This window comes from Salmo salar, chromosome 18 (assembly GCF_965601325.2).
Source record: "Salmo salar chromosome 18, fSalSal1, whole genome shotgun sequence".
NCBI lineage: Eukaryota > Metazoa > Chordata > Actinopteri > Salmoniformes > Salmonidae > Salmo > Salmo salar.
This window is the reverse complement of record NC_138308.1, coordinates 48,045,171-48,189,349: the sequence shown is the minus strand read 5'-3', so window position 1 is coordinate 48,189,349 and position 144,179 is coordinate 48,045,171. Positions and strand designations below refer to the sequence as shown.

Genomic DNA, 144,179 nt, shown 5'->3' with positions numbered 1-144,179 from the left:
CCTGGAGGCTGTTATCTACTCTATATGGGGAGACTGGAGGCTGTTAACTACTCTATATGGGGAGACTGGAGGCTAGAGGCTGTTATCTACTCCATATGAGGAGACTGGAGACTGGAGGCTGGAGGCAGTTATCTACTCTATATGGGGAGGCTGGAGGCTGTTATCTACTCTATATGGGGAGACTGGAGTCTTTTATCTACTCTATATGGGGAGGCTGGAGGCTGTTATCTACTCTATATGGGGAGACTGGAGGCTGTTATCTACTCTATATGGGGAGACTGGAGGCTGGAGGCTGTTATCTACTCCATATGGGGAGACTGGAGACTGGAGGCTGTTATCTACTCTATATGGGGAGACTAGACGGTGTTATCTACTCTATATGGGGAGACTGGAGGCTGTTATCTACTCTATATGGGGAGACTGGAGACTGTTGTCTACTCTATATGGGGAGAGTGGAGGCTGTTATCTACTCTATATGGGGAGCCTGGAGGCTGGAGGCTGTTATATACTCTATATGGGGAGACTGGAGGCTGTTATCTACTCTATATGGGGAGACTGGAGGCTGGAGGCTGTTATCTACTCCATATGGGGAGACTGGAGACTGGAGTCTGTTATCTACTCTATATGGGGAGACTAGAGACTGTTATCTACTCTATATGTGGAGACTGGAGCCTGGAGGATGTTTTATCTACTCTATATGGGGAGACTGGAGGCTGTTATCTACTCTATATGGGGAGGCTGGAGGCTGTTATCTACTCTATATGGGGAGACTGGAACCTGTTATCTACTCTATATGGGGAGACTGGAGGCTGTTAACTACTCTATATGGGGAGACTGGAGGCTGTTATCTACTCTATATGGGGAGACTGGAGGCTGGAGGCTGGAGGCCGTTATCTACTCTATATGGGGAGACTGGAGGCTGTTATCTACTCTATATGGGGAGACTGGAGGCTGGAGTCTGTTATCTACTCTATATGGGGAGACTGGAGGCTGGAGGCTGTTATCTACTCTATATGGGGAGCCTGGAGGCAGTTATCTACTCTATATGAGGAGACTGGAGGCTGGAGGCTGTTATCTACTCTATATAGGGAGACTGGAGGCTGGAGGCTGTTATCTACTCTATATGGGGAGGCTGGAGACTGGAGGCTGTTATCTACTCTATATGGTGAGACTGGAGGTTGTTATCTACTCTATATGGGGAGACTGGAGTCTGTTATCTACTCTATATGGGGAGACTGGAGGCTGTTATCTACTCTATATGGGGAGACTGGAGGCTGTTATCTACTCTATATGGGGAGGCTGGAGGCTGGAGGCTGTTATCTACTCTATATGGGGAGGCTGGAGACTGGAGGCTGGAGGCAGTTATCTACTCTATATGGGGAGACTGGGGGCAGTTATCTACTCTATATGGGGAGCATGGAGGCTGTTATCTACTCTATATGGGGAGACTGGAGGCTGGAGGCTGTTATCTACTCTATATGGTGAGACTGGAGGCTGTTATCTACTCTATATGGGGAGACTGGAGGCTGTTATCTACTCTATATGGGGAGACTGGAGGATGGACGCTGTTATGTACTGTATATGGGGAGACTGGAGGCTATTATCTACTCTATATGAGGAGACTGGAGGCTGTTAACTACTCTATATGGGGAGACTGGAGGCTGGAGGCTGTTATCTACTCCATATGGGGAGACTGGAGACTGGAGGCTGTTATCTACTCTATATGGGGAGACTGGAGGCTGGAGGCTGTTATCAACTCCATATGGGGAGACTGGAGACTGGAGGCTGTTATCTACTCTATATGGGGAGACTGGAGGCTGTTATCTACTCTATATGGGGAGGCTGGAGGCTGTTATCTACTCAATTTGGGGAGACTGGAGTCTTTTATCTACTCTATATGGGGAGGCTGGAGGCTGATATCTACTCTATATGGGGAGACTGGAGGCTGTTATCTACTCTATATGGGGAGACTGGAGGCTGTTAACTACTCTATGTGGGGAGACTGGAGGCTGGAGGCTGTTATCTACTCCATATGGGGAGACTGGAGGCTGTTATCTACTCTATATGGGGAGACTGGAGCCTGTTGTCTACTCTATATGGGGAGACTGGAGGCTGTTATCTACTCTATATGGGGAGCCTGGAGGCTGGAGGCTGATATCTACTCTATATGGGGAGACTGGAGGCTGTTATCTACTCAATATGGTGAGACTGTAGGCTGGAGGCTGTTATCTACTCCATATGGGGAGACTGGAGACTGGAGGCTGTTATCTACTCTATATGGGGAGACTGGAGACTGTTGTCTACTCTATATGGGGAGACTAGAGGCTGTTATCTACTCTATATGGGGAGACTGGAGCCTGGAGGCTGTTATCTACTCTATATGGGGAGACTGGAGGCTGTTATCTACTCTATATGGGGAGGCTGGAGGCTGTTATCTACTCTATATGCGGAGACTGGAGGCTGTTATCTACTCAATATGGGGAGACTGGAGGCTGTTAACTACTCTATATGGGGAGACTGGAGGCTGGAGGCTGTTATCTACTCTATATGGGGAGACTGGAGGCTGGAGGCTGGAGGCCGTTATCTACACTATATGGGGAGCCTGGAGGCTGTTATCTACTCTATATGGGGAGACTGGAGGCTGGAGGCTGTTATCTACTCTATATGGGGAGACTGGAGGCAGTTATCTACTCTATATGAGGAGACTGGAGGCTGGAGGCTGTTATCTACTCTATATAGGGAGACTGGAGGCTGGAGGCTGTTATCTACTCTATATGGGGAGGCTGGAGACTGGAGGCTGTTATCTACTCTATATGGTGAGACTGGAGGTTGTTATCTACTCTATATGGGGAGACTGGAGTCTGTTATTTACTCTATATGGGGAGACTGGAGGCTGTTATCTACTCTATATGGGGAGACTGGAGGCTGTTACCTACTCTATATGGGGAGGCTGGAGGCTGGAGGCTGTTATCTACTCTATATGGGGAGACTGGAGGCAGTTATCTACTCTATATGGGGAGCCTGGAGTCTGCTATCTACTTTATATGGGGAGACTGGAAGCTGGAGGCTGTTATCTACTCTATATGGGGAGACTGGAGACTGTTGTCTACTCTATATGGGGAGACTGGAAGCTGGAGGCTGTTATCTACTCTATATGGGGAGACTGGAGACTGTTGTCTACTCTATATGGGGAGACTGGAGGCTGTTATCTACTCTATATGGGGAGCCTGGAGGCTGGAGGCTGTTATCTACTCTATATGGGGAGACTGGAGGCTGGAGGCTGTTATCTACTCCATATGGGGAGACTGGAGCCTGGATGCTGTTATCTACTCTATATGGGGAGACCAGAGGCTGTTATCTACTCTATATGGGGAAACTGGAGCCTGGAGGCTGTTATCTACTCTATATGGGGAGACTGGAGGCTGTTATATACTCTATATGGGGAGGCTGGAGGCTGTTATCTACTCTATATGGGGAGACTGGAGTCTTTTATCTACTCTATATGGGGAGGCTGGAGGCTGTTATCTACTCTATATGGGGAGACTGGAGTCTGTTATCTACTCTATATGGGGAGACTGGAGGCTGTTAACTACTCTATATGGGGAGGCTGGAGGCTGGAGGCTGTTATCTACTCCATATGGGGAGACTGGAGACTGGAGGTTGTTATCTACTCTATATGGGGAGACTAGACGCTGTTATCTACTCTATATGGGGAGACTGGAGGCTGTTATCTACTCTATATGGGGAGACTGGAGACTGTTGTCTACTCTATATGGGGAGACTGGAGGCTGTTATCTACTCTATATGGGGAGCCTGGAGGCTGGAGGCTGTTATCTACTCTATATGGGGAGACTGGAGGCTGTTATCTACTCCATATGGGGAGACTTGGAGACTGGAGTCTGTTATCTACTCTATATGGGGAGACTAGAGGCTGTTATCTACTCTATATGGGGAGACTGGAGCCTGGAGGCTGTTATCTAGTCTATATGGGGAGACTGGAGGCTGTTATCTACTCTATATGGGGAGGCTGGAGGCTGTTATCTACTCTATATGGGGAGACTGGAGGCTGGAGGCTGTTATCTACTCTATATGGGGAGACTGGAGGCTGTTATGTACTCTATATGGGGAGACTGGAGGCTGTTATCTACTCTATATGGGGAGACTGGAGGCTGTTATCTACTCTATATGGGGAGTCTGGAGGCTGGAGGCTGTTATCTACTGTATATGTGGAGTCTGGAGGCTGGAGACTGTTATCTACTCTATATGGGGAGACTGGAGCTGTTATCTACTCTATGTGGGGAGACTGGAGGCTGGAGGCTGTTATCTACTCTATATGGGGAGACTGGAGACTGTTATGGTTAGACTGGAGGCTGGAGGCTGTTATCTAGTCTATATGGGGAGACTGGAGGCTGGAGGCTGTTATCTACTCTATATGGGGAGCCTGGAGGCAGTTATCTACTCTATATGAGGAGCCTGGAGGCTGGAGGCTGTTATCTACTCTATATGGTGAGACTGGAGGCTGTTATCTACTCTATATGGGGAGACTGGAGGCTGTTATCTACTCTATATGGAGAGTCTGGAGGCTGTTATCTACTGTATATGGGGAGACTGGAGGCTGTTATCTACTCTATATGTGGAGACTGGAGGCTGTTAACTACTCTATATGGGGAGACTGGAGGCTGGAGGCTGTTATCTACTCCATATGGGGAGACTGGAGACTGGAGGCTGTTATCTACTCTATATGGGGAGACTGGAGGCTGGAGGCTGTTATCTACTCCATATGGGGAGACTGGAGACTGGAGGCTGTTATCTACTCTATATGGGGAGACTAGAGGCTGTTATCTACTCTATATGGGGAGACTGGAGGCTGTTATCTACTCTATATGGGGAGGCTGGAGGCTGTTATATACGCTATATGGGGAGACTGGAGTCTTTCATCTACTCTATATGGGGAGGCTGGAGGCTGATATCTACTCTATATGGGGAGCCTGGAGGCTGTTATCTACTCTATATGGGGAGACTGGAGGCTGTTAACTACTCTATATGGGGAGACTGGAGGCTAGAGGCTGTTATCTACTCCATATGGGGAGACTGGAGACTGGAGGCTGTTATCTACTCTATATGGGGAGACTAGACGCTGTTATCTACTCTATATGGGGAGACTGGAGACTGTTGTCTAATCTATATGGGGAGACTGGAGGGTGTTATCTACTCTATATGGGGAGCCTGGAGGCTGGAGGCTGTTATCTACTCTATATGGGGAGACTGGAGGCTGTTATCTACTCTATATGGGGAGGCTGGAGGCTGGAGGCTGTTATCTACTGTATATGTGGAGTCTGGAGGCTGGAGACTGTTATCTACTCTATATGGGGAGACTGGAGCTGTTATCTACTCTATATGGGGAGACTGGAGGCTGGAGGCTGTTATCTACTCTATATGGGGAGACTGGAGACTGTTATGGGGAGACTGGAGACTGGAGGCTGTTATCTACTCTATATGGGGAGACTGGAGGCTGGAGGCTGTTATCTACTCTATATGGGGAGACTGGAGACTGGAGGCTGTTATCTACTCTATATGGGGAGACTGGAGGCTGGAGGCTGTTATCTACTCTATTTGGGGAGACTGGAGGCTGTTATCTACTCTATATGGGGAGACTCTAGGCTGGAGGCTGTTATCTACTCCATATGGGGAGACTGGAGACTGGAGTCTGTTATCTACTCTATATGGGGAGACTAGAGGCTGTTATCTACTCTATATGGGGAGACTGGAGCCTGGAGGCTGTTATCTACTCTATATGGGGAGACTGGAGGCTGTTATCTACTCTATATGGGGAGGCTGGAGGCTGTTATCTACTCTATATGCGGAGACTGGAGGCTGTTATCTACTCTATATGGGGAGACTGGAGGCTGTTAACTACTCTATATGGGGAGACTGGAGGCTGGAGTCTGTTATCTACTCTATTTGGGGAGACTGGAGGCTGGAGGCCGTTATCTACTCTATATGGGGAGACTGGAGGCTGTTATCTACTCTATATGTGGAGACTGGAGGCTGGAGTCTGTTATCTACTCTTTATGGGGAGACTGGAGGCTGGAGGCTGTTATCTACTCTATATGGGGAGACTGGAGGCAGTTATCTACTCTATATGAGGAGACTGGAGGCTGGAGGCTGTTATCTACTCTATATAGGGAGACTGGAGGCTGGAGGCTGTTATCTACTCTATATGGGGAGGCTGGAGACTGGAGGCTGTTATCTACTCTATATGGTGAGACTGGAGGCTGTTATCTACTCTATATGGGGAGACTGGAGTCTGATATCTACTCTATATGGGGAGACTGGAGGCTGTTATCTACTCTATATGGGGAGCTTGGAGGCTGTTACCTACTCTATATGGGGAGGCAGGAGGCTGGATGCTGTTATCTACTCTATATGGGGAGGCTGGAGACTGGAGGCTGTAGGCAGTTATCTACTCTATATGGGGAGACTGGAGGCAGTTATCTACTCTATATGGGGAGCCTGGAGGCTGTTATCTACTTTATATGGGGAGACTGGAGGCTGGAGGCTGTTATCTACTCTATATGGTGAGACTGGAGGCTGTTATCTACTCTATATGGGGAGACTGGAGGCTGGAGGCTGTTATCTACTGTATATGGGGAGCCTGGAGGCTGTTATCTACTCTATATGGGGAGACTGGAGGCTGTTATCTACTCTATATGGGGAGGCTGGAGGCTGTTATCTACTCTATATGCGGAGACTGGAGGCTGTTATCTACTCTATATGGGGAGACTGGAGGCTGTTAACTACTCTATATGGGGAGACTGGAGGCTGGAGTCTGTTATCTACTCTATTTGGGGAGACTGGAGGCTGGAGGCTGGAGGCCGTTATCTACTCTATATGGGGAGACTGGAGGCTGTTATCTACTCTATATGTGGAGACTGGAGGCTGGAGTCTGTTATCTACTCTATTTGGGGAGACTGGAGGCTGGAGGCTGGAGGCCGTTATCTACTCTATATGGGGAGACTGGAGGCTGTTATCTACTCTATATGTGGAGACTGGAGGCTGGAGTCTGTTATCTACTCTATATGGGGAGACTGGAGGATGGACGCTGTTATGTACTGTATATGGGGAGACTGGAGGCTATTATCTACTCTATATGAGGAGACTGGAGGCTGTTAACTACTCTATATGGGGAGACTGGAGGCTGGAGTCTGTTATCTACTCTATTTGGGGAGACTGGAGGCTGGAGGCCGTTATCTACTCTATATGGGGAGACTGGAGGCTGTTATCTACTCTATATGTGGAGACTGGAGGCTGGAGTCTGTTATCTACTCTTTATGGGGAGACTGGAGGCTGGAGGCTGTTATCTACTCTATATGGGGAGACTGGAGGCAGTTATCTACTCTATATGAGGAGACTGGAGGCTGGAGGCTGTTATCTACTCTATATAGGGAGACTGGAGGCTGGAGGCTGTTATCTACTCTATATGGGGAGGCTGGAGACTGGAGGCTGTTATCTACTCTATATGGTGAGACTGGAGGCTGTTATCTACTCTATATGGGGAGACTGGAGTCTGATATCTACTCTATATGGGGAGACTGGAGGCTGTTATCTACTCTATATGGGGAGCTTGGAGGCTGTTACCTACTCTATATGGGGAGGCAGGAGGCTGGATGCTGTTATCTACTCTATATGGGGAGGCTGGAGACTGGAGGCTGTAGGCAGTTATCTACTCTATATGGGGAGACTGGAGGCAGTTATCTACTCTATATGGGGAGCCTGGAGGCTGTTATCTACTTTATATGGGGAGACTGGAGGCTGGAGGCTGTTATCTACTCTATATGGTGAGACTGGAGGCTGTTATCTACTCTATATGGGGAGACTGGAGGCTGGAGGCTGTTATCTACTGTATATGGGGAGCCTGGAGGCTGTTATCTACTCTATATGGGGAGACTGGAGGCTGTTATCTACTCTATATGGGGAGGCTGGAGGCTGTTATCTACTCTATATGCGGAGACTGGAGGCTGTTATCTACTCTATATGGGGAGACTGGAGGCTGTTAACTACTCTATATGGGGAGACTGGAGGCTGGAGTCTGTTATCTACTCTATTTGGGGAGACTGGAGGCTGGAGGCTGGAGGCCGTTATCTACTCTATATGGGGAGACTGGAGGCTGTTATCTACTCTATATGTGGAGACTGGAGGCTGGAGTCTGTTATCTACTCTATTTGGGGAGACTGGAGGCTGGAGGCTGGAGGCCGTTATCTACTCTATATGGGGAGACTGGAGGCTGTTATCTACTCTATATGTGGAGACTGGAGGCTGGAGTCTGTTATCTACTCTATATGGGGAGACTGGAGGATGGACGCTGTTATGTACTGTATATGGGGAGACTGGAGGCTATTATCTACTCTATATGAGGAGACTGGAGGCTGTTAACTACTCTATATGGGGAGACTGGAGGCTGGAGGCTGTTATCTACTCCATATGGGGAGACTGGAGACTGGAGGCTGTTATCTACTCTATATGGGGAGACTGGAGGCTGGAGGCTGTTATCAACTCCATATGGGGAGACTGGAGACTGGAGGCTGTTATCTACTCTATATGGGGAGACTGGAGGCTGTTATCTACTCTATATGGGGAGGCTGGAGGCTGTTATCTACTCTATATGGGGAGACTGGAGTCTTTTATCTACTCTATATGGGGAGGCTGGAGGCTGATATCTACTCTATATGGGGAGACTGGAGGCTGTTATCTACTCTATATGGGGAGACTGGAGGCTGTTAACTACTCTATATGGGGAGACTGGAGGCTGGAGGCTGTTATCTACTCCATATGGGGAGACTGGAGGCTGTTATCTACTCTATATGGGGAGACTGGAGCCTGTTGTCTACTCTATATGGGGAGACTGGAGGCTGTTATCTACTCTATATGGGGAGCCTGGAGGCTGGAGGCTGATATCTACTCTATATGGGGAGACTGGAGGCTGTTATCTACTCAATATGGTGAGACTGTAGGCTGGAGGCTGTTATCTACTCCATATGGGGAGACTGGAGACTGGAGGCTGTTATCTACTCTATATGGGGAGACTGGAGACTGTTGTCTACTCTATATGGGGAGACTAGAGGCTGTTATCTACTCTATATGGGGAGACTGGAGCCTGGAGGCTGTTATCTACTCTATATGGGGAGACTGGAGGCTGTTATCTACTCTATATGGGGAGGCTGGAGGCTGTTATCTACTCTATATGCGGAGACTGGAGGCTGTTATCTACTCAATATGGGGAGACTGGAGGCTGTTAACTACTCTATATGGGGAGACTGGAGGCTGGAGGCTGTTATCTACTCTATATGGGGAGACTGGAGGCTGGAGGCTGGAGGCCGTTATCTACTCTATATGGGGAGCCTGGAGGCTGTTATCTACTCTATATGGGGAGACTGGAGGCTGGAGTCTGTTATCTACTCTATATGGGGAGACTGGAGGCTGGAGGCTGTTATCTACTCTATATGGGGAGACTGGAGGCAGTTATCTACTCTATATGAGGAGACTGGAGGCTGGAGGCTGTTATCTACTCTATATAGGGAGACTGGAGGCTGGAGGCTGTTATCTACTCTATATGGGGAGGCTGGAGACTGGAGGCTGTTATCTACTCTATATGGTGAGACTGGAGGTTGTTATCTACTCTATATGGGGAGACTGGAGTCTGTTATTTACTCTATATGGGGAGACTGGAGGCTGTTATCTACTCTATATGGGGAGACTGGAGGCTGTTACCTACTCTATATGGGGAGGCTGGAGGCTGGAGGCTGTTATCTACTCTATATGGGGAGACTGGAGGCAGTTATCTACTCTATATGGGGAGCCTGGAGTCTGCTATCTACTTTATATGGGGAGACTGGAAGCTGGAGGCTGTTATCTACTCTATATGGGGAGACTGGAGACTGTTGTCTACTCTATATGGGGAGACTGGAAGCTGGAGGCTGTTATCTACTCTATATGGGGAGACTGGAGACTGTTGTCTACTCTATATGGGGAGACTGGAGGCTGTTATCTACTCTATATGGGGAGCCTGGAGGCTGGAGGCTGTTATCTACTCTATATGGGGAGACTGGAGGCTGGAGGCTGTTATCTACTCCATATGGGGAGACTGGAGCCTGGAGGCTGTTATCTACTCTATATGGGGAGACTAGAGGCTGTTATCTACTCTATATGGGGAAACTGGAGCCTGGAGGCTGTTATCTACTCTATATGGGGAGACTGGAGGCTGTTATATACTCTATATGGGGAGGCTGGAGGCTGTTATCTACTCTATATGGGGAGACTGGAGTCTTTTATCTACTCTATATGGGGAGGCTGGAGGCTGTTATCTACTCTATATGGGGAGACTGGAGTCTGTTATCTACTCTATATGGGGAGACTGGAGGCTGTTAACTACTCTATATGGGGAGGCTGGAGGCTGGAGGCTGTTATCTACTCCATATGGGGAGACTGGAGACTGGAGGTTGTTATCTACTCTATATGGGGAGACTAGACGCTGTTATCTACTCTATATGGTGAGACTGGAGACTGTTGTCTACTCTATATGGGGAGACTGGAGGCTGTTATCTACTCTATATGGGGAGCCTGGAGGCTGTTATCTACTCTATATGGGGAGACTGGAGGCTGTTATCTACTCCATATGGGGAGACTTGGAGACTGGAGTCTGTTATCTACTCTATATGGGGAGACTAGAGGCTGTTATCTACTCTATATGGGGAGACTGGAGCCTGGAGTCTGTTATCTAGTCTATATGGGGAGACTGGAGGCTGTTATCTACTCTATATGGGGAGGCTGGAGGCTGTTATCTACTCTATATGGGGAGACTGGAGGCTGGAGGCTGTTATCTACTCTATATGGGGAGACTGGAGGCTGTTATGTACTCTATATGGGGAGACTGGAGGCTGTTATCTACTCTATATGGGGAGACTGGAGGCTGTTATCTACTCTATATGGGGAGTCTGGAGGCTGGAGGCTGTTATCTACTGTATATGTGGAGTCTGGAGGCTGGAGACTGTTATCTACTCTATATGGGGAGACTGGAGCTGTTATCTACTCTATGTGGGGAGACTGGAGGCTGGAGGCTGTTATCTACTCTATATGGGGAGACTGGAGACTGTTATGGGGAGACTGGAGGCTGGAGGCTGTTATCTAGTCTATATGGGGAGACTGGAGGCTGGAGGCTGTTATCTACTCTATACGGGGAGCCTGGAGGCAGTTATCTACTCTATATGAGGAGCCTGGAGGCTGGAGGCTGTTATCTACTCTATATGGTGAGACTGGAGGCTGTTATCTACTCTATATGGGGAGACTGGAGGCTGTTATCTACTCTATATGGGGAGTCTGGAGGCTGTTATCTACTGTATATGGGGAGACTGGAGGCTGTTATCTACTCTATATGGGGAGACTGGAGGCTGTTAACTACTCTATATGGGGAGACTGGAGGCTGGAGGCTGTTATCTACTCCATATGGGGAGACTGGAGACTGGAGGCTGTTATCTACTCTATATGGGGAGACTGGAGGCTGGAGGCTGTTATCTACTCCATATGGGGAGACTGGAGACTGGAGGCTGTTATCTACTCTATATGGGGAGACTAGAGGCTGTTATCTACTCTATATGGGGAGACTGGAGGCTGTTATCTACTCTATATGGGGAGGCTGGAGGCTGTTATATACGCTATATGGGGAGACTGGAGTCTTTCATCTACTCTATATGGGGAGGCTGGAGGCTGATATCTACTCTATATGGGGAGCCTGGAGGCTGTTATCTACTCTATATGGGGAGACTGGAGGCTGTTAACTACTCTATATGGGGAGACTGGAGGCTAGAGGCTGTTATCTACTCCATATGGGGAGACTGGAGACTGGAGGCTGTTATCTACTCTATATGGGGAGACTAGACGCTGTTATCTACTCTATATTGGGAGACTGGAGACTGTTGTCTAATCTATATGGGGAGACTGGAGGGTGTTATCTACTCTATATGGGGAGCCTGGAGGCTGGAGGCTGTTATCTACTCTATATGGGGAGACTGGAGGCTGTTATCTACTCTATATGGGGAGTCTCGAGGCTGGAGGCTGTTATCTACTGTATATGTGGAGTCTGGAGGCTGGAGACTGTTATCTACTCTATATGGGGAGACTGGAGCTGTTATCTACTCTATATGGGGAGACTGGAGGCTGGAGGCTGTTATCTACTCTATATGGGGAGACTGGAGACTGTTATGGGGAGACTGGAGACTGGAGGCTGTTATCTACTCTATATGGGGAGACTGGAGGCTGGAGGCTGTTATCTACTCTATATGGGGAGACTGGAGACTGGAGGCTGTTATCTACTCTATATGGGGAGACTGGAGGCTGGAGGCTGTTATCTACTCTATTTGGGGAGACTGGAGGCTGTTATCTACTCTATATGGGGAGACTCTAGGCTGGAGGCTGTTATCTACTCCATATGGGGAGACTGGAGTCTGTTATCTACTCTATATGGGGAGACTAGAGGCTGTTATCTACTCTATATGGGGAGACTGGAGCCTGGAGGCTGTTATCTACTCTATATGGGGAGACTGGAGGCTGTTATCTACTCTATATGGGGAGGCTGGAGGCTGTTATCTACTCTATATGCGGAGACTGGAGGCTGTTATCTACTCTATATGGGGAGACTGGAGGCTGTTAACTACTCTATATGGGGAGACTGGAGGCTGGAGTCTGTTATCTACTCTATTTGGGGAGACTGGAGGCTGGAGGCCGTTATCTACTCTATATGGGGAGACTGGAGGCTGTTATCTACTCTATATGTGGAGACTGGAGGCTGGAGTCTGTTATCTACTCTTTATGGGGAGACTGGAGGCTGGAGGCTGTTATCTACTCTATATGGGGAGACTGGAGGCAGTTATCTACTCTATATGAGGAGACTGGAGGCTGGAGGCTGTTATCTACTCTATATAGGGAGACTGGAGGCTGGAGGCTGTTATCTACTCTATATGGGGAGGCTGGAGACTGGAGGCTGTTATCTACTCTATATGGTGAGACTGGAGGCTGATATCTACTCTATATGGGGAGACTGGAGTCTGTTATCTACTCTATATGGGGAGACTGGAGGCTGTTATCTACTCTATATGGGGAGCTTGGAGGCTGTTACCTACTCTATATGGGGAGGCAGGAGGCTGGATGCTGTTATCTACTCTATATGGGGAGGCTGGAGACTGGAGGCTGTAGGCAGTTATCTACTCTATATGGGGAGACTGGAGGCAGTTATCTACTCTATATGGGGAGCCTGGAGGCTGTTATCTACTTTATATGGGGAGACTGGAGGCTGGAGGCTGTTATCTACTCTATATGGTGAGATTGGAGGCTGTTATCTACTTTATATGGGGAGACTGGAGGCTGGAGGCTGTTATCTACTCTATATGGGGAGACTGGAGACTGTTGTCTACTCTATATGGGGAGATTGGAGGCTGTTATCTACTCTATATGGGGAGCCTGGAGGCTGGAGGCTGTTATCTACTCTATATGGGGAGACTGGAGGCTGGAGGCTGTTATCTACTCCATATGGGGAGACTGGAGACTGGAGGCTGTTATCTACTCTATATGGGGAGACTAGAGGCTGTTATCTACTCTATATGGGGAGACTGGAGCCTGGAGGCTGTTATCTACTCTATATGGGGAGGCTGGAGGCTGTTATCTACTCTATATGGGGAGACTGGAGTCTTTTATCTACTCTATATGGGGAGGCTGGAGGCTGTTATCTACTCTAAATGGGGAGACTGGAGTCTGTTATCTACTGTATATGGGGAGACTGGAGGCTGTTATCTACTCTATATGGGGAGACTGGAGGCTGTTAACTACTCTATATGGGGAGACTGGAGGCTGGAGGCTGTTATCTACTCCATATGGGGAGACTGGAGACTGGAGGCTGTTATCTACTCTATATGGGGAGACTGGAGGCTGGAGGCTGTTATCTACTCCATATGGGGAGTCTGGAGACTGGAGGCTGTTATCTACTCTATATGGGGAGACTGGAGGCTAGAGGCTGTTATCTACTCCATATGGGGAGACTGGAGACTGGAGGCTGTTATCTACTCTATATGGGGAGACTAGACGCTGTTATCTACTCTATATGGGGAGACTGGAGGCTGTTATCTACTCTATATGGGGAGACTGGAGACTGTTGTCTACTCTATATGGGGAGACTGGAGGGTGTTATCTACTCTATATGGGGAGCCTGGAGGCTGGAGGCTGTTATCTACTCTATATGGGGAGACTGGAGGCTGTTATCGACTCTATATGGGGAGGCTGGAGGCTGGAGGCTGTTATCTACTGTATATGTGGAGTCTGGAGGCTGGAGACTGTTATCTACTCTATATGGGGAGACTGGAGCTGTTATCTACTCTATATGGGGAGCCTGGAGGCTGGAGGCTGTTATCTACTCTATATGGGGAGACTGGAGGCTGTTATCGACTCTATATGGGGAGGCTGGAGGCTGGAGGCTGTTATCTACTGTATATGTGGAGTCTGGAGGCTGGAGACTGTTATCTACTCTATATGGGGAGACTGGAGCTGTTATCTACTCTATATGGGGAGACTGGAGGCTGGAGGCTGTTATCTACTCTATATGGGGAGACTGGAGACTGTTATGGGGAGACTGGAGACTGGAGGCTGTTATCTACTCTATATGGGGAGACTGGAGGCTGGAGGCTGTTATCTACTCTATATGGGGAGCCTGGAGGCAGTTATCTACTCTATATGAGGAGACTGGAGGCTGGAGGCTGTTATCTACTCTATATGGTGAGACTGGAGGCTGTTATCTACTCTATATGGGGAGACTGGAGGCTGTTATCTACTCTATATGGGGAGACAGGAGGCTGTTATCTACTGTATATGGGGAGACTGGAGGCTGTTATCTACTCTATATGGGGAGACTGGAGGCTGTTAACTACTCTATATGGGGAGACTGGAGGCTGGAGGCTGTTATCTACTCCATATGGGGAGACTGGAGACTGGAGGCTGTTATCTACTCTATATGGGGAGACTGGAGGCTGGAGGCTGTTATCTACTCCATATGGGGAGACTGGAGACTGGAGGCTGTTATCTACTCTATATGGGGAGACTAGAGGCTGTTATCTACTCTATATGGGGAGAGTGGAGGCTGTTATCTACTCTATATGGGGAGGCTGGAGGCTGTTATCTACTCTATATGGGGAGACTGGAGTCTTTTATCTACTCTATATGGGGAGGCTGGAGGCTTATATCTACTCTATATGGGGAGCCTGGAGCGTGTTATCTACTCTATATGGGGAGACTGGAGGCTGTTAACTACTCTATATGGGGAGACTGGAGGCTAGAGGCTGTTATCTACTCCATATGGGGAGACTGGAGACTGGAGGCTGTTATCTACTCTATATGGGGAGACTGGAGGCTGTTATCTACTCTATATGGGGAGACTGGAGACTGTTGTCTACTCTATATGGGGAGACTGGAGGGTGTTATCTACTCTATATGGGGAGCCTGGAGGCTGGAGGCTGTTATCTACTCTATATGTGGAGACTGGAGGCTGTTATCTACTCTATATGGGGAGACTGTAGGCTGGAGGCTGTTATCTACTCCATATGGGGAGCCTGGAGACTGGAGTCTGTTATCTACTCTATATGGGGAGACTAGAGGCTGTTATCTACTCTATATGGGGAGACTGGAGCCTGGAGGCTGTTATCTACTCTATATGGGGAGACTGGAGGCTGTTATCTACTCTATATGGGGAGGCTGGAGGCTGTTATCTACTCTATATGCGGAGACTGGAGGCTGTTATCTACTCTATATGGGGAGACTGGAGGCTGTTAACTACTCTATATGGGGAGACTGGAGGCTGGAGGCTGTTATCTACTCTATATGGGGAGACTGGAGGCTGGAGGCTGGAGGCCGTTATCTACTCTATATGGGGAGTCTGGAGGCTGTTATCTACTCTATATGGGGAGACTGGAGGCTGGAGTCTGTTATCTACTCTTTATGGGGAGACTGGAGGCTGGAGGCTGTTATCTACTCTATATGGGGAGACTGGAGGCAGTTATCTACTCTATATGAGGAGACTGGAGGCTGGAGGCTGTTATCTACTCTATATAGGGAGACTGGAGGCTGGAGGCTGTTATCTACTCTATATGGGGAGGCTGGAGACTGGAGGCTGTTATCTACTCTATATGGTGAGACTGGAGGCTGTTATCTACTCTATATGGGGAGACTGGAGTCTGTTATCTACTCTATATGGGGAGACTGGAGGCTGTTACCTACTCTATATGGGGAGGCAGGAGGCTGGATGCTGTTATCTACTCTATATGGGGATTCTGGAGACTGGAGGCTGGAGGCAGTTATCTACTCTATATGGGGAGACTGGAGGCAGTTATCTACTCTATATGGGGAGCCTGGAGGCTGTTATCTACTTTATATGGGGAGACTGGAGGCTGGAGGCTGTTATCTACTCTATATGGTGAGACTGGAGGCTGTTATCTACTCTATATGGGGAGACTGGAGGCTGGAGGCTGTTATCTACTGTATATGGGGAGACTGGAGGCTGTTATCTACTCTATATGGGGAGACTGGAGGCTGTTAACTACTCTATATGGGGAGACTGGAGGCTGGAGGCTGTTATCTACTCCATATGGGGAGACTGGAGACTGGAGGCTGTTATCTACTCTATATGGGGAGACTAGAGGCTGTTATCTACTCTATATGGGGAGACTGGAAGCTGGAGGCTGTTATCTACTCTATATGGGGAGACTGGAGACTGTTGTCTACTCTATATGGGGAGACTGGAGGCTGTTATCTACTCTATATGGGGAGCCTGGAGGCTGGAGGCTGTTATCTACTCTATATGGGGAGACTGGAGGCTGGAGGCTGTTATCTACTCCATATGGGGAGACTGGAGACTGGAGGCTGTTATCTACTCTATATGGGGAGACTGGAGGCTGGAGGCTGTTATCTACTCCATATGGGGAGACTGGAGCCTGGAGGCTGTTATCTACTCTATATGGGGAGGCTGGAGGCTGTTATCTACTCTATATGGGGAGACTGGAGTCTTTTATCTACTCTATATGGGGAGGCTGGAGGCTGTTATCTACTCTAAATGGGGAGACTGGAGTCTGTTATCTACTCTATATGGGGAGACTGGAGGCTGTTAACTACTCTATATGGGGAGACTGGAGGCTGGAGGCTGTTATCTACTCCATATGGGGAGACTGGAGACTGGAGGTTGTTATCTACTCTATATGGGGAGACTAGACGCTGTTATCTACTCTATGTGGGGAGACTGGAGGCTGTTATCTACTCTATATGGGGAGACTGGAGACTGTTGTCTACTCTATATGGGGAGACTGGAGGCTGTTATCTACTCTATATGGGGAGCCTGGAGGCTGGAGGCTGTTATCTACTCTATATGGGGAGTCTGGAGGCTGTTATCTACTCTATATGGGGAGACTGGAGGCTGGAGGCTGTTATCTACTCCATATGGGGAGACTGGAGACTGGAGTCTGTTATCTACTCTATATGGGGAGACTAGAGGCTGTTATCTACTGTATATGGGGAGACTGGAGCCTGGAGGCTGTTATCTAGTCTATATGGGGAGACTGGAGGCTCTTATCTACTCTGTATGGGGAGGCTGGAGGCTGTTATCTACTCTATATGGGGAGACTGGAGGCTGGAGGCTGTTATCTACTCTATATGGGGAGACTGGAGGCTGTTATCTACTCTATATGGGGAGCCTGGAGGCTGTTATCTACTCTATATGGGGAGACTGGAGGCTGTTATCTACTCTATATGGGGAGTCTGGAGGCTGGAGGCTGTTATCTACTGTATATGGGGAGACTGGAGGCTGGAGACTGTTATCTACTCTATATGGGGAGACTGGAGCTGTTATCTACTCTATATGGGGAGACTGGAGGCTGGAGGCTGTTATCTACTCTATATGGGGAGACTGGAGACTGTTATGGGGAGACTGGAGGCTGTTATCTACTCTATATGGGGAGACTGGAGGCTGGAGACTGTTATCTACCCTATATGGGGAGACTGGAGGCTGGAGGCTGTTATCTACTCTATATGGAGAGACTGGAGGCTGGAGGCTGTTATCTACTCTATATGGGGAGACTGGAGACTGTTATGGGGAGACTGGAGACTGGAGGCTGTTATCTACTCTATATGGGGAGACTGGAGGCTGGAGGCTGTTATCTACCCTATATGGGGAGACTGGAGGCTGGAGGCTGTTATCTACTCTATATGGAGAGACTGGAGGCTGGAGGCCGTTATCTACTCTATATGGGGAGACTGGAGGCTGTTATCTACTCTATATGGGGAGACTGGAGGCTGGAGTCTGTTATCTACTCTATATTGGGAGACTGGAGGCTGTTATCTACTCTATATGGGGAGACTGGAGGCTGGAGTCTGTTATCTACTCTATATAGGGAGACTGGAGGCTGGACACTGTTATCTACTCTATATGGGGAGACTGGAGGCTGTTATCTACTCTATATGAGGAGACTGGAGGCTGTTATCTACTCTATATGGGGAGACTGGAGACTGGAGGCTGTTATCTACTCTATATGGTGAGACTGGAGGTTGTTATCTACTCTATATGGGGAGACTGGAGTCTGTTATCTACTCTATATGGGGAGACTGGAGTCTGTTATCTACTCTATATGGGGAGATTGGAGGCTGTTATCTACTCTATATGGGGAGACTGGAGGCTGTTATCTACTCTATATGGGGAGGCTGGAGGCTGTTATCTACTCTATATGGGGAGGCTGGAGACTGGAGGCTTGAGGCAGTTATCTACTCTATATGGCGAGACTGGAGGCAGTTATCTACTCTATATGGGGAGCCTGGAGGCTGTTATAAACTCTATATGGGGAGACTGGAGGCTGTTATCTACTCTATATGGGGAGACTGGAGGCTGGAGGCTGTTATCTATCAGAAGGTATCAATGTGTGTCTTATAGCCCTGGTGTCATAATAGTCGTATTATGAGTATTGTTTGGATCCATCAGACAAATGCCTCTTGAATGATTTCATCTGAGTTTCTCTCTCTATCTAATGTAGTTTTGTGTTGCATTATAAATTGGTTCCGATTCTGGTCTGGTGCATTGTGAACTCAGCCTCATAGGGTTTCATGAGACAGACGTAGGGGTTTGTGAAATCAGCCTCATAGGGCTTCATGAGACAGACGTAGGGGGTTGAGGAATCAGCCTCATACGGCTTCATAAGACAGGAGTAGGGGGTTGAGGAATCAGCCTCATAGGGCTTCATGAGACAGACGTAGGGGGTTGAGGAATCAGCCTCATAGGGCTTCATGAGACAGGAGTAGGGGGTTGAGGAATCAGCCTCATATGTCTTCATGAGACAGACGTAGGGGGTTGAGGAATCAGCCTCATATGTCTTCATGAGACAGGAGTAGGGGGTTGAGGAATCAGCCTCATAGGGCTTCATGAGACAGGAGTAGGGGGTTGTGGAATCAGCCTCATAGGGCTTCATGAGACAGACGTAGGGGGTTGAGGAATCAGCCTCATATGTCTTCATGAGACAGGAGTAGGGGGTTGAGGAATCAGCCTCATAGGGCTTCATGAGACAGGAGTAGGGGGTTGTGGAATCAGCCTCATAGGGCTTCATGAGACAGGAGTAGGGGGTGGAGGAATCAGCCTCATAGGGCTTCATAAGACAGGAGTAGGGGGTTGAGGAATCAGCCTCAAAGGGCTTCATGAGACAGGAGTAGGGGGTTGAGGAATCAGCCTCATAGGGCTTCATGAGACAGGAGTAGGGAGTAGAGGAATCAGCCTCATAGGGCTTCATGAGACAGAAGTAGGGGGTTGAGGAATCAGCCTCATAGGGCTTCATGAGACAGACGTAGGGCGGTGGAGGAATCAGCCTCATAGGGCTTCATAAGACAGGAGTAAGGGGTTGAGGAATCAGCCTCATAGGGCTTCATGAGACAGGAGTAGGTTGTTGAGGAATCAGCCTCATAGGTCTTCATGAGACAGGAGTAGGGGGGTGGAGGAATCAGCCTCATAGGGCTTCATAAGACAGGAGTAGGGGGATGAGGAATCAGCCTTATAGGGCTTCATGAGACAGGAGTAGGGGGTTGAGGAATCAGCCTCATAGGGCTTCATGAGACAGGAGTAGGGGGTTGAGGAATCAGCCTCATAGGGCTTCATAAGACAGGAGAAGGGGGTTGTGAAATCAGCCTCATAGGGCTTCATGACACAGGAGTAGGGGGTTGTGAAATCAGCCTCATAGGGCTTCATGAGACAGAAGTAGGGGGTTGAGGAGTCAGCCTCGTAGGGCTTCATGAGACAGAAGTAGGGGGTTGAGGAATCAGCCTCATAGGGCTTCATGAGACAGACGTAGGTGGTTGAGGAATCAGCCTCATCGTGCTTCATGAGACAGGAGTAGGGGGTTGAGGAATCAGCCTCATAGGGCTTCATGAGACAGGAGTAGGGGGCTGAGGAATCAGCCTCATAGGGCTTCATGAGACTGAAGTAGGGGTTTGAGGAATCAGCCTCATAGGGCTTCATGAGACAGGAGTAGGGGGCTGAGGAATCAACCTCATAGGGCTTCATGAGACAGACATAGGGGGTTGAGGAATCAGCCTCTTAGGGCTTCATGAGACAGGAGTAGGGGGTTGAGGAATCAGCCTCATAGGGCTTCATGAGACAGAAGTAGGGGGTGGAGGAATCAGCCTCATAGGGCTTCATGAGACAGGAGTAGGGGGTTGAGGAATCAGCCTTATAGGGCTTCATGAGACAGGAGTAGGGGGCTGAGGAATCAGCCTCATAGGGCTTCATGAGACAGGAGTAGGGGGTTGAGGAATCAGCCTCATAGGGCTTCATGAGACAGAAGTAGGGGGTTGAGGAATCAGCTTCATAGGGCTTCATAAGACAGGAGTAGGGGGTTGTGAAATCAGCCTCATAGGGCTTCATGAGACAGGAGTAGGGGGTTGAGGAATCAGCCTCATAGGGCTTCATGAGACAGGAGTAGGGGGCTGAGGAATCAGCCTCATAGGGCTTCATGAGACTGAAGTAGGGGGTTGAGGAATCAGCCTCATAGGGCTTCATGAGACAGGAGTAGGGGGCTGAGGAATCAGCCTCATAGGGCTTCATGAGACTGAAGTAGGGGGTTGAGGAATCAGCCTCTTAGGGCTTCATGAGACAGGAGTAGGGGGCTGAGGAATCGCTTACAGACTCCTTTTAATATGTTTCTTTCAATCTCTCGACGTCCGTTCATGTGGAACGATGACAGGTGTAAGGCTCACATTGGAAGGAACCAATGGTTGAGTGCTTCTTGTAATTGGTAGGTTGAGAGAGAGAGAGAGAGAGAGAGAGAGAGAGAGAGAGAGAGGAGAGAGAGAGAGAGAGAGCTTCCTTTCAGTCTAGGCAGCATGGCTAATTGGGTACATTGCTTCCAGACATGTCCCAGATATGAGCTTAGCTAACCAAAGAAGAAATGACGAGGTATTAAAAAACAGTTAAAGGGTACATTTACAATGAAATAGCTGATTAAATGGGACTCATGGAACGTGAATGGGATTAACCATCCTATTAAGGAACAATTAATTACATGGCGATGCTGTTTAAAGAACATGTCTGTGAAGCCAATTGCGCAATTGAAAGAATACTTTAAAATGGGGATTTATATTTCTAAACTGTAATGACTAACAGTGTCTAACGGTTAATACGGTTTCAGTGGAGTCATAGTTTCACAGCGAATACTGCAGCTTGAAGGGGGTATCCTTTCACACCAACCCCCAAGAGCTTTGCCACGGAAAGAAATAGAAAGGAAGTCGAAAAACTGTCTTGTAGTTACTAATTCACCTGGAACAACTGATGTCCTGCTGCAAAGCTATGGTAGATCTGTATCGGATGTTCTGTATTGGTAGATGTGTAACTGATGTTCTGTATTGGTAGATGTGTATCTGATGTTCTGTATTGGTAGATGTATAACTGATGTTCTGTATTGGTAGATGTGTATCTGATGTTCTGTATTGGTAGATGTGTATCTGATGTTCTGTATTGGTAGATGTGTATCTGATGTTCTGCTCTGGTAGATGTGTATCTGATGTTCTGTATTGGTAGATGTGTATCTGATGTTCTGTATTGGTAGATGTGTATCTGATGTTCTGTATTGGTAGATGTGTATCTGATGTTCTGTATTGGTAGATGTATAACTGATGTTCTGTATTGGTAGATGTGTATCTGATGTTCTGTATTGGTAGATGTGTATCTGATGTTCTGTATTGGTAGATGTGTATCTGATGTTCTGCTCTGGTAGATGTGTATCTGATGTTCTGCTCTGGTAGATGTATAACTGATGTTCTGTATTGGTAGATGTATAACTGATGTTCTGTATTGGTAGATGTGTATCTGATGTTCTGCTCTGGTAGATGTGTATCTGATGTTCTGCTCTGGTAGATGTATAACTGATGTTCTGTATTGGTAGATGTATAACTGATGTTCTGTATTGGTAGGTGTGTATCTGATGTTCTGCCCTGGTAGATGTGTATCGGATGTTCTGCTCTGGTAGATGTATAACTGATGTTCTGTATTGGTAGATGTGTATCTGATGTTCTGTATTGGTAGATGTGTATCTGATGTTCTGTATTGGTAGATGTGTAACTGATGTTGTGTATTGGTAGATGTGTATCTGATGTTCTGTATTGGTAGATGTGTATCTGATGTTCTGTATTGGTAGATGTGTAACTGATGTTCTGTATTGGTAGATGTGTATCTGATGTTCTGTATTGGTAGATGTGTATCTGATGTTCTGTATTGGTAGATGTGTATCTGATGTTGTGCTCTGGTAGATGTATAACTGATGTTCTGTATTGGTAGATGTGTATCTGATGTTCTGCTCTGGTAGATGTGTATCTGATGTTCTGTATTGGTAGATGTGTATCTGATGTTCTGCTCTGGTAGATGTGTATCTGATGTTCTGCTCTGGTAGATGTATAACTGATGTTCTGTATTGGTGGATGTGTATCTGATGCTCTGTATTGGTAGATGTGTATCTGATGTTCTGTATTGGTAGATGTGTATCTGATGTTCTGTATTGGTAGATGTGTATCTGATGTTCTGCTCTGGTAGATGTGTATCTGATGTTCTGCTCTGGTAGATGTGTATCTGATGTTCTGCTCTGGTAGATGTTTAACTGATGTTCTGCTCTGGTAGATGTGTATCTGATGTTCTGCTCTGGTAGATGTGTATCTGATGTTCTGTATTGGTAGATGTGTATCTGATGTTCTGTATTGGTAGATGTGTATCTGATGTTCTGTATTGGTAGATGTGCATCTGATGTTCTGTATTGGTAGATGTGTATCTGATGTTCTGCTCTGGTAGATGTGTAACTGATGTTCTGTATTGGTAGATGTGTATCTGATGTTCGGTATTGGTAGATGTGTATCTGATGTTCTGTATTGGTAGATGTGTATCTGATGTTCTGTATTGGTAGATGTGTATCTGATGTTCTGTATTGGTAGATGTGTATCTGATGTTCTGCTCTGGTAGATGTGTATCTGATGTTCTGCTCTGGTAGATGTGTATCTGATGTTCTGCTCTGGTAGATGTGTATCTGATATTCTGCTCTGGTAGATGTGTATCTGATGTTCTGTATTGGTAGATGTTTATCTGCAAAAAGTCATGTTCCATCCCCTGTGATTTAAAACCAACATGCTTTAAAGCAGGGTTGTCAAACTAATTACATGAGGGCCTAGTGTCTTGACCTAGACAACCAGCTGAGGGGAGTTCCTTACTGAGACCTGGACAACCAGGTGAGGGGAGTTCCTTACTGAGACCTAGACAACCAGGTGAGGGGAGTTCCTTACTGAGACCTAGACAACCAGGTGAGGAGAGTTCCTTACTGACACCTAGACAACCAGGTGAGGAGAGTTACTTACTTGAGACCTAGACAACCAGGTGAGGGGAGTTCCTTACTGAGACCTAGACAACCAGGTGATGGGAGTTCCTTACTGAGACCTAGACAACCAGGTGAGAGGAGTTCCTTACTGAGACCTAGACAACCAGGTGAGGGGAGTTCCTTACTGAGACCTAGACAACCAGGTGAGGGGAGTTCCTTATTGAGACCTAGACAACCAGGTGAGGAGAGTTCCTTACTGAGACCTAGACAACCAGGTGAGGGGAGTTCCTTACTGAGACCTAGACAACCAGGTGAGTGGAGTTCCTTACTGAGACCTAGACAACCAGGTGAGGGGAGTTCCTTACTGAGACCTAGACAACCAGGTGAGGGGAGTTCCTTACTGAGACCTAGACAACCAGGTTAGGGGAGTTCCTAACTGAGACCTAGACAACCAGGTGAGGGGAGTTCCTTACTGAGACCTAGACAACCAGGTGAGGGGAATTCCTTACTGAGACCTAGACAACCAGGTGAGGAGAGTTCCTTACTGAGACCTAGACAACCAGGTGAGGGGAGTTCCTTACTGAGACCTAGACAACCAGGTGAGGGGAGTTCCTTACTGAGACCTAGACAACCAGGTGAGGGGAGTTCCTTACTGAGACCTAGACAACCAGGTGAGGGGAGTTCCTTACTGAGACCTAGACAACCAGGTGAGGGGAGTTCCTTACTGAGACCTAGACAACCAGGTTAGGGGAGTTCCTAACTGAGATCTAGACCACCAGGTGAGGGGAGTTCCTTACTGAGACCTAGACAACCAGGTGAGGGGAGTTCCTTACTAATTAGTGACCTTAATTCATCAATCAAGTACAAGGGAGGAGTAAAACCCTGCAGACACTCTGCCCTCCATGCAATCAGTTTTCATATGTGCTTTATCAGGTTTCTTTACATATTAATACAAAAAAACACTGTTTTAAGTGAGAATTGTCATTGGTCTGAAAGAGAAAAAGAAAAGAAATTCACATGAGCACCACAATTCCTACTCCGCCCATGCTCTACCAAGGTTTTCCAGCACACAGCTTTGACCTACTAGAGCAGCTATGGGGTGTGGTCTTGCACATAAATGCCTATAAATCAAGTCACAGATATTCATATTGTAACAAAACTGTGTACTTCTTGAAAACCACTGCCAAGACTCAACATATGCACCTTCATATCAACCACACGGTGGCGCTATAACGGGCACATTTTTACATATCTTGAAAAAAGAACAGTCTTGGAAAATGTTCGAAGATGTCTATCCAAAGATGCTTTATACCAAATTTGGTGCCGATCGGTCCAGCGGTTCTGGAGAAGATGTTTAAAGAAGTCAACATCATTGAAAATGGTCCAAAATACATTCAAAAAAAGAATATTATATTGCATGATCAGTTTGATTTTGAGTTCTGATTTGGCAAACTGTACAGAAGTAGCTCGTCCTAGGGCGATGTGTCCTAATGGTGGCACAGTGGGCAGACAGCTGAACCCCGGCAACGCTGCTGGCAGCTTTAATATCAGAACTAAGTTGACTACAATACAAAGTTGCCGATGTCTTTTGTAATTGTTATAAACAAGCAAAGACACAAGGGCTTCAAATGAAAACCGAGATGACCCCATTAAAAGATAAAAAATAGTAGGCTAAATAGGCCTAATATATTTGAATCATATTGAAATCAATTTCATGTTCAATCAATTGACTTCTGTTTTGCTAATTGTAGGCTACTGTCTGTAATTCTTGCCTAACTTTCATGATGTGTAGGCCTAACAACATGTGAGCAAATGATGTGTGAAATATTACATTTAGACCATAGCCTAACCATTAGAATAAGCCGCCTCAATATTTGCAGCCATAGGTGATCATTTCTCTCTAGGAGCTGATCCGTGGTCTGTATTGTGGAATAATTCTAATGTTAATGGTAAGATTTGAGTGGACTAATGCTGATCTGAGAGCAGCGCTGCCTTTCTGAACGATTCTTTATCAGTATCGACACATGCTTTAACGACAAACGTATTGAAAGTTCTCCCTTTATGTGGGGTTTTGTGAAATGCATGTGAGTTCTTCATCCATTATAGATTCATTGTTAAAAAAAAACCCGGGAAGCTTAAGTTCCATCGCTATCAGGAAACCGGGCCCTAGTAATTACTACATAGACATGGCTATTTGCATTTATGCAAAACACATGGATTCTCCCTTTAAAGAGGGGAAGGGGGGTTGAATATCAACAGCTGCTTCACATTAGTCACATACCAGTTCCTGGAAATGACTCTCAACGTACTGAATTAGTTGGCTGAGTCAGCATTTGGAAAGAAATACAATTTTTAAAAAATTGGGGGGCCGTTCTCCCAGAGTCCCCCTCCAGTTTTTTACTTGTGATTGGCTACTTCCCACTAAAGGGATCTCTACCAACGTCTTTTTGATGTCTTTTTTTTGGGTCCTGTTCAGACCGGATGTCTTTTTTTTTGGTGCGGTCCGGACCAGCCTTGATTTCAAAGTCCACGGACGGGACTCCCTAAAAGCACACCACTTCGATACAAGTGACCCAATCATAGACCAATCATAGACATCCATGTTTCACAAGTTTGGACAGCACAGTACAGTACAATAGAGTAGTAGTTCTCAAACCTCTCCACGGGGGGCCCCAGATCAAATCTTCAAGCTTTCGAATCTCACCTAGCTATTTTAAGATTAATGCACTAACTATAAATCGCTCTGGATAAGTGTGTCTGCTAAATTACTAAAATGTATAAATGTAAATAAATCAAAAATTACTCAAATGTATAAATGTAAAACATTTTTTTATAGCCAGTTCAGAGCTACAGCAAAATGGTGAAACGTCTGGAGATCCCCAAGGAGAGGTTTGAGAAACACTGAAGTAGAGCACAACGGAGAGCAGTACATTACAGTAAGTAGATTGTCTTTTCAACATTCATTCAGACCTGAAAATGAACCTGATTTTTTACATCCATAAAATATGTATTTTCAACGTCTAGGAAAAAACTAATTTTAAACGTCCGGAAAATATGTTTTTTTAACGTCTAGGAAAAAACTCATTTTAAACGTCCGTAAAATATGTATTTACGACTTTCTCAAAATACGTCCTTTCACCTTTCATTCAGAACCTAAAATAAACCCAACTTAAACGTCTGGAAAATATGTATTTTAAATGTAATTATGCTTAGTGGGTACAAAATGTTGGAAACACACTGAAAAGTAATGAAGTCTGTTGATGAAAAATGCATTGACAGAGGAGGGAGTGTACTGAATCAACACATCATAAGGGCTGGAACTTGTTTTTGATGCTCAAACAGCAAAGTGTCTGCTTTGTGTGTTTATCTAGCTAATTAGCTAGCTAGAGCGCATGTGTACACTCACTGCAATGCACAGCCAATGCGTTACTTGCATGTGCTTTGGCAAGGTTTATATTCAACATATCTAACTGGTTTATTAGCAAGACATCAGCTAGTTTGAGGTGTGAGTGGCTGTTATTGGTTGAGGAAATGTAGGCTAGCTAGCAGTGTTTGTGATGAAACTGAAATCTGGCTGCACATGTAGCTATCTGGCCAGTTTGACTGTATCATGCCGGAGTAGCTAGATTAACAATGCCCTTTGAATGTATTATAAGTTAGCAGCATTTTCTCAAAGCTTGATGTTGATTATGAACTTTATTTAGCTAGCTAGCTATGCTTTATGGAAGACTATAGCTAGCTAGCTACGCTTTATGGAAGAATATAGCTAGCTAGCTAAACTTCATGGAAGAATATAGCTAGCTAGCTACACTTTATGGAAGAATATAGCTAGCTACACTTCATGGAAGAATATAGCTAGCTAGCTACACTTCATGGAAGAATATAGCTAGCTAGCTACACTTCATGGAAGAATATAGCTAGTTAGCTACACTTAATGGAAGAATATAGCTAGCTAGCTACGCTTTATGGAAGAATATAGCTAGCTAGGATATATTGTCAACATTGAGTTGTTACAGTCTTATTGACTTGAAGCTACTGGCTATAATAGCAGCCAAGGATGTTCACTAGCTTATTTGTCTGTGCTCTGATTTAGTTTATACAGATGACTTCAACCATATGAAAAACATTCCATAACAAATTTAACTAGCTAGCTATCTTCCTTTGCTTGTCGCTTGCTTCTCATCCGACTGGTGATAGCTAGCTAGGTAAATTCAATTGCTAACAACCCCGTTAAAAATCCGGTATGTGGTTCTCGGTAACGACCGGACGGCTCATGATGAGAGGCGGGGAGTGTGTTGTGTACCTCCAATCAAGTTGATTTTGCAAATCTTTTCGACATTGGTGACATATTGTCTTAGACATGATGGTAGGGAGATTTGAATGTAACATTGAGCTTCATCCTACTGTCATAGTGGCGCCAACCATCTATCACCCTGTTTAGTTGTTTTTCTTTGACCTTTTTGTGTCGGAACCTACAAAACCCTTTCAGAACATCTTCAAATAACATGGTAGGATTTCAGAGAGACTACAGTGTTCAAAGCTCTTCAAATATAAATATATATATATATATAAATATTTTATTAAAGATATCCTCCAGCGATTCCTGAACTTTTACTGTTGAAAAGCGACGTCTATAAATACAGTCAAGTACACACACACACACTAAAGGGTAAAATAAATACGTTTTGAGCAAAATATATTTATTTAGCTAGCTAGCTATGCTTTATGGAAGAATATAGCTAGCTAGCTACGCTTAATGAATGTAAACGGTTGGTTTGATGGGGAATTCGTGATGTCATTGGCCTTCTCCCTTTTCATGAGGACCAATAGAGGAGCAGTAGAGAACAAAAGAGGAAAGCCTCCCCCACCCCCCCACCCTTAATAACTTGTGATGTCATGAGGATACCTGGACCAGCTATTGAGACGTGTGTTTTGTTTAAGTAAATCAGGGGATAAATGATCTGAAAAGCAGCCTGGAAGTAGGACTTTAAATCCTTTCTGAACGTAGAAAAATAACATGATGTGTGCATTATATAAAAAAAAATATATATAGAGCTTTTTCTACATTCAAAATATATGCATCATTTTATTTATTTCAAAAGGATATTACTTTCAAGGATGAAGCTTGTAAACGTGTCGATAAGATAGTTATTACTGCTTTTTGTGCTGGTACTGTACTGCATGAGATAGAAGAGACACACATGGTAATATCCATGGTCAAAATTCATCATTTGAAATACAGACTGACAGTTTCATTACCAAAAATAATGGCACAAAGTAAAACAGACATTTAGGGTTAACCATGTATGCTGTAATAACACTTTGGTAGAGAAAGCCATTGCAACTTTTAAGATGGTCCCAAAAAAAAGGCTCTTATTTAACAGTAAGACCAGCACCAGAGAGCTTAATTCATGGTTGAAAAAAACAGCACCTTGTTTTAATACAGAAAACGCCATTATCACTCCAAATATCCCATCTTTACCATCAATCTCCAATCTGCACTTCCACCAACACTCTGAATGGATGCGGTTATTAAAACAGAGTTCCAAAACAGAGAAAAAAGTCCCGATCAAAGCAAATGTTTGGATCAGAACTAGAGAACAGTTTGATCAGAACAGAGAACAGTTTGATCAGAACTAGAGAGAGATGGTAGAGTCTGTCTCTCATTGCTCTCTTCAACCCCTTAGCCTTGTCCGAGATCTGTTTGTGTTGCAAAGCCCTATGGTCATTGTCAGATTGGCAGAACAATGACCACGTGTGTTGGCAAGACAGCACATTCAGGTGTGGGACCAGGCTACTCGTTCTCTCTAACACTCCCTGGTGGTCCCTATGATGTCCTCACGCGCCTGTGTCTGGGGCCGGGCCTGCGTGCTTGCAGCTGCCTGACGGGTAGCCTAAGAGGCTGTCTGATGGGCTGCTTGTTGTATCTCTCCATGATCTCTTTGATGCGTGACAGGTTGGTGCGGCTGACGGTGAAGTCACAGCGGGTTGCTCCGATGTCATAGCCCACCTCACACACTTTACTACTGGCACTGTAGCCCTCAGCCCTCACCGTGATGCTGTACTCTCCTGGGTTTAACAGCCTCCAGTAGTCCCCGTCCACCGCTAAGGAGAGAAAGAGAGGAGTGTGAGTGAGTGAGTGAGTGAGTGAGTGAGTGAGTGAGTGAGTGAGTGAGTGAGTGAGTGAGTGAGTGAGTGAGTGAGTGAGTGAGTGAGTGAGTGAGTGAGTGAGTGAGTGAGTGAGTGAGTGAGTGAGTGAGTGAGTGAGTGAGTGAGTGAGTGAGTGAGTGAGTGAGTGAGTGAGTGAGTGAGTGAGTGAGTGAGTGAGTGAGTGAGTGAGTGAGTGAGTGACAGATAGAGAGATGTACCAGACCTGGGCCCTGACAGTATATCTCAGTAAGACAAAAATAATGGTATTCCAAAAAAGGTCCAGTTGGCAGGACCACAAATACAAATTCCATCTAGACAGCGTTGTCCTAGTGCACACAGAAAACTATACTGTACATACCTCGGCCTAAACATCAGCGCCACAGATAACTTCCACAAAGCTGTGAATGAGCTGAGAGACAAGGCAAGAAGGGTCTTCTATGCCATCAAAAGGAACATAACATTTGACATACCAATTAGGATCTGGCTGAAAATACTTGAATCAGTTATAGAATTCATTGCTCTTTATGGTTGTGAGGTCTGCGGTCCGCTCACCAACCAAGAATTCACAAAATGGGACAAACAACAAATTGAGACTCTGCATGCAGAATTCTGCAAAAAATATCCTCTGTGTACAACGTAAAACACCAAATAATGCATGCAGAGCAGAATTAGGCCGATACCCGCTAATGATCAAAATCCAGAAAAAGAGACCACCTAAAAGGAAGCGATTCCCAAACTTTCCATAACAAAGCCATCACCTACAGAGAGATGAACCAACATGGTCCAAGCACACCAAGACATTCGTGGAGAGGGCACGACAAAACCTATTCCCCCTCTGGAGACTGAAAAGATTTGGCTTGGGTCCTCAGATTCTCAAAATGTTCTACAGCTGCATCATCGAGAGCATCTTGACTGGTTGCATCACTGCCTGGTACGGCAACTGCTCGGCCTCTGACCGCAAGGCACTACAGAGTACATCACTGGGGCCAAGCTTCCTGCCATCCAATTGTCAGACTCCAGCCACCCAAGTCATAGAGTGTTCTCTCTGCTACCGCACGGCAAGCGGTACCGGAGCGCCAAGTCTAGGACCAAGAGGCTTCTAAACGGCATCTACCCCCAAGCCATAAGACTCCTGAACAGCTAATCAAATGGCTACCCAGACTATTTGTATTGCCCCCCACCTCTTTTACACCACTGCTACTCTCTGTTGTTATCATCTATGCATAGTCACTTTAATAACTCTACCTACATGTACATACTACCACAATTACCTCGACTAACCGGTGCCCCTGCACATTGACTCTATATCGGTACCTCCTGTATGCAGTCTCGCTATTGTTATTTTACTGCTGCTCTTTAATTACTTGTTACTTTTATTACTTATTCTTATTCGTATTTAAAAGAAAAAGTATATACACTGCTCAAAAAAATAAAGGGAACACTTAAACAACACAATGTAACTCCAAGTCAATCACACTTCTGTGAAATCAAACTGTCCACTTAGGAAGCAACACTGATTGACAATAAATTTCACATGCTGTTGTGCAAATGGAATAGACAACAGGTGGAAATTATAGGCAATTAGCAAGACACCCCCAATAAAGGAGTGGTTCTGCAGGTGGTAACCACAGACCACTTCTCAGTTCCTATGCTTCCTGGCTGATGTTTTGGTCACTTTTGAATGCTGGCGGTGCTTTCACTCTAGTGGTAGTATGAGACGGAGTCTACAACCCACACAAGTGGCTCAGGTAGTGCAGCTCATCCGGATTGGCACATCAATGCGAGCTGTGGCATGAAGTTTGCTGTGTCTGTCAGCGTAGTGTCCAAAGCATGGAGGCGCTACCAGGAGACAGGCCAGTACATCAGGAGACGTGGAGGAGGCCGTAGGAGGGCAACAACCCAGCAGCAGGACCGCTACCTCCGCCTTTGTGCAAGGAGGAGCAGGAGGAGCACTGCCAGAGCCCTGCAAAATGACCTCCAGCAGGCCACAAATGTGCATGTGTCTGCTCCAACGGTCAGAAACAGACTCCATGAGGGTGGTATGAGGGCCCGACGTCCACAGGTGGGGGTTGTGCTTACAGCCCAACACCGTGCAGGACGTTTGGCATTTGCCAGAGAACACCAAGATTGGCAAATTCGCCACTGGCGCCCTGTGCTCTTCACAGATGAAAGCAGGTTCACACTGAGCACATGTGACAGACGTGACAGTCTGGAGACGCCGTGGAGAACATTCTGCTGCCTGCAACATCCTCCAGCATGACCGGTTTGGCGGTGGGTCAGTCATGGTGTGGGGTGGCATTTCTTTGGGGGGCCACACAGCCCTCCATGTGCTCGCCAGAGGTAGCCTGACTGCCATTAGGTACCGAGATGAGATCCTCAGACCCCTTGTGAGACCATATGCTGGTGCGGTTGGCCCTGGGTTCCTCCTAATGCAAGACAATGCTAGACCTCATGTGGCTGGAGTGTGTCAGCAGTTCCTGCAAGAGGAAGGCATTGATGCTATGGACTGGCCCACCCGTTCCCCAGACCTGAATCCAATTGAGCACATCTGGGACATCATGTCTCGCTCCATCCACCAACGCCACATTGCACCACAGACTGTCCAGGAGTTGGCGGATGCTTTAGTCCAGGTCTGGGAGGAGATCCCTCAGGAGACCATCCACCAACCTCATCAGGAGCATGCCCAGGCATTGTAGGGAGGTCATACAGGCACGTGGAGGCCACACACACTACTGAGTCTCATTTTGACTTGTTTTAAGGACATTACATCAAAGTTGGATCAGACTGTAGTGTGGTTTTCCACTTTAATTTTGAGTGTGACTCCAAATCCAGACCTCCATGGGTTGATAAATTAGATTTCCATTGATTATTTTTGTGTGATTTTGTTGTCAGCACATTCAACTATGTAAAGAAAAAAGTATTTAATAAGATTATTTCATTAATTCAGATCTAGGATGTGTTATTTTAGTGTTCCCTTTATTTTTTTGAGCAGTGTATATTTTTTAACTGCACTGATGGTTAGGGGCTTGTAAGCAAGCATTTCACTGTGAGGTCTACACCTGTTGTATTCAGCATTTCACTGTGAGGTCTACACCTGTTGTATTTGGCGCATGTGACTAACACAATGTGATTTGATTTGAACATGGAGAAGAGTCCCCTAAGCAAGCTGGTTCCTGGGGCTCTGTTCACAGACACAAACACACCCCACAGAGCCTCAGGACAATTAGACCCAACCAAATCATGAAAAAACAAAAGATAATTACCTGATACATTGGAAAGAATGTTCTGTTTATTTATTTTCCCTTTTGTACTTTAACTATTTGCACATAATATGACATTTGAAATGTATTTATTCTTTTAGAACACTAGAGTGTAATGTTTACTGTTAATTTCTTATTTCACTTTTATGTTTATTATCTACATCACTTAGTTTGGCAATGTTAACATATGTTTCCACATGCCGAGGAGAGAGAGAGAGAGGAGAGAGAGAGAGAGAGAGAGAGAGAGAGAGAGAGAGAGAGAGAGAGAGAGAGAGAGAGAGAGAGAGAGAGAGAGAGTGCTGCTGCATATGTATTTTAGGTTACGTGTCAGAAGAAGTGTGAGAAAGACAGTTCACAGCTTGTGTCAGCATTCTGATCCACACTGCATTCCACCATACAGGTCATGGACTGTGAATCATCAAAAATATGAGATTTTTGTAAAGCCAGTCGAAGTTAACTTTCCTGTATGCAAATATAGTTCTGGAAGAATGCAGCACATCTTGATACTTGGCAAGAGCGAAACGCAAAAGCTTCAAAGCGATCCTCTAGGAATTCACTGACTGAACTGAAAAAGAAAGGAGGGAGGGCAGAAAATAGAGAAGGGGGAAAAAAGGGAAGAAGAGGGTGTTCTAACCTACTTCATGAAAAGAGGAACTCTCCTTTAATTCTCATCTGTTTAGAAGTTTAAAAATAGCACCGCGTTGTCATCTTGGATTTACGTCCCTGCTATCTCCTGTCTCCTGTCTCCTGTCTCCACTAGTTATGACATTGTATTTTACCTCCCTGCTGTCTCCTGTCTCCTGTCTCCACTAGTTATGACATTGTATTTTACCTCCCTGCTGTCTCCTGTCTCCTGTCTCCACTAGTTATGACATTGTGGTTTACCTCCCTGCTGTCTCCTGTCTCCTCCCTCCTGTCTCCTGTCTCCACTAGTTATGACATTGTGGTTTACCTCCCTGCTGTCTCCTGTCTCCTCCCTCCTGTCTCCTGTCTCCACTAGTTATGTCATTGTGGTTTACCTCCCTGCTGTCTCCTGTCTCTGCTAGTTATGACATTGTGGTTTACCTCCCTGCTGTCTCCTGTCTCCTGTCTCCTCCCTCCTGTCTCCTGTCTCCTGTCTCTGCTAGTTATGACATTGTGATTTACCTCCCTGTTGTCTCCCGTCTCCTCCCTCCTGTCTCCTGTCTCCTGTCTCCACTAGTTATGACATTGTGGTTTACCTCCCTGCTGTCTCCTGTCTCCTGTCTCCACTAGTTATGACATTGTGGTTTACCTCCCTGCTGTCTCCCATCTCCTCCCTCCTGTCTCCTGTCTCCTGTCTCTGCTAGTTATGACATTGTGGTTTACCTCCCTGCTGTCTCCTGTCTCCTGTGTCCTGTCTCCTGTCTCTGCTAGTTATGACATTGTGGTTTACCTCTCTGCTGTCTCCTGTCTCCTGTCTCCACTAGTTATGACATTGTGTTTTACCTCCCAGCTGTCTCCTGTCTCCAATAGTTATGACATTGTGGTTTACCTCTCTGCTGTCTCCTGTCTCCACTAGTTATGACATTGTGGTTTACCTCCCTGCTGTCTCCTGTCTCCTGTCTCCACTAGTTATGACATTGTGGTTTACCTCCCTGCTGTCTCCTGTCTCCACTAGTTATGACATTGTGGTTTACCTCCCTGCTGTCTCCTGTCTCCTGTCTCCACTAGTTATGACATTGTGTTTTATGTGTTTGTTGATCCAGCCACAGAAACGACAGTTTGATGTCCAACCCATCATGCTGTTCACCCACCCACCCATCTCAGCTCAACCACTGATCTGTGTGTGCAATATGGTGCCGGTTATGAAACTGTTGATCCTCTGTACCAGTTACACGAAGAGCAATACATTGGTACCAGTAGAAAGTCTGCTTTAACCAGTGACTCACTGAGGTTACAAATCTACAAGTGAAGCTTGGTGTTGCTTTATCCTTTACCCAAAATAGTGACATGCTATAGAATGCTAATAACTTATCATATTGATACGTTCCTAAAACAAACCAGGAACGTCTTCATTATTAATGTGTGTCTATCCTTCTGTGTGTGTGTGTGTGGTGTGTGTGTGTGTGTGTGTGTGTGTGTGTGTGTGTGTGTGTATCTACCGTCTGTCTATCCTGGGTTTACAGTGAAGACATGATGATGATTCACTCTCTGATAACTGGGGAATAGCAAGTACCTTTTCTATTATTAGGTTGTTCACAACAGGGACTTGGTGTTCCCCTCTTTCCACATGTGGAGCCTCCTTTTTGAGAGAGAGAGAGAGAGAAGAGAAGAGAAGAGAAGAGAAGAGAAGAGAAGAGAAGAGAAGAGAAGAGAAGAGAAGAGGAGAGGAGAGAAGAGAAGAGAAGAGAAGAGAAGAGAAGAGAGAGAGAGAGAGAGAGAGAGAGAGAGAGAGAGAGCTGTCTGTCAATCCTTCTCTGTGAGTGTGTGTGTTGTGATTGTAATGTTTGTGTGTGTATCTACTGTCTGTCTATCCTTCTGTGTGTGGCAGTCGAAAATAAGACCATTTTAAGAAGAGCAGCTTGACATGTTTCCTCCCTGCTCTCTGGGACTGCAGCAGAGCGAACTGGATTCTCTTGATGGAACGTGACTTGCAGACAGTACAGTTGGTCCCAGGAATACTAACAACACCTACAGATATAGTCCTAAATTAATCGTGAATAACGATGAGTGAGAAAGTTACAGACGCACAAATATCATACCCCCGAGACATGCTAACCTCTCACCATTACAATAACAGGGGAGGTTAGCATACCTCCAAGACATGCTAACCTCTCACCAATACAATAACAGGGGAGGTTAGCATACCTCCGAGACATGCTAACCTCTCACCATTACAATAACAGGGGAGGTTAGCATACCTCCAAGACATGCTAACCTAACACCATTACAATAACAGGGGAGGTTAGCATACCCCCAAGACATGCTAACCTAACACCATTACAATAACAGGGGAGGTTAGCATACCCCCAAGACATGCTAACCTAACACCATTACAATGACAGGGGACATACCGCCCTATCCACATCGACGGGACCGCAGTGGAGAAGTTGGAAAGCTTCAAGTTCCTCGGCGTACACATCACTGACAAACTGAAATGGTCCACCCACACAGACAGTGTGGTGAAGAAGGCGCAACAGCGCCTCTTCAACCTCAGGAGGCTGAAGAAATTTGGCTTGGCCCCTGAAACCCTCACAAACTTTTACAGATGTACAATTGAGAGCCTCTTGTCGGACTGTATCACCGCCTGGTACAGCAACTGCTCCGCCCACAACCACAAGGCTCTACAGAGGGTAGTGAGGTCTGCACAATGCATCACCGGGGGCAAACTACCTGCCCTCCATGACACCTACAGCACCCGATGTCACAGGAAGGCCAAAAAGATCATCAAGGACAACAACCACCCGAGCCACTGCCTGTTCACCATGTTCACCATGCTATCATCCAGAAGGCGAGGTCAGTACAGGTGCATCAAAGCTGGTACAGAGAGACTGAAAAACAGCTTCTATGTCAAGGCCATCAGACTGTTAAATAGCCATCACTAGCTGGCTTCCACCCGGTTACTCAACCATGCACCTTAGAGGCTGCTGCCCTGTATACATACGGAATCACTGGTCACTTTAATAATGGAACACTGGTCACTTTAATAATGTTTACATACTGTTTTACTCATCTCATATGTATATACTGTTATCTATTCTACTGTATTATAGTCAATGCCACTCCAACATTACTCGTCTTAATATTTATATATTTCTTAATTCCATTCTTTTACTTTTAGATGTGTGTGTATTGTTGTGAATTGTTAGATACTAATGCACTATTGGAGCTAGGAACACAAGCATTTAGTTAGACCCGCAATAACATCTGCTCAATATGTGTATGTGACCAAAAAATATTTGATTTTATTAGATTTTATAGCATTTTTGGGGGTATGATATGAATGCCTCTCCCGCTCTCCCCTGTCCAGACGCTGTTCGTGTCCTAGAGGGGGGATACTGTCATGCCTGCTCCCGCTCTCCCCTGTCCAGACGCTGTTCCTGTCCTAGAGGGGGAATACTGTCACACCTGCTCCCGCTCTCCCCTGTCCAGACGTTGTTCGCATCCTGTTTCATGTCCGTTGTTCATTAAATGTTCTCCCTGTAACTGCTTCTTGTCTACAGTACCAGCGTCGATCCTTACAGAATGCTGACACCACTAAAAGAAGCATCAGGGAGTTTTTGGTTGGTGACGTCGGGTCCGGGTGCCGTTGCCGAGGGAAACGTGTGGTGCCTCAGGTAGCTCGTTGGGCTTCCACGCCTTAGCTGGCTCAAGAGGTCGTCTTGGCTCGGTGGGCTTGGCAGGCACCCACCGCACGTCATGCTTCAGCCGGCCCATCAGGCTCCCACGCCTCAGCCGGCCCGTCGGGCTCCCACGCCTCAGCCGGTTCGTCGGGCTCCAACGCCTCAACCGGCCCGTTGGGCTCCCACGCCTCAGCCGGCCCGTTGGGCTCCCACACCTCATCCGGCCCGTCGGGCTCCCACGCCTCAGCCGTTTCGTCGGGCTCCCACACCTCAGCCGGTTCGTCGGGCTTCTACGCCCCAGCGGGATTGTCTGGCTCCCACGCCTCAGCTGACTCGCTAGGCTCCCATGCCTCTGCCAGTTCGTCGGGCTTCTACGCCCCAGCCGGCTTGTCCATCGCCCATGCATCGGCCGGCTCATCAGGCTCGCCCAGGTGGGACGCCAGGCTGCCCTTCATTACGCACACCTGTCACCATCATTACGCGCAGCAGCGCTCATTGGACTCACCTGGACTCCAGGTATTTTGTTGACTGCCCCGTCTGTAACTGTCTTCTCCCCCGGTTGTTCCATGTGTCTGCGTCCCCTGTCCAGACACTGTTCCTGTCTTTTTTCATGTCCTTTGTTCATTAAATGTTTTCCCTGCACCTGCTTCTCGTCTACAGTACCAGCGCCGATGCTTACAATTCACAATTTCATTCAGGATTATCCGTAATCATGGTAGCATCCATATGAATGTAGAAGTGTTTAGAAACATATTCTTAGTTACAATTGAAGTGACTCCAAAATGACACAATACATTATTTACCGTTCATTTTCTATTGGGCACAAAATAATCTGAAACACAACCAAAACAAACAGCCAATGCATCCAACAAGTTTGTAGAGTCTCTAGCTTGATGTAATCATTACGTGCTAGGAATATTTGTGTGTGTGTGTGTGTGTGTGTGTGTGTGTGTGTGTGTGTGTGTGTCTCATACTGTAGAATTAAGCTGAAAGGATGAGTCATGGGACTTTCATTAATCCCTGAAGCAACACTTCTGCCCCGTGCTTTAACTGCACAATATAAGCTTACCCACACATATGAATTATAAGATACAAGGCAAATAGGGACAGGTACTTGTGTCATCAATCCTGCAGGCAGAATCCACTGTATAGTAATATATTCATGTCTTTCTATAAAATGGTAGCTATTTCCTGTTGCGGATTTACTTTGTCAAGCATGAAATACCAGCATGATCAGTATCTGTGAGAGTTTAATGATCCAACGTTATTGTCTTTGGCTCTGGAAGAAGTTCTTATTTTTGCAGCGTTAATTATATTGATTAATTATATGCTATAAATGTTGCTTATCTATTTATCACGTACAATTTGTCTATTTGGTTCCCTGTCCGAATGGATATATGCTATTGTCCATAATACATTCTCTGCTAATGAAGTGTTCTATAGAATGCTAATGATGTTTTCTATAGAATGCTAATGATGTGTTCTATAGAATGCTACTGATGTGTTCTATAGAATGCTACTGATGTGTTCTATAGAATGCTACTGATGTGTTCTATAGAATGCTACTGATGTGTTCTATAGAATGCTACTGATGTGTTCTATAGAATGCTAATGATGTTTTCTAGAGAATGCGAATGATGTTTTCTAGAGAATGTTACTGATGTGTTCTATAGAATGCTAATGATGTTTTCTAGAGAATGCGAATGATGTTTTCTAGAGAATGCGAATTATGTGTTCTATAGAATGCTAATGATGTTTTCTATAGAATGCTAATGATGCGTTCTATAGAATGCTACTGATGCGTTCTATAGAATGCTAATGATGTGGTCTATAGAATGCTACTGATGCTTTCTATAGAATGCTAATGATACTTTCTATGGAATGCTAATGATGTTTTCTATAGAATGCTAATGATGTTTTCTATAGAATGCTAATGATGTGTTCTATAGAATGCGAATGATGTGTTCTATAGAATGCTAATGATGTGTTCTATAGAATGCTAATGATGCTTTCTATAGAATGCTAATGATGTGTTCTATAGAATGCTACTGATGCGTTCTATAGAATGCTACTGATGCTTTCTATAGAATGCTAATGATGTTTTCTATAGAATGCTAATGCTGTGTTCTATAGAATGCTAATGATGTTTTCTATAGAATGCTACTGATGTGTTCTATAGAATGCTAATGATATTTTCTATAGAATGCTAATGATGGAATTTTATGAAGATAAAACAATATCCTATGTACTATTATGTCATTGATTGTATTATTATTGGTTGATACACACGTGGTAATACACACTGGACATGTCACCTACTGGAGTGGCGTTTTGGACTCTGATACTTGGGCTTGGTGGAGTAATGTCAGATCCATGGACACAGAATGAAAACACAGAGTATACTATAATACATCTCTCTATAGTATGTATGGACACAGAATGAAAACACAGGGTATACTATAATACATCTCTCTATAGTATCCATGGACACAGAATGAGAACACAGAGTATACTATAATACATCTCTCTATAGTATGTATGGACACAGAATGAGAACACAGAGTATACTATAATAGCATGTATCTCTCTACCTGTTCTGATGTCATGGCCGATCCCCTCCACCTGGATGATGGCGTTGGCTATGCCCCGCCCCTGCATGTCCCAGACAATGCCTTTGATCCCACGATGCACCTGTGCATGAAAGGTCAGAGGTCAAAGATCAACTAACTGTATAATAATAATAACAACAATAATAATATGTAATGTATCATATATAATATTAATTTGATGATATTATATTTTATTTTGCAGTAAAACAAGTTGTACAGTATTTAAAAGTACAAGAAACCCAGAGTATGACACATGAATGCCTAAAAACTATTATTTTCAATGTGGTCCTTGATATAAATATTTATAACAATATATTATGACTCGTTTCAGGAAGCAAGGCGTATGTCGCATGTCACTACTTCGCAGGAGAGGCATTTGAACGTCTTGTTGTCATTGATCGAAATGCCTTCTGGAACATGTTAGCCTGTTGGGGCTAGGGGGCAGTATTTTCACGGCTGGATAAAAAAACGTACCCGATTTAATCTGGTTACTAATCCTACCCAGTAACTAGAATATGCATATACTTATTATATATGGATAGAAAACACCCTAAAGTTTCTAAAACTGTTTGAATGGTGTCTGTGAGTATAACAGAACTCATTTGGCAGGCAAAACCCTGAGACATTTTCTGACAGGAAGTGGATACCTGATGTGTTGAATTACCTTTAAGCCTATGCCATTGAAACACACAGGGGCTGATTAATGTTTTGGCACTTCCTATTGCTTCCACTAGATGTCACCAGCCTTTACAAAGTGTTTTGAATCTTCTACTATGAGATCTGACCGAACAAGAACCTTGGAACGGTGATGGCCGATTAGACTCTGGCGCGCGAGGTCATGTTGGGTACCCTCGTTCCAAAACGTTTTAAAAGAGAATGCATTCGTCCACCTTGAATATTATTCATGTTCTGGTTAAAAAAGGCCCTAATGATTTATGCTATACAACGTTTGACATGTTTGAACGAACGTAAATATATTTTTTCCCCTCGTTCATGACGAGAAGTCCGGCTGGCTTAGATCATGTGCTAACAACACGGATCTTTTTGGATATAAATGATGAGCTTTTTTGAACAAAACTACATTCGTTATGGACCTGGGATCCCGGGAAGTGACATCTGATGAAGAGAATCAAAGGTAATGGATTATTTACATAGTATTTTCGATTTTAGATCTCTCCAACATGGCCGTTTGTCTGTATAGCAAAGCATATTTTTCTGGGCGCAGTGCTCAGATTATTGCAAAGTGTGATTTCCCAGTAAGGTTATTTTTAAATCTGGCAAGTTGATTGCGTTCAAGAGATGTAAATCTATAATTCTTTAAATGACAATATAATATTTTACCAATGTTTTCTAATTTTAAATATTTAATTTGTGGTGCTGACTTGACTGCCGGTTATTGGAGGGAAACGATTTCCTCAACATCAATGCCATAGTAAAACGCTGTTTTTGGATATAAATATGAACTTGATAGAACTAAAAATGCATGCATTGTCTAACATAATGTCCTAGGAGTGTCATCTGATGGAGATTGTAAAAGGTTAGTGCATCATTTTAGCTGGTTTTATGGTTTTGTTGACCCTGTCTTTGAATTGACAAAACATTACACACAGCTATTGTCAATGTACTCTCCTAACATAATCTAACTTTATGCTTTCGCCGTAAAACCTTTTTGAAATCGGACAACGTGGTTAGATTAAGGAGATGTTTATCTTTCAAAGGGTGTAAGATAGTTGTATGTTTGAAAAATTTGAATTTTGACATTTATTTGGTTTCAAATTTGCCGCTCTTGAAATGCACCTGCTGTTGATAGGGTGCACCACGGGTGGCACGCTAGCGTCCCACATTGCCCCAAGAAGTTAACTTTCATGTGCCTTAATAACAAATGTTTATTCAATCTGTAAATACGAATACAATTTGTTAAAATACAAGCTTAATTGGTTTAGCCACGGAAAACGGCAGGAACCTTCCCGTTAGCCATGATTGGCTGAGATAATGGATGGGCTGGACATGCCGGGAGATGAGTTTGGATTGGTCTACTATGTAGCATGCTTCTGTCTATAATGTGAGCTGTTCAGTATGTGTTGATAATCCTTGCTACTGCGGTGTTTTTCAAAAGATACAACATTAGCCATCGAGAACCACAAAAGTTTTTGCTACTAATTCTTAGCAACATTGATGCCCTAAATTTAGCAGGAGCTATCGCCAGATCAGTTGGAAAAAGTTATGACGGGCTACTTTTTTGCACATTCCCCGGTCAGTTTGAACCCGAGTGACTTGGTTCCAGTCTGCTGTGAAGTGTTCATCCATGTATACAGGTAAGAGTCTAGCTACATTTTCAGATATTATACACTTCTAATTTAGTCAGAAAGTGGATTTCATTGCAAGTTAAAGAATACTGTTCACTAGCTAATGTTACATTATCTTACTGGCTCACTAGCTAACGTTACGTTATCTTACTGGCTCACTAGCTAACGTTACGTTATCTTACTGGCTCGCTAGCTAACGTTACGTTATTTTAATGGCTCGCTAGCTAACGCTACGTTATCTTACTGATGCTAATGTTACGTGTATGATCTGTGTAGTAAAATGATTGAATCAGAAATCCATTTGAATTGCTAGATATATATTTTTTGCATTTTTTTAATTGAACCTTTATTTAACTAGGCAAGTCAGTTAAGAACAAATTCTTATTTACAATGATGGCCTACCGGGGAACAATGGGTTAATTGTCTTGTTCAGGGGCAGAATGACAGATTTTTACCTTGTCAGCTCGGGGATTCGATCCAGTATGCTATCGGTTACTGGCCCAACGCTCTAACCACTAGGCTACCTGCCACCCCCTTATAGCCTAATGTTAGCGAGCTAACATTGAACCTAGTTGGTTAACTCAGTAGCTACCTGCAGATTCATACTACAGCTATGACAATCAGTTTGTATTGGTAGTAGTACGAGTTGGGATTATGCCGGTTAATTGTTAAGCTAGCTGGCTACATGTCTAAACAGAAGACTCCACTTCTCCAGATGATTACATGACCCATCAGGTTAGCCAGGTGTGTCTGGGAGTGATTATGGCCGTCTAGTTCATAAACATGTGGACATGTCTAGACAATAGTGACCCATCCACTTAGCTAGATGTGTCTGGGGGGAGGTTATAGCATTTAGTGTACATGACACATCAATTTAGATAAGTGTGTCTGGGTAAGAATCATCTAACAATTATAACATACTAGTCACAGTATCTCATCAGAGGACTGTATATCTCTCCATACAGTCTAGAGACAGTATCTCATCAGAGGACTGTATATCTCTCCATACAGTCTAGTGACAGTATCTCATCAGAGGACTGCATATCTGTCCATACAGTCTAGTGACAGTATCTCATCAGAGGACTGTATACCTCTCCATACAGTCTAGTGACAGTATCTCATCAGAGGACTGTATGTCTCTCCATACAGTCTAGAGACAGTAACTCATCACAGGACTATAGACCATCTGTGACCAACAGTGTAGTGAATACAGGACTATAGACCACCTGTGACTGACAGTCTAGTGAATACAGGACTATAGAAAACCTGTGACTGACATTGTAGTGAATACAGGACTATAGACCATCTGTGACTGGCAGTCTAGTGAATTAACCTCTTGACGGTCGCCTAGGATAGGGGGCTCCACAGCGCATTTTGAAAAAAATTAGTGCCCATTTTAAACGGCTTACTACTCAAACTCAGAAGCTAGGATATGCATATAATTAATACTTGTGGATAGAAAATACCCTAAAGTTTCTAAAACTGTTTGAATGGTGTCTGTGAGTATAACAGAACTCATATGGCAGTCAAAACCCCGAGACAGATCGTAACAGGAAGTGGAATTCTGAATTGCGAACTCAAATTCATCACGTTGCCTATTAATCACACCGTGAGCTATGGTTCATTGAGCACTTCCTATTGCTTCCACTAGATGTCCCCAGTCTTTACAAAGTGGTTTGAGTCTTCTACTGTGAAAACTGACAGAATGACACGCTGTGGAACGTGGTCACACGGAGAGGGCCATCACCATTATGACGCCGGCGCCCCTGGTTACCCTCCCCTTTCGAAACGTTTTGAAACACAATGCAATCGTCCCCCTCGAATCTTATTGGAGCTCTCGTTGAAAAAGGCCCTACAGATTTATGTTATACAACGTTTGACATGTTTGAACGAACCTAAATAAGAAAAAAATGCATTTTGTTGAAAGAGTAGCCCCGCGCACGTCGGAACTTTTGGTGAAGCCTTCAGAACGCGCTAACAAGAACAAGCTATTGGGACGTAAAGGATTCACTTTTTCGAACGAAAATACATTTGTTGTGGACCTGGGAATCCTGGAAGTGCCTAAGGATGAAGATAATCAAAGGTAAGGGATTATTGACAATAGTATACAAGACTAGATGTGATATGCGATTGTTCCAAGATGGCTAGCCTATTGCTATTGCTAGCCTATTGTTCTGAGTATCGCATCCCCTTTTATCGCAAAGTGTGATTACCCAGTAAAGTTATTTTTAAATCTGGCATTACAGGTGCTTTCAAGAGATATTCATCTATAAATCTTAGAATGACAATATTACATTTTAAAAATGTTTTCGAATAGTAATTTAGTAAATTGTAGCACTGTTTCACCGGATGCATTTGAGGGAAAATAGTTAGTCAACGTTACGCGCCGATGTAAAATGCTGTTTTTATATATAAATATGAACTTTATCGAACAAAAGAATGCATGTATTGTGTAACATGATGTCCTAGGAGTGTCATCTGATGAAGTTTGTAAAAGGTTAGTGCTGCATTTAGCTGTTTTTTGGTTATTTGTGATGCATGTGGTTGGTCGGAAAATGGCTATGTGGCTACTTTTACGATATACTCCTCTAACATAATCTAATGTTTTGCTTTTGCTGTAAAGCCTTTTTGAAATCGGACAACGTGGTTCGATTCAGGAGAGGTGTATCTATAAAACGATATAATTTGAAAAAAAAATGAAAAAAAAATATTATAAAATTTTGTTATGCTAATGGCGATATGATTTTTCGCTGGAGGCCGCACAGGGGTTAAAACTTCTTAGGGATAGGGGGCAGTATTTTCACGTCTGGATGAAAAGCGTGCCCAAAGTAAACTGCCTGTTACTCAGGGCCAGAAGCTAGGATATGCATATAATTGGACTCTGCACCCCTCTCTGGACTCCGCACCCCCTCTGGACTCTGCACCCCCTCTGGACTCTGCACCCCCTCTGGACTCTGCACCCCCTCTGGACTCTGCACACTGTACCTGCTCCATGAAGACGAGCAGAGACTCCCGGTTGTTTTCCCACTCCTCCGCCAGCTCACTCTCATGGGGGAATTTGTCACAGCCCACGTACATCGACAGCTCAAAGCAGTTGGTGTGCAAGTAGCTGAAATCATTCATACCTGCCAACACAGCGCACAGACAGAGTCATTTATCTGTCGGCCAACTGCCAAATGAAAATACATCAGCTGGTAGGTTATTTTCTCACCAGTGTTTTCTAAAGATAATAATTCAAATCAACATGCGTTGAAATGAGGAGCTACTCTGGTACTGGTCTGTGATAATAAATCAAATCAACATGTGTTGAAATGAAAAACTACTCTGGTACTGGTCTGTGATAATAAATCAAATTAACATGTGTTGAAATGAAGAACTACTCTGGTACTGGTCTGTGATAATAAATCAAATCAACATGTGTTGAAATGAAGAAGTATTCTGGTTCTGGTCTGTGATAATAAATCAAATCAACATGTGTTGAAATTAAGACCTACTCTGGTTCTGGTCTGTGATAATAAATCAAATTAACATGTGTTGAAATGAAGAACTACTCTGGTTCTGGTCTGTGATAATAAATCAAATTATAATGTATTGAAATGAAGAAGTATTCTGGTTCTGGTCTGTGATAATAAATCAAATCAACATGTGTTGAAATGAAGACCTACTCTGGTTCTGGTCTGTGATAATAAATCAAATTAACATGTGTTGAAATGAAGAACTACTCTGGTTCTGGTCTGTGATAATAAATCAAATTAACATGTGTTGAAATGAAGAACTACTCTGGTACTGGTCTGTGATAATAAATCAAATTAACATGTGTTGAAATGAGGAACTACTCTGGTTCTGGTCTGTGATAATAAATCAAATTAACATGTGTTGAAATGAAGAACTACTCTGGTACTGGTCTGTGATAATAAATCAAATCAACATATGTTGAAATTAGGAACTACTCTGGTACTGGTCTGTGATAATAAATCAAATCAACATGTGTTGAAATGAAGAACTACTCTGGTTCTGGTCTGTGATAATAAATCAAATCAACATGTTTTGAAATGAAGAACTACTCTGGTACTGGTCTGTGATAATAAATCAAATCAGCATGTGTTGAAATGAAGAACTACTCTGGTACTGGTCTGTGATAATAAATCAAATCAGCATGTGTTGAAATGAGGAACTACTCTGGTTCTGGTCTGTGATAATAAATCAAATTAGCATGTGTTGAAATGAATAACTACTCTGGTACTGGTCTGTGATAATAAATCAAATCAACATGTGTTGAAATGAAGACCTACTCTGGTACTGGTCTGTGATAATAAATCAAATCAACATGTGTTGAAATGAAGAACTACTCTGGTACTGGTCTGTGATAATAAATCAAATCAACATGTGTTGAAATGAAGAACTACTCTGGTACTGGTCTGTGATAATAAATCAAATCAACATGTGTTGAAATGAAGAACTTCTCTGGTACTGGTCTGTGATAATAAATCAAATCAACATGTGTTGAAATGAAGAACTACTCTGGTACTGGTCTGTGATAATAAATCAAATTAACATGTGTTGAAATGAAGAACTACTCTGGTACTGGTCTGTGATAATAAATCAAATTAACATGTGTTGAAATGAGGAACTACTCTGGTTCTGGTCTGTGATAATAAATCAAATTAACATGTGTTGAAATGAAGAACTACTCTGGTACTGGTCTGTGATAATAAATCAAATTAACATGTGTTGAAATGAATAACTACTCTGGTACTGGTCTGTGATAACAAATCAAATCAACATGTGTTGAAATGAAGAACTACTCTGGTACTGGTCTGTGATAATAAATCAAATTAACATGTGTTGAAATGAAGAACTACTCTGGTACTGGTCTGTGATAATAAATCAAATTAACATGTGTTGAAATGAGGAACTACTCTGGTTCTGGTCTGTGATAATAAATCAAATTAGCATGTGTTGAAATGAAGAACTACTCTGGTACTGGTCTGTGATAATAAATCAAATCAACATGTGTTGAAATGAAGAACTACTCTGGTTCTGGTCTGTGATAATAAATCAAATCAACATGTGTTGAAATGAAGACCTACTCTGGTACTGGTCTGTGATAATAAATCAAATCAACATGTGTTGAAATGAGGAACTACTCTGGTTCTGGTCTGTGATAATAAATCAAATTAACATGTGTTGAAATGAAGAAGTATTCTGGTTCTGGTCTGTGATAATAAATCAAATCAACATGTGTTGAAATGAAGACCTACTCTGGTTCTGGTCTGTGATAATAAATCAAATTAACATGTGTTGAAATGAAGAACTACTCTGGTACTGGTCTGTGATAATAAATCAAATCAACATGTGTTGAAATGAAGAACTACTCTGGTACTGGTCTGTGATAATAAATCAAATTAACATGTGTTGAAATGAAGAACTACTCTGGTACTGGTCTGTGATAATAAATCAAATTAACATGTGTTGAAATGAGGAACTACTCTGGTTCTGGTCTGTGATAATAAATCAAATTAACATGTGTTGAAATGAAGAACTACTCTGGTACTGGTCTGTGATAATAAATCAAATCAAAATGTGTTGAAATGAAGAACTACTCTGGTACTGGTCTGTGATAATAAATCAAATCAACATGTGTTGAAATGAATAACTACTCTGGTTCTGGTCTGTGATAATAAATCAAATCAACATGTGTTGAAATGAAGAACTACTCTGGTACTGGTCTGTGATAATAAATCAAATCAACATGTGTTGAAATGAAGACCTACTCTGGTACTGGTCTGTGATAATAAATCAAATTAACATGTGTTGAAATGAGGAACTACTCTGGTTCTGGTCTGTGATAATAAATCAAATTAACATGTGTTGAAATGAAGAACTACTCTGGTACTGGTCTGTCATAATAAATCAAATTAACATGTGTTGAAATGAATAACTACTCTGGTACTGGTCTGTGATAATAAATCAAATCAACATGTGTTGAAATGAATAACTACTCTGGTACTGGTCTGTGATAATAAATCAAATCAACATGTGTTGAAATGAAGAACTACTCTGGTACTGGTCTGTGATAATAAATCAAATTAACATGTGTTGAAATGAAGAACTACTCTGGTACTGGTCTGTGATAATAAATCAAATTAACATGTGTTGAAATGAGGAACTACTCTGGTTCTGGTCTGTGATAATAAATCAAATTAACATGTGTTGAAATGAAGAACTACTCTGGTACTGGTCTGTGATAATAAATCAAATCAACATGTGTTGAAATGAAGAACTACTCTGGTTCTGGTCTGTGATAATAAATCAAATCAACATGTGTTGAAATGAAGAACTACTCTGGTACTCGTCTGTGATAATAAATCAAATCAACATGTGTTGAAATGAAGACCTACTCTGGTACTGGTCTGTGATAATAAATCAAATCAACATTTGTTGAAATGAGGAACTACTCTGGTTCTGGTCTGTGATAATAAATCAAATTAACATGTGTTGAAATGAAGAACTACTCTGGTACTGGTCTGTGATAATAAATCAAATCAACATGTGTTGAAATGAGTAACTACTCTGGTTCTGGTCTGTGATAATAAATCAAATTAACATGTGTTGAAATGAAGAACTACTCTGGTACTGGTCTGTGATAATAAATCAAATCAACATGTGTTGAAATGAAGACCTACTCTGGTACTGGTCTGTGATAATAAATCAAATCAACATGTGTTGAAATGAGGAACTACTCTGGTTCTGGTCTGTGATAATAAATCAAATTAACATGTGTTGAAATGAAGAACTACTCTGGTACTGGTCTGTGATAATAAATCAAATCAACATGTGTTGAAATGAAGACCTAATCTGGTACTGGTCTGTGATAATAAATCAAATCAACATGTGTTGAAATGAGGAACTACTCTGGTTCTGGTCTGTGATAATAAATCAAATTAACATGTGTTGAAATGAATAACTACTCTGGTACTGGTCTGTGATAATAAATCAAATCAACATGTGTTGAAATGAAGACCTACTCTGGTACTGGTCTGTGATAATAAATCAAATCAACATGTGTTGAAATGAAGAACTACTCTGGTACTGGTCTGTGATAATAAATCAAATCAACATGTGTTGAAATGAAGACCTACTCTGGTACTGGTCTGTGATAATAAATCAAATCAACATGTGTTGAAATGAGGAACTACTCTGGTTCTGGTCTGTGATAATAAATCAAATTAACATGTGTTGAAATGAAGAACTACTCTGGTACTGGTCTGTGATAATAAATCAAATCAACATGTGTTGAAATGAAGAACTACTCTGGTACTGGTCTGTGATAATAAATCAAATCAACATGTGTTGAAATGAAGAACTACTCTGGTACTGGTCTGTGATAATAAATCCAATCAACATGTGTTGAAATGAAGAACTACTCTGGTACTGGTCTGTGATAATAAATCAAATCAACATGTGTTGAAATGAAGAACTACTCTGGTACTGGTCTGTGATAATAAATCAAATTTACATGTGTTGAAATGAAGAACTTCTCTGGTACTGGTCTGTGATAATAAATCAAATCAACATGTGTTGAAATGAAGAACTACTCTGGTACTGGTCTGTGATAATAAATCAAATTAACATGTGTTGAAATGAAGAACTACTCTGGTACTGGTCTGTGATAATAAATCAAATTAACATGTGTTGAAATGAGGAACTACTCTGGTTCTGGTCTGTGATAATAAATCAAATTAACATGTGTTGAAATGAAGAACTACTCTGGTACTGGTCTGTGATAATAAATCAAATCAACATGTGTTGAAATGAAGACCTACTCTGGTACTGGTCTGTGATAATAAATCAAATCAACATGTGTTGAAATGAGGAACTACTCTGGTTCTGGTCTGTGATAATAAATCAAATTAACATGTGTTGAAATGAAGAACTACTCTGGTACTGGTCTGTGATAATAAATCAAATCAACATGTGTTGAAATGAAGAACTACTCTGGTACTGGTCTGTGATGGCAAGTTGTAGGTTCCACATTTTTACCCTTTTCACCTTCTCAGGGCTGTTAGTTATATTAGGTATCTGTCTAGGGTGTACACGTCCACATATTCACAGGCTGTTTTCATGTTTTCTTTGTTAAGTTTTGCACATTTGTTTTTTTACAATGTTACAAAGAAACCTGTAGAAAAACATTCGAACAGCCTGTCGCTAAAGTGAATATGCAGACGTGTAAACCCTAGACAGATACCTAATATAACTAACAGCCCTGAGAAGGTGAAAAGTTACGAAAAACTGCTACAACAGATTAAGCCTAGTCATGAAAAGAATTGAACTGAATTGAACTGAACTGAAATTAATTGATCTGAACTGATATGAATTGAACTGATCTGAACTGAACTGAAATGAAATGATTTGAACTGAACTGAAATGAATTGAACTGAACTAAACTGAAATGATTTGAACTGAACTGAATTGAACTGAACTGAAATGATTTGAACTGAACTGAAATGAATTGATCTGAACTGAAATGAATTGATCTGAACTGAAATGAATTGAACTGAACTGAACTGAAATGAATTTAACTGAACTGATTTGAATTGAATTGAATCGGAAACAACGACACTAACTCCCTGCCGCGGTGTGCCAGGACGCCCCATTGATGGTGCCATCTTCCTTGGCAAAGTCCTCGGTGTGGCAGACGCGCCGCCTGGCGTCGGTCATCAGGCGGTGTGTGGACGCGTAGGAGAAGGCGAGCCAGCGGAAGACATGGTCGTCCGGGGTGGGGGTCTGCTCCCTGGATACACCCTGGGAACGGGTCCTGTCATAGGGGAAGGTCACCACCAACTCCCCTCCCTGGAGGTTACCGCCCAGGACGAACGGGATCTTCTCCATCCAGGAGACCAGCGCACGCGTCTCTGCTGCTACCTGAGGAGAGGAGAAGGAGAAGGAGAAGGAGAGGAGGAGGGAAGGAGAGGAGAGAGGAGAGGAGATGAGAAAAAGGGAATGAGAGGAGAGAGGAGAGGAGGAATGGAGAGAAGTAGAAAGAGGAGAGGAGGAGAGAAAGACAGGAGAGGAGGAAGAGAGAGAGGAGAAATGAGGAGGAAAGGAGAAAAAGGGAATGAGAGGAGAGGAGAGGAGAGGAGAGGAGGGAGGACAGGAGAGGAGAGGAGAGGAGAGGAGAGGCGAGGCGAGGATAGAGAGGAGGGAGGAGAGGAGAGAGGAGAGGAGAAAAAATGAATGGGAGGGGAGGAGAGGGGAGAGAGGAAAGAGAGGAGGGAGGAGAGGAGAGAGGACGGAGGAGAGGAGAGAGAGGAGGGAGGAGAGAGAGGAGGGAGGAGAGGAGAGCGAGGAGAGGAGAGGAGAGGAGAGGAGAAGGGAGGAGAGGAGAGGAGAAAAAGGGAATGGGAGGGGAAAGGAGGGAGGAGAAGGGAGGTGAGGGGAGAGAGGAAAGAGAGGAGGGAGGAGAGAGGAGAAGAGAGAGGACGGAGGAGAGGAGAGAGGAGGGAGGAGAGGAGAGGGGAGGAGAGCAGAGAGAGGATGGAGAGGGGAGAGAGAGGAGGGAGGAGAGTAAGGGAATTGGAATAGAGGAGAGGAGGGAGGAGAGGAGAGAGGAGAGAGGACTTATTTACTTGGTATTTATTTACACACAGGAACACCCAGAGGTTTGTGTTTACATTTACATGCAACACTGCCTGATGTGATGGATAATTTCAAAACAGAGGAGCAAATTGGCCATTCTGTGAGGGATATCTCATTTTGTTTACAAACCATTTCTACTCTGTCTAAAACCCTGGCCTATTAAGTCACAGTGGCTTGGTCCCAAATGGCACCCTATAGCATATATTTCATTCCCTTTGAACAGAGCCCAGAGGACGCACTGGCAGTAACTCAGGGATAGGTGGGCAGAGTAGGACTGAAAGACCTCAAAAGGGAATCAGATTATATGAAAAAACAGATGGTAGGAAATCCGTCACCATATTTAATGAAGTCGGGGAGACAGGGAGGGATAGAGAGGGAAATGAGGACAGTTGAATTCACCGCTTCCTGGACACAGATGTGAATCCCATCTCAGTGTAGCCCGGGCCAGATCTATCTCCTCTCAGTCCAGATTGGTGGGGAGGTAGGTAGCCTAGTGGTTAGAGTGGAGGGACGGCAGGTAGCCTAGTGGTTAGAGGGGGAGGTAGGTAGCCTAGTGGTTAGAGGGAGGAGGCAGGTAGCCTAGTGGTTAGAGGGGGGAGGCAGGTAGCCTACTGGTTAGAGTGGAGGGACGGCAGGTAGCCTAGTGGTCAGAGGGGGGAGGCAGGTAGCCTAGTGGTTAGAGGGGGGGAGGCAGGTAGCCTAGTGGTTAGAGTGGAGGGACGGCAGGTAGCCTAGTGGTTAGAGGGGGGGCGGCAGGTAGCCTAGTGGTTAGAGGGGGGCGGCAGGTAGCCTAGTGGTTAGAGGGGGGAGGCAGGTAGCCTAGTGGTTAGATTGAATCCCTGAGCTGACGAGGTAAAAATCTGTCATTCTGCCCCCTGAACAAGGCAGTTAACCCCACTGTTCCCCGGTAGGTCGTCATTTGTCAATAAGAATTTGTTCTTAACTGACTTGCCTAGTTAAATAAAGGTTCAATATATATATATTTTAAAGAGTGTGAGTCATTGTAATGGCAACACACTGGGACTGAGAGCAGAGACTCTCTATAGACATGAGAGTCTAAATTAACACAGAGTTGGGTGTTCACAACACAAATGAGTTCCTCACAACACAAATGACCCCTAAATAGACCTCTAGTCAGCTCTGAGACTATATTATACTCTTTAAAAATCACATACCATCACTATCTGGGAACTGTACATTTAAATTAGCAGAGAGGCTATAAAATGATGAAGCATGATAACAGGAGTAAAACGAACATCTGTCATGGAGTCATTGTGACAGGATGAGAACCAGAAGTCCTCTATCTGTCATGGAGTCATTGTGACAGGATGAGAACAGGAAGTCCTCTATCAACAAACTGTGGGATGCGACGACTAACAAGGAACTTTGTTCGGGTGCTCTGTTTTTTCGTAAATTATAATTTGGACAAATCACAATTTCACAGGTGCTCGCATATTTCGAATTTCGTAAGGGTAAGGGACATTTGGCCCAGCCAGTTGCTGGAATCTGGCTGCCAGTTGACTTCGCTAGTTTCAATAGTATCTTTTCTCATTTCTATTTTCTAGTTCTGGATGTCCGAGATTTCCTCTATCAAATGACTTTCAAACACTTCTCAGAATCTTGCGTGGCATTTACTGACCGTGGAGTTCTTGGACTGGTACCATTCGGGGATGGGCACGTGGTGGTTGAGCATCTTCCTGGGGATCCATTTCTTTGTTTCAGCCTCCCACAGGATGGAGTTGAGGTCCGGGAAGTTATGGTGGATGTCTACTCCATCCTGACTCCACCGACCCAGGGACCAGCCACTCAGCTCTGAACCCTGAGGGACAACAGGAGAGTGACACATGGTGAAACGTGAGAGCAGATAATTAAGACATGGAGGTCCCCAAAATGGTTTTAAATGAACCACTCAGTGGAGGCTCCTCAGGGGGAGGAAGGGTAGGACCATCCTCATCATTGAATTTCATAAAAATGTAAATAGTGAAACATTATAAAAGTTATCCTTTAAAAAAAAATAATATATATACTAAATATATTCACGTAACAAATAATTGATTAAAACACACTGTTTTGTAATGAAGGTTTATAGTAGCCTCAGCAGCACTCTGTAGGGTAGCACCATGGTGTAGCCGGAGGACAGCTAGCTTCCGTCCTCCTCTGGGTACATTGACTTCAATACAAAACCTAGGAGGCTCATGGTTCTCACCCCCTTTCCATAGACTTACACAGTAATTAATTAAGTTCTTGCAGCATGAACGGAGGATCAGAGAATTAATCTAGTATTGAAAGCATAAGCTACAGGTAGCTAGCACTGCAGTGCATAAAATGTGGTGAGTAGTTGACTCAAAGACAACAAATTAATTTCTTCAAAAATGAAGGAGAAGCAAGAGAGCGAGAGAGAGCGAGAGATAGCTATATTTAGTTGTCATTTTTTTTTACTTTCACTTACTTGGCTAGCGAATGCAGCTAGCTAGTTTAGCCTACTCAAACACCCGGTTCAAACGGAGAGGGATGCTATGTTAGCTAGCTGGAACTGGAACACTTCCAAGTCAAGGTAAGCTTTTGGTTTTATTAATTTATTGCCACCGGGGCCCGCCGATGTAACTGCTAAACTGCTTGCTGACTGTACACTGTACTGTATGATTGTAGCGGGTTTACTAACATGTTAGTTCTAGTAGCTATGTTGACCATGACGTTAGCTAATACGGTGACAATGATGTAGGCTGTGTGTAGCGGTTATGATATGAAGGTTTGGCTTGGAAATGTTTTTTCGTCTGGTCACAGACAGCTGATGTGTTGTGCACTGAAGTCCACAAGCGAAAGGAAATGCCAAGAGTGTGCAAAGCTGGCATCAAGACAAAGGGTGGCTACTTTGAAGAACCTGAAATATCAAATATATTTTGATTTGTTTAACACTTTTCTTTGGTTACTACATGATTCCATATGTGTTATTTCATAGTGTTGATGTCTTCACTATTATTCTACAATGTAGAAAATAGTAAAAAAATTAAGAAAAACACTTGAATGAGTAGGTGTGTCCAAACCTTTAACTGGTACTGTATATGGTATGTATAAGCTGGAAGTAGAAGCGTAAGTGTTGTTGTCTATTAGTTTACTCCAATCAGGGGAGGGGTGATAGGGTTAGGGAAAAATAATAAAGAAGGAAAATATATTTAATTAGTTTAATCCAATCAGGGGAGGGGTGGTAGGTTTAGAGGAAAATAATAAAGAAGGAAATGTATTTAATTAGTTTAGTCCAATTAGGGGATTGGATGGTAGGATTAGGGGAAAATAATTAAGGGAAATATATTTTAAAAAGAGATGTATATATATATATATATATGTATATACTTACTAAAGAAAATTATGCAGACAATTACATTGATGGAAGCTACAACCTATCTGCAATATTAACGCTGATCGACCGTCTAAATAAAATAAACAATAAAAATAATAATGAACTAGCTAGATGAAGGCATGAGAGTGCAAGGCGTTATTGAATGTGTCAACGTCTGTCTTCTTGATTACTCTAATTTCTCTTGACCAGTGCACCTACGTTGTAAACTGTAATTCATAGGCTAAGGTGTAGCAACCTCATGATGGGTATAGGGGAACATTAGAGTATTATGTAATAGCCTAAACCTATCGATGTTACATTGAACTGGGTGAATATGAAGGACAGTATCCTAAACCCATCACTGTTACATTGAACTGGGTGAATATGAAGGACAGTATCCTAAACCCATCACTGTTACATTGAACTGGGTGAATATGAAGGACAGTATCCTAAACCCATCACTGTTACATTGAACTGGGTGAATATGAAGGACAGTATCCTAAACCCATCACTGTTACATTTAACTGGGTGAATATGAATGACAGTATCCTAAACCCATCACTGTTACATTGAACTGGGTGAATATGAATGACAGTATCCTAAACCCATCACTGTTACATTGAACTGGGTGAATGGAATATGAATGACAGTATCCTAAACCCATCACTGTTACATTGAACTGGGTGAATATGAATGACAGTATCCTAAACCCATCACTGTTACATTGAACTGGGTGAATGGAATATGAATGACAGTCATCCAATACGTTGTAATAGAAATAAGGCCATGCTCATAAAAACAATTATCACCCTCCTTCATCTTAAACGGCACCGACCGCCACTGGAATCACTGCAGTGGATGCTTTGGAATCTTTAATCTGACAATCACATGGCTGATATACAAGACTTGTGACTTTGAAGATAAAAATATTTAATCTGACAATTACATGGCTGATAAGCAGCAGACCCTGAACACGTGTCTCAGAAGAGTCAGTTGTATCCGTCGTATGTTTCAGTACAGCCTTAATGATGGAGTCAATATTTGCAATATCAGCTGTGGGGTTTTGGGGTCTTTCAGCTATGCACACCTACCACTTCAAGGGCTTTGTCGTACCCGTCGGGGTTGACGGAGGGGAGCAGGTGTATCCTGGTCTCGTGCACCAGGTGACGTATCCGCGGGCTACCCGACAGGTACTCCTGACACATGAACTGCATCAGCAGCAGGAGCAGCTCTCGGCCCAGCACCTCGTTACCATGGGAACCGGCAGTGTAGCGAAACTCTGGTTCACCTGGGAGAGGAGGGAGGGAGGGAGGGAGGGAGGGAGGGAGGGAGGGAGAGAGAGAGAGAGAGAGGGAGGAAGAGAAAGGGGGGAGGGAGGAAGGAAGGGAGGGAGGGAGGGAGAGAGGGAGGGAGGGAGGGAGGGAGGGAGGGAGAGAGAGAGAGAAATAGCGAGAGAGAGAGAACAAAATGTGAAAAGGCTTATGATGAAGAGATTAAACATTTTATGTAATAATACAACAACAATCACCTAACCACTTGAACCCAGAGAACTTTACTTCTAGGAATGAACCAAGTAAAAATATCCTATCTGAGCCCTTTCTCTGGTCTTACCTCGTTCATGCTCTCCGGGGTTGTCTGAGATCTCGATGGCGTAGAGTTTCTGTCCGCTGTGGCTCTTGCCGATGTTGTAGATCCTTGTGATGTTGGGGCACTTCTCATTAACTACCTTCATCAGCTGTAGAGCCAGTAGAGAACACCTCATTAACTACCTTCATCAGCTGTAGAGCCAGTAGGGAACACCTCATTAACTACCTTCATCAGCTGTAGAGCCAGTAGGGAACACCTCATTAACTACCTTCATCAGCTGTAGAGCCAGTAGAAAACACCTCATTAACTACCTTCATCAGCTGTAGAGCCAGTAGAGAACACCTCATTCACTACCTTCATCAGCTGTAGAGCCAGTAGGGAACACCTCATTAACCACCTTCATCAGCTGTAGAGCCAGTAGGGAACACCTCATTAACTACCTTCATCAGCTGTAGAGCCAGTAGGGAACACCTCATTACACCACCTTCATCAGCTGTAGAGCCAGTAGGGAACACCTCATTAACTACCTTCATCAGCTGTAGAGCCAGTAGGGAACACCTCATTAACTGCCTTCATCAGCTATAGAGCCAGTAGAGAACACCTCATTAACTACCTTCATCAGCTGTAGAGCCAGTAGAGAACACCTCATTACACCACCTTCATCAGCTGTAGAGCCAGTAGAGAACACCTAATGAACTACCTTCATCAGCTGTAGAGCCAGTAGAGAACACCTCATTAACTACCTTCATCAGCTGTAGAGCCAGTAGGGAACACCTCATTAACTACCTTCATCAGCTGTAGAGCCAGTAGAGAACACCTCATTAACTACCTTCATCAGCTGTAGAGCCAGTAGAGAACACCTCATTAACTACCTTCATCAGCTGTAGAGCCAGTAGGGAACACCTCATGAATTACCTTCATCAGCTGTAAAGCCAGCAGAGAACACCTTATTAACTACCTTCATCAGCTGTAGATTCAGTAGGGAACACCTCATTAAGTACCTTCATCAGCTGTAGAGCCAGTAGAGAACACCTAATTCACTACCTTCATCAGCTGTAGAGCCAGTAGAGAACACCTCATTAACTATCTTCATCAGCTGTAAATTCCAGTAGAGAACACCTCATTACACCACCTTCATCAGCTGTAGAGCCAGTAGGGAACGCCTCATTACACCACCTTTCATCAGCTGTAAAGCCAGTAGAGAATACCTCATTACACCACCTTCATCAGCTGTAGAGCCAGTAGGGAGCGCCTCATTACACCACCTTCATCAGCTGTAGAGCCAGTAGAGAACACCTCATTAACTACCTTCATCAGCTGTAGAGCCAGTAGGGAACACCTCATTACACCACCTTCATCAGCTGTAGAGCCAGTAGAGAACACCTCATTACACTACCTTCATCAGCTGTAGAGCCAGTAGGGAACAACTCATTACACCACCTTCATCAGCTGTAGAGCCAGTAGAGAACCCCTCATTAAGTACCTTCATCAGCTGTAGAGCCAGTAGGGAACACCTCATTACACCACCTTCATCAGCTGTTGAGCCAGTAGGGAACACCTCATTAACTACCTTCATCAGCTGTAGAGCCAGTAGAGAACACCTCATTACACCACCTTCATCGGCTGTAGAGCCAGTAGAGAACACCTCATTCACTACCTTCATCAGCTGTAGAGCCAGTAGGGAACACCTCATTAACTACCTTCATCAGCTGTAGAGCCAGTAGGGAACACCTCATTAACTACCTTCATCAGCTGTAGAGCCAGTAGGGAACACGTCATTAACTACCTTCATCAGCTGTAGAGCCAGTAGAGAACACCTCATTAACTACCTTCATCAGCTGTAGAGCCAGTAGGGAACACCTCATTAACTACCTTCATCAGCTGTAGAGCCAGTAGGGAACACCTCATTACACCACCTTCATCAGCTGTAGAGCCAGTAGAGAACACCTCATTAACTACCTTCATCAGCTGTAGAGCCAGTAGGGAACACCTCATGAATTACCTTCATCAGCTGTAAAGCCAGCAGAGAACACCTTATTAACTACCTTCATCAGCTGTAGATTCAGTAGGGAACACCTCATTAAGTACCTTCATCAGCTGTAGAGCCAGTAGAGAACACCTAATTAACTACCTTCATCAGCTGTAGAGCCAGTAGAGAACACCTCATTAACTATCTTCATCAGCTATAAATTCCAGTAGAGAACACCTTATTACACCACCATCATCAGCTGTAGAGCCAGTAGGGAACGCCTCATTACACCACCTTTCATCAGCTGTAAAGCCAGTAGAGAACACCTCATTACACCACCTTCATCAGCTGTAGAGCCAGTAGGGAGCGCCTCATTACACCACCTTCATCAGCTGTAGAGCCAGTAGAGAACACCTCATTAACTACCTTCATCAGCCAGCTGTAGAGCCAGTAGAGAACACCTCATTAACTACCTTCATCAGCTGTAGAGCCCGTAGAGAACACCTGATTAACTACATTCATAAGCCGTAGAGCCAGTAGGGAACACCTCATTAACTACCTTCATCAGCTGTAGAGCCAGTAGGGAACACCTCATTACACCACCTTCATCAGCTGTAGAGCCAGTAGAGAACACCTCATTAACTACCTTCATCAGCCGTAGAGCCAGTAGAAAACACCTCATTAACTACCTTCATCAGCTGTAGAGCCAGTAGAGAACACCTCATTAACTACCTTCATCAGCTGTAGAGCCAATAGAGAACACCTCATTAACTACCTTCATCAGCTGTAGAGCCAATACAGAACACCTCATTACACTACCTTCATCAGCTGTAGAGCCAGTAGGGAACACCTCATTAACTACCTTCATCAGCTTTAGAGCCAGTAGAGAACACCTCATTAACTACCTTCATCAGCTGTAGAGCCAGTAGGGAACACCTCATTAACCACCTTCATCAGCTGTAGAGCCAGTATGGAACACCTCATTAACTACCTTCATCAGCTGTAGAGCCAGTAGAGAACACCTCATTAACCACCTCCATCAGCTGTAGAGCCAGTAGAGAACACCTCATTAACTACCTTCATCAGCTGTAGAGCCAGTAGGGAACACCTCATTAACTACCTTCATCTGCTGTAGAGCCAGTAGAGAACACCTCATTAACCACCTTCATCAGCTGTAGAGCCAGTAGAGAACACCTCATTACACCACCTTCATCAGCTGTAGAGCCAGTAGAGAACACCTCATTAACCACCTTCATCAGCTGTATAGCCAGTAGGGATCAAGCGTCCCAGAGCCTTCCACATGGTGAAATTGATTTCAGATATGATGTTTCGTTGCTTACTTAGCGGCTACCACTTTCCTTCCGATTCTGCCCGTACCTGGGGCCAACTCTGCCTTGCTAGCACACGTGACTGCCCTCCTGAAGCTTCTCACCAGTCGGGCCACAAGCGAAAGGCTAACTATTCGCTGGGGGACACTAAAGGTTGAGGAGGTAATTTCACACATCCTCATGAGCTACAACAGTATTAAACTGTGATATATATCTATTTTTTTAAATCATATAACGGATGACCAAATATTTCATTTTCATAACAAGACTCCAATAAAGTGCATTGGTACCATTTAACTGTTTATTGGTTTAAATTGCCTCTCTCCAGAGCATAGACTGGGTTCTTCAATTTCGCTTACAGTGTCTGACAGTGTAATGAGTGTAGTGTAGTGTCTGCCCAGCATTACTCTGTGGTGTAGTGTAGTGTCTGCCCAGCATTACTCTGTGGTGTAGTGTAGTCTCTGCCCAGCATTACTCTGTGGTGTAGTGTAGTGTCTGTCCAGCATTACTCTGTAGTGTAGTGTAGTATAGTGTCTGCACAGCATTACTCTGTGGTGTAGTGTAGTGTCTGCCCAGCATTACTCTGTGGTGTAGTATAGTGTCTGCCCAGCATTACTCTGTGGTGTAGTGCAGTGTCTGCCCAGCATTGCCCTGTGGTGTAGTATAGTGTCTGCCCAGCATTACTCTGTGGTGTAGTGTCTGCCCAGCATTACTCTGTGGTGTAGTGCAGTGTCCCCCCAGCATTACTCTGTGGTGTAGTGTAGTGTCTGCCCAGCATTGCTCTGTGGTGTAGTGCAGTGTCCGCCCAGCATTACTCTTTGGTGTAGTGCAGTGTCTGCCCAGCATTAGTCTGTGGTGTAGTGTAGTGTCCCCCCAGCATTACTCTGTGGTGTAGTGTAGTGTCTGCCCAGCATTACTCTGTGGTGTAGTGCAGTGTCCGCCCAGCATTACTCTTTGGTGTAGTGCAGTGTCTGCCCAGCATTAGTCTGTGGTGTAGTGTAGTGTCTGCCCAGCATTACTCTGTGGTGTAGTGCAGTGTCTGCCCAGCATTAGTCTGTGGTGTAGTGTAGTGTCTGCCCAGCATTACTCTGTGGTGTAGTGCAGTGTCTGCCCAGCATTACTCTGTGGTGTAGTGCAGTGTCTGCCCAGCATTACTCTGTGGTGTAGTGCAGTGTCTGCCCAGCATTACTCTGTGGTGTAGTGTAGTGTCTGCCCAGCATTACTCTGTGGTGTAGTGTAGTGTCTGCCCAGCATTACTCTGTGGGGTAGTGTAGTGTCTGCCCAGCATTAGTCTGTGGTGTAGTGCAGTGTCTGCCAAGCATTACTCTGTTGTGTAGTTAAGTGTAGTGTCTGCCCAGCATTTCTCTGTGGTGTAGTGTAGTGTCTAATCAGCATTACTCTGTGGTGTAGTGTAGTGTCTGCCCAGCATTACTCTGTGGTGTAGTATAGTGTCTGCCCAGCATTACTCTGTGGTATAGTGCAGTGTCTGCCCAGCATTACCCTGTGGTGTAGTACAGTGTCTGCCCTGCATTACTCTGTGGTATAGTGTAGTGTCTGCCCAGCATTACTCTGTGGTGTAGTATAGTGTCTGCCCTGCATTTCTCTGTGGTGTAGTGCAGTGTCTAATCAGCCTTACTCTGTGGTGTAGTGCAGTGTCTGCCCTGCATTACTCTGTGGTATAGTGTATAGTGTGGTATAGTGTAGTGTCTGCCCAGCATTACTCTGTGGTGTAGTGTAGTGCAGTGTCTGCCCAGCATTACTCTGTGGTGTAGTGTAGTGTCTGCCCAGCATTACTCTGTGGTGTATTGTAGTGTCTGCCCAGCATTATTCTACTTACATGTCTCATCTCTTTGTAGCTGTGGTGTTTGAAGTCCAGGTTGTCTGTTGTTGTGATCTCATTCCGTCTGTGGTAATAGTTCTGAGAGTCTGACAACAAACACATCCCATATCAAGTCATTGAACGAATGACTATATCGACTACAGTATATGTGTCAACTGAAGAGCAAGATAGGTCTGATAATGCTCAGTCTGTTACAATCACAATACTACAAACTGGAGGTTGGTGTCACAATTGGGGAGGACAGGCATGTGGAAATGACTGGAGCAGAATTAGTGGAATGGTATCAAATACATTTAATTTTACTATGCAAGTCAGTTAAGAACAAGTTCTTATTTTCAATAACGACCTACCGGGGAACAGTGGGTTAACTGGGTTAACTGCCTTGTTCAGGGGCAGAACAACAGATTTTTACCTTGTCAGCTCAGGGATTCGATCTAGCAACCTTTCGGTTACAAGTCCAACGCTCTAACCACTAGGCTACCCTGCCGCATCTAAAAAAAAAACATGGTTTCCATGTGTTAGATGCCGTTCCATTGGCTCAGTTCCGGACATTTTTATGAGCCGTCCTCCCTTCAGCAGCCTCCTGTGGTATATTCCCCTGTAACGACTGGGTTTAGTTTATTGTGTGGCAATGCTCATGTCCTCGTTCTGGAATGAAGTGCATTACGTGGCGCGAAGTGCATTACGTGGAGCAAAGTGCATTACATGGCGCAAAGTGCATTACGTGGCGCGAAGTGCATTACGTGGCGCGAAGTGCATTACGTGGCACGAACTGCATTACGTGGCGCGAACTGCATTACGTGGCGCGAACTGCATTACGTGGCGCGAACTGCATTACGTGGCACGAAGTGCATTGAGTATTGCTAGCTACCTACACTGTTCGGTCCACGGAAAAGGACCTAACTTTTTAATATTATTTTCGGGGTGCCCCCAAAGGTTTTTTATTGTTTGTAAAAATTTGTTGAGAGCTCTCAAGTGTTTTAACTTTACTATCTTAGGTTTTTAGGTATATAGTGCCTTTGGAAAGTATTTCAAACCCCTTTCACTTTTTACACAATTTGTTACGTTAAAGCCTTATTCTAAAATGGATTAAATTAAAATTGTTCCTCATTAATCTACACACAATACCCCATAATGACAAAGTGAAAACAGGTTTTTAGAAATTTTAGCAAATTTATTACAAATAAAAAACAGAAATACCTTATTTACTTAAGTATTCAGACCCTTTGCTATGAGATTCGAAATTGAGCTCAAGTGCATCCTGTTTCCATTGATCATCCTTGAGATGTTTCTACAACTTGATTCAGAGTCCTACATGCTACCCATACACCACACCCTTGTCTACTACAGCCATTCACCTTAATACACTGAGGCCACTGGCCACTTTATTAGGTACACCACACCCTTGTCTGCTACTGCCATTCACCTTAATACACTGAGGGCCAATGGCCAGTTTATTAGGTACACCACCCCGTTCACCAAAAAGGGTTCGCTCCTACAGACAGTGAGTCAAGTGGCCGCGGGCAGCCGAGCGGAAATGGAGGAAAACTCGCCTCCCTGCGGACCTGGCATCCTTTCACTCCCTCCTCTCTACATGTTCCTCTTCTGTCTCTGCTGCTAAAGCCACTTTCTACCGCTCTAAACTCCAAGCATCTGCCTCTAACCCTAGGAAGCTCTTTGCTACCTTCTCCTCCCTCCTGAATCCTCCTCCCCCTCCCCCCCCCTCCTCCCTCTCTGCGGATGACTTCGTCAACCATTTTGAAAAGAAGGTTGACGACATCCGATCCTCATTTTCTAAGTCAAACGACACTGCTGGTCCTGCTCACACTCCCCTACCCTGTGCTTTGACCTCTTTCTCCCCTCTCTCTCCAGATGAAATCTCGCGTCTTGTGACGGCCGGCCGCCCAACAACCTGCCCACTTGACCCTATCCCCTCCTCTCTTCTCCAGACCATTTCCGGAGACCTTCTCCCCTACCTCACCTCGCTCATCAACTCATCCTTGACCGCTGGCTACGTCCCTTCTGTCTTCAAGAAAGCGAGAGTTGCACCCCTTCTGAAAAAACCTACACTCGATCCCTCCGATGTCAACAACTACAGACCAGTATCCCTTCTTTCCTTTCTCTCCAAAACTCTTGAACGTGCCGTCCTTGGCCAGCTCTCTTGCTATCTCTCTCAGAATTACCTTCTTGATCCTAATCAGTCAGGTTTCAAGACTGGGCATTCAACTGAGACTGCTCTTCTCTGTGTCACGGAGGCTCTCCGCACTGCTAAAGCTAACTCTCTCTCCTCTGCTCTCATCCTTCTAGACCTATCTGCTGCCTTTGATACCGTGAACCATCAGATCCTCCTCTCCACCCTCTCCGAGCTGGGCATCTCCGGCGCGGCCCACGCTTGGATTGCATCCTACCTGACAGGTCGCTCCTACCAGGTGGCGTGGCGAGAATCTGTCTCCGCACCACGTGCTCTCACCACTGGTGTCCCCCAGGGCTCTGTTCTAGGCCCACTCCTATTTTCGCTATACACCAAGTCACTTGGCTCTGTCATATCCTCACATGGTCTCTCATATCATTGCTATGCAGATGACACACAATTAATCTTCTCCTTTCCCCCTTCTGACAACCAGGTGGCGAATCGCATCTCTGCATGTCTGGCAGACATATCAGTGTGGATGATGGATCACCACCTCAAGCTGAACCTCGGCAAGACGGAGCTGCTCTTCCTCCCGGGGAAGGACTGCCCGTTCCATGATCTCGCCATCACGGTCGACAACTCCCTTGTGTCCTCCTCCCAGAGTGCTAAGAGCCTCGGCGTGACCCTGGACAACACCCTGTCGTTCTCCACTAACATCAAGGCGGTGACCCGATCCTGTAGGTTCATGCTCTACAACATTCGCAAAGTACGACCCTGCCTCACACAGGAAGCGGCGCAGGTCCTAATCCAGGCACTTGTCATCTCCCGTCTGGATTACTGCAACTCGTTGTTGGCTGGGCTCCCTGCCTGTGCCATTAAACCCCTACAACTCATCCAGAACGCCGCAGCCCGTCTGGTGTTCAACCTTCCCAAGTTCTCTCACGTCACCCCGCTCCTCCGCTCTCTCCACTGGCTTCCAGTCGAAGCTCGCATCCGCTACAAGACCATGGTGCTTGCCTACGGAGCTGTGAGGGGAACGGCACCTCCGTACCTTCAGGCTCTGATCAGGCCCTACACCCAAACAAGGGCACTGCGTTCATCCACCTCTGGCCTGCTCGCCTCCCTACCTCTGAGGAAGCACAGTTCCCGCTCAGCCCAGTCAAAACTGTTCGCTGCTCTGGCACCCCAATGGTGGAACAAGCTCCCTCACGACGCCAGGACAGCGGAGTCAATCACCACCTTCCGGAGACACCTGAAACCCCATCTCTTTAAGGAATACCTGGGATAGGATAAAGTAATCCTTCTAACCCCCCCTTAAAAGATTTAGATGCACTATTGTAAAGTGGTTGTTCCACTGGATATTATAAGGTGAATGCACCAATTTGTAAGTCGCTCTGGATAAGAGCGTCTGCTAAATGACTTAAATGTAAATGTATATAAATCAGGCAGACAGGCATCAAGGCATTCAGTTACTGTTTGATTGAACGTTAGAACGGGCAAAACGAGTGACCGAAGTGACTGATCGTCGGTGCCAGCCGTGCTGGTTCCATTATCTCAGAAACGCTCGGCCTCCTGGGATTTTAAACGCACGGCGGTGTCTAGGATTTACAGAGAATGGTGCTACAAACAAACAACATCCAGTCAGTGGGAAGTCCTGTGGGGGGAAAAACAACTCGTTGATGAGAGGTTCGAAGGATAATTACAAGCTAACAGGTGGGCCACAAACAGGAATCTAACGGCACAGAATCACACGGTACACACAGCAGTTACCTAGTAGAATCACACAGTAAACACACATAGCAGTTACCTGGTAGAATCACACAGTAAACACACATAGCAGTTACCTAGTAGAATCACACAGTAAAGACACATAGCAGTTACCTGGCATGGGACATCCCAGGATCTCCACTCTCATACAGATGCTGCCACGGTTGAACCAGGAACGAGGATTGACTCTGATGTAACGAGCCACTACAGCCACTGGAAACATGTTCAACACAGGGATCTCTTTCTCCTTGTTACCAATGAAGATCTACTGAGACAAGCAGACGTTTAACAACACAGTGAATACGCGAGAACAATTGAGCATTCAAAAACTGCTGTATCAACCATGCCTCATTGATCTCCACCCCAATCATATCTATTGATCGCCGTCCCAATCATATCTATTGATCTCCACCCCAATCATATCTATTGATCTCCACCCCAATCATATCTATTGATCTCCATCCCAATCATATCTATTGATCTCCACCCCAATCATATCTATTTATCTCCACCCCAATCATATCTATTGATCTCCACCCCAATCATGTCTACTGATCTCCGCCCCAATCATATCTATAGATCTCCACCCCAATCATATCTATTGATCTCCATCCCAATCATGTCTATTGATCGCCATCCCAATCATGTCTATTGATCGCCATCCCAATCATGTCTATTGATCTCCATCCCAACCATATCTATTGATCTCCACCCCAATCATATCTATTGATCTCCATCCCAATCATATCTATTGGTCTCCACCCCAATCATGTCTATTGATCTCCACCCCAATCATATATATTGATCTCCACCCCAATCATATCTATTGATCTCCACCCCAATCATATCTATTGATCTCCACCCCAATCATATATATTGATCTCCACCCCAATCATATCTATTGATCTCCATCCCAATCATATCTATTGATCTCCACACCAATCATATCTATTGATCTCCACCCCAATCATGTCTATTGATCTCCACCCCAATCATATATATTGATCTCCACCCCAATCATATCTATTGATCTCCATCCCAATCATATCTATTGATCTCCACCCCAATCATATCTATTGATCTCCACCCCAATCATGTCTATTGATCTCCACCCCAATCATATCTATTGATCTCCACCCCAATCATATCTATTGATCTCCATCCCAATCATATCTATTAATTTCCACCCCAATCATAACTATTGACCTCCACCCCAATCATATCTATTGATCTCCACCCCAATCATATCTATTGATCTCCACCCCAATCATGTCTATTGATCTCCACCCCAATCATATCTATTGATCATGATCTCAGCTAGCTACTCACAAGGTCTTGTGATCCATTCTTCAGAGTGACCCAGGTGTGACTGTCGTTGCTCACAAGGACCTTATATGACGTCACCCAGTCGCTCCTAAAAACATGGGAGGAGAGAGAAAGTCAAGACGAGGGAATTAGTTTAAAGTGTTCAAAGCCAAACTGATTCCATGCTGGACTGACGTACACGGTGTCCATATTAGGAAGCGAACGTCCACGGAAGCTGTGTCAGAGTCACTAGGAGTTGGTGCCTTTTCCTAATACGGACACCATACATTGCTTAAGTGAATTTAACTACAGGTGACAACTTTACAGTACAGATGTAGGATCATACTTCGATTAGTCTTTTGTTGCTGAGAATTTTCCTGCAACGGAGGAAATGCAGATGAGATTTGTGATTTACATAAATTCACTGAAAACCCCCAAATAACACACAGTTATATTAACAGTTTTGCACTTTTCATGCCGCCTAGTTTTGTCCAGCTAATAGCCTAACCACCGAGCAAGCAACATTATGGACTAAACGGTCAAATCCTGTTGCTGCAGGATTATTATTATTATTTTTGCGATGACAATATAGGTCAAATTGTGATCCTATACCTGTAGCTAATCCACTAGGTAACAGCAAATATAATATGACCCATATCAGTAGATTTAAAATGTATTATACAATATATATATATATACGTAAATATCTCCAGAGATCCTGTCTATATGAACATTCATACCATTATGAACCAGAACCATCCCAGCTTGTTCTACTTACAGTAACAGTGTCGTTCTGGGTCCAATGCTGAAATATGAGCAGACACCTGGTTCTGGTTAGTGGAGTCACCATGTAGCTAATGGTATGAAAACTGAAAAATAGAATTCCACTGTGCACGCTGGCAGCACAGCAAAGACACACACACACACACACACACACACACACACACACACACACACACACACACACACACACACACACACACACACACACACACACACACACACACACACACACACACACAAAACGGTTCCATCAGAAACGATTGCTTGTGAGTGCCTTTAATATTGTAAAATATTACTGTTCTCCGATATTTCATTCATGGGTTTTAAATTTTTATTTGTGCAAACACTATACAGATGTAGTATCTTAATTTGAGCCAGTTTGCTACAGCAGGAAAATAATCCTGCAACAACAGGAAATGTGAATTATTATGTGGATTATAATGAATGGACATTTTTGTAGGTGGTTGATACATTTGTCATTAGGGCAAAGTCTGAAATTTCAAACTTTAGAAGCCTTTTAAAACTCAAATACACTACATGTTTGCATTCTCAGCAACAAAAGAGTGATCAAATTAGGATCCTCCACCTGTCTATCAATTGTTTAGCTGGAATGGAATGTTCGTATCCTGTAAATTTGACTGTGATATGTGGTTGTTTCACCTAGCTATCTTAAGATGAATGCACTTACTTACTCTGGATAAGAGCATTTGCTAAATTACACAAATGTAAAATTTAAATGTTTTACATACAGATCTCATATTACTGTATAGATGGGGTTTTTTTTAACTTTTTTGAAATATTGATGTCACAAATGTATAATTTGTACAGTTCTTTATTAAAAATGCTGTTTTTTGTTACATTTGACTGTGTAAAACCTAACAGTACTACGTATTTCTCTGAGCATCTCAATCTGACCAGAATTGTTGTGGCAAAATAATCCTGCAGCAACAGGATTTGACCGGTTAGTCCATAATGTTGCTTGATCGGTGGTTAGGCTATTAGCTGGACAAAACGAGGCTACATGAAAAGTGCAAAACTGTTAATATAACTGTGTGTTAGTGGAGGTTTTTCATAGTAATTTATGTAAATTACCAAGCTCATTAGTGGAGGTTTTTCATAGGAATTTATGTAAATCACCAAGCTCATTAGTGAAGGTTTTTCATAGGAATTTATATAAATCATGGAGTTCATCTGCATTTTCTGTGGTGCAGGAAAATTCTCAGAAACAAAAAAAAAAAGTGATCAAATTAAGATCCTACATCTGTACCTAATGTAGTCAATATGGAACGGTACGGTGGCTCCTACACACACACACACAGACGATACGGTAGATGTCTCCTGGATAAAGATATCAACCCTGAGCCGGGGTGAACGTATCGGGGTGATGAGTCTGGTGCTGTAGGAATATCCCCAGTCCTGCTAATTAAATCACTCTTACAATCAGACCTTTTCTAAATCTGGCAACATTAACTTAGACAAATACCAGTTACAATAGAGCTACATCACTACAGAAATACTAGCCGTCTTTGCCTAAAGCCCCCTGTGTCTTCCTTATGTGTTCTGTAACTCCGGATCAGCAGCAGGAGACGACTTGGGAAGGAAATGACAAAAGGGGGCACTTTCTCAGCTCGCCCCCACCCCCCCCGAAATTCTGAAAATAACAAGCAATTTTCTGAGAGTTTTCTGAGAGAGTCATTAGAGCCTCCTTTTTCCAATTAACCAGAACAAAGGGCAGAACGTGTCAAATACGACCACAGGCTGTTGGGGAGAGCAGGGAGATTCTAACGGACGATGTGGTTATCAGCAGAAAGAGAATAAATGGTTCTTCTTCACTAACCAAAGAAGGGAATTAGTTTTTTTGCTCATAGTGCTGGGTACTTCTTCATAATTTGCTTTAAAAAAAACCTGTCACTTGATGACAGTGTGTTAATTAGGTTTACTTAGATGTGCTTTTCCTCCTTGGTCTATTTCAGTGGAATAGTGCTTGCTATTTGAGTATGTTATATTACGGTTAGCATTGTGCTAAGTGGCTTAACGTGATGATATCAGACCTGTAGGCCTGATGCTGCTGAGAACAATGGTCTCCTTTATTATCCAATGAGGTCATTGGCTCATGCTGCTGGTTATAGTTTAGTTCTCTTTTACATTTCTTACTTTTTATTTGCTTTGGAAAACCTGCGCTGTCTTGTCAGGAGATGGCTGTGTTTTGTCAGGACATTCAGGTGACTTGTCAGGACATTGTGGTGACTTGTCAGGACATTGAGGTGTTTTGTCAGGACATTCTGGTGTCTTGTCAGGACATTCTGGTGTCTTGTCAGGACATTGAGGTGACTTGTCAGGACATTCTGGTGTCTTGTCAGGACATGCTGGTGTCTCGTCAGGTCATTGAGGTGACTTGTCAGGACATTCTGGTGACTTGTCAGGACATTCTGGTGACTTGTCAGGACATTGAGGTGACTTGTCAGGACATTCTGGTGACTTGTCAGGACATTGAGGTGACTTGTCAGGACATTCAGGTGTCTTGTCAGGACATTCAGGTGTCTTGTCAGGACATTCAGGTGTCTTGTCAGGACATTGAGGTGACTTGTCAGGACATTGAGGTGACTTGTCAGGACATTGAGGTGACTTGTCAGGACATTCTGGTGACTTGTCAGGACATTCTGGTGACTTGTCAGGACATTGAGGTGACTTGTCAGGACATTGAGGTGACTTGTCAGGACATTGAGGTGACTTGTCAGGACATTCAGGTGTCTTGTCAGGACATTCGGGTGTCTTGTCAGGACATTCAGGTGTCTTGTCAGGAAATTGAGGTGACTTGTCAGGACATTCTGGTGACTTGTCAGGACATTCTGGTGACTTGTCAGGACATTGAGGTGACTTGTCAGGACATTGAGGTGACTTGTCTGGACATTCAGGTGTCTTGTCAGGACATTCAGGTGTCTTGTCAGGACATTCAGGTGTCTTGTCAGGACATTGAGGTGACTTGTCAGGACATTCTGGTGACTTGTCAGGACATTCTGTTGACTTGTCAGGACATTGAGGTGACTTGTCAGGACATTGAGGTGACTTGTCAGGGCATTGAGGTGACTTGTCAGGACATTGAGGTGACTTGTCAGGACATTCTGGTGACTTGTCAGGGCATTGAGGAGACTTGTCAGGACATTGAGGTGACTTGTCAGGACATTCTGGTGACTTGTCAGGACATTGAGGTAACTTGTCAGGACATTGAGGTGACTTGTAAGGACATTGAGGTGACTTGTCAGGACATTTTGGTGACTTGTCAGGACATTCTGGTGACTTGTCAGGACATTCAGGTGTCTTGTCAGGACATTCAGGTGTCTTGTCAGGACATTCAGGTGACTTGTCAGGACATTCTGGTGACTTGTCAGGACATTGAGGTGACTTGTCAGGACATTGAGGTGACTTGTCAGAACATTGAGGTGACTTGTCAGGGCATTGAGGTGACTTGTCAGGACATTGAGGTGACTCTTCAGGACATTCTGGTGACTTGTCAGGACATTGAGGTGACTTGTCAGGACATTGTGGTGACTTGTCAGGACATTGAGGTGACTTGTCAGGACATTCAGGTGTCTTGTCAGGACATTCAGGTGTCTTGTCAGGACATTCAGGTGTCTTGTCAGGACATTGAGGTGACTTGTCAGGACATTGAGGTGACTCTTCAGGACATTCTGGTGACTTGTCAGGACATTGAGGTGACTTGTCAGGACATTGTGGTGACTTGTCAGGACATTGAGGTGACTTGTCAGGACATTCAGGTGTCTTGTCAGGACATTGAGGTGACTTGTCAGGACATTCTGGTGACTTGTCAGGACATTCTGGTGACTTGTCAGGACATTGAGGTGACTTGTCAGGACATTGAGGTGACTTGTCAGGACATTGAGGTGACTTGTCAGGACATTCAGGTGTCTTGTCAGGACATTCGGGTGTCTTGTCAGGACATTCAGGTGTCTTGTCAGGAAATTGAGGTGACTTGTCAGGACATTCTGGTGACTTGTCAGGACATTCTGGTGACTTGTCAGGACATTGAGGTGACTTGTCAGGACATTGAGGTGACTTGTCTGGACATTCAGGTGTCTTGTCAGGACATTCAGGTGTCTTGTCAGGACATTCAGGTGTCTTGTCAGGACATTGAGGTGACTTGTCTGGACATTCTGGTGACTTGTCAGGACATTGAGGTGACTTGTCAGGACATTCTGGTGACTTGGGGCTGCGTGCTCAGTCCTTTCCTGTATTCCCTGTTCACTCATGACTGCACGGCCAGGCACGACTCCAACACCATCATTACATTTCTTGATGACATAACAGTGGTAGGCCTGATCACCGACAACAACGAGACAGCCATAGAGACCTGGTCGTGTGGTGCGAGGACAACAACCTCTCCCTCAACGTGATCAAGACAAAAGGAGATGATTGTGGACTACAGGAAAAGGAGGACCGAGCACGTCCCCATTCTCATCGACGAGGCTGCAGTGGAGCAGGTTGAGAGCTTTAAGTTCCTTGGTGTCCACATCAACAACAAATTAGAAGGGTCCAAACACACCAAGACAGTCGTGAAGAGGGCACAACAACACCATTTCCCCCTCAGCAGAATATTTAGCATGGGTCCTCAGATCCTCAAAAGGTTCTAAAGCTGCACCATCGAGAGCATCCTGACTGGTTGCATCACTGCCTGGTATGGCAACTGCTTGGCCTCTGACCACAAGGCACTACAGAGGGTAATGCGTACTGCCCAGTATATCACTGGGGCCAAGCTTCCTGCCATCCGGAACCTCTATACCAGGCGGTGTCAGAGGAAGGCCCTAAAAATTGTCAAAGACTCCAGTCACCCAGGTCATAGACTGTTCTCTCTGCTACCGCACGGCAAGCGGTACCGGAGCACCAAGTCTAGGTCCAAGAGGCTTCTAAACAGCTTCTACCCCCAAGCCATAAGACTCCTGAACAGCTAATCAAATGGCTACCCAGACTATTGCATTTCCCCACCCGCCACCCCCTCTTTTACGCCGCTGCTACTCTCTGTTATTTTCTATGCATTGTCACTTTAATAACTCTACCTACATGCACATATTACCTCGACTAACCGGTGCCCCCACACATTGACTCTGTACCGGTACCCCCTGTATGTAGTCTCCACATTGGCACTGTACCGGTACCTCCTGTATATAGCCTCCACATTGACTCTGTACCGTAACACCCTGTATATAGTCTCCACATTGACTCTGTACCGGTACCCCCTGTATATAGCCTCCACATTGACTCTGTACCATAACACCCTGTATATAGCCTCCACATTGACTCTGTACCGGTACCCCCTGTATATAGCCTCCACATTGACTCTGTACCGGTACCCCTGTATATAGTCTCGCTATTGTTATTTTACTGCTGCTCTTTAATTACTTGTTACTTTTATTTCTTATTCTTATTCGTATTTTTTAACTAAGGGGCTTGTAAATAAGCATTTCAATGTAAGGTCCTGTTGTGTTTGGCGCATGTGACTAATACAATTTGATTTGATTTGATTTAAAGGGGAGGAGTGATGGGGGTTAGTCAGAGTTGGATTGGAGGACAGATTCCCTTCATAGTCTGGTGAAGGTGAGACTTATGGGATGCCATGGAGACATGACGGGGCCCGTCGTTTAGACGCGTCAGTCTCAGACTACAAAAAAAAATGCTTCCAGAGAAAAGGTTTCTCAGAGGAGGATTAAAATATGACTCATAGACAATCTGATTGGCACAATAATTATTTGGTGGTTGATTACTATATTTTCTATCACGTGTGTGAAATGGAAATATGTTTGCTGCATATCCCAACTCCCCCTGAGACACAGTCAGAGAGTGGGGTCACGGTCAGGGTCAGACATTATCAACAGACTGGGGTCACGGCCAGGGTCAGATATTATCAACAGACTGGGGTCATGGCCGGGGTCAGACATTATCAACAGACTGGGATCAGGGTCAGCCATTATCAACAGACTGGGGCCAGGGTCAGACATTATCAACAGGCTGGGGACACGGTCAGACATTATCAACAGACTGGGGTCAGGGTCAGACATTATCAACAGACTGGGGTCACGGTCAGGGTCAGACATTATCAACAGACTGGGGTCACGGTCAGGGTCAGACATTATCAACAGACTGGGGTCAGGGTCAGACATTATCAACAGGCTGGGGTCACGGCCAGGGTCAGACATTATCAACAGACTGGGGTCACGGTCAGACATTATCAACAGACTGGGGTCACGGTCACGGCCAGGGTCAGATATTATCAACAGACTGGCGTCACGGTCAGGGTCAGACATTATCAACAGACTGGGGTCACGGTCAGGGTCAGACATTATCAACAGACTGAGGTCACGGTCAGACATTATCAACAGACTGGGGTCACGGTCACGGCTAGGGTCAGATATTATCAACAGACTGGGGTCAGGGCCAGACATTATCAACAGACTGTGGTCAGGGCCAGGGTCAGCCATTATCAACAGACTGGGGTCAGGATCAGGGTCAGACATTATCAACGGACTGGGGTCACGGTCAGCCATTATCAACAGACTGGGGTCACGGTCAGGGTCAGACATTATCAACAGACTGGGGTCACGGTCAGCCATTATCAACAGACTGGGGTCACGGTCAGGGTCAGACATTATCAACAGACTGGGGTCACGGTCAGCCATTATCAACAGACTGGGGTCACGGTCAGGGTCAGCCATTATCAACAGACTGGGGTCACGGCCAGGGTCAGACATTATCTACAGACTGGGGTCAGGGTCAGCCATTATCAACAACGACCCCGGAGCAATATGAGTTAAGTACTTTGCTCAAGGGCATAAATAGCTTCCAAGATGGCGTAGTAGTTCAGACGTCCTCTACCCTCCTCTTGTCGTGTCCCGTGTATATATATATTTACATTTTTTTTTTTTCTTCACTTATCTTTTTACATTTTTTATTCTAAAAACTCAACCTCAAAGCACTCTCCTGCAACCCGCCTCACCAATTTAAAAAATAAAGTATTATTTACCTCATCTGAATTCCACAACAGAAGCTAGCCAGAGGTTAGCCATTTTCACTGGCTAACGTTGAAGTTCAGCTAGCCACGGTTAGCTGTCCTCAGCTATCCATTAGCTCGAAAAGCTATCGCCAGTTTTTGTACAGCGCGACTCAGACCAGAGCATACCGGACCTATTCTCTCTCCTTTCCCCGATTTCTACCGCAGGCTCTGGACATTTACACCTGGATCTTGCAGCTAACTAGCTGCTACCTGAGTGACTATTGGCAACGTCGGTCATGGAATTAACACACATTATTACGGAGCTAGCCAGCTAGCCAGCTGAAGAGTTCCGTCAGCCACTCCTGGGCTATTCCTGAGCTAGCCAGCTGAAGTGTCTCCTGGACTACAACTCACCTATCCTGACCCGTTTTACTGCCGATGCGGAGCCCCATCGGGTCTTCACGACTGGACCACCGACGTTATCTGCCCGAGGGAGTTATCCAACTGGCCCCTCCATCGCGACGTAACCTGATCGCCCATCTGCGGCCGGCTAATCGTTTAGCTGTCTTTTCGGCTGCGATCTGAATAGGTCTATCGGACACGTTTCTTGGGCCACTATAACTAACTATTTTGCCAACTTGGACAGGTCCCCCCTTCCACACGGAACCCCACTAACCCACAGACGGAAACGCACGAGGTGGCTAAAAACAGACCTCCCTCCCATCTTCCACCAGCTTGCTACCTATGGCCCGGCTAGCTGTCTGAATCTCACTGGACCCTTTGATCACTCGGCTAAGCATGCCTCTCCTTAATGTCAATATGCATTGTCCATTGCTGTTCTGGTTAGTGTTTATTGGCTTATTTCACTGTAGAGCCTCTAGCCCTGCTCATTATACCTTAATTTAACCTCTCAGTTCCTCCACCCACACATGCTATGACATCTTCTGGTTTCAATGATGTTTCTAGAGACAATATCTCTCTCATAATCACTAAATGCCTAGGTTTACCTCCTCTGTACTCACATCCCACCATACCTTTGTCTGTACATTATACCTTGAAGCTATTTTATCGCCCCCAGAAACCTGCTCCTTTTTCTCTCTATTCTGGACGTCACAGACGACCAATTCTTATAGCTTTTAGCCGTACCCTCATACTTATTCTTCTCTGCTCCTCTGGGGATGTAGAGGTGAATCCAGGCCCTGCAGTGCCTGGCTCCACTCCTACTCCCCAGGTGCTCTCTTTTGATGACTTCTGTAACCGTAATAACCTTGGTTTCATGCATGTTAACATTAGAAGCCTCCTCCCTAAGTTTGTTTTATTCACTGCTTTAGCACACTCTGCCAACCCGGATGTCCTAGCTGTGTCTGAATCTTGGCTTAGGAAGTCCACCAAAAACTCTGAAATCTTCATCCCTAACTACAACGTTTTCAGACAAGATAGAACGACCAAAGGGGGCAGTGTTGCAATCTACTGCAGAGATAGCCTGCAGAGTTCTGTCCTGCTATCCAGGTCTGTACCCAAACAATTTGAACTTCTACTTTTAAAAATCCACCTCTCCAAAAACAAGTTTCTCACCGTTGCCGCCTGCTATAGACCCCCCTCGGCCCCTAGCTGTGCTCTGGACACCATATGTGAACTGATTGCCCCCCATCTATCTTCAGAGCTCGTGCTACTAGGTGACCTAAACTGGGACATGCTTAACACCCCAGCCATCCTACAATCCAAGCTTGATGCCCTCAATCTCACACAAATTATTAATGAACCCACCAGGTACAACCCCAAAGCCGCAAACACTGGCACCCTCATAGATATCATCCTAACCAACGTGCCCTCTAAATACACCTCTGCTGTTTTCAACCAAGATCTCAGCGATCACTGCCTCATTGCCTGCACCCGTAATGGGTCAGCGGTCAAACGACCTCCACTCATCACTGTCAAACGCTCCCTGAAACATTTCAACGAGCAAGCCTTTCTAATCGACCTGGCCCTGGTATACTGGAAGTATATTGACCTCATCCCGTCAGTAGAGGATGCCTGGTTATTTTTTTTAAATGCCTTCCTCTCCATCTTAAATAAGCATGCCCCTTTCAAGAAATTTAGAACTAGGAACAGATATAGCCCTTGGTTCTCCCCAGACCTGACTGCCCTTAACCAACACAAAAATATCCTGTGGCGTTCTGCATTAGCATCGAACTGCCCCCGCGATATGCAACTTTTTAGGGAAGTTAGAAACCAATACACACAGGCAGTTAGAAACGCCAAGGCTAGCTTTTTCAAACAGAAATTTGCTTCGTGCAACTCCAACTCTAAAAAGTTCTGGGACATTGTAAAGTCCATGGAGAATAAGAACACCTCCTCCCAACTGCCCACTGCACTGAGAATAGGAAACTCTGTCACCACCGATAAGCCCACTATAATTGAGAATTTCAATAAGCATTTTTCTACGGCTGGCCATGCTTTCCACCTAACTACCCCTACTGCATTCAACAGCACTGCACCCCCCACAGCTACTCGCCCAAGCCTCCCCCATTTCTCCTTCTCCCAAATCCATTCAGCTGATGTTCTGAAAGAGCTGCAAAATCTGGACCCCTACAAATCAGCTGGGCTTGACAATCTGGACCCTTTCTTTCTAAAATTATCTGCCGAAATTATTGCAACCCCTATTACTAGCCTGGTCAACCTCTCTTTCGTGTCGTCTGAGATTCCCATAGATTGGAAAGCAGCTGCTGTCATCCCCCTCTTCAAAGGAGGTGACACTCTTGACCCAAATTGCTACAGACCTATATCCATCCTACCCTGCCTTTCTACGGTCTTCGAAAGCCAAGTCAACAAACAGATTACCGACCATTTCGAATCCCACCGCACCCTCTCCGCTATGCAATCTGGTTTCAGAGCTGGTCATGGGTGCACCTCAGTCACGCTCAAGGTCCTAAACGACATCGTAACCGCCATCGATAAGAAACAATACTGTGCTGCCGTATTCATTGACCTGGCCAAAGCTTTTGACTCTGTTAATCACCACATCCTCATCGGCAGACTCAGTAGCCTTGGTTTCTCAAACGATTGCGTCGCCTGGTTCACCAACTACTTCTCTGACAGAGTTGAGTGTGTCAAATCGGAGGGCCTACTGTCTGGACCTCTGGCAGTCTCTATGGGGGTACCACAGGGTTCAATTCTTGGGCCAACTCTTTTCTCTGTATACATAAATGATGTCGCTCTTGCTGCTGGTGAATCTCTGATCCACCTCTACGCAGACGACACCATTCTGTACACTTCTGGCCCTTCTTTGGACACTGTGTTAACAACCCTCCAGACGAGCTTCAATGCCATTCAACTCTCCTTCCGTGGTCTCCAACTGCTCCTAAACACAAGTAAAACGAAATGCATGTTCTTCAACCGTTCTGCACCTGCCCGCCTGTCCAGCATCACTTCTCTGGACGGTTCTAACTTAGAATTTGTGGACAACTACAAATACCTAGGTGTCTGGTTAGACTGTAAACTCTCCTTCCAGACTCACATCAATCATCTCCAACCAAAGTGAAATCTCGAATTGGCTTCCTATTTCGCAACAAAGCGTCCTTCACTCATGCTGCCAAACATACCCTCGTAAAACTGACCATCCTACCAATCCTCGACTTCGGCGATGTCATTTACAAAATAGCCTCCAATACCCTACTCAACAAGCTGGATGCAGTCTATCACAGTGCCATCCGTTTTGTCACCAAAGCCCCATATACTACCCACCACTGCGACCTGTACGCTCTCGTTGGCTGGCCTTCGCTTCATAATCGTCGCCAAACACATTGGCTCCAGGTCATCTAAAGTCCCCCCTTATCTCCGCTCACTGGTCACCATAGCAGCACCCACCTGTAGCACGCGCTCCAGCAGGTATATCTCTCTGGTCACCCCTAAAGCCAACTCCTCCTTTGGTCGTCTCTCCTTCCAGTTCTCTGCTGCCAATGACTGGAACGAACTACAAAAATCTCTGAAACTGGAAACACTTATCTCCCTCACTAGCTTTAAGCACCAGCTGTCAGAGCAGCTCACAGATCACTGCACCTGTACATAGCCCATCTATAATTTAGCCCAAACTACTACCTCTTCCCCTACTGTATTTATTTATTTTATTTATTTTGCTCCTTTGCACCATATTATTTATATTTTAACTTTGAACTTTCTTCAAACTACAAATCTACCATTCCAGTGTTTTTCTTGCTATACTTTATTTACTTTGCCACCATGGCATTTTTTTGCCTTTACCTCCCTTATCTCACATCATTTGCTCACATTGTATATGGTCTTATTTTTTTTTTTTTTTCTACTGCATCATTGATTGTATGTTGTTTTACTCCATGTGTAACCCTGTGTTTTTGTATGTTGTCGAACTGCTTTGCTTTATCTTGGCCAGGTCGCAATTGTAAATGAGAACTTGTTCTCAACTTGCCTACCTGGTTAAATAAAGGTGAAATAAAAAATAAATAAAAAAGGGCACAGCAACAGCAACAGAGAAAGAGAGAGCAAAGGCCTTCTCTCTCTCATCCCAGAAAGAGAGGAGTATTCACAAGAGATATGAAAATATTACTGCAGCTGATTGTCCAGTGGCTTGGGGTCAATGCGCATAAAAGGTTAAGCTGCGGTAAAATATTTTAATCCAACTTGACGGAGTCGCGCTACCTGACTTAAGACAATGAAAAGGGATAGAATTCACTACTCAGCCACCAGATAAAGAGACAGAGAGAGAGAGAGAGAGAGAGAGAGACAGAGAAAAAGAGAGAGAGAGATACACAGAGAGAGAGAGAGACATACAGACAGAGAGAGACAGAGACACAGAGAGAGAAAGAGAGAGACAGACAGAGAGAGACACAGAGAGAGAGAGGCAGAGACAGAGACAGAGAGAGAGAGAGAGAGAGAGAGAGAGAGAGAGAAAGAGACAGAGAGAGAGTGATAGAGACAGAGACAGAGAGAGAGTGAGAGAGACAGACACAGAGAGAGAGAGAGAGAGAGAGAGAGAGAGACACACAGAGAGAGAAAGACAGAGAGAGACAGCCAGACAGACAGACAGACAGACAGACAGACAGTTAGCGCAGAAAAACGGTAGGGCCATAAAGAGTTGATACTCACGACCAGAGAGAGCTCCTCCCCTGTGTGATGACCCCTGTGAACTTGGTCAACCTCCTGGCGTCCACCTCCAACCACTGCAGAGGGTCGTTCCTCCCAGCACACCAGGCTCCATCGTACAGGTCATCATCATACAGGCCAGCCTAGCAGAGGATTTAGAAAAGGGTTTCCAAGTAGTTTATAAACTGTAATAAATAGTTGTAACACATTGCAGAGGGTGGTTCCTCCCAGAGGCCTAGCAGAGTATTTAGAAAAGGGTTTCCAAGTAGTTTAGAAACTGTAATAAATAGTTCTAACATTGCAGAGGGTCGTTCCTCCCAGAGGCCTAGGAGAGGATTTAGAAAAGGGTTTCCAAGTAGTTTAGAAACTGTAATAAATAGTTGTAACACATTGCTGAGCGAGAAAATGTCTTCCTTAGGCTAAATCAGGGATATGGGACTGGATGGACTTCCTCCACACCAGGACTATGGGACTGTAATGATGGACTTCCTCCACACCAGGACTATGGGACTGTAATGATGGACTTCCTCCACACCAGGACTATGGGACTGTAATGATGGACTTCCTCCACACCAGGACTATGGGAGTGTAATGATGGACTTCCTCCACACCAGGACTATGGGACTGTAATGATGGACTTCCTCCACACCAGGGTGATGGGACTGTAATGATGGACTTCCTCCACACCAGGACTGTAATGATGGACTTCCTCCACACCAGGACTATGGGACTGTAATGATGGACTTCCTCCACACCAGGACTATGGGACTGTAATGATGGACTTCCTCCACACCAGGGTGATGGGACTGTTATGATGGACTTCCTCCACATCAGGACTATGGGACTGTAATGATGGACTTCCTCCACACCAGGGTGATGGGACTGTAATGATGGACTTCCTCCACACCAGGACTATGGGACTGTAATGATGGACTTCCTCCACACCAGGACAGTAATGATGGACTTCCTCCACACCAGGACTATGGGACTGTAATGATGGACATCCTCCACACCAGGACTATGGGACTGTAATGATGGTCTTCCTCCACACCAGGACTATGGGACTGTAATGATGGACTTCCTCCACACCAGGACTATGGGACTGTAATGATGGTCTTCCTCCACACCAGGACTATGGGACTGTAATGATGGACTTCCTCCACACCAGGGCTATGGGACTGTAATGATGGACTTCCTCCACACCAGGACTATGGGAGTGTAATGATGGACTTCCTCCACACCAGGGTGATGGGACTGTTATGATGGACTTCCTCCACACCAGGACTATGGGACTGTAATGATGGACTTCCTCCACACCAGGACTATGGGAGTGTAATGATGGACTTCCTCCACACCAGGGTGATGGGACTGTTATGATGGACTTCCTCCACATCAGGACTATGGGACTGTAATGATGGACTTCCTCCACACCAGGGTGATGGGACTGAAATGATGGACTTCCTCCACACCAGGACTATGGGACTGGATGGACTTCCTCCACACCAGGGTAATGGGACTGTAATGATGGACTTCCTCCACACCAGGACTATGGGACTGTAATGATGGACTTCCTCCACACCAGGACTGTAATGATGGACTTCCTCCACACCAGGACTATGGGACTGTAATGATGGACTTCCTCCACACCAGGACTATGGGACTGTAATGATGGACTTCCTCCACACCAGGACTATGGGAGTGTAATGATGGACTTCCTCCACACCAGGACTATGGGACTGTAATGATGGACTTCCTCCACACCAGGACTATGGGACTGCAATGATGGACTTCCTCCACACCAGGACTATGGGACTGTAATGATGGTCTTCCTCCACACCAGGACTATGGGACTGTAATGATGGACTTCCTCCACACCAGGGCAATGGGACTGTAATGATGGACTTCCTCCACACCAGGACTATGGGAGTGTAATGATGGACTTCCTCCACACCAGGGTGATGGGACTGTTATGATGGACTTCCTCCACACCAGGACTATGGGACTGTAATGATGGACTTCCTCCACACCAGGGTGATGGGACTGTTATGATGGACTTCCTCCACATCAGGACTATGGGACTGTAATGATGGACTTCCTCCACACCAGGTTGATGGGACTGAAATGATGGACTTCCTCCACACCAGGACTATGGGACTGGATGGACTTCCTCCACACCAGGGTGATGGGACTGTAATGATGGACTTCCTCCACACCAGGACTATGGGACTGTAATGATGGACCTCCTCCACACCAGGGCTGTAATGATGGACTTCCTCCACACCAGGACTATGGGACTGTAATGATGGACTTCCTCCCCCCAGGACTATGGGACTGTAATGATGGACTTCCTCCACACCAGGACTATGGGAGTGTAATGATGGACTTCCTCCACACCAGGACTATGGGACTGTAATGATGGACTTCCTCCACACCAGGGTGATGGGACTGTAATGATGGACTTCCTCCACACCAGGACTATGGGACTGTAATGATGGACTTCCTCCACACCAGGACTGTAATGATGGACTTCCTCCACCCCAGGACTATGGGACTGTAATGATGGACTTTCTCCACACCAGGACTATGGGACTGTAATGATGGACTTCCTCCACACCAGGGTGATGGGACTGTAATGATGGACTTCCTCCACACCAGGACTATGGGACTGTAATGATGGACTTCCTCCACACCAGGACTGTAATGATGGACTTCCTCCACACCAGGACTATGGGACTGTAATGATGGACTTCCTCCACACCAGGACTATGGGACTGTAATGATGGACTTCCTCCACACCAGGACTATGGGAGTGTAATGATGGACTTCCTCCACACCAGGACTATGGGACTGTAATGATGGACTTCCTCCACACCAGGGCTATGCGAGTGTAATGATGGACTTCCTCCACACCAGGACTATGGGACTGTAATGATGGACTTCCTCCACACCAGGACTATGGGACTGTAGTGATGGACTTCCTCCACACCAGGACTATGGGACTGTAATAATGGTCGTCCTCCACACCAGGACTATGGGACTGTAATGATGGACTTCCTCCACACCAGGGCTATGGGACCGTAATGATGGACTTCCTCCACACCAGGACTATGGGACTGTAATGATGGACTTCCTCCACACCAGGACTTTTGGAGTGTAATGATGGACTTCCTCCACACCAGGGTGATGGGACTGTTATGATGGACTTCCTCCACACCAGGGCTATGGGACTGTAATGATGGACTTCCTCCACACCAGGGTTATGGGACTGTTATGATGGACTTCCTCCACACCAGGACTATGGGACTGTAATGATGGACTTCCTCCACACCAGGACTATGGGAGTGTAATGATGGACTTCCTCCACACCAGGGTGATGGGACTGTTATGATGGACTTCCTCCACATCAGGACTATGGGACTGTAATGATGGTCGTCCTCCACACCAGGACTATGGGACTGTAATGATGGACTTCCTCCACACCAGGGCTATGGGACCGTAATGATGGACTTCCTCCACACCAGGACTATGGGAGTGTAATGATGGACTTCCTCCACATCAGGGTGATGGGACTGTTATGATGGACTTCCTCCACACCAGGACTATGGGACTGTAATGATGGACTTCCTCCACACCAGGACTATGGGAGTGTAATGATGGACTTCCTCCACACCAGGGTGATGGGACTGTTATGATGGACTTCCTCCACACCAGGACTATGGGACTGTAATGATGGACTTCCTCCACACCAGGACTATGGGACTGTAATGATGGACTTCCTCCACACCAGGACTATGGGACTGTAATGATGGACTTCCTCCACACCAGGGTGATGGGACTGTAATGATGGACTTCCTCCACACCAGGACTATGGGACTGTAATGATGGACTTCCTCCACACCAGGACTGTAATGATGGACTTCCTCCACACCAGGACTATGGGACTGTAATGATGGACTTCCTCCACACCAGGACTATGGGACTGTAATGATGGACTTCCTCCACACCAGGACTATGGGAGTGTAATGATGGACTTCCTCCACACCAGGACTATGGGACTGTAATGATGGACTTCCTCCACACCAGGACTATGGGAGTGTAATGATGGACTTCCTCCACACCAGGACTATGGGACTGTAATGATGGACTTCCTCCACACCAGGGCTATGCGAGTGTAATGATGGACTTCCTCCACACCAGGACTATGGGACTGTAATGATGGACTTCCTCCACACCAGGACTATGGGACTGTAATGATGGACTTCCTCCACACCAGGACTATGGGACTGTAATGATGGTCGTCCTCCACACCAGGACTATGTGACTGTAATGACGGACTTCCTCCACACCAGGGCTATGGGACCGTAATGATGGACTTCCTCCACACCAGGACTATGGGAGTGTAATGATGGACTTCCTCCACACCAGGGTGATGGGACTGTTATGATGGACTTCCTCCACACCAGGACTATGGGACTGTAATGATGGACTTCCTCCACACCAGGACTATGGGAGTGTAATGATGGACTTCCTCCACACCAGGGTGATGGGACTGTTATGATGGACTTCCTCCACACCAGGACTATGGGACTGTAATGATGGACTTCCTCCACACAAGGGTGATGGCACTGAAATGATGGACTTCCTCCACACCAGGACTATGGGACTGGATGGACTTCCTCCACACCAGGGTGATGGGACTGTAATGATGGACTTCCTCCACACCAGGACTATGGGACTGTAATGATGGACTTCCTCCACACCAGGACTATTTGACTGTAATGATGGACTTCCTCCACACCAGGACTATGGGAGTGTAATGATGGACTTCCTCCACACCAGGACTATGGGACTGTAATGAGGGACTCCCTCCACACCAAGGTGTTGGGACTGTAATACTATACTTCCACCTAAGACTTCCCCCACACTCTGTCTAGTCCTACCTGCACTCACCTGCTCTGTCTAGTCCTACCTGCACCCACCTGCTCTGTCTAGTCCTACCTGCACCCACCTGCTCTGTCTTGGCCTACCTGCACTCACCTGCTCTGTCTAGGTCTACCTGCACTCACATGCTCTGTCTAGGTCTACCTGCACTCACCTGCTCTGTCTAGGTCTACCTGCACTCACCTGCTCTGTCTAGACCTACCTGCACTCACCTGCTCTGTCTAGTCCTACCTGCACTCACCTGCTCTGTCTAGGACTACCTGCACTCACCTGTTCTGTCTAGGTCTACCTGCGCTCACATACTCTGTCTATGCCTACCTGCACTCACCTGCTCTGTCTACGCCTACCTGCACTCACCTGCTCTGTCTAGGTCTACCTGCACTCACCTGCTCTGTCTTGGCCTACCTGCACTCACCTGCTCTGTCTAGGTCTACCTGCACTCACATGCTTTGTCTAGGTCTACCTGCACTCACCTGCTCTGTCTAGGCCTACCTGCACTCACCTGCTCTGTCTAGGTCTACCTGCACTCACATGCTCTGTCTAGGTCTACCTGCACTCACCTGCTCTGTCTTGGCCTACCTGCACTCACCGGCTCTGTCTAGGTTCTACCTTGCACTCACCTGCTCTGTCTAGGCCTACCTGCACTCACCTGCTCTGTCTAGTCCTACCTGCACTCACCTGCTCTGTCTAGGTCTACCTGCACTCACCTGCTCTGTCTAGGTCTACCTGCACTCACCTGCTCTGTCTAGCACTACCTGCACTCACCTGCAATGTCTAGGTCTACCTGCACTCACCTGCTCTGTCTAGGTCTACCTGCACTCACCTGCTCTGTCTAGGCCTACCTGCACTCACCTGCTCTGTCTAGTCCTACCTGCACTCACCTGCTCTGTCTAGGTCTACCTGCACTCACCTGCTCTGTCTAGGTCTACCTGCACTCACATGCTCTGTCTACGCCTACCTGCACTCACCTGCTCTGTCTACGCCTACCTGCACTCTCCTGCTCTGTCTAAGTCTACCTGCACTCACCTGCTCTGTCTTGGCCTACCTGCACTCACCTGCTCTGTCTAGGTCTACCTGCACTCACATGCTTTGTCTAGGTCTACCTGCACTCACCTGCTCTGTCTAGGCCTACCTGCACTCACCTGCTCTGTCTAGGTCTACCTGCACTCACCTGCTCTGTCTTGGCCTACCTGCACTCACCTGCTCTGTCTTGGCCTACCTGCACTCACCGGCTCTGTCTAGGTTCTACCTTGCACTCACCTGCTCTGTCTAGGCCTACCTGCACTCACCTGCTCTGTCTAGTCCTACCTGCACTCACCTGCTCTGTCTAGGTCTACCTGCACTCACCTGCTCTGTCTAGGTCTACCTGCACTCACCTGCTCTGTCTATGACTACCTGCACTCACCTGCTCTGTCTAGGTCTACCTGCACTCACCTGTTCTGTCTAGGTTTACCTGCACTCACCTGCTCTGTCTAGGTCTACCTGCACTCACGTGCTCTGTCTAGGCCTACCTGCACTCACCTGCTCTGTCTAGGTCTACCTGCACCCACCTGCAATGTCTAGGTCTACCTGCACTCACCTGCTCTGTCTAGGTCTACCTGCACTCACCTGCTCTGTCTAGGCCTACCTGCACTCACCTGCTCTGTCTAGATCTACCTGCACTCACCTGCTCTGTCTAGGCCTACCTGCTCGCACCTGCTCTGTCTAGTCCTACCTGCACTCACCTGCTCTGTCTAGGCCTACCTGCACTCACCTGCTCTGTCTAGACCTACCTGCACTCACCTGCTCTGTCTAGGTTCTACCTTGCACTCACCTGCTCTGTCTAGGCCTACCTGCACTCACCTGCTCTGTCTAGTCCTACCTGCACTCACCTGCTCTGTCTAGGTCTACCTGCACTCACCTGCTCTGTCTAGATCTACCTGCACTCACCTGCTCTGTCTAGGCCTACCTGCGCACACCTGCTCTGTCTAGTCCTACCTGCACTCACCTGCTCTGTCTAGGCCTACCTGCACTCACCTGCTCTGTCTAGACCTACCTGCACTCACCTGCTCTGTCTAGGTCTACCTGCACTCACCTGCTCTGTCTAGGCCTACCTGCACTCACCTGCTCTGTCTAGTCCTACCTGCGCTCACCTGCTCTGTCTAGTCCTACCTGCACTCTGTTTGTGTTTGTGAACAGAGCCCCAGGACCAGCTTGCTTAGGGGACTCTTCTCCAGGTTCATCTCTCTGTAGGTGATGACTTTGTTATGGAAGGTTTGGGAATCGCTTCCTTTTAGGTGGTTGTAGAATATAACATCTCTTTTCTGGATTTTGATAATTAGCTGGTATCGGCCTAATTCTGCTCTGCATGCATTATTTGGTGTTTTACGGAGGATATTTTTGCAGAATTCTGTATGCAGAGTCTCAATTTGGTGTTTGTCCCATTTTGTGAATTCTTGGTTGGTGAGCGGACTCCAGACCTCACAACCATGAAGGACAATGGGTTCTATAACTGATTCAAGTATTTTTAGCCAGATCCTAATTGGTATGTCGCATTTAATGTTCCTTTTGATGGCATAGAATGCCCTTCTTGCCTTGTCTCTCAGATCGTTCACAGCTTTGTGGAAGTTACCTGTGGCGCTGATGTTTAGGCCAAGGTATGTATAGTTTTCGGTGTGCTCTAGGGCAACGGTGTCTAGATGGAATTTGTGTTTGTGGTCCTGGCAATTAGACCTTTTTGGAACACCATTATTTTTTGTCTTACTGAGATTTACTGTCAGGGCCCAGGTCTGACAGAATCTGTGCAGAAGATCTAGGTGCTGCTGTAGGTCCTCGTTGGTTGGTGACCAAGCACCAGAGCATCAGCATCTTAAATAAGCATGCCCCATTCAAAAAATGTAGAACCAGGAACAGATATAGCCCTTGGTTCATTCCAGACCTGACTGCGCTTGACCAGTACAAAAACATCCTGTGGCGTACTGCATTAGCATCGAATAGCCCTCGCGATATACAACCTTTCAGGGAAGTTAGGAACCAATATACACAGGCAGTCCTTCTCTCTCTCTCTCTCTCTCTCTCTCTCTCTCTCTCTCTCTCTCTCTCTCCTTCTCTCTCTCTCCTCTCTCTCTCTCCTTCTCTCTTTCTCTCTCTCACTCTCTCCTTCTCTCTCTCTCTCTCTCTTTCTCTTTCTCTCTCCATCTCTCTCTTTAATTTCAATTTAAGGGGCTTTATTGGCATGGGAAACCTATGTTAACATTGCCAAAGCAAGTGAAATTGATAATAAACAAAAGTGAAATAAACAAAAAATGAACAGTAAACATTACACTCATACAAGTTCCAAATGAATATACATTTAAAATGTCATATTATGTCTATATATAGTGTTGTGAAGGTATGCAAATAGTACAAAAGTACAAAAGGGAAAATAAATAAACATAAATAGGGGTTGTATTTACAATGGTGTTTGTTCTTCACTGGTTGTGATTTTCTTGTGGCAACAGGTCATACATCTTGCTGCTGTGAATGAACACTTTCTCTCTCTCTGTCTATCTCTCTCTCCTCCAGATTGGAGACATTACCTTACACAATCCCTAATGCAACACACTACGTTACCACACAGCTATAAACACACGATAACAAAGGGTTTGTTTGTCTGGAAGTGTGTGTGTGTGTGTGTGTGTGTGTGTGTGTGTGTGTGTGTGTGTGTGTGTGTGTGTGTGTGTGTGTGTGTGTGTGTGTGTGTGTGTGTGTGTGGAAGTCATTATGGGTGTACTACAGTTTCTGATCTCAGGACAATACACAGCCCAGATGATGATGAGGCAAACGGAACCGTACTCCCCTTCTTCATATCCTGACAGGAAATACCTCTTCTCCCAGACACCAGTTCACGTTAGGTTAGTGCGGTCTGGAATCCTTGGGAACGTCTCCTACCCTTAACACTAACCCTTACCTTAACCATTACTTAATCGTTTAAATGTTCAACTTAAGTGGGGTGATGTCAGAGTCTTGGATGTTCAAAATATCCCATTTAGACTTTTCTGTCCACTTAATGAGGTTTGGGGATAATAACTGTAATAATGGACCCCAACTTTAAAGGCAGCCATATAATAATGGACCCCCAGTTTAATAGCAGCCATATAATAATGGAACTCCAGTTTAATGGCAGCCATATAATAATGGACCCCCAGTTTAATGGCAGCCATATAATAATGGACCCCTAGTTTAATGGCAGCCATATAATAATGGACCCCCAGTTTAATGGCAGCCATATAATAATGGAACTCCAGTTTAATGGCAGCCATATAATAATGGACCCCCAGTTTAATGGCAGCTATATAATAATGGACCCCTAGTTTAATGGCAGCCATATAATAATGGACCCCCAGTTTAATGGCAGCCATGTAATAATGGAACTCCAGTTTAATGGCAGCCATATAATAATGGTGTCACGTCCTGACCAGCAGATGGAGCTGTTGTAGTAGTTTTGGGGTCAGGACGTGGCAGTCCTGTATGTGTGTGATTGTTCTGTGTTGGTCTTGTGACTCCTGATCAGGAACAGCTGGGGATCGTTGTTCCTGATTGGGAGTCATATATGTAGGAGTATGTTTGTCACTTGGTTTTGTGGGTAGTTGTTTTTGCACTGCGGTGGTGAGCCTGCAAAACTGTTTAGTGTTGTGGGTATCATTTATTGTTTTGGCAAGTGGATGCGTTACTCTTTTTTTGTTAATTAAAATATGAGTATCCACAACTCCGCTGCATTTTGGTCTTCACTGCAACACAACGAAGGATTTTGTGACAGAACTACCCCCCCCAAAGGACCAAGCAGCGGAGAAGAGGACAGAGGCAAGTGAGGGAGGAATGTTGGAAGCAGCGCGCTCGGGAGGTGATGGATTCCTGGTCGCTGGAGGTGTTGACGGAGAGGATTGACTGGACATGGGAGCAGTTGCGGGTCCACTGTGACAACCTGCCTGGGAGGCAGGTAGAACCCGAGAGGCAGCCCCAAGAATTTTCTAGGGGGGGGCACAAGGGCTATTTGGCGGGGCGAGATTACAGCCCCAGGCCAGCTCCCGGTACCCTTGTAGGGCAGACTGGACAGGTCCCGTGCTTTGGGGTTGGGGCTGTGGTGAGGCCTGGGATTTTCAGGCCGGTAGGCAAGGTACCAGCGCCCCGCATGTGCCAGGGCGAAGTAGGCATCAAGCCGGAAGGGGTGATGCCAACCCTGCGCTCAAGACCGCCAGTGCGCCCTTTCGGTCCGGTGTTTCCCGCTAGACGCACTAGCATGGAGGTGCGTGTCTCCAGGCTGGCACGTCCAGTACCAGCCCCACGCATCAGGAGTCTAGTGCGTCAGCCCAGCCTCGCCAGTCAACAGTCGCCAGAGCTGACCACCAGTCAACAGTCGCCAGAGCTGACCGCCAGTCGTACGTCACCAGAGCTGCCCGCCAGTCAACAGTCGTCAGAGCTGCCCGCCAGTCAACAGTCGTCAGAGCTGCCCGCCAGTCAACAGTCGTCAGAGCTGCCCGCCAGTCAACAGTCGCCGGAGTGGCCAGACTGCGCCGAACTGCCGGAGTGGCCAGACTGCGCCGAACTGCCGGAGTGGCCAGACTGCGCCGAACTGCCGGAGTGGCCAGACTGCGCCGAACTGCCGGAGTGGCCAGACTGCCCCGAGCTGCCGGAGTGGCCAGACTGCCCCGAGCTGCCGGAGTGGCCAGACTGCCCCGAGCTGCCGGAGTGGCCAGACTGCCCCGAGCTGCCGGAGTGGCCAGACTGCCCCGAGCTGCCGGAGTGGCTCTCCTGTCCTCCGGCCCAGCCCGAGTGGCCCTCCTGTCCTCCGGCCCAGCCCGAGGGGCCCTCCTGTCCTCCGGCCCAGCCCGAGGGGCCCTCCTGTCCTCCGGCCCAGCCCGAGGGGCCCTCCTGTCCTCCGGCCCAGCCCGAGGGGCCCTCCTGTCCTCCGGCCCAGCCCGAGGGGCCCTCCTGTCCTCCGGCCCAGCCCGAGGGGCCCGTCTGCCTGGCGCAGCTATCGGCGCCACCGAAGTGGGCGACGCCGAGGGTGGAGCAAGGTCCACGTCCTGCACCGGAGCCACCTCCAGGATAGCTGGGTTGGGGAGGGAGGGTGTAGCACAGTGCCGTCGTTGACGGCAGCCACCCTCCCTTCCCTCCCTTATTGTTTAGGGGTTATTGTTTATGGGTTTTGTTGGGGATTTTGTTTGTGTTAGGTGCATTCCGGGTTCTGCACCTTGAGGGGGGGGGGGGTACTGTCACGTCTTGACCAGCAGATGGAGCTGTTGTAGTAGTTTTGGGGTCAGGACGTGGCAGTCTTGTATGTGTGTGATTGTTCTGTGTTGGTCTTGTGACTCCTGATCAGGAACAGCTGGGGATCGTTGTTCCTGATTGGGAGTCATATATGTAGGAGTATGTTTGTCACTTGGTTTTGTGGGTAGTTGTTTTTGCACTGCGGTGGTGAGCCTGCAAAACTGTTTAGTGTTGTGGGTATCATTTATTGTTTTGGCAAGTGGATGCGTTACTCTTTTTTTGTTAATTAAAATATGAGTATCCACAACTCCGCTGCATTTTGGTCTTCCCTGCAACACAACGAAGGATTTTGTGACAAATGGACCCCTAGTTTAATGGCAGCCATATAATAATGGACCCCCAGTTTAATGGCAGCCATATAATAATGGAACTCCAGTTTAATGGCAGCCATATAATAATGGGACTCCAGTTTAATGGCAGCCATATAATAATGGACCCCCAGTTTAATGGCAGCCATATAATAATGGACACCCAGTTTAATGGCAGCCATATAATAATGGACCCCCGGTTTAATGGCAGCCATATTGGACACTGAAATTGAGTTGGATCGACCGTCACTACTCCGCCCACCCACGTAGAACTGTGTCGAGTGTCGAGTCAAGATTTATTTTATTGACGTTGATATCTTTCAATAACAGGGTTTCCAAAAACGAGTTGTTGACATCTATGAAGAATACACTACACTTCATAAAAAAAAGGTGCCAAAAGGATTATTCGGCTGTCCCCATAGCAGAAACCTTAGGTTCCAAGTAGAACCCTTTTGGGTTCCATGTAGAATCCTCTGTGTTCTACATGGAACCCAAAAGGGTTCTACCTGGAACTGAAAGGGTTCTACATGGAACCCACAAGGATTATTCTAAGGGGTTCTCCTATGGGGACAGCAGAAGAATCCTTTTAGTTTCTAGGTAGCTCCTTTAAAAAATTAAAAAATCTTTATTTAACTAGGCAAATCAGTGAGGAACAAATTCTTATTTACGAAGATGGCCTAGGAACAGTGGGTTAACTGCCTTGTTCAGCGGCAGAATGACAGATTTTTACCTTGTCAGCTCGGTGATTTGATCCACCAACCTTTCGGTTACTGGCCCAACGCTCTAACCACTAGACTACCTGCTGCCCCCTCTAACCACTAAACTACCTGCCTCCTCCCCCCTCTAACCACTAGAATACCTGCCGTCCCACAGCTCTTTTCTTTCTAAGGGTTCATGATCATCGTCTAAAAATCGTACTTGAACTCTTGATGCTATTGGCTTTTTCTGATCCTCAGGTCTTCCAGCTGCTCACTGTATTTGGTACAGTCAACGAACCAAGTCATTCAAAACAGGCAGAGCATTAAAGTAACTAACTCAAGGTAGGTCAACTTGTATCCTATTAAACTAAAGCTGCATTTGGTACCCATGACCTTGAACTGTTCACTTTATGAAATGTCTAGTGTGACTTAACCTGTTAGGGCTAGGGGGCAGCATTTGCACGTCTGGATAAAAAAAATGTACCCGATTTAATCTGGTTACTAATCCTACCCAGTAACTAGAATATGCATATACTTATTATATATGGATAGAAAACACTCTAAAGTTTCTAAAACTGTTTGAATGGTGTCTGTGAGTATAACAGAACTCATTTGGCAGGCAAAACCCTGAGACATTTTCTGACAGGAAGTGGATACCTGATGTGCTGTATTACCTTTAAACCTATCCCATTGAAAAACACAGGGGCTGAGGAATATTTTGGCACTTCCTATTGCTTCCACTAGATGTCACCAGCCTTTACAAAGTGTTTTGAGTCTTCTGGAGGGAGATCTGACCGAACAAGAGCCATGGAACGATGATGTCCCATTAGACACCTGGCGCGCGAGTTCATGTTGGGTACCCTCGTTCCAATACGTTATAAAAGAGTATGCATTCGTCCACCTTGAATATTATTCATGTTCTGGTTAAAAAAGGCCCTAATGATTTATGCTATACAACGTTTGACATGTTTGAACGAACGTAAATATATTTTTTCCCCTCGTTCATGACGAGAAGTCCGGCTGGCTTAGATCATGTGCTAACAAGACGGAGATTTTTGGACATAAATGATGAGCTTTTTTGAACAAAACTACATTCGTTATGGACCTGTGATACCTGGAAGTGACATCTGATGAAGAGAATCAAAGGTAATGGATTATTTACATAGTATTTTCGATTTTAGATCTTCCCAACATGACGTCTAGTCTGTATCGCAACGCGTATTTTTCTGGGCGCAGTGCTCAGATTATTGCAAAGTGTGATTTCCCAGTAAGGTTATTTTTAAATCTGGCAAGTTGATTGCGTTCAAGAGATGTAAATCTATAATTCTTTAAATGACAATATAATATTTTACCAATGTTTTCTAATTTTAATCATTTAATTTGTGACGCTGACTTGACTGCCGGTTATTGGAGGGAAACGATTTCCTCAACATCAATGCCATAGTAAAACGCTGTTTTTGGATATAAATATGAACTTGATAGAACTAAAAATGCATGCATTGTCTAACATAATGTCCTAGGAGTGTCATCTGATGGAGATTGTAAAAGGTTAGTGCATCATTTTAGCTGGTTTTATGGTTTTGGTTACCCTGTCTTCGAATTGACAAAACATTACACACAACTCTTGTAAATGTACTGTCCTAACATACTCTAAATTCATGCTTTCGCCGTAAAACCTTTTTGAAATCGTAAAACGTGGTTAGATTAAGAAGATGTTTATCTTTCAAAGGGTGTAAAATAGTTGTATGTTTGAAAAATTTGAATTTTGACATTTATTTGGATTCAAATTTGCCGCTCTTGAAATGCATCTGCTGTTGATGGAGTGCACCACGGGTGGCACGCTAGCGTCCCACCTAGCCCATAGAGGTTCAGCATTCCAGGTGAAGCTGGTTGAGAGAATGCCAATAGTGTGCAAAGCTGTCATCAAGGCAAAGGGTGACTACTTTGAATAATCTCAAATATAAAATATAGTTTGATTTGTTTAACACTTTTTTGGTTACTACATGATTCCATATGTGTTATTTCATAGTTTTGATGTTTTCACTATTATTCTACAATTTTGAAAATAGTAAAAATAAAGAGAACCCTTGAATGAGTAAGTGTTGTAAAACTGTTGAACGGTAGTCTACATCCATATGTGATCTCTGTGGGAATTGAACCAACCATCATGCTCTTACAAACTGAGCCATACAGTTCAACTAACCTCTATTCTTTACAAACTTCTCCCTCCTTGACACGTCTCTATTCCTGACCTACCTGTATGTTGAGTCGTCCTCTGTGTGCTCCCAGCCCGTAACGTCTCATCGTGGAGGCATGGAGCTGAAAGTCATCAATCTTCAGGGTCTCCAGTCCCATGGGAGGGCATTCTGAAGGAACAAAACCACATGGTTAGTACTGTGAAGGAACAAAACCACATGGTTAGTACTGTGAAGGATCTAAACCATATGGTTAGTACTGTGAAGGAGCAAAACCACATGGTTAGTACTGTGAAGGAACTAAACCATATGGTTAGTACTGTGAAGGAACAAAACCACATGGTTAGTACTGTGAAGGAACAAAACCACATGGTTAGTACTGTGAAGGAGCTAAACCACATGGTTAGAACTGTGAAGGAACAAAACCGCATGGATAGTACTGTGAAGGAACTAAACCACATGGTTAGTACTGTGAAGGAACTAAATCACATGGTTAGTACTGTGAAGGAACTAAACCATATGGTTAGTACTGTGAAGGAACAAAACCACATGGTTAGTACTGTGAAGGAACTAAACCATATGGTTAGTACTGTGAAGGAACAAAACCACATGGTTAGTACTGTGAATGAACTAAACCATATGGTTAGTACTGTGAAGGAACTAAACCACATGTTTAGTACTGTGAAGGAACAAAACCACATGGTTAGTACTGTGAAGGAGCTAAACCACATGGTTAGTACTGTGAAGGAACAAAACCACATGGATAGTACTGTGAAGGAACAAAACCGCATGGATAGTACTGTGAAGGAACTAAATCACATGGTTAGTACTGTGAAGGAAATAAACCACATGGTTAGTACTGTGAATGAACTAAACCATATGGTTAGTACTGTGAATTAACTAAACCATATGGTTAGTACTGTGAAGGAACTAAATCACATGGTTAGTAGTGTGAAGGAACAAAACCACATGGTTAGTACTGTGAAGGAACTAAACCACATGGTTAGTACTGTGAAGGAACATAACCACATGGTTAGTACAGTGAAGGAACTAAATCACATGGTTAGTACTGTGAAGGAACATAACCACATGGTTAGTACTGTGAAGGAACTAAAACACATGGTTAGAACTCTGGTCTACAGTCCAATGGAAGGGCATTCTGATTGGTTAGTACTGTGGAACCATTATCAGGGCTGACCAATAAAAAGAGTTGGAAGATGAGACTGCTAAGATGCTGGAATGAGAGACACACCAATCAACACACACCCACACACACACACCACACACCACACACACCCCACACACACACACACACACACACACGACTGCGTGGCAAAACACGACTCCATCATCAAGTTTGTTGACAACCCGAATGTGGTAAGCCTGATCAGAGACAACAATGAGACAGCCTACAGGGAGGAGGTCAGAGACCTGGCAGTGTGTTGTCTGGACAACAATCTCTCCCTCAACGTCAGCAAGACTAAGGAGCTGATGGTGGACTACAGGAAACAGGGGGGTGCACGGCCCCATCCACATTGACGTGGCTGAAGTGGAGAGGGTCAAGTTCCTTGGCGTGCAAGTTCCTTGGCGTGCACATTAGTGAGGACCTGACGGGGACACATCACAGCGACTGAAGAAATTTGGCACGGCCCCTCAGATCCTCAAGAACGTCTATAGATGCACCATTGAGAGCATCTTGTCTTGCTGCATCACCGCCTGGTACGGCAACTGCACCGGCCTCAACCACAAGAGGGTGGTGTGGACGGCCCAGTACATCACAAGGAGTGAGCTCCCTGCCCCACAGGACATTTACACCAGGCGTCTCAGGAAGGCCCGGACAATCGTCAAGGACTCCAGTCACCCGAGCGACGGACTGTTCACTCCGTTACCATCTGGCAGACGATATCGGAGTGTCGGGCCTCGGACCAATAGGCTCCGAGACAGCTTCTAACAGCAGGCCATTAGACTGCTGAACAGATAACCCCAGCTGTCTACCGGCTCAGACCTGCTGTTCATATGCACCTTAGAGACTATTCCCATTGACTCTCCACACACACACACACACACACACACACACACACACACACACACACACACACACACACACACACACACACACACACACACACACACACACACACACACATACACACACACACACACACACACACTCACACACAGTCTTCGCTGCTGTGTGCCAAGACACTGCTCTACCAAGTTACTGCCCTGCCAAGACACTGCTCTACCAAGTTACTGCCCTGCCAAGACACTGCTCTACCAAGTTACTGCTCTACCAAGACACTGCTCTACCAAGTTACTGCTCTACCAAGACACTGCCCTACCAAGACACTGCTCTACCAAGTTACTGCTCTACCAAGACACTGCTCTACCAAGACACTGCCCTACCAAGACACTGCTCTGCCAAGACACTGCTCTACCAAGTTACTGCTCTACCAAGACACTGCTCTGCCAAGACACTGCTCTACCAAGACACAGCTCTACCAAGACACTGCCCTACCAAGATACTGCTCTGCCAAGACACTGCTCTACCAAGACACTGCCCTACCAAGACACTGCTCTACCAAGACACTGCCCTACCAAGACACTGCTCTGCCAAGACACTGCTCTACCAAGTTATTGCCCTGCCAAGACACTGCCCTACCAAGACACTGCTCTGCCAAGACACTGCTCTACCAAGTTACTGCCCTGCCATGACACTGCTCTGCCAAGACACTGCTCTGCCAAGACACCGCCCTACCAAGACACTGCTCTGCCAAGACACTGCTCTGCCAAGACACTGCTCTACCAAGACACTGCCCTACCAAGACACTGCTCTGCCAAGACACCGCCCTACCAAGACACTGCTCTACCAAGACACTGCTCTGCCAAGACACTGTTCTGCCAAGACACTGCCCTACCAAGACAATGCTCTACCAAGACACTGCTCTGCCAAGACACCGCCCTACCAAGACACTGCTCTACCAAGACACTGCTCTACCAAGACACTGCTCTACCAAGTTACTGCTCTACCAAGACACTGCTCTACCAAGACACTGCTCTACCAAGTTACTGCTCTACCAAGACACTGCTCTACCAAGTTACTGCTCTACCAAGACACTGCTCTACCAAGACACTGCCCTACCAAGACACTGCCCTACCAAGACACTGCTCTGCCAAGACACTGCTCTACCAAGTTACTGCTCTACCAAGACACTGCTCTGCCAAGACACTGCTCTACCAAGACACAGCTCTACCAAGACACTGCCCTACCAAGATACTGCTCTGCCAAGACACTGCTCTACCAAGACACTGCCCTACCAAGACACTGCTCTACCAAGACACTGCCCTACCAAGACACTGCTCTGCCAAGACACTGCTCTACCAAGTTACTGCTCTGCCAAGACACTGCTCTACCAAGTTACTGCCCTGCCAAGACACTGCCCTACCAAGACACTGCTCTGCCAAGACACTGCCCTACCAAGACACTGCTCTGCCAAGACACTGCTCTACCAAGTTACTGCCCTACCATGACACTGCTCTGCCAAGACACTGCTCTGCCAAGACACCGCCCTACCAAGACACTGCTCTGCCAAGACACTGCTCTGCCAAGACACTGCTCTACCAAGACACTGCCCTACCAAGACACTGCTCTGCCAAGACACCGCCCTACCAAGACACTGCTCTACCAAGACACTGCTCTGCCAAGAGACTGTTCTGCCAAGACACTGCCCTACCAAGACAATGCTCTACCAAAACACTGCTCTACCAAGACACTGCCCTACCAAGACACTGCTCTGCCAAGACACTGTTCTGCCAAGACACTGCCCTACCAAGACAATGCTCTACCAAGACACTGCTCTACCAAGACACTGCCCTACCAAGACACTGCTCTACCAAGACACTGCTCTGCCAAGACACTGTTCTGCCAAGACACTGCCCTACCAAGACACTGCTCTACCAAGACACTGCTCTACCAAGACACTGCTCTACCAAGTTACTGCTCTACCAAGACACTGCTCTACCAAGACACTGCTCTACCAAGACACTGCTCTACCTAGACACTGCCCTACCAAGACACTGCCCTAACAAGACACTGCTCTACCAAGACACTGCTCTACCAAGTTACTGCTCTACCAAGACACTGCTCTACCAAGACACTGCTCTACCAAGTTACTGCCCTACCATGACACTGCCCTACCAAGACACTGCCCTACCAAGACACTGCTCTACCAAGACACTGCTCTACCAAGTTCCTGCCCTACCAAGACACTGCTCTACCAAGACACTGCTCTGCCAAGACACTGCTCTACCAAGACACTGCTCTGCCAAGACACTGCTCTGCCAAGACACTGCCCTAACAAGACACTGCTCTGCCAAGACACTGCTCTGCCAAGACACTGCTCTACCTAGACACTGCCCTACCAAGACACTGCTCTACCAAGACACTGCTCTACCAAGACACTTGACATAATACATTCACAATGCATACTATATATCATATTGTCTACATATTCAAAATATTTTATATATTCTATACAGTATATTCTACAGATTCTATACATTCTAGAGATTCTATATATTCTACAGATTCTACAGATTCTATAGATTCCCCATATTCTACAGATTCTATACTTTCTACATATTCTACACATTCTATATATTCTACAGATTCTACATATACTACAGATTCTATATATTCTACAGATTCTATATATTCTAAATATTCTACAGATTCTATATATTCTATACATTCTACAGATTCTACATTTTCAACATATTCTACATATTCTATAGATTCTACACATTTGAAAGATTGTACATATTTTATGGATTCTACATATCCTATAGATTGTACATATTGCACAGATTCTACAGATTCTATATATTCAACATATTCAATAGATTCTACATATTCTGTGGATTGTACATGTTCTATAGATTCTACATATTCTAAAGATTCTACATATTTTATAGATTCTACATATTCTACATATTTTTTAGATTCTACACTTTCTTCAAATTCTATAGATTTGACATATTCTAAATATTCTAAAGATTCTACATATGTTTTATAGATTCTACATATTCTAAAGATTCTACATATTTTATAGATTCTACATATTCTATGGATTCTACATATTCTATATATTGTTAATATTGTACATGTTCTATATATTCTACATATACTATACATTATATACATTCTAAATGTTCTACATATTCTACATATTCTATATATTGTACATATTCTAAATAATCTACAGATTCTACATATTCTACAGATTCTACATTTTCTAAATATTCTATATATTCTACATATTATATATATTCCAGATATTCATTTTTTTTTTAAATATTGTACATATTTTATATATTCCACATATTCTATATATTGTACATATTCTAAATAATCTTCATATTCTACAGATTCTATAGATTCTATATATTCTACAGATTCTATATATTCTATAGATTCAACATATTCCACCACAAGCAACCAGTTATTACTATGCATACTACTATATTTGGGATTTGACGTTTGATTATTATTGATATTTGTACTGCACTGTTGAGGAAAGCTTGCCAGTAAGCATTTCACTGCACTGTTAATACCTGCTGTATCCTGTGTATGTGACTAATAAACTTTGATTTGATTTGGCACACAAACACTGAGCAAAACACATGAGAAACACTGATGTGACAGGGTCGTAAGTTCACCTGTGGTCAATTAAACACCTTCACAAATAACCAGACAAGACATGTTGTCAAGGTCTAGGAAATCAAAACAATAAGGTCTAGCAAGTGTCTTCACTGACATTTTCAATCTCTCCCTGTCCGAGTCTGTAATACCAACATGTTTTAAGGATACCACCATGGTGCCTGTGCCCAAGAACACTAAGGTAACCTGTCTAAATGACTACCGACCTGTTGCACTCCCGTCTGTATCCATGAAGTGCTTTGAAAGGCTGGTCATGGCTCATATCAACACCATCATCCCAGAAACCCTAGACCCACTCCAATTTGCATACCGCCCAAACAGATCCACAGATGATGCAATCTCTATTGCACTCCACACTGCCCTTTCCCACCTGGACAAAAGGAACACCTATGTGAGAATGCTATTCATTGACTACAGCTCAGCATTCAACACCATAGTGCCTTCAAAGCTCATCACTAAGCTAAGGACCCTGGGACTAAACACCTCCCTCTGCAACTGGATCCTGGACTTCCTGACGGGCCGCCCCCAGGTGGTAAGGGCAGGTAACAACACATCTGCCACGCTGATCCTCAACACAAGGGTCCCTCAGGGGGGTGTGCCCAGTCCCCTCCTGTACTCCCTGTTCACTCATGACTGCACGGCCAGGCACAACTCCAACACCATCATTAAATGTGCTGATGACACAACGGCGGTAGGCCTGATCACCGACAACAACGAGACGGCCATAGGGAGGAGGTCAGAGACCTGGCCAGAGACCTGGCCATGTGGTGCCAGGACAACAACCTCTCCCTCAACGTGATCAAGACAAAGGAGATGTTTGTGGCCTACAGGAAAAAGAGGACCGAGCATGCCCCCATTCTCATCAACAGGGCTGCAGTGGAGCAGGTTGAGAGCTTCAAGTTCCTTGGTGTCCACATCACCAACAAACTAACATGGTCCAAGCACACCAAGACAGTCGTGAAGAGAGCACAAACCTATTCTCCCTCGGGAGACTGAAAAGATTTGATATGGGTCCTCAGATCCTCAAAAGGTTCTACAGCTGCACCATAGAGAGCATCCTGACTGGTTGCATCACTCCCTGGTATGGCAACTGCTTGGCCTCTGACCACAAGGCACTACAGAGGGAATTGCAAACGGCCCAGTACATCACTGGGGCCAAGCTTTCTGCCATCCAGGACCTCGATACCAGGCGGTGTCAAAGACTCCAGCCACCCTAGTCATAGACTGTTCTCTCTGCTACCGCACGGCAAGCAGTACTGGAGTGCCAAGTCTAGGTCCAAGAGGCTTCTAAACAGCTTCTACCCCCAAGCCATAAGACTCCTGAACATCTAGTCAAATGGCTACCCAGACTATTTGCACTCCCCCCCCCCCCTTTACACCGCTGCTACTCTCTGTTGTTATCATCTATGCATAGTCACTTTAATTACCTACATGTACATACTACCTCAACTAACCGGTGCCCCCGCACATTGACTCTGTACCGGCACCCACCTGTATATATTGTTATTTTTTACTGCTGCTCCTTAATTACTTGTTACTTTTATCTCTTATTCTTATCCGTATTTTTTCGGGGGGGGGACTGCACTGTTGGTTAGGGGTTCGTAAGTACGCATTTCACTGTTAGGTCTACACCTGTTGTATTCTGCGCATGTGACTAATATATATATATATATTTTGGGGGGGATGAAGGGAAGAACAATGTGATTGGTGACTGTTGAACTGCTACAGCTACATCAGTGTTTACAGAGATATAGATGCTTTGCTCACAAGATTAGGGCCCATCGGTGTTTATAGAGATATAGATGCTTTGCTCACAAGATCAGGGCCCATCGGTGTTTATAGAGATGTCATGACGTTGGCCTCTTTGAGTACAGGGAGGACAGTTGACCCCCTCCCCCTTGCACCATCCCCCAACCTACCTCCCCCCACCCAGTCCCTGTGTGAAGGGGTGGTAAAATTCCAGAGGAGAATCTCTGGCCACATGGCCCATAGAGAGACACAGGAAATTCTTCCAACTCACAGAATTGCGGAACCGAACGACATTTATGTTCTGGAGAAGGTATGGAAGATTGGTGAAGAATCCAGCTACGAACTGGTCCGCTTGGTACAATTTTGTGATACTCAGAAGAGACAATATAGCCATATTACCATAAAACTGTTTATATAATAGCCTCAGCGATGGGACTTGCATCCAAATGGTTGTATAGAATGTATTAATAAGGATAAAGCTATTTTGAGATGCTGTGTACTGATGTTAATGTGATAGAATGTATTTATGTTCAAAGATTAAATCAGTCATCGGCACGCTCCCAGGGACACAGACAGGACCAGGCGTCATGTGACAAGCCTGTTCTATGTTCACTATAAAACCCCACCCTGATTTACTTTCTTCAGAATGAGTGAGTGCAAAGGATTAGCATGTCAATTGTTAATATTAATGAACTCTGTGTGCCTCCTCAGCTGAACTTTTTATGACCCTTTGTCTAACAGACCAGCCATGCCTGTTTAGCCCACTAGGGCACATTACTCTACCAATTCTTTGTGATGATAATTACTGTTTGTATACTTTCTGTGAATTACTTAGTTTAGTAAATAAATCATTTTAAGACAATTGATGTATGGATGATTTTAGTAAAGACTGGGTTCGTGCAGATACAACAATTTACGACGTTTGGAATGAGACTGGACGCGAGGTAAAATACACCATTTAAACCAGAAGATAATCGGCCTATACTATATAGAATATAATATATAATGTTACAATGTAGGAAAGTTATATTAGGAAAATTATAACTTTGTAATCTGAATATTTTCCTTGGTGCCCCGATCTCCTAGTTAATTACAATTAAACGATTAATCAGTTTGATCGCGTGATAATAATTACAGGGAGTTAATTGATAAACATGTCTTCAGTTTAATGGTACCCCAAAGACACGACAGAGATATAGATGCTTTGCTCACAAGATTAGGGCCCATCGGTGTTTATAGAGATATAGATGCTTTGCTCACAAGATCAGAGCCCATCAGTGTTTATAGAGATATAGATGCTTTTCTCACAAGATTAGGGATCATCGGTGTTTATAGAGATATAGATGCTTTGCTCACAAGATTAGGGCTCATCGGTGTTTAAAGAGATATATAGATGCTTTGCTCACAAGATCAGGGCCCATCAGTGTTTATAGAGATATAGATGCTTTGCTCACAAGATTAGGGCCCATCGGGTGTGATCTGTGATTGTCCGACACATCTTCTAAAGATTTCTGGACGAGGTGACGTCGCCCAGTGAGAGACCCAAAGTTCAAATAAGTGATCTCTTGTGAAACCAAGTTCTGCTTCTCAAATGGCCCTCTAAATCCCTATGAAGTGCACTACTTTTGACCAGGGCCCCATAGGGTAAAGTAGTGCACTATAATAGCGAAAGAGGTCCATTTGGGAAGTAGACCACCAGATGGTTTAACAGCTTCTTGGTATTCATACAGCGTCTCAGAGGAGGATCTGAGATCAGTTTAGGTTTTTATATAATAATGGATAACATTATATAGACAAGGGGGGACCTGATCCAAGATCATCACTCCTACTCTGAGATGATTTGTGGATATGGGCCCATGATCGTGATGTTAGGAGGAGAGTAGACCACTCCAAACTAAACCACAGCTCTGGGATATTTCAAAGCAGCTATTTCCACCCGGGCATACGTCTGTTAGTACATGCAGCATGGCCTGCACATGGTTTCCAACACTCTGCTGTCTCACGGCCAAATGCATTATGTTTGCTACGTCAGCGGAGACAAGAGTTGGCTGTCACACATGAACAGGATGACAAGCTGAATTAAAAGCAGATGAGCATTGACTATTGAATTCTTCACTTCTTCTGAAAAATATATGTGAATCTGTATGAAATGGTATGGTATGTTTCTCTGTATGGAATGGTATGTCTATCTGTACGGAATGGTATGGGTATCTGTACGGAATGGAATGGAATGTGTATCTGTATGGAATGGAATGTGTATCTGTATGGAATGGAATGGTATGTGTATCTGTATGGAATGGTATGTCTATCTGTATGGAATGGAATGGTATGTGTATCTGTATGGAATGCAATGGTATGTCTATCTGTATGGAATGGAATGGTATGTCTATCTGTATGGAATGGAATGGTATGTGTATCTGTATGGAATGGAATGGAATGTCTATCTGTATGGAATGGAATGGTATGTCTATCTGTATGGAATGGAATGGTATGTGTATCTGTATGGAATGGAATGGAATGTCTATCTGTATGGAATGGAATGGTATGTGTATCTGTATGGAATGCAATGGAATGGAATGTCTATCTGTATGGAATGGAATGGTATGTGTATCTGTATGGAATGGAATGGAATGGAATGTCTATCTGTATGGAATGTAATGCTATGTGTATCTGTATGGAATGGTATGTCTATCTGTATGGAATGGAATGGTATGTGTATCTGTATGGAATGGAATGGTATGTCTATCTGTATGGAATGGAATGGTATGTGTATCTGTATGGAATGGAATGGTTTGTCTATCTGTATGGAATGGAATGGAATGTGTATCTGTATGGAATGGAATGGTATGTCTATCTGTATGGAATGGAATGGTATGTCTATCTGTATGGAATGGAATGGAATGTGTATCTGTATGGAATGGAATGTATATCTGTATGGAATGGAATGTCTATCTGTATGGAATGGTATGTGTATCTGTATGGAATGGTTTGTGTATCTGTATGGAATGGTATGTTTATCTGTATGGAATGGTTTGTGTATCTGCATGAAATAGAATGTGTATCTGTATGAAATAGAATGTGTATCTGTATGGAATGTTATGTCTATCTGTATGGAATCTCTATGTCTCTCTCTCTCTCTCTCTCTCTCTCTCTCTCTCCTCTCCACCTGTCCCACTCTCTCTCTACCTGTCTCTCTCTCTCTACCTGTCTCTCTCTACCTCTCTCTCTTTCTCTACCTCTCTCTCTCTCTCTCTCTCTCTCTCTCTCTCTCTACCTGTCTCTCTCTCTCTCTCTCTCTCTCTCTCTCTCTCTCTACCTGTCTCTCTCTCTCTCTACCTGTCTCTCTCTCTCTACCTGTCTCTCTCTACCTGTCTCTCTCTCTCTACCTGTCTCTCTACCTGTCTCTCTATCTCTACCTGTCTCTCTCTCTCTACCTGTCTCTCTCTACCTGTCTCTCTCTCTCTGACCCGGGATCATCATCCATCATACTCTAACAGGAACAGAGAGACACATAAATCACACATATCCTGTGAGATCCAAAAACCACATACTGATATGATTAATAAAGCTCAGTCCATTTATCCCAGGCAAGCTTTATCAAATTGATTGAAACATTCTATCCTGTGTACGATAAGAGTCTAATAGCCAACAAGCCTGCAGCTTATCCACCGGTGGGTCTGACCAATTAGTACGGTATTTACAGTACACAGGAAGGCAGCACCTGTGTTGCCCTTCCTATGACCCAGAGCTGACAAACCAACATTTACCGTAGGAAAGGAAACACCAACATAAAGTGTGTTAATAAGGCGTTGGGCCACCAGCAGCCAGAACAGCTTCAATCCACCTTGACATAGATTCTACAGGTGTCTGGAACTCTATTGTGATGTCATTCTTCCATGAGAAATTCCATCATTTAGTGTTCTGTTGATGACGGTGGGACAACGCCGTCTCAGGCGCCGGCTCCAGAATCTCCCATACGGGTTGAGATCTGGTGATTGAGACGGCCATCGCATATGGTTTACATCGTTTTGATGCTCATCAAATCCTTCAGTGACCACCAGTATCCTGTGGATGGGAGAATTTCCATCCTATTGGGGGCATAGCCATGGTAGCCAAAATAATGGCCTGCCCAGCATTTTAATACATGACCCTAAGCATGATGGGATGTTAATCGCTTAATGAACTCAGGAACCACACCTGTGTGGAAGCACCTGCTTTCAATATACTTTTGTATCCCTCATTTACTCAAATGTTTCTATTCTGTTGACAGTTACCTGTACACACACTACCTGTGTCCCAAATGGCACCATTCTCCCTATATAGTGCACTACTTTGTACCAGAGCCAACCAAAGCCCCATTGGCCCTGGTTAAAAATAGTGCACAAGATATACATGTAGTATCTTAATTTGCAGCAACAGGAAATGTAAATTATTATGTGGATTATAAATAATGGATATTGATACTTTTTTGTCGCAAGGTCAAATTCAAGTCTGAAATTTCAAAGCGGAAACTTACAATCTTCAGAAGCCTTTTTTCTTCTGCAACAAGGTGATCAAATTAAGACGGTACATCTGTAGGGAACAAGGTGCCATTTGGGACACGACACAGTACCTAGACCCAGCGGTGTTTGTTCAGCGCGGCATCAGAACTCATTAGGGTCAACCTGAGCTCTCACAGCAGGCTTAACGTCCACTAAAAACAAGCAGAGAGACAGAGAGACGGAGAGAGAGAGAGAGAGAGAGAGAGAGAGAGAGAGAGAGAGAGAGAGAGAGAGAGAGATGTTACATTCCAAACGCCACACTCTTCCCTATATAGTGCACTAGTTTTGACCAAAGACCTATTCCCTATGGGGGGCTTTGGTCAAAAGAAGTGCACTATATAGGGAATAGGGTGCCGTTTGGAACATAACCAGAGCACAAGCTAACAGGAAAAACAAACTGAAAAACAGAGTACATGCCATCCTGTCGAGCATGAATCAAATTGTTGCCTCCCAATTGGCATCCTATTCCTTACATGTTCCCTATGGGCCCTGGTCAAAAGTACCCTACATATTCCCTATGGGCCCTGGTCAAAAGTACCCTACATATTCCCTATGGGCCCTGGTCAAAATTACCCTACATATTCCCTATAGGCCATGGTCAAAAGTACCCTACATATTCCCTATAGGCCCCGGTCAAATTGAGGATTAGACATAATCTATGAAAAAGAGAGGATGTATTTATTTTGTACAGATTTATAAATCCAGTCAGAATTGCAGAATTTAGACTAACTAAAAAAAAAATCCTTTAGTGTAAATAACAACAACACCAAAAATGCACCCAATATAATCCCTCCTTTGAGATGCTTGATATGGTCCCCAGTCTTGTGTCTTGGATACCTTGTAAATATAGGCCCAGAAGTACGCAGCCTATCAAGAGAATGGGGGAAGTGATGGTGAATAAATCGAGCTACCAATATTTTCGGCCCTCCGTGGAATGAGTTTGACACGTGGTGTAGAGAAACATCTAAACCGCTGTGAAATATCCTTTCAATAAACCACAATTATTTATATTTTCAGCTGTTTTGAATCTGGTATACAAAACTGAAATTAAAAGACGCAAAAACAAAACTAAAGAACGGGAAGCGTAGATATAGCGCACGTAGAACAGATCTACCGCTTTTTTAGAATCGCTTTCAATGAGAATGACAGATCTATAACTACATTTCTATGTGAATTTGGTTCGGGTCATCCAAAAAGTAACATATTGCAGCTTTAAATGCAGTTCAAATGTCGTATGACTGAAATACTACGCAGATTGTCAACATATGAAGTGTAAAAAATATGTTTTTGTTTGTATGATTAAATGCTCGAGGAACCGATTAAATAACTGAAAAGACTGTTCTGTCAACATTATTGGAACATCAAAGGAATGTTTTGTGCACCCTGATACAAACATGATCTGAATGTCAGCACAATAGGACAGTTTCAGTGTTTTGGGAACCTATCTATTGTAATATCCCCATAATGTTCCCACAACCTAATGAAACATTCTGGGAACCTTTAACCTGAACAGACAAAATGTGATCTAGGAACGTTCTAGCAACATCAGCTGAATGTTTTTTTGCACCCTAAAAGAAACATTGTAGAATCCATCCGCCCAACTGGACAGTTTTTGTGTTTTGGGAACATATCTTTTGTGATGTCCCCACAATATTCCCACAACCTAATGAACCGTTCTGAGAACATTTAAAGAACAGATTAAATGTGTTCTAGGAATGTTCTTTCAACATCTTCAAGTGTTTTATACAAACATTGTAGAATCACCAGCCCGTCTGGACAGTTTTTTTTGTGGTATGAGAACATTTTTAACATGAGACTTAATGAACATTCTGGGAACTTTCACAGAACCAATTTTGGTTTGCTGGGAAGTCATAAAGTGTCTTCATGCAAATAAGCAAACCGTTTATTATGGTTGTTGATTAGCTAGCTAGAGCACAAGACGCTACATCACTGCAGAAGGCAGGGGCTAAACACAACATTGGATTCAAGTCTGGTCAGGCTCTTTCTTTTTCTCGGTGCCAGTCTGTTTCAGCTCTCTTGGCAACTCCTTATGGAATTGCCATGCAATTACATTTTGGCTTGACAATGAGGATGGAGTAGGTAAAAGCACAAATATATCTAGGACCAGGCTAGGTGAGATCAGATCTGGGACCAGGGCTAGGTGAGATCAGATCTGGGACCAGACTAGGTGAGATCAGATCTGGGACCAGGCTAGGTGAGATCAGATCTGGGACCAGGCTAGGTGAGATCAGATCTGGGACCAGGCTAGGTGAGATCAGATCTGGGACCAGACTAGGTGAGATCAGATCTGGGACCAGGGCTAGGTGAGATCAGATCTGGGACCAGGCTAGCTAGATCAGATCTGGGACCAGGCTAGGTGAGATCAGATCTGGGACCAGGCTAGGTGAGATCAGATCTGGGACCAGACTGGGTGAGATCAGATCTGGGACCAGGCTAGGTGAGATCAGATCTGGGACCAGGCTAGGTGAGATCAGATCTGGGACCAGGCTTGCTCTCTCTGTCACAAGCCCTCAATCTCCATTTGCTGAGACAATATGAATGGTGCCTATACTGTCCTGTTGTTAATGTGCTTTAATTAAGCATTGAAACTAATACATAACATATATTATTCAAAAGTTCAATACATGGAGTGACCTAGCCTCAATCATAACAACCATTACACTGGAAAAAGCAACAACTGAATGATAACATCATATATATATATATATATATATATATTTCTTTTTTATATATATATATATATATATATATATATATTTTTTTTTTTAATTACTTACTATTATTATTATTTTCCTTTTTTCACACCAATGTCCTGATATCCAATTGGTAGTTACAGTCTTGTCTCATCGCTGCAACTCCCCTAAGGACTGGGGAGAGGCGAAGGTCGAGGGCCATGCGTCCTTCGAAACACGACCCAGCCGAGCCGCACTGCTTCTTGACACAATGCTCGATTAACCCGGAAACCAGCCCCATCAATGTGTCAGAGGAAACACCGTCGAGCTGGAGACCGATGTCAGCATGCAGGCGCCAGGCCCGCCATAAGGAGTCGTTAGAGCACGTTGGGTCAAGGAAATCCCGGCCGGCCAATCCCTCCCGTAACCCGTACGACACTGGGCCAATTGTGCGTCGCCTCGTGGGTCTCCCGGTCACGGCCGGCTGTGACACAGCCTGGGATCGAACCTGGGGCTGTAGTGACGCCTCAAGCACTGCGATGCAGTGGGCAACAACGTCTCTGAGACATTTGCGTTTCTGTGGAAACGTTTAGAACAGAGTGGAATAAGTAAGTAAATGAGTTGCTGTAACCTCTGCCAGCTGAGGACAACACTAAGAGCTGTTCCCAGACCTGCCAACAGATACGTAATATATTAGTGTGACTCCAACGCGTGGCATCAGAACGTATCAGGGTCAGCCTGAGCCCTCACAGCCTCTCACAGCAGACTTATCAACCAAGGTTAACAGGTAAAACAAGATCAGATTTATCAACCAAAGTTAAAAGGTAAAACAAGATCAGATTTATCAACCAAGGTTAACAGGTAAAACAAGATCCGACTTATCAACCAAGGTTAACAGGTAAAACAAGATCAGACTTATCAACCAAGGTTAACAGGTAACATGTTTGAACAATGTAAATAGATTATTTTTTTTACTTTTCGCCGTGACTCCCCCCCCCCCCCGCGCTACTTTTTAGTAGCCTACCGAAGCGCTAACAACATGGAACAACTTGGAGTTATTTGGACATCAATTATGAACTTTGTCAAAAGAAACCACATTTGTAGTGGACCTGGGATTTCTAGAAGTGCCAATGGATGAAGATAATCAAAGGTAAGGGAATATTGACAATAGTAATTTTGATATTACATGGTTACATATGGTGCTAACCTGTATAGCCTAGCCTATTGTTCTTAGCACAGCACCCGGTTTATTGCAAATTGTGATTTCCCAGTAAAGTTATTTTGAAATCTGGCATTGCAGTAGCATTTACGAAATGTTAAACTATGAATATTTGAATGACAATAATATAATTTACCAATGTTATCGAATAGTAATTTTGTGATTTGTAACGTTGTTCACCGGAAGCATTTGAGAGAAAAAAAAATCTGATTTTCACCGCTTCGGTAAAATGCTGTTTTTGGATATAAATATCAACTTGATGGAACAGAAAATGCATGTATTGTGTAACATAATGTCTTAGGAGTGTCATCTGAGGAAGATTGTCAAAGGTTGGTGTATAATTCTAGCTGGTTATCCGCTTATGGTGACGCCTGTGTTTGAATTGACAAAACATTACACACAGCTATTTTCAATGTACTCTCCTAACATAACCTAACTTTATGCTTTCGCCGTAAAGCCTCTTTGAAATCGGACAATGTGGTTGGATTTAGGAGATGTTTATCTTTCAAATTGTGAGAAATAGTTGATTGTTTGAGAAATTGAAATTATTAGATTCTTGCAGTTTTTGAATTTCCCGCCGTGGTCTCTTGACAATGAATCCCGATATCGGGATAAGATCCCCAACAGGTTAACAGGTAAAACAAGATCAGATTTATCAACCAAGGTTAACAGGTAAAACAAGATCAGATTTATCAACCAAGGTTAACAGGTAAAACAAGATCAGATTTATCAACCAAGGTTAACAGGTAAAACAAGATCAGATTTATCAACCAAGGTTAACAGGTAAAACAAGATCAGATTTATCAGCCAAGGTTAACAGGTAAAACAAGATCAGATTTATCAACCAAGGTTAACAGGTAAAACAAGATCAGATTTATCAACCAAAGTTAACAGGTAAAACAAGATAAGATTTATCAACCAAGGTTAACAGGTAAAACAAGATCAGATTTATCAACCAAGGTTAACAGGTAAAACAACATCAGATTTATCAACCAAGGTTAACAGGTAAAACAAGATCAGATTTATCAACCAAGGTTAACAGGTAAAACAAGATCAGATTTATCAACCAAGGTTAACAGGTAAAACAAGATCAGACTTATCAACCAAGGTTAACAGGTAAAACAAGATCCGACTTATCAACCAAGGTTAACAGGTAAAACAAGATCAGACTTATCAACCAAGGTTAACAGGTAAAACAAGATCAGATTTATCAACCAAGGTTAACAGGTAAAACAAGATCAGATTTATCAACCAAGGTTAACAGGTAAAACAAGATCAGATTTATCAACCAAGGTTAACAGATAAAACAAGATCAGATTTATCAACCAAGGTTAACAGGTAAAACAAGATCAGATTTATCAACCAAGGTTAACAGGTAAAACAAGATCAGATTTATCAGCCAAGGTTAACAGGTAAAACAAGATCAGATTTATCAACCAAGGTTAACAGGTAAAACAAGATCAGATTTATCAACCAAGGTTAACAGGTAAAACAAGATCAGATTTATCAACCAAGGTTAACAGGTAAAACAAGATCAGATTTATCAACCAAGGTTAACAGGTAAAACAAGATCAGATTTATCAACCAAGGTTAACAGGTAAAACAAGATCAGATTTATCAACCAAGGTTAACAGGTAAAACAAGATCAGATTTATCAACCAAGGTTAACAGGTAAAACAAGATCAGATTTATCAACCAAGGTTAACACGTAAAACAAGATCAGATTTATCAACCAAGGTTAACAGGTAAAACAAGATCAGATTTATCAACCAAGGTTAACAGGTAAAACAAGATCAGATTTATCAACCAAGGTTAACACGTAAAACAAGATCAGATTTATCAACCAAGGTTAACAGGTAAAACAAGATCAGATTTATCAACCAAGGTTAACAGGTAAAACAAGATCAGATTTATCAACCAAGGTTAACACGTAAAACAAGATCAGATTTATCAACCAAGGTTAACAGGTTAAACAAGATCAGATTTATCAACCAAGGTTAACAGGTAAAACAAGATCAGATTTATCAACTAAAGTTAACAGGTAAAACAAGATCAGACTTATCAACCAAGGTTAACAGGTAAATCAAGATCAGATTTATCAACCAAGGTTAACAGGTAAAACAAGATCAGATTTATCAACCAAAGTTAACAGGTAAAACAAGATCAGATTAAACAACCAAGGTTAACAGGTAAAACAAGATCCGACTTATCAACCAAGGTTAACAGGTAAAACAAGATCAGACTTATCAACCAAGGTTAACAGGTAAAACAAGATCAGATTTATCAACCAAGGTTAACAGGTAAAACAAGATCAGATTTATCAACCAAGGTTAACAGGTAAAACAAGATCAGATTTATCAACCAAGGTTAACAGGTAAAACAAGATCAGATTTATCAACCAAAGTTAACAGGTAAAACAAGATCAGATTTATCAACCAAGGTTAACAGGTAAAACAAGATCAGACTTATCAACCAAGTTTAACAGGTAAAACAAGATCAGACTTATCAACCAAGGTTAACAGGTAAAACAAGATCAGATTTATCAACCAAGGTTAACAGGTAAAACAAGATCAGATTTATCAACCCAAGGTTAACAGGTAAAACAAGATCAGATTTATCAACCAAAGTTAACAGGTAAAACAAGATCAGACTTATCAACCAAGGTTAACAGGTAAAACAAGATCAGATTTATGAACCAAGGTTAACAGGTAAAACAAGATCAGATTTATCAACCAAGGTTAACAGGTAAAACAAGATCAGATTTATCAACCAAGGTTAACATGTAAAACAAGATCAGATTAATCAACCAAGGTTAACACGTAAAACAAGATCAGATTTATCAACCAAGGTTAACAGGTAAAACAAGATCAGATTTATCAACCAAGGTTAACAGGTAAAACAAGATCAGATTCATCAACCAAGGTTAACACGTAAAACAAGATCAGATTCATCAACCAAGGTTAACAGGTAAAACAAGATCAGATTTATCAACCAAAGTTAACAGGTAAAACAAGATCAGATTTATCAACCAAGGTTAACAGGTAAAACAAGATCAGACTTATCAACCAAGGTTAACAGGTAAAACAAGATCAGACTTATCAACCAAGGTTAACAGGTAAAACAAGATCAGATTTATCAACCAAGGTTAACAGGTAAAACAAGATCAGATTTATCAACCAAGGTTAACAGGTAAAACAAGATCAGGTTCATCAACCAAGGTTAACAGGTAAAACAAGATCAGATTTATCAACCAAGGTTAACAGGTAAAACAAGATCAGATTTATCAACCAAGGTTAACAGGTAAAACAAGATCAGATTTATCAACCAAGGTTAACAGGTAAAACAAGATCAGATTTATCAACCAAGGTTAACACGTAAAACAAGATCAGATTTATCAACCAAGGTTAACAGGTAAAACAAGATCAGATTTATCAACCAAGGTTAACAGGTAAAACAAGATCAGATTTATCAACCAAGGTTAACACGTAAAACAAGATCAGATTTATCAACCAAGGTTAACAGGTTAAACAAGATCAGATTTATCAACCAAGGTTAACAGGTAAAACAAGATCAGATTTATCAACCAAGGTTAACAGGTAAAACAAGATCAGATTGATCAACCAAGGTTAACAGGTAAAACAAGATCAGATTTATCAACCAAGGTTAACAGGTAAAACAAGATCAGATTTATAAAACAAGCAGAGAGAGAAGTAGCAGTGCACTACGTTTGACCAGAGCCCAATGACAAACACATGCGCACAAGTATGCACACATGAATGCTCACGGGCACACACACACACCACACTCTGCTCTGTTGAATCACTCTACTCCCAGCATGCATTGCCAGACAGACAGCTGCACATCAAAGGCATGTTTATAAGCATCAATAAAGTCTTGGAATTCAATTGTGCTTGACAATTGGTCCCACCAAATTATTTCAGGCTGCTCTTCTTTTGGTTTTACTACAGATATCAACTCTTTGGGAAACATCTTGATTGAAAAAACATCATAGCGCTATCGCTGCTGAACATTCTAAAGAAATTATCAAACAATCCAACAGAAATAAATCCCTGCCGCAGTTGAATAGTGAATGTAATGTATTCCTGTTGTTTCCTTGGTTCTTCCTCCAATATATCTCTATGAGTTATGGACTCAGAACAATACCTGGATAAAACCCTTCAACAGATTTGTTTGATTATCTGTGAATGTCTTGCCATTTGTTTCTCCTTTAGGAAAATAACACTAAAAGTGTGAGTTTTCGAACTTTAGCCATGATTAAAACAGTCAAAAATACAGACCATAAGTCGTCTACAGTCCGGATAAAACTATAACTCAAGCACAAAATGAATATATTTTGATTGAAAAAACAGGTACGCATTCAACAATAACTGCAGTCCTAAATTCATGTCTTGGGATTGGGAGCCGAGAGCAGGACAGAAAGTGTCTGTGTGTTTCTTGGACAACTTTACAGCGTCAGGCTCTCTGCCAGACGTGCCAGTGTTGTGTTCCCATGTTCCAACATGTTAAAACCATCCTGGAATCCAACGGTCACCTCAGTCTCTCTGCCAGACATGCCAGTGTTGTGTTCCTATGTTCCAACATGTTAAAACCATCCTGGGATCCAACAGTCATCTCAGTTTCTCTGTAACTTTTGAGTGAAAAGTCCCTAGTGGACTAACCCGATATGACGGCTTGTTACACAATGAAAAGACCCTAGTGGACTAACCCGATATGACGGCTTGTTACACAATGAAAAGTCCCTAGCGGACTAACCCGATATGACGGCTTGTTACACAATGAAAAGTCCCTAATGGACTAACCCGATATGACGGCTTGTTACACAATGAAAAGTCCCTAGTGGACTAACCCGATATGACGGCTTGTTACAAAATGAAAAGACCCTAGTGGACTAACCCGATATGATGGCTTGTTACACAATGAAAAGTCCCTAGTGGACTAACCCAATATGATGGCTTGTTACACAATGAAAAGTCCCTAGCGGACTAACCCGATATGACGGCTTGTTACACAATGAAAAGCCCCTAGTGGACTAACCCGATATGATGGCTTGTTACACAATGAAAGGGGTGGGGAAAGAAAGAGCGGGAGAGACAGAGAGTGGGCTTTTGGGTCTGTTCCAACAAGTTCCAACAGGTTAAAACCATTCTGGGATCCGATGGTCACCTCACAACCCAAAGTCACTTTTGAATTCTCCCTTTAAAGTTGAAATGCTAACCCTTCTACTTGTCTTGGACTATTTCTCTGTTTCTTCTTCCTGGAGAGTTAGTAAACCTTGACCCTGGTGTTATACAGCAACCATCTTGAATGAAACAAGGTAATAAACACTTAATGTCTTTGAAACAAAAAGACTCAGATTAACCTGTTAGGGCTAGGGGGCAGTATTGACACGGCTGGATAAAAAATGTACCCGATTTAATCTGGTTACTACTCCTGCCCAGTAACTAGAATATGCATATAATTATTGGCTTTGGATAGAAAACACCCTAAAGTTTCTAAAACTGTTTGAATGGTGTCTGTGAGTATAACAGAACTCCTATGGCAGGCCAAAACCTGAGAAGATTTCAAGCAGGAAGTGGCCTGTCTGAGAAGTAGTGTTTCATCTTGGCTCTTTTTATTGAAGACTCAGGATCTGTGCAATAACGTGACACTTCCTACGTCTTCCATAGGGTCTCAGAGCCCGGGAAAAAGTTGAACGATATCGAGGCAGGCTCTGGCTGAAACACTTTATCGCTTTTGGCAAGTGGCCACTCAGAGTACTATGGGCTTAGGCGCATGCCCGCTTCGACCGAATGCTTTCTTTTCCTTTGTCTGTTTATCTAAACGCAGATTCCCGGTCGGAATATTATCGCTTTTTTATGAGAAAAATGGCATAAAAATTGATTTTAAACAGCGGTTGACATGCTTCGAAGTACGGTAATGGAATATTTAGAATTCTTTTGTCACGAATTGCGCCATGCTCGTCACCCTTATTTAGCCTTTAGGATAGTGTCTAGAACGCACGAACAAAACGCCGCTGTTTGGATATAACGATGGATTATTTTGGACCAAACCAACATTTGTTATTGAAGTAGAAGTCCTGGGAGTGCATTCTGACGAAGACAACAAAGGTAATAACATTTTTCTTATAGTAAATCTGACTTTGATGAGTGCTAAACCTGCTGGGTGTCTAAATAGCTAGCCCTGTGATGCCGGGCTATCTACTGAGAATATTGCAAAATGTGCTTTCACCGAAAAGCTATTTTAAAATCGGACATATCGAGTGCATAGAGGAGTTCTGTATCTATAATTCTTAAAATAATTGTTATGCTTTTTGTGAACGTTTATCGTGAGTAATTTAGTAAATTCACCGGCAGTGTTCGGTGGGAATGCTAGTCACATGCTAGTCACATGCTAATGTAAAAAGCTGTTTTTTGATATAAATATGAACTTGATTGAACAAAACATGCATGTATTGTATAACATAATGTCCTAGGGTTGTCATCTGATGAAGATCATCAAAGGTTAGTGCTACATTTAGCTGTGGTTTGGGTTTATGTGACATTATATGCTAGCTTGAAAAACGGGTGTCTGATTATTTCTGGCTGGGTATTCTGCTGACATAATCTAATGTTTTGCTTTCGTTGTAAAGCCTTTTTGAAATCGGGCAGTGTGGTTAGATTAACGAGAGTCTTATCTTTAAAATGGTGTAAAATAGTCATATTTTTGAAAAACTGAAGTAATAGCATATCTAAGGATTTGAATAACGCGCCACAGGATTCAACTGGCTGTTGAGTAGGTGGCCCATAGAGGTTAAGAAATAACATGATGCCATTGATTAAATGGGAAAATTAAACGGTGGGGAGACGGTTCCGTCGGTATGCAGCTGCACCACATATGAATCAACATAATACATGACTGGAGTCATATAAATCAACATAATACATGACTGGAGCCATATGAATCAACATAATACATGACTGGAGTCATATGAATCAACATAATACATGACTGGAGTCATATGAATCAACATAATACATGACTGGAGCCATATGAATCAACATAATACATGACTGGAGTCATATGAATCAACATAATAAATGACTGGAGTCATATGAATCAACATAATACATGACTGGAGTCATATGAATCAACATAATACATAACTGGAGTCATATGAATCAACATAATACACGACTGGAGCCATAGGAATCAACATAATACACGACTGGAGTCATATGAATCAACATAATACATGACTGGAGTCATATGAATCAACATAATACATGACTGGAGTCATATGAATCAACATAATACATGACTGGAGTCATATGAATCAACATAATACACGACTGGAGCCATAGGAATCAACATAATACACGACTGGAGTCATATGAATCAACATAATACATGACTGGAGCCATATGAATCAACATAATGCATGACTGAAGTCATATGAATCAACATAATACACGACTGGAGTCATATGAATCAACATAATACACGACTGGAGTCATATGAGTCAACATAATACATGACTGGAGCCATATGAATCAACATAATACATGTCTGGAGCCATATGAGTCAACATAATACATGACTGGAGCCATATGAATCAACATAATACATGCCTGGAGTCATATGAATCAACATAATACACGACTGGAGCCATTGTGTGGTCTGAGTGGTGACATAGATGCTCCACTGGACCACAGACTATTGGACTTGGTTCTGGTACTCGGAGCAGCATCTGCCTGGTCCAAACAGACCTGGGACCAGGTTGGCAAGGCAACACAAACAGATCTGGGACCATGTTGGCAAGACAACACAAACAGATCTGGGACCAGGTTGGCAAGGCAACACAAACAGATCTGCGACCATGTTGGCAAGACAACACACACAGATCTGGGACCAGGTTGGCAAGACAACACAAACACACGTATACACACACACACACACACACACACACACACACACACACACACACACACACACACACACACACACACACACACACACACACACACACACACACACGATCTGGGATCAGAATAGATCATCTTGGCTCCTGTTGGACTATTAGGAAGTGATCCATAACAACCAGGATGTCATCCATAACAACCAGGATGTCATCCATAACAACCAGGACGTGATCCATAACAACCAGGACGTGATCCATAACAACCAGGACATTATCCATAACAACCAGGACGTGATCCATAACAACCAGGACGTTATCCATAACAACCAGGACATGATCCATAACAACCAGGACGTGATCCATAACAACCAGGACATTATCCAAAACAACCAGGACGTGATCCATAACAACCAGGACGTCATCAATAACAACTGGGATGTTATCCATAACAACCAGGACATGATCCATAGCAACCAGGACATGATCCATAACAACCAGGACATGATCCATAGCAACCAGGACATGATCCATAACAACCAGGACGTGATCCATAACAACCAGGACGTGATCCATAACAACCAGGACGTGATCCATAACAACCAGGACATGATCCATAACAACCAGGACGTGATCCATAACAACCAGGACATGATCCACAACAACCAGGACATGATCCATAACAACCAGGACATGATCCATAACAACCAGGACATGATCCATAACAACCAAACACAATGTTTAATCTGCTAAGAGGACAGCCGTCTACGTGACTGCATCCCAAATGGCACCCTATTCCCTATATAGTTCACTACTGTTGACCACGGTCCATAGGGCTCTGGTCCCCACTGAGCCCTGACCAAAAGTAGTGCACTAACAGGGAATAGGGTGCCATTTGGGACTCATTCTGTGGCTTATCCTTTCAAGCATCATCTTTCCTGCCAGGGTTTCTCCTCAGAGGGAAAATAAAATCAGCTTTTTGAATTCAGTCAACTGGAGAAGGAGAGTCAGAGACGTTGTGTCTGTGTGTGTGTCTGTCAGTCAGTGTGTGTCTGTCTGTCTGTCTGTCTGTCTGTCTGTCTGTCTGTCTGTCTGTCTGTCTGTCTGTCTGTCTGTCTGTCTGTCTGTCTGTCTGTCTGTCTGTCTGTCTGTCTGTCTGTCTGTCTGTCTGTCTGTCTGTCTGTCTGTCTGTCTGTCTGTCTGTCTGTGTGTGTGTGTGTGTGTGTGTGTCAGTGTGTGTGTCTGTCAGTCAGTGTGTGTGTCTGTCTGTCAGTGTGTGTGTCTGTCTGTGTGTGTGTGTGTGTGTGTGTGTGTCTCTGTGTGTGTGTGTGTGTGTGTGTGTGTGTCTGTCAGTCAGTGTGTGTGTCTGTCAGTCAGTGTGTGTGTGTGTGTCTCTGTGTGTCTCTGTGTGTGTGTCTGTCTGTGTTTGTGTGTGTGTGTGTGTGTTTGTGTGTGTGTGTCTCTGTGTGTGTGTCTCTGTGTGTGTGTCTCTGTGTTTGTGTGTGTGTGTGTGTGTGTCTGTCTGTGTTTGTGTGTCTCTGTGTGTCTCTCTGTGTGTGTGTGTGTGTCTGTGTGTGTGTGTGTGTGTGTGTGTGTGTGTGTGTGTGTGTGTGTGTGTGTGTGTGTGTGTGTGTGTGTGTGTGTGTGTGTGTGTGTGTGTGTGTGTGTGTTGGTATATTCTTCATGAATCACCCTCTTTGGTTGACTTGTATTGGCCCCCTCCCTCATTGATGCTGTTGGGAGTTTTCAACGTTCCCTTTTTGTTCTTCTCATCCATCTTGTTTCCATTCTTCACTGAGGAGAGAAAAACAAAAAATGTATTAGAAACTGGATATCCTCACTCAAAAGATAGATTTATACAGGATATCATCACTCAAAAAGTAGATTTAAACTGGATATCCTCACTTAAAAGACTAGATTTAAATTGGATATCCTCACTCAAAGACTAGATTTAAACTGGATATCCATACTCAAAAAGTAGATTTAAACTGGATATCCTCACTCAAAGACTAGATTTAAACTGGATATCCATACTCAAAAACTAGATTTAAACTGGATATCCATACTCAAAAGCTAGATTTAAACTGGATATCCAAACTCAAAAACTAGATTTAAACTGGATATCCTCACTCAAAAGCTAGATTTAAACAGGATATCCTAAATTTCTTTCACAGATCTTCAAGTACACAGCGGCCAATGCTGTATTATCTGACTACAGTTCCACTTATTCAACTGACTAAAAGTCGGTGCGTGTGTGTGTGTGTGTGTGTGTGTGTGTGTGTGTGTGTGTGTGTGTGTGTGTGTGTGTGTGTGTGTGTGTGTGTGTGTGTGTGTGTGTGTGTGTGTGTGTGTGTGTGTGTGTGTGTGTGTGTGTGGGAGGGGTGTGTGTGTGTGTGTGTGGGTGAGTGAGTGAGTGAGTGAGTGAGTGAGTGAGTGAGGATAGGCCCCATTTGATAAAAAATCTTTCTCACATCTGAAAGCTCCTATCCCTCTCATATAAACAGAGGACAGGTTAAAAGCTCTAATCCATCTCTCATATAAACAGAGGACAGGTTAAAAGCTCTAATCCAACTCTCATATAAACAGAGGACAGGTTAAAAGCTCTAATCCAACTCTCATATAAACAGAGGACAGGTTAAAAGCTCTAATCCAACTCTCATATTAACAGAGGACAGGTTAAAACCTCTAATCCAACTCTCATATAAACAGAGGACAGGTTAAAAGCTCTAATCCAACTCTCATATTCTTTTTTTATTTTTTTTATTTCACCTTTATTTAACCAGGTAGGCAAGTTGAGAACAAGTTCTCATTTACAATTGCGACCTGGCCAAGATAAAGCAAAGGAGGTCGACACATACAACAACACAGAGTTACACATGGAATAAACAAACATACAGTCAATTATACAGTAGAACAATAAGTATATACAATCTGAGCAAATGAGGTGAGATAAGGGAGGTAAAGGCAAAAAAGGCCATTGTGGCAAAGTAAATACAATATAGCAAGTAAAACACTGGAATGGTAGATTTGTAGTGGAAGAAAGTGCAAAGTAGAAATAGAAATAATAGGGTGCAAAGGAGCAAAATAAATAAATACAGTAGGGGAAGTGGTAGTTGTTTGGGCTAAATTATAGATGGGCTATGTACAGGTGCAGTGATCTGTGAGCTGCTCTGGCAGCTGGTTCCTAAAGCTGGTGAGGGAGATAAGTGTTTCCAGTTTCAGAGATTTTTGTAGTGTGTTCCAGTCATTGGCAGCAAAGAACTGGAAGGAAAGACGGCCAAAGGAGGAATTGGCTTTGGGGGTGACCAGTGAAATATACCTGCTGGAGCGCGTGCTACGGGTGGGTGCTGCTATGGTGACCAGTGAGCTGAGATAAGGGGGGACTTTACCTAGCAGGGTCTTGTAGATGACCTGGAGCCAGTGGGTTTGGCGACGAGTATGAAGCGTGGACCAGCCAACGAGAGCGTACAGGTCACAGTGATGGGTAGTATATGGGGCTTTGGTGACAAAACGAATGGCACTGTGATAGACTGCATCCAGTTTATTGAGTAGGGTATTGGAGGCTATTTTGTAAATGACGTCGACGAAGTCAAGAATCGGTAGGATGGTCAGTTTTACGAGGGTATGTTTGGCAGCATGAGTGAAGGATGCTTTGTTGCGAAATAGGAAGCCAATTCTCGATTTAACTTTAGATTGGAGATGTTTGATGTGAGTCTGGAAGAAGAGCTTACAGTCTAACCAGACACCTAGGTATTTGTAGTTGTCCACATATTCTAAGTCAGAACCGTCCAGAGTAGTGATGCTGGACAGGCGGGCAGGTGCGGGCAGCGATCGGTTGAAGAGCATGCATTTAGTTTTACTTGTATTTAAGAGCAGTTGGAGGCTACGGAAGGAGAGTTGTATGGCATTGAAGCTCGTCTGGAGGGTTGTTAACACAGTGTCCAAAGAAGGGCCAGATGTATACAGAATGATGTCGTCTGCGTAGAGGTGGATCAAAGACTCACCAGCAGCAAGAGCGACATCATTGATGTATACAGAGAAAAGAGTTGGCCCAAGAATTGAACCCTGTGGCACCCCCATAGAGACTGCCAGAGGTCCGGACAACAGGCCCTCCGATTTGACACATTGAACTCTATCAGAGAAGTAGTTGGTGAACCATGCGAGGCAATCATTTGAGAAACCAAGGCTATTGAGTCTGCCGATGAGGATGTGGTGATTGACAGAGTCGAAAGCCTTGGCCAGGTCAATGAATACGGCAGCACAGTATTGTTTCTTGTTTCTTCTAAACAGAGGACAGGTTAAAAGCTCTTATCCCTCTCATGTAAACAGAAGACAGGTTAAAAGCTTGTATCCCACTCTCACATAAACAGAGGAAAGGACCTAAAATGGATCCCTGTGGGATGGAAAGCATTACTTTAATAATGTACTTAGTAAAACACAGTGTGTACTGTATGTATATTGGAATGCCCAGTACTTAGTAAAACTTAGTGTGTCCTGTATGTATAATGCCCAGTACTTAGTAAAACATAGCGTGTACTGTATGTATAATGCCCAGTACATAGTAAAACACAGTGTGTACTGTATGTATATTGGAATGCCCAGTACTTAGTAAAACATAGTGTGTACTGTATGTATAATCCCCAGTATTTAGCAAAACACTATGTGTACTATGTGTATATTGGAATGTCCAGTACTTAGCAAAACACAATGTGCACTGTATGTATATTGGAATGCCCAGTACTTAGTAAAACATAGTGTGTACTGTATGTATATTGGAATGCCCAGTACTTAGCAAAACATAGTGTGTTCTGTATGTATAATGCCCAGTACTTAGTAAAACATAGTGTGTACTGTATGTACATTGGAATGCCCAGTACTTAGTAAAACATAGTGTGTTCTGTATGTATAATGCCCAGTACTTAGTAAAACACAGTGTGTACTGTATGTATATTGGAATGCCCAGTACTTAGCAAAACACAGTGTGTACTGTATGTATATTGGAATGCCCAGTACTTAGTAAAACACAGTGTGTACTGTATGTATAATGCCCAGTACTTAGTAAAACACAGTGTGTACTGTATGTATATTGGAATGGCACACTACACATGGCCTCAGAGCTTCTGTCTGGCATTGTTCTACTCTTTTCCCTTTCTAATCCACCTGCAGCAGGACAGGTACATACCCCAGCCCCAGTCTACCCCTGCCGAGGCAGGACAGGTACATTCCCAGCCCCAGTCTACCCCTGCCGAGGCAGGACAGGTACATACCCCAGCCCCAGTCTACCCCTGCCGAGGCAGGACAGGTACATACCCCAGCCCCAGTCTACCCCTGCCGAGGCAGGACAGGTACATACCCCAGCACCAGTCTACCCCTGCCGAGGCAGGACAGGTACATACCCCAGCCCCAGTCTACCCCTGCTGAGTCAGGACAGGTACATACCCCAGCCCCAGTCTACCCCTGCCGAGGCAGGACAGGTACATACCCCAGCCCCAGTCTACCCCTGCCGAGGCAGGACAGGTACATACCCCAGCCCCAGTCTACCCCTGCCGAGGCAGGACAGGTACATACCCCAGCCCCAGTCTACCCCTGCCGAGGCAGGACAGGTACATACCCCAGCCCCAGTCTACCCCTGCCGAGGCAGGACAGGTACCTACCCCAGCCCCAGTCTACCCCTGCTGAGGCAGGACAGGTACATACCCCAGCCCCAGTCTACCCCTGCCGAGGCAGGACAGGTACATACCCTAGCCCCAGTCTAACCCAGCCGAGGCAGGTGTGAGGATTCCTGAACCATTGAGTCATTGCGTCCACAGCTGCTCCCAATTACCAGCCAATAGCTTGCCATGCCACTGCAGGACTCTACCTATACCGTGTGTGTCTGGCTGTACACATGTTCCTCTCTCTCATCCTATCACACGGCTGGATTTACACCTACCCTCTATGGCTGAACCAATCACTGAGCTGCTACTGAACGTACTCTGTGATGCCTTAGAGAAAGATTTCAGCCAGAACGCTGAGATGTAATATACTGGAGTGTGTGTGGAGGGGAAGGCTGTGTGTGTGTGTGTGTGTGTGTGTGTGTGTGTGTGTGTGTGTGTGTGTGTGTGTGTGTGTGTGTGTGTGTGTGTGTGTGTGTGTGTGTGTGTGTGTGTGTGTGTGTGTGTGTGTGTGCGGAGCAGTCCCCTCCTCCTAATTCAACCCTTTCCTCCCTGGAGGTTAATACCTCTCCTGTAACAGGGGTAGAGGGATGGATGGAGGGAGGGATGGAGGGATGGAGGGATAGAGGGATGGAGGGATGGAGGGATGGAGGGATAGAGGGATGGAGGGATGGAGGGGTGGAGGGATGGAGGGATGGAGGGATGGAGGGGTGGAGGGGTGGAGGGATGGAGGGATGGAGGGATAGAGGGATGGAGGGATGGAGGGGTGGAGGGATGGAGGGATGGAGGGGTAGAGGGGTAGAGGGATGGAGAGATGGAGGGATAGAGGGATAGAGGGATGGAGGGGTGGAGGGGTAGAAGAGGAGTGAGGGGATCCTCTAGTAAACCTCCCTAAAGAGATGATTATATGTATTTGTCTCTCTCTGGTCATCACAGATTGATTTAGATGTGGATGGTGTTCCCTGAATCTCTGTCCTCAAATCTTCTGTGTTTCCCATGTCTGTGCCTCAACTTTTCCATTCAGATTCATCACATGTATTACTATGGTTTAGTCCCAAATGGCATCCTATTCCCTACGTAGAGCACTACTTCTGACCAGGGTCCGTACTACGTAGGGAATAGGGTGGCATTTGTGGAGGTTTCCTATGAACGTCTGGTTCACATTACTTATCTTGACCTCGTCAGAACAATAACATCCGATGATCAGTAAGTGACTCACAATGTTAATCCCCCAATAACACAACTTCTGGTGTCTAGGCAGTAACTGGCTGTAAACTATACAACCGTCTTATTCATTAAGAGGTTGGTGTTGTTTCAAAGAACTGTCTTTTTTCGATTGGCTGAGAATTTGGATGATTACATTGGAAAACTCTTTAAGCCAATCAAAATACCACCACAAAAACAACCAGGTTGTTTTTAAATGAATCATCCGAGGCAGACGACAAGATGGCGCCATGGTCATTAAAAGACTATAATAACATTTGGTCTAAGGACTTTGCCAGCCCGGTGTTGGGTAACGTAATCTTACAGTCTCTCTACACACATATAGATGAGGGTCATTAATAAAACTGTTCCTCAGATACAGTAGTAGACCCACTGTTGTTATTAAAGCTGTGTTAACATGGTCTATATCTGCACCAACACAACCTCTTCAGCACGTGGACCCAATAATGTTTTCACCATACGCCACAGAGCTCGGGATTGACCTTTCAATAAAATAAACCTGCTGCTCTTCTAGGTCAGACATGTGCCACCCTGGGTAATAACAGGAGACTCCGCTAGGTCAGAGGTTAGACATGGCCACCCTGGGTAGTAACAGGAGACTCCGCTAGGTCAGAGGTTAGACATGGGCACCCTGGGTAGTAACAGGAGACTCCGCTAGGTCAAAGGTCAGCCGCGGTCACCCTGGGTAGTAACAGGAGACTCTGCTAGGTCAAAGGTCAGCCATGGGCACCCTGGGTAGTAACAGGAGACTCCGCTAGGACAGAGGTCAGACATGGGCACCCTGGGTAGTAACAGGAGACTCTGCTAGGACAGAGGTCAGACATGGGCACCCTGGGTAGTAACAGGAGACTCTGCTAGGTCAGAGGTTAGACATGGGCACCCTGGGTAATAACAGGAGACTCCGCTAGGTCAGAGGTTAGACATGGGCACCCTGGGTAGTAACAGGAGACTCCGCTAGGACAGAGGTCAGACATGGGCACCCTGGGTAGTAACAGGAGACTCTGCTAGGTCAAAGGTCAGACATGGGCACCCTGGGTAGTAACAGAGGAGGGTTTACAAAGTTTACAGTAACTTAAAGTAGCTTCAGTGGCCGTGGTATTGTGTATATGTGTGTGTGTGTGTGTGTGTGTGTGTGTGTGTGTGTGTGTGTGTGTGTGTGTGTGTGTGTGTGTGTGTGTGTGTGTGTGTGTGTGTGTGTGTGTGTGTGTGTGTGTGTGTGTGTGTGTGTAAAAAAACAGTAACAGTACCTGACTTGGTTTCAGTGACCCTGGTCTTGTCTGTTTGTCTGACGTTCTCTGCCTTGCCGGTCGCCTCCTTCTGGGTGGATGGACGCTTGTTCCTGTTGGTTGTCTCCTTCTGACTGGGGGGACGTTTGTTTCTGTTGTTCATCTCCAGGCTGGGGGGACGTTTGTTCCTGTCGGTCCCTCGGGCCCCTTCGAAGGGGGGAACAGGTGGTACAATCTCCTCCTCAGGTGCTACGTGGTAGTAGTGGTCCCTGGTGAGTAACTCCTGCATGTAGTAATCCTCGTCCTCAGCGGGAGCAGCGGAGCCACGACTCACATCCAGGTCCAGGAGCAGTAAGAGTAGCCCCAGGACGGAGAGGTGGTTGAGACGCTGGCCCATCATGGTGGCCTGTCCCTGGGGAGGTATCATCAGCTGGAGGTCCTGCTGGTTGGTTCTAGCTGGTCCTGGTTCTGAGGTCTCCAGAGGAGTCTTCGTCTGCAAGGCTGCTTCTGCTTTCTTCCCAATCAACTACTGCTCCCCCCTTCCCCTTCCCTCCGTCTCTCTCTCTCTCTCTCTCTCTCTCTCTCTCTCTCTCTCTCTCTCTCTCAATACTCCGGAACAGACAGAGGCACAGACGGGGAAGTTCACAAGGTTCCCAGAGCACTCCAAGTTACTGACGACAGCAGCGGAACCCGGGGTTCCATGGGAGTCTCTCTCTCTCTCCGCCGGGGTAAAATCTAGGGAGGCAGGGTGAAATACTCAGAGAGAGGAGAAAAAGCAGAATAGTTCCAGAAGGAAGGAAAGAGAGACCGGGTAAGTGAGGGATTTTACTCCTTAGAAGTTGGCAGGTGTCTCAGGCTCTCCATATCCTCCGGGGAAAAAAAGGGATTTTAGCTTTTTGCTTTAACCCTTTAGGTTTGAGCGAGTCAGTAGAAGCCAGAAGTTTGAGAGCAGTTAGTGTTATATAGACAGTGGTTAGTACAGTTGTGAGATGAGATGAGCAGCACTGCACACATTGACAGGATCTCTGCTTTCATCCAGATCCACTCCCACTCCCTTCTGGTTTGGCACAGAACGGCATGTGTGTGTCTGTTTTTCTTTACTGCGGAACAGAGAGTCTTCAGAACTTTCCTCTTCTTAACTCATTTGCCATCGAGAGAGAGAGGGAGAGAGAGAGAGAGAGAGAGAGACAGAGAGAGAGAGAGAGAGAGAGAGAGAGAGAGAGAGAGAGAGAGAGAGAGAGAGAGAGAGAGAGAGAGAGCGAGAGAGAGAGAGAGGCAGGCAGGCAGGCAGGCAGGCAGGCAGGCAGGCAGGCAGGCAGGCAGGCAGGCAGGCAGGCAGGCAGGCAGGCAGGCAGGCAGGCAGGTAGGTAGGTAGGTAGACTGGCTTCCTGCTCACTGAAACATTCTTGACACAGTCTAACAGTCCCAATTTGTAACAAAATATTACCGTGCTCTGTTCTATGTATCATAACAGAGCAACAAAACAATCCTCTCATCGATCATCCATCTCAGTCCATCTATCATCCATCTCAGTCCATCTATCATCCATCTATCGTCCACCTCAGTCCATCTATCATCCACCTCAGTCCATCTATCGTCCACCTCAGTCCATCTATCATCCACCTCAGTCCATCTATCATCCACCTCAGTCCATCTATCGTCCACCTCAGTCCATCTATCGTCCATCTATCATCCATCTCAGTCCATCTATCATCCACCTCAGTCCATCTATCGTCCATCTATCATCCACCTCGGTCCATCTATCATCCACCTCAGTCCATCTATCGTCCACCTCAGTCCATCTATCGTCCACCTCAGTCCATCTATCGTCCACCTCAGTCCATCTATCGTCCACCTCAATCCATCTATCATCCACCTCAGTCCATCTATCGTCCACCTCAGTCCATCTATCGTCCACCTCAGTCCATCTATCGTCCACCTCAATCCATCTATCATCCACCTCAGTCCATCTATCGTCCACCTCAGTCCATCTATCGTCCATCTATCATCCATCTCAGTCCATCTATCATCCACCTCAGTCCATCTATCGTCCATCTATCATCCACCTCGGTCCATCTATCATCCACCTCAGTCCATCTATCGTCCACCTCAGTCCATCTATCGTCCACCTCAGTCCATCTATCGTCCACCTCAGTCCATCTATCGTCCACCTAAGTCCATCTATCGTCCACCTCAGTCCATCTATCGTCCACCTCAGTCCATCTATCGTCCACCTCAATCCATCTATCGTCCACCTCAGTCCATCTATCGTCCACCTCAGTCCATCTATCGTCCACATCAGTCCATCTATCATCCACCTCAGTGCATCTACAAATTGTGTCCCCTATGATTTGAAGGGTTTAGTAGATGACGTGTCCCCTATGATTTGAAGGGTTTAGTAGATGAAGTGTCCCCTATGATTTGAAGGGTTTAGTAGATTAAGTGTCCCCTATGATTTGAAGGGTTTAGTAGATGACGTGTCCCCTATGATTTGAAGGGTTTAGTAGATGAAGTGTCCCCTATGATTTGAAGGGTTTAGTAGATGAAGTGTCCCCTATGATTTGAAGGGTTTAGTAGATGACGTGTCCCCTATGATTTGAAGGGTTTAGTAGATTACGTGTCCCCTATGATTTGAAGGGTTAGTAGATTACGTGTCCCCTATGATTTGAAGTAGTGCACTATATAGGGAATAGGGTGGGCCCTGGTGAATAGTAGTGCATTACATAGTGAATAGGGTGAGTCCTTGTCAATAGCAGTGTACGATGTAGGGATTAGGGTGCCATTTGGGACTCAGAGGTTCGTGGGAATACTTTGGCTTTTGTTTGATGCCCAGACCTGTTTGGACCTAGCTGTAATTTGCACATTAGTGAGTGACTGATGTGAGACAGGGAGTCTCTCTGTGCAGCGTCCAGACATGCTCAGACAGAGTCTGTTTGTCTCTCTCTCTCTCTCTCTTTGTGTGTGTGTGTGTGTGTGTGTGTGTGTGTGTGTGTGTGTGTGTGTGTGTGTGTGTGTGTGTGTGTGTGTGTGTGTGTGTGTGTGTGTGTGTGTGTGTGTGTGAACTTTCAGAGATAGAGCTCTTCCCTCTGTCACAGCTCATCACATCAGCGCCTGAGTTGCAATAGCCATTACCATCACACACACACACACACACACACACACACACACACACACACACACACACACACACACACACACACACACACACACACACACACACACACACACACACACACACACACACACACACACATACACAGCCCCATCCATCTTCAGTACCACAGTCTGACAGCACTAAGTTTCACCTTGACTGCGTCCATACACAAAAAAAGGGTTCCAAAAGGGTTCTTTGGCTGTCCCCATAGGATAACACTTTTTGGTACCAGGTAGAACCCTTTAAGGTTTTATGTAGAACCCTCCATGCAAAGGGTTCTACATGGAACACAAAAAGGTTCTACCTGGAATCAAAAAGGGTTCTACATGGAACACTAAAGGGTTCTACCTGGAAGCGAGTAGGGAGTAAATATCGTCTGTCCTCGGTTCCAACACTCACTACCGAGTTCCAAACTGCCTCTGGAAGCAACGTCAGCACAACAACTGTTCGTCGGGAGCTTCATGAAATGGGTTTCCATGGCCGATCACCATGCGCAATGCCAAGCGTCGATTGGAGTGGTGTAAAGTTCGCCGCCATTGGACTCTGGAGAAGTGGAGACGCGTTCTCTGGAGTGATGAATCACGCTTCACCATCTGGCAGTCTGATGGACAAATCTGGGTTTGGCGGATGCCAGGAAAACGCTACCTGCCCCAATGCATAGTGCCAACTGTAAAGTTTGGTGGGGGAGGATAATGGTCAAGGGATGTTTTTCATGGTTCGGGCCCCTTAGTTCCAGTGAAGAGAAATCTTAACGCTACAGCATACAATTAATTATATTCTAGACAATTCTGTGCTTCCAACTTTGTGGCAATAGTTTAAACAAGGCTCTTTCCTGTTCCAGCATGACAATGCCCCTGTGCACAAAGCAAGGTCCATATAAAATGGATTGTCGAGATCGGTGTGTAAGAACTTGACTGGCAAGCACAGAGCACTGACCTCAACCCCATCGAACACCCTTTGGGATGAATTGGAACACCGACTGCGAGCCAGGCCTAATCGCCCAACATCAGTACCCGACCTCACTAATGCTCTTGTGGCTGAATGGAAGCAAGTCCCCGCAGCAATGTTCCAACATCTACTGGAAAGCCTTCCCAGAAGAGTGTAGTGTATGTGGTCATTGTGGGGGACGACGTCGGCAAGGCACTAACTGATGAACTGCCCGTGAATGATGTGGTAAACTCCTCAATGTTATTGGATGAATCCCTGATCATATTCCAGTCTGTGCTAGCGAAGCAGCCTCGTAGCTTAGCGTCCGGTTCGTCGGACCTCATCCGTACAGAGCTCTGGTATTTCCTGTTTGAGTTTTCACTCGTAAACAGTAAGCAGGAGGATAGAGTTATGGTCTGATTTTCCGAAGGGAGTGCGAGGGAGGGGATTGTATGCGTTTCTGTGGGTAGAGTACAAGTGGTCCAGAGTGTTAGCGACTCTTGAGGCGTAGGAGACGTTTTGGTAAAACGCATTTCAGTCTCCCTGTGATAAAAGTCTCCTCCCACTAAAACGCTGCCTCTGGGTGTGTGTTGTCTTGTTTGTTTACGGCCCTGTAAACGCTGCCTCTGGGTGCGTGTTGTCTTGTTTGTTTACGGCCCTGTAAACGCTGCCTCTGGGTGCGTGCTGTCTTGTTTGTTTACGGCCCTGTAAACGCTGCCTCTGGGTGCGTGTTGTCTTGTTTGTTTACGGCCCTGTAAACGCTGCCTCTGGGTGCGTGTTGTCTTGTTTGTTTACGGCCCTGTAAACGCTGCCTCTGGGTGGGTGTTGTCTTGTTTGTTTACGGCCCTGTAAACGCTGCCTCTGGGTGCGTGTTGTCTTGTTTGTTTACGGCCCTGTAAACGCTGCCTCTGGGTGGGTGTTGTCTTGTTTGTTTACGGCCCTGTAAACGCTGCCTCTGGGTGTGTGTTGTCTTGTTTGTTTACGGCCCTGTAAACGCTGCCTCTGGGTGTGTGTTGTCTTGTTTGTTTACGGCCCTGTAAACGCTGCCTCTGGGTGTGTGTTGTCTTGTTTGTTTACGGCCCTGTAAAAGCTGCCTCTGGGTGTGTGTTGTCTTGTTTGTTTAAGGCCCTGTACAGCTCGTTGAGTGCCTGCTTAGTGCCATTCTCATTTCTGGTAGAATGTAGACAGCAGTGATGATTACAGATGAAATCTCTCTTGGTAGATAGAAAAAGCCTGCTATTTAACATGAGGTATTCCAGTTCAGGTGAGCAGAAGCACGAGACTTCCTTCACAGTGTGAAGCAGCGCATCGGTTGTTGTTTACAAAGAGGCATACCCCCTTAACAGATCACACTGTGAAGCCTTTCACCATTTAACAGATCACACTGTGAAGCCTTTCACCAATTAACAGATCACACTGTGAAGCTTTTCACCATTTAACAGATCACACTGTGAAGCCTTTCACCATTTAACAGATCACACTGTGAAGCCTTTCACCACTTAACAGACCACACTGTGAAGCCTTTCACCACTTAACAGATCTAGAATGGATTGTCGAGATCGGTGTGGAAGAACTTGACTGGCAAGCACAGAGCACTGACCTCAACCCCATCGAACACGTTTGGGATGATCACACTGTGAAGCCTTTCACCATTTAACAGACCACACTGTGAAGCCTTTCACCACTTTATAACAGAACACACTGTGAAGCCTTTCACCATTTAACAGATCACACTGTGAAGGCTTTCACCACTTTATAACAGATCACACTGTGTAGCCTTTCACCACTTTGCAATTTCACAAAAGTTTAATTTGACAGCTCAGAGAAGCCAGGGATGAGGAAGAAGTGGAGAGAGGAGAAAGGGGTGGATAAAATAAGATAAGGGGGACAGAGAAAAAGGGAGCGAGAAATAGGTGAAAAGAGAGAGAGAGAAGGCCTTTGCTCACTCTGCTCAGCCCCTCCCTCCCCTTCATCTCCACTCTGCTCAGCCCCTCCCTCCTCTTCATCTCCACTCTGCTCAGCCCCTCCCTCCCCTTCATCTCCACTCTGCTCAGCCCCTCCCTCCTCTTCATCTCCACTCTGCTCAGCCCCTCCCTCCCCTTCACCTCCACTCTGCTCAGCCCCTCCCTCCTCTTCATCTCCACTCTGCTCAGCCCCTCCCTCCCCTTCATCTCCACTCTGCTCAGCCCCTCCCTCCTCTTCATCTCCACTCTGCTCAGCCCCTCCCTCCCCTTCACCTCCACTCTGCTCAGCCCCTCCCTCCTCTTCACCTCCACTCTGCTCAGCCCCTCCCTCCTCTTCATCTCCACTCTGCTCAGCCCCTCCCTCCCCTTCACCTCCACTCTGCTCAGCCCCTCCCTCCTCTTCATCTCCACTCTGCTCAGCCCCTCCCTCCTCTTCATCTCCACTCTGCTCAGCCCCTCCCTCCTCTTCATCTCACTCTGCTCAGCCCCTCCCTCCCCTTCATCTCCACTCTGCTCAGCCCCTCCCTCCTCTTCATCTCCACTCTGCTCAGCCCCTCCCTCCTCTTCATCTCACTCTGCTCAGCCCCTCTCTCCCCTTCATCTCCACTCTGCTCAGCCCTTCCCTCCTCTTCATCTCCACTCTGCTCAGCCCCTCCCTCCTCTTCATCTCACTCTGCTCAGGCCCTCCCCTTCATCTCACTCTGCTCAGGCCCTCTCTCCCCTTCATCTCCACTCTGCTCAGCTCCTCTCTCCCCTTCATCTCCACTCTGCTCAGGCCCTCCCTCCTCTTCATCTCCACTCTGCTCAGCTCCTCTCTCCCCTTCATCTCCACTCTGCTCAGCCCCTCCCTCCTCTTCATCTCCACTCTGCTCAGCCCATCCCTCCCCTTCATCTCACTCTGCTCAGCCCCTCCCTCCTCTTCATCTCCACTCTGCTCAGCCTCTCCCTCCTCTTCATCTCACTCTGCTCAGCCCCTCCCTCCTCTTCATCTCCACTCTGCTCAGCCTCTCCCTCCTCTTCATCTCACTCTGCTCAGGCCCTCCCTCCCCTTCATCTCACACTGCTCAGGCCCTCTCTCCCCTTCATCTCCACTCTGCTCAGCCCCTCTCTCCCCTTCTCCACTCTGCTCAGGCCCTCCCTCCTCTTCATCTCCACTCTGCTCAGCCCCTCCCTCCTCTTCATCTCACACTGCTCAGGCCCTCTCTCCCCTTCATCTCCACTCTGCTCAGCCCCTCTCTCCCCTTCTCCACTCTGCTCAGGCCCTCCCTCCTCTTCATCTCCACTCTGCTCAGCCCCTCCCTCCTCTTCATCTCACTCTGCTCAGGCCCTCCCTCCCCTTCATATCCACTCTGCTCAGCCCCTCTCTCCCCTTCATCTCACTCTGCTCAGCCCTTCCCTCCTCTTCATCTGGGAGTTGATCTGAACTGACACGTGGAGAAATGAAACTGGGGAGAGATTTCTGAGAGGTCCCACTGGCCAGACCCAGACAGCTGTCACCTGCTGGGAAGTCATACAAATCAAAACGAGTGGACAGCCTTTACCTCCTAGACCCTGGGAACCCCCCTCCCCTCTCATCTCCTCTCCTCCCCTCTCATCTCCTTTCCTCCCCTCTCCTCCCCTCTCATCTCCTTTCCTCCACTCTCATCTCCTCTCGCTGCCCCCTTCTCTCCCCTCCTCTCCCCTCCCCTCCCCTCCCCTCTCATCTCCTCTCCTCCCCTCTCATCTCCTCTCGCTGCTCCCTCCTCTCCCCTCCCCTCCCCTCTCCTCTTCTCTCCTCCCCTCTCATCTCCTTTCCTCTTCTCTCATCTCCTCTCGCTGCCCCCTCCTCTCTCCTCCCCTCTCATCTCCTCTCGCTGCCTCCTCCTCTCATCCTCATCCTCTACCTCTACAACCCTCATCCTCTTCTCTCTCTCTCCCTCCCCTTACCCCCTCTCTCTCCCTCCCACTCTCCCTCTCCCCACCTCTCCTCCTCCTCTCCTTCTACCACCCCCTGTCCTCTCCCACTCTCCCCACCTTTCCTCTCCCCCTCCTCTCCTTCTACCACCCCCTGTCCTCTCCCCACCTCTCCCTCCTCAGGATCAGCGTGGCAGATGTGTTGTTACCTACCCTTATCCCCTGGGGGGGCGGCCCGTCAGGAAGTCCAGGATCCAGTTACAGAGGGAGGTGTTTAGTCCCAGGGGTCATTATGGTGTTGACCTCTGAACTGTAGCTGTAGTAAATATCTTGTTTTTTATCATTTCGTATTATACTGAAACATCCGACTCTGTTTGTGTGTATTTCTAATAAAACCCTGTTTGATTGATATGTATCAAGTCCGGTAAGACTTTTGCCATTTTATCGATTATGAGTTTTGTTATTATTTTATTGTTATAATTTATAAAACTTATAATCAGCAGGGGACTCTCCAGATGTTCAAGGTTTTAAATATGAACTGAAATAACTGTTTGTTACATGGAACTAGGAAGTACTGAAATGAGTGACGTGTGTTTTCATTGGTATAAATAGCGGGAGCTACTTTGTCCCAAAATGTTGAATAGAATTCTATGGGAACGACATTCATTCCTGGTGTTTCTCGGGAAAATATTCAGACAATTTGACTTTTACCACATTTTGTTACGTTACAGCCTTATTCTAAAATTGATTAAATTGATTGTATTTCTTCCTTATCAATCTACACAGAATACCCAATATTGACCAAGTAAAACCAGGTTTTTATTTATTTTTGTAAATTTATGAAACATGAAAAAAAACTAATATCACAATTAGACAAGTATTCAGACCCTTTACTCAGTACTTTGTTGAAGCACCTTTGGCAGCAATTACAGCATCGAGTCTTCTTGGGTATGACGCTGCAAGCTTGGCACACCTGTATTTGGGGAGTTTCTACCATTCTTCTCTGCAGATCCTCTCAACTTCTGTCAGGTTGGATGGGGAGCGTCGCTGCACAGGTATTTTCAGGTCTCTCCGGAGATGTTAGATCGGGTTCAAGTCCGGCTCTGGCTGGGCCACTCAAGGACATTCAGAGACTTGTCCCGAAGCCACTCCTGAGTTGTCTTGTCATCATCACACCTGTTTTATACGGTCCTCCTCCTAACAGACATCAACACACCTGTTTTATACGGTCCTCCTCCTAACAGACATCAACACACCTGTTTTATACGGTCCTCCTCCTAACAGACATCATCACACCTGTTTTATACGGTCCTCCTCCTAACAGACATCATCACACCTGTTTTATACGGTCCTCCTCCTAACAGACATCAACACACCTGTTTTATACGGTCCTCCTCCTAACAGACATCATCACACCTGTTTTATACGGTCCTCCTCCTAACAGACATCATCACATCTGTTTTATACGGTCCTCCTCCTAACAGACATCATCACACCTGTTTTATACGGTCCTCCTCCTAACAGACATCAACACACCTGTTTTATACGGTCCTCCTCCTAACAGACATCAACACACCTGTTTTATACGGTCCTCCTCCTAACAGACATCAACACACCTGTTTTATACGGTCCTCCTCCTAACAGACATCATCACACCTGTTTTCTACGGTCCTCCTCCTAACAGACATCATCACACCTGTTTTATACGGTCCTCCACCTAACAGACATCAACACACCTGTTTTATACGGTCCTCCTCCTAACAGACATCATCACACCTGTTTTATACGGTCCTCCACCTAACAGACATCATCACACCTGTTTTATACGGTCCTCCTCCTAACAGACATCAACACACCTGTTTTATACGGTCCTCCTCCTAACAGACATCAACACACCTCAAAATATCAACAACAGTAACAGAATTGCAGAGCATTTTTACAGGACAATAGATTCAGTTGAATGGTGGTGATTTACAGTTCATTGTCCTGTAATGGACGGGTCATTCTAGGTTTCCTATTCAAAAGTTTTACCGTGACGTGTTTTCAATAGTCGTAGATGAAAACAAGATGCACATTTCATTCCTATTAGTCTCCTACAGACAATTCAGATGTTGGTTGCCAAGATGGCGTCAACACCACGTCAAACATCTGGGCCCCTTTTTTCTCCGTATCGTAGAGAAACCTCCAGGCCATAAAACTGTCTGCAGGCGGAAAGCTCATTGATGGTCGGAGGCGCCGTATGGACGGTGTGATGCAATTGTGGAGTCTCTGGAGGACAAACTGAGCTCCGTACCGCATCGCCGTGCGCAGCCCCAGATTTTGTATCAACTCCGTATAGCGCCGCGTTGATGTGATTGGTTGAGGGGGAGGGGGGGAAGGGAAAGAAAAAAAAATTGGCAATAAAAAAGAAAAGAAAAGAAAAGAAATTGCAGTATCGAATAGCAATACATATCGGCACCTAAGTATCGTGACAATATCATATTTTCACACATCAAGGGCAGTTGATGTGTGATTGTGAACAAATCGGGATAATCAGGGTGGAAGATGAATTGACAATCAATTATTGTCAATAATTAAATCTCCCAGTGAGGATGGTTAGTGTAATGGACATACTGACGGTAGGTAGTGTCAGTAATTAAATCTCCCAGTGAGGATGGTTAGTGTAATGGACATACTGACGGTCGGTAGTGTCAGTAATGAAATCTCCCAACCAACTGACCTCGTTTTAGGCATTATTCACTTTTAAATAAAAAGAAAAGCATTTACACAAACTCACTTCCTTGTTTTAACTTCCTTTAAAACAGCTCCGCTCCGCTCTGCGAAGTGCAATAAGTTATGAATGACCTGACTTCTACAGAGGCCCTATCATAGTAAATGCTGCACGGCCACTGGAGACGTGGGATTGACCATGCAGAGACATTAATACTGCCAATCATTATATATTTATAGAAGGGTCGAGTAATTGTGTGTGTGTGTGTGTGTGTGTGTGTGTGTGTGTGTGTGTGTGTGTGTGTGTGTGTGTGTGTGTGTGTGTGGTGTGTGTGTGTGTGTGTGTGTGTGTGTGTGTGTGTGTGTGTGTGTGTGTGTGTGTGTGTGTGGGGGGGGGAGCCATGCCCAGAGTGCCAGGTGAGCAGGGTTTGCTGTTTTGGGATGTTTCTATTGGTTTCCTTATCTCAGGTAAGCTCATTCAAGCACAGATAAACTATTTGAAATGAGCTCAAATGGTATTTGGACCAAGGTCTGCAGGCTACGCCAGAGAGGGAGGTTTATTTTGCAGTGACTTTTGAATTCCAGGGAAATTGGAGTTGGAAGAGAAGTGATTGAAGCATAACTTCCTCCAGTCATCCAGCTGGCCCATGACCTCCTCCAGTCATCCAGCTGGCCCTTAACTTCCTCCAGTCATCCAGCTGGCCCATAACTTTCTCCAGTCATCTAGCTGGCCCTTAACTTCCTCCAGTCATCCAGTTGGCCCTTAACTTCCTCCAGTCATCCAACTGGCCCTTAACTTCCTCCAGTCATCCAGTTGGCCCTTAACTTCCTCCAGTCATCCAGTTGGCCCTTAACTTCCTCCAGTCATCCAGCTGGCCCTTCCTCCAGTCATCCAGCTGGCCTATAACTTCCTCCAGTCATCCAGCTGGCCCATAACTTCCTCCAGTCATCCAACTGGCCCTTAACTTCCTCCAGTCATCCAGCGGGCCCATAACTTCCTCCAGTCATCCAACTGGCCCATAACTTCCTCCAGTCATCCAGCTGGCCCATAACCTCCTCCAGTCATCCAGCTGGCCCTTAACTTCCTCCAGTCATCCAGCTGGCCCTTAACTTCCTCCAGTCATCCAGCTGGCCCTTAACTTCCTCCAGTCATCCAGCTGGCCCATAACTTCCTCCAGTCATCCAGCTGGCCCTTAACTTCCTCCAGTCATCCAGTTGGCCCTTAACTTCCTCCAGTCATCCAACTGGCCCTTAACTTCCTCCAGTCATCCAGTTGGCCCTTAACTTCCTCCAGTCATCCAGTTGGCCCTTAACTTCCTCCAGTCATCCAGTTGGCCCTTAACTTCCTCCAGTCATCCAGCTGGCCCTTCCTCCAGTCATCCAGCTGGCCCATAACTTCCTCCAGTCATCCAGCTGGCCCATAACTTCCTCCAGTCATCCAACTGGCCCTTAACTTCCTCCAGTCATCCAGCGGGCCCATAACTTCCTCCAGTCATCCAACTGGCCCTTAAAGTTACAACTTTTAAGTCAAAACTAAATATGCAAATTAGATAAGGTAATTTTAATATGGGGATCCATTTTCCCATTTGTCCATTCAATGTGTTTTATTAGGTCAAGATCCAACTGACTTCTTAAGTTAACTTTGTTATTTTCCAAAATGATATTTGAAAAAAATATGCAGAGATTTATAACTATGTGTTTTTCCTTTCAAGGTGGTTTATCACAAAACCTACTCCAATTTCTTGGTGATTGTCTCCTGCCCTCTGGTGTAGAGAAAGTGAAAAACATGTTTAGTCCTCAGTCATTAACTCGTCTCAGAAACCCCAGACCTTGGAAAAGGAAAGGGGTAAATACCTAGTCAGTTGTACAACTAACATTTTACATATTTTTGTCATTTTTTACATTTTTTTGGTCATTTTTTACATTTTTTGGTCATTTTTAACATTTTTTTTGTCATTTAGCAGACACTCTTATCCAGAGCGACTTACAGTAGTGAATGCATACATTTCATAAATTATTTTCTCCGTACTGGTCCCACGTGGGAATCGAACCCACAACCCTGGCGTTGCAAACACCATGCTCTACCAACTGAGCCACACTGAAATGTGTCTTCTGCATTTAACCCAACCCCTGTGAATCAGAGAGGGGGAGGGGGGGCTGCCTTAATCAACATCCACGTATGTCAGAATATTGGGAGGCCTAGGGAGATTTTTACCTTGTCAGCTCGGGGATTCGATGCAGGAACCTTTCGGTTACTGGCCCAACGGGCAACAGTACGTCAGAACATTGTTAATTTGGAAGGTCTAGGGAGATTTTTACCTTGTCCGCTCGGGGATTCGATCCAGAAACCTTTCGGTTACTGGCCCAACGGGCAACAGGGAGATTAGTCATTCATTGGTATGTATCATCATGCCCAGTAAGCTTCCAATCATTAGAAACATTTGATTTTAAGCACATCTTTTGTGAATGTGAGAAAGATTTGTGTTGTAATCCCAATGCTGTGTAGTGTTTCCTAATGCTGAAAGAGGAAGCCAGTATCCTACAATGTTGACACGTACAGTTGAACAAAATGTTTCTTCATTAAACAAAGCAGTATTCCATAACTAGTCCTTCCCATTTCCCTTAGGGACTGGGACGTCTGTCTGTCTGTCTGTCTGTCTGTCTGTCTTGTGTCTGTCTTGTGTCTGCCGGACTGTCTGTCTGTCTTGTGTCTACCGGACTGTCTGTCTGTCTGTCTGTTTATAATTTTTTAATCCCATACCTTAATTGTTCTTCTGACATAAAAAGCCTGATTCAAATTACAAAAAGTTTTAATCCAACATGTCTCTCAATGGACATGATAAACTTCACCAAAGGGAGAGAAAGTCATTACTGTAGGCTGATGAGTTGTAATTGCCTAAGACATCTTACCATCCCAGCACAATACTGCCATCTGGTGTGTGCGTGTGTGCGTGTGGCAGTGCGTGGTCTGTGATACGTTCCTTACTTTCACTGGAACAACATTGTTTTATATATCAACTAATAGAAGTCAGTATTGTGTAAATAATTATTCATGTGTACACACACTCACAGAGAGAAGTTAAGGTCATGACAGTTGATGTGGTTGAATGGTATCTGTGTACAATAAACTTTAATAAGGTATGTTGTGTATAATCTTTATGAATCATTGGTATACTAGTCAGGACCCAGGTGGGATTACGAATCATTGGTATACTAGTCAGGACTCAGGTGGGATTATGAATTATTGGTATACTAGTCAGGACCCAGGTGGGATTATGAATTATTGGTATACTAAATCAGGACCCAGGTGGGATTACGAATCATTGGTATACTAGTCAGGACTCAGGTGGGATTATGAATTATTGGTATACTAGTCAGGACCCAGGTGGGATTACGAATCATTGGTATACTCCGCATTGATATATAACTTTTTTTATTTATTATTTAACTAAAAATAGACTTTGATTCCTCAACATTCCTCAACATAAATCCTCTTGGTGGGAGAGATGATACAACAAGAAAAGGAGGATCCTTAATGGGGGGATGGGCTAAAATGACATATGGAATTATTTTAAGATGGTCATACTATGGATCATTTAGCTATCAGATTTAGAATTTTAGGAACCCTATAGGTATCCCCCAAAAATATATAAAAAATATGATTTGATAAAATTTTGGATTTTGACCTTAGATTTTGACCATAGAAACACATTGAATAACACATTCAGAAATGGCAAAAAGGACAGTCAAAGTAAATGTATCATAAGAAACAAGGTTTTGAAGTGTCTGTCCTAAATGTTTTTATTTTTGACACATATTTAACCATTTTTTGGGGGGGGTAGACCAAAACTACCTTCATACTTCCATTTTTTTTTTTTTTTTTAAACCAGTACCAGTTACCTTCAAACGAGGTCGTAGAGCAAAAACGGAGAATCGTGAGAATCTCCCCTTTCTATAAAGTGATCATAACAGTAGGTCAAACAGTTCGGACGTTTACGTGAGAAGACCAATTTTCGAGATGTCTCACGGTCTGAACGACACCACTCTGCCACCTTTCACAGCAGATGCGGAAGTGCGGTACTGGCCGATGCGGTGGATTGACACACATCCAATGAAAAACAACATCTCTAGTTTAAACTGATGGATTTTCATTGGGATTTTTTGGGGGGTTATGTAACTTAGATTCTAGGGGGTTAACACTAAGTATGAGGCCCAAATGGCAACCTATTCCCTACATAGTGCACTACAACAGTTCTATGGGCCCTAGTCAAAAGCAGTGCACTAATTAGAGAATAGGGTGACGATTTGGGTTCGCAAAATGTTTACAAAGGGATTCTTCGGCTGTCCATGTGGGGGAACCCTTTTTTTTGTTTTTTTGGTTCTAGGTAGAACCATCTACTTGGAACCTACAGGGTGATCGGAAAACGGGTTCTCCTACTACAGGGACGGCTGGAGAACCTTTAATGGTTCTAGGTAGCCACCCTGTTTTCTAAAAAGAGTGAATTATAATTTAGCCTGGGTGGATTATAATGTTGCCTGGGTGAATTATAATTTAGCCTCGGTGGATTATAATTTAGCCTGGGTGGATTATAATTTAGCCTGGGTGTATTATAATGTGGCCTGGGTGAATTATAATTTAGCCTCGGTGGATTATAATTTAGCCTGGGTGGATTATAATTTAGCCTGGGTGTATTATAATGTGGCCTGGGTGAATTATAATGTAGCCTGGGTGGATTATAATGTAGCCTGGGTGGATTATAATGTACCCTGGGTGGATTATAATGTAGCCTGGGTGAATTATAATGTAGCCTGGGTGGATTATAATGTAGCCTGGGTGAATTATAATGTAGCCTGGGTGGATTATAATGTAGCCTGGGTGGATTATAATGTTGCCTGGGTGGATTATAATGTAGCCTGGGTGGATTATAATGTTGCCTGGGTGGATTATAATGTAGCCTGGGTGGATTATAATGTAGCCTGGGGGGGATTATAATTTAGCCTGGGTGAATTATAATGTAGCCTGGGTGGATTATAATGTAGCCTGGGTGGATTATAATGTAGCCTGGGTGAATTATAATGTAGCCTGGGTGAATTATAATGTAGCCAGGATGGATTACAATGTAGCCTGGGTGGATTACAATGTAGCCTGGGTGGATTATAATGTAGCCTGGGTGGATTATAATGTAGCCTGGGTGGATTATAATGTAGCCTGGGGGGATTATAATGTAGCCTGGGGGGATTACAATGTAGCCTGGGTGGATTATAATGTAGCCTGGGTGGATTATAATGTAGGCTGGGTGGATTATAATTTAGCCTGGGTGGATTATAATGTAGCCTGGGGGGATTATAATTTAGCCTGGGTGGATTATAATTTAGCCTGGGTGGATTATAATGTAGCCTGGGTGGATTATAATGTAGCCTGGGTGAATTAGGAATCGACTAGGAATGCCTTAGAGATCGACCAATTGATCGCGATCGATTTACAGAAATGTTTGGCGATCGACTCTCTTGCCAACTCCTCATGGAACTGACATGTCAAACATGATTGGAGTTGGCAAGACAACCTGGACTCAGGAGTAGACGTAATATGTTAAACGGACACTCCAGTTAGTATTATATGTTACATTACGTTTCGTATGGTATGTATACATTTGGGGATGTCCATCGTCCATTTCGAGGATATGTTACTAAGTACAATTTGTATTATATGTCATGAATTACAATTCGTACAATACGTCGCAAATTTGAAAAACGTGTGCTATGTTACAAATTCTGATTTGTTGTGGCTAGCGTTTAGCTAGGTGGCTAATGCTAACGTTAGGGGTTAAGGTCAGGGTTAGGAGTTAGGTTAAAGGTTTAAGGTTAGGGGAAGGGTTAGCTAACATGCTAAGTAGTCGCAAAGTAGCTAAAAAGTAATAAATAGTTACAAAGTTGCTAATTAGCTAAAATTGTCAGTGATATGATTCGAACACGCAACCTTTGGGTTGCTAGACGTTCGTGTTAATGAGAATAACCTTCTGTTTTATGTAACCATACCAAACATATCAAACTCATTTGGTGTGTTTTGGATTTACATGTACTAAGTTACGTTTAGTCTATGAGACCAGGCTGGGCAAGAGAGCAGCAACAGACTGGCACCAATGTTCCCTCTAAGCTGCAGGCATGCTGGCGTGCACATTAGCCCCGAGACTGCAGTGGTCACCAACCGGTCGATCGCGATCCACTGGTCGATCTCCAAGGCATTCCTAGTCGATCGCCAAACATTTCTGTAAATCGATCGCGATCAACTGGTCGATCTCTAAGGCATTCCTAGTGGATCGCCCAAACCCAACGATAAAGTCTTGTGTTCGTATTTATTTTATTCATCTCGGGCTGTTGGCGGTAGGTGCACCCGATTCAACTGTCCTGCATGGCCGGTAGGCCAACTGTTGCCATTTTGAACCATTTCATGTGTCTGAAGGTACAAACTCTGCCTTCCCAGCGGGCTCCAGAGAGCAAATCAAGTGCACTACAGGCCAATCGGATGGCTCAGATGACCGTGTCTGCAGTAATGTAGCAGCCATAAAAGAAAGATACAGTAAAGTTGATACGGTGAGATTTCAAAACATTTATAACCACGACTAGAGAGACACTGTCAACGAATGCAGCAAAGAGCTGCTGTTTTTATGACTGAGTTCATGTTCAAGTTCTTACTCAGCACTGTCAACACTTTGTATTCAACACTTTTATAACCCATAAAATGCGTGTTCTTCCTATTTCCACTCAGCGCTACAACAAGCAGTGCAGCAGTAATGAACAAGTAGGAAAGTGTATCTATAGG

At 44.8% G+C, this 144,179-nt stretch overlaps 1 protein-coding gene across 1 annotated transcript; it reads right to left on the bottom strand.

Moving 5' to 3' along the window:
- Nucleotides 1–29,195: 29,195 nt before the first annotated feature.
- cpxm2 (carboxypeptidase X (M14 family), member 2) lies at nt 29,196–127,707 on the bottom strand. Its single transcript, XM_045701180.2, has 14 exons — nt 126,734–127,707; nt 120,301–120,402; nt 94,834–94,943; nt 80,346–80,485; nt 67,463–67,547; nt 66,248–66,398; nt 62,233–62,321; nt 57,123–57,246; nt 56,603–56,799; nt 53,814–53,993; nt 51,163–51,460; nt 45,521–45,660; nt 40,212–40,311; nt 29,196–30,011 (listed from the first exon to the last, which is right to left on the bottom strand). The coding sequence occupies exons 1-14, from the start codon at nt 127,137–127,139 to the stop codon at nt 29,734–29,736; spliced, it is 2,400 nt and encodes a 799-aa protein (XP_045557136.1). The 5' UTR covers nt 127,140–127,707; the 3' UTR covers nt 29,196–29,733.
- Nucleotides 127,708–144,179: the final 16,472 nt, after the last annotated feature.

What these genes read in the sequence shown, in the direction of transcription:
- cpxm2 (XM_045701180.2), bottom strand. Translation starts at nt 127,139, where the DNA reads ATGATACCTCCCCAGGGACAGGCCACCATGATGGGCCAGCGTCTCAAC. An exon ending in CTGGCACACCGCGGCAGGGA is followed by an intron (nt 45,661 to 51,162) that starts GTTAGTGTCGTT and finishes CTGTGTTGGCAG; the next exon opens with GTATGAATGATTTCAGCTAC. An exon ending in CGGCCATGACATCAGAACAG is followed by an intron (nt 30,012 to 40,211) that starts GTAGAGAGATAC and finishes TTCTCTCCTTAG; the next exon opens with CGGTGGACGGGGACTACTGG.